Raw genomic sequence first — 107,500 nt, forward strand, 5'->3', positions numbered from 1 at the left:
GTAACAGTGCTACTTACACCAGAATGAGGAGCTCCTCTGAAAACAGTTCCCTCGTTATCTTACATCCCTTAATGGCACATAAACATTAGAAAAACAATAGTATCAAAAATATTAAGAAATAAATGAACAATACCTTAAGGGCATCCAAGAAGATAATATCAATCCCAGAGAAATAGTATAAAAAATATTCAGGAATATTTACCACACAACAAAATAATATCAGTCACTGAGAAATAGTATCCAAAATATTAAGGAATATGAACTACACACATGGATCAATCATAGCCTGTCTGGGTTGACCCAAAAATGCTACAATCCTAACTGTCCAATAACCCGAAAGGTGTAACTACTAGCCTGCCAAGGAGGCCGGCATTTACATGAAACCCGAGAAAATCACCCATGATCCATCAGGCATGTGGGTGCTCCGCTGTTTTTGTCAGTGTTTTCTCTAGATTTCAGGAGTCATGAATGTTTTCCTCCACCAATTCCCGTAAGCATGCAGTAAAAGGCCTGGGACTTTGGGGATAGAAATCCCTTACCAGGCTAATCAGGATCTTAATAAAGGAAAGTCAAGGACCATGGTTTTCTGAGGAATAACAAACCACCATTTGAGATTGGCATCTCTTTACTATAAAAATATAACACAAAACTCTGACACCACTCAACAAACCTCAAATAATTACGGGAGTCAAACAAATAAGGCAGTCAACAGTTAATGGAGTCAAACAATTAAAGGAAGCAAACAATTAAAGGAACCAAACAAATAATGGGAGTCAGCAATTAATGGATTCAAACATTTGAATGGAGTCAACAATTGATAGAATTGAACAATATAGGGGAGTCAGCAATTAATGAAATCAAACAATCATAGAATCAAACAATGAACAAATATTTCCTACGGCAGTGGCCCTGGGGGAAGGGTCTCGAACACGGTGATGCACACTCAGGGTATTGAAGCGTCCATTCAACTCCACACTCGAGCGACGTCTTGAAATGGCAGGAGAACACCTGGGCACAGACGGAATGAGATGAACTGACGGTCGTGGTATGAGGTAGTGGTAGATGACCAGCGAGTTGGCAGTTGATAGGTGAAGGTCTGGGAACACAGCTCACGAGTCCAGGACCTATGATGAGATCACAGCCAGAATTTGACGGACAGCCGGGTAGCTAGATAGTGACTGTATGGCGGCTGGGTTGAATCTGCCGGTGACCCAGATAGTCGCTGCCGTTCTCACCTCTGTCCAACCGCCCCAAGTGTCGTCTGCACCAGCAAACAAGCGAGTTAGCAGCGGGAACCAGCCGGAGGATCGTTTCCGCCCTTACATATACGTCACACATAGGTTCCTAATGCACCCATACTTTTAAGGCACTACAAGCCCTTCACAACTTTGGAGAGGAACTCTTACGTCTCACGTGTGAAAATCAACCATGAAGAGCGTTGTTTTCACACCTGGACTTGGTAAATTCTAAACACACCTTACCACCATTTCCGCTAACATGCATCACACATATGCTCAGAGCACACCCATACTGGGGAGATAAAATGTCTCTAAGTACCCACAAGACTCCTGGTCTCAGTGTGTGACCGTTCATTCACTCAGACTGCCTCAGTTTTTCACTCAGTACATCCATGAACCGGAAGAGAGCGACTGTCAGCAGGTGAACCCTGTCTAGCTGAGGGAAGGGTTCTATTTTCCCGTCCGGTAGATAATATTTCTAACTGACCGAAGACATGTGGTGTTTTGAACCAAGGTGAGGAGATCTGATGACCCAGAACGATCATCAACCAAGGGCGGACACTGGTCCTACGTAGTTTAGCTGTCAGGGGCACTCGTTCACTTCGGGAGGTCCCAGCAAAAAACTCGCTAACCAGTGATAAATCCGCTCAGATCGTTCCACCCACGCTCAAACCACTTCAATCATGTCAATTGCGTCAAACGCGTGGGCTTCTCAGAAACCCTGCAAAAAACCCTCTGTTAGCTGTTGTTAACTCCTTCTCTGCCCTATCCAACCCGGTCTGAGATAGAATAAAACTTACTTGCAAACTGAATGGCGTATAGGCAAGGAGACCAGACCAAGTAATCGCTTCTCTTGGGCGGAAGCGCAGAGAAGCGTCCGTCTATGCCGACCGCTTTCGTCTGACTGAGGCCCAAGCCTGGGCGGAATGCTCCTAGGCAAGCCTGCATAGTGACATCACCTTTTGCAAAATAAATAGCTTCTTTGGGACACCCTTAACATATTTAGACTAAGAAATAATCTATAATAACTTTAAATTTACTAATAGTCCCTTAATTTCATGCTTCGCGTCCATTAATTCCGTAAAATACATTTAATATTGTATAGGCCTAGTTCCAGATGTTTGGGTAAGTGTTGTTGGCGATTAGCCAACCTGCCAATGGCTTTGGGTGACTCAGCATATAGGCATATCGTTTATTTATGTACTAACGTCCTCTTTCTCGTTCACTCATAAATAGTGGAACTTACGGTTGATCTACACTCAGGAATTGTAAGGGCGGAAACGATCCTCCGGCTGGTTACCGCTGCTAACTCGTTTGTTTGCTGGTGCAGACGACACTTGGGGCGGTTGGACAGAGGTGAGAACGGCAGCGACTATCTGGGTCACAGGCAGATTCAACCTAGCCCCCATACAGTCACTATCTAGCTACCCGGCTGTCCGTCAAATTCTGGCTGTGATCTCATCATAGGTCCTGGACTCGTGGGCTGTGTTCCCAGACCTTCACCTATCATCTGCCAACTCTCTGGTCATCTACCACTACCGTATACCACGACCGTCAGTTCATCTCATTCCGTCTGTGCCCCGGTGGTCTCCTGCCATTTCAAGACGTCCCCCGAGTGTGGAGTTGAATGGACGCTTCCCTACCCTGACTGTGCATCACCGTGTTCCAGAACCTTCCCCCAGGGCCACTGCCGTAGGAAATATTTGTTCATTGTTTGATTCTATGATTGTTTGATTCCATTAATTGCTGATTCCCCTTTATTGTTCGATTCTATCAATTGCTGACTCCATTTAATTGTTTGAATCCATTAATTGCTGACTCCCACTATTTGTTTGATTCCTTTAATTGTTTGCTTCCTTTAATTGTTTGACTCCATTAACTGTTGACTGCCTTATTTGTTTGACTCCCGTAATTATTTGAGGTTTGTTGAGTGGTGTCAGAGTTTTGCGTTATATTTTTTATAGTAAAGAGATGCCAATCTCAAACGGTTGTTTGTTATTCCTCAGAAAACCATGGTCCTTGGCTTTCCTTTATTTAGACCCTGATTAGCCTGGTAAGGGATTTCTATCCCTAAGTCCCAGGCCTTTACAGGAATTATAGACAATCCTTTTGTAATAAAACAAGGAACATCAATTGAGTTTCGTTACTAAAACCCCAACATCTAATATATGTGAACAACCCGGTTAATTGGGGGATTAACATATGGATTCACCCTAAAGTGGGCAAGGTTTTGAAGCAGGAAAATGTGGGATTAAAAAAAAATGAAAACTTGACCTAACCTTTAAAATGGCGGAGGAGAAAATATTTTCTGTTTCGCAATGATGGTGTTCTTGTTTTCAGAGTTCAGTCGAAGGGGGAGCCATAAACTTGAAGGAATATTGATAAGACCAAATTTTTGCGTATGTAAATCTTCCTAGATACTGGAATGTTGCTCCGATTGGTCAAGTAGATCACGTGATTGTGATAACAAATTTAAAATCCGCCAATATAGTTGTATCACGTTTGGTTGTGTACGAAACCTGGTTCACCGAATCCCTTTTTTGCTCGTCCATCATTTAAACAATTACCTAATTTTCTTAAGCAATTCTGTTATAACTTATTACGACAACAGTAACAATGACAATGATAAAGCAACATTTAACCTTTGAAAATCCCACCTAACTTTCTTAACATACTGTTATGACCCTCCTCTCACCGCTTACCCAGCTTCCACCACTGGTTACCACCGGCCAGGGTCGTATATAAAGAAGCACTATATTTCACAAGTGTTGTCGAGTTACCATTGGCTGCCCCGCCAGTGTCCGGTAATTTTCCGACGTTCTGTGTCAGTATTCAGACAAACAGACAGGTTCATTTCCACCAGGTCACAGAAACACACTTGTGCACTGTAGTCTTCTTTAATGAGCACTAATTCTTCACAACACTGTTAACAGCATAATGGCTTCACAGCTGGACTTCCGCTTCTTAGCAACACTGGCAGCCATCGCAAATCTAATGAAATGACAAAAGAACAATGCCAAACAGACAGAAACAGACGAATGATAAATATTAAAATTTAATATAATAAAAAACCGAAATATAAGACATCATGAATCTCTTGGTTTTATAAAAATTGGTAATCTCCCTCACTCTCTCTCTAAATGTTGACTAGTTCTTTAAAAAAAAACAATGTCAGACAGAAACAGACGAATGTTAAAGGCAAAAAAAAAATTTATAATAAAAAACAAACATGAAACAATAATCGGAATGGCAAACACACAAACGTGCATAAAGTCCATACATACATACATACAATGCCTATGCAATCACAAGTGAGACATACACATACAGTCCACTCACAGTACACTCACATATTTTCCGAGTGATAACTTCAGCCAGACTGAGAACATTCTGTCTGATCACCACTTGTAAAGCGATGACACACGGACATGTATCGAACATGTGAGATCAGTGACTCAGTTCAGCTCCCGTCACCCTGTTGACAGGAATTAGAATCGTGCAACCTGAGCGAATCCGTTGGAAATGAAAAACTAGCTGCTGCACCATACTATGTAAGTATCAAAACTATACCGTACGGGTATTATGATTACACACAATGACAAAAAAAGACAAATAAAAAAAAAACGATTTCTTCCCTAACAAGGCAAAAGTAAAAAAAAAAAAGTTGAATCAGAGTTTCCACATTTTCTCCAAACATATACTACTTACACTAGCCCGCCATGGACCCCCTAAAATCTAAATCTTGCCGTGTCCCCCAGTTTGAGAAACATACAAATCACAGTACAGTACAGCTAAGTCTTGTGAAATTTACGAATGCTGAATATTTTCTTCGAGAATTACTGACTTACACTGTAATCAGTATAATTTTGACATCCAAATAAAATGGAAGTCCTGCTTTGAACGACTGTGGAAAGAAGCCATTCTGCATAATTTCTTGCTATATGTCACGTCACTGTATCCTTTCCCATCGGTATCAATTAAGTAAATAGGAGCAAGAGTTTTCAAAGTTAAGTAAGGTAGGGAAATGTTGGATTGGTGTATTTTTTTTAGTTTGTTTTAACGCCACATTTACCCTCATCTTCCAACCCTTATCCATCTTAGGGAACCATTCCACTGGTCAACATAAAAAAAAATTCTCATGGTTCTGGATCAAAACAGTCTGATTCTAGTGTAATTGTATGTGCTGAACTCAATTATGACATTCGTATAGCTGTATCAGGCTCAGTTTTCCAGAACCAGCATATCTATATATTTAGTGTACCATGCTATTCATACAGTAATTTATATGCTCATTGGCTCCACTTATGCAATTATTTTGTCCTGATTTGTGCTTTTTTGTTTGTTTCAGTTTGCTGATTCATGATATTGCATATCTACACCTGCATGATTTGTAATTACTCTGAAATTAACAAAACATGGAACGTCGCAAGTGTGTGAACGGTGCTGACAGTTTTTGCTACATATGTGGTGCCTTCACTCCTGGTAGCCTCAAGAAACCAATCACAAAAGCTGTTCGACTGAACTACAAAAGTTACTTCAAATGTCATTTGGGTGACCAAGACAAGAAATGGGCACCTCATGTAGCCTGTAAGTCTTGTGTTAACCACCTGAGCGAGTGGATGTGTGGTAAACGAAGTTCAGGAATGCCGTTTGCTGTACCAATGATATGGCGTGAACCTAAAGACCACAGTAGTGACTGCTACTTCTGTCTCACAAATATTAAGGGAATAAAAATCAAGACACGAGGCAAGGTACAGTACCCCAATATTGCTTCTGCAATCCGACCAGTACCGCACAGTGCTGAACTTCCAGTCCCAAATCCACCGACTGAACAAGAATTGAGTGATTCCGATTCTACCTCTATCTCAATGGAAAACGACTACCAGGATGACTCTGAAAATACCAGGCCTAAACTATTTACTCAAGAAGCGCTTCATGATCTCATCAGGGACCTAAACTTGTCAAAAGAAAAGGCTGAAGTTTTGGGATCCAGACTAAAGCAGCGTAACCTGCTAGAAGATGGAGTGCATATCACTACAGCGCGTTACCGACATAGACAGCTGTCTGCATTTTTCAAGATGGCAAACAACCTTTGTTATTGCGAGGACGCAGTATCTCTCATGCAACAACTCTGCAAGTCTGAAACATACAAGACAGAGGATTGGAGGCTGTTTATAGACTCAGGAAAAGACTCTCTGAAAGCTGTTCTTTTACACAATGGCAATCGGCTTCCATCTGTCCCAATAGCACACGCAACAAAAATGACTGAGAGCTATGAAACAATGAAAATTCTGTTGGCCGCTATAGAGTATGAGAAACACCAGTGGAAGATATGTGGCGATCTCAAAGTCATCAGTTTACTACTGGGCCTTCAGAGTGGCTACACAAAGCACATGTGCTTTTTGTGCTTGTGGAACAGCAGAGCTGATGCAGAGCACTATGTGAGAAAGGATTGGCCGACAAGACCAAGAGATGCGCCTGGAAGGTTTAACTGTGCTCACAATCCGCTTGTAGATCCAGAAAAGATATTTTTGCCTCCACTGCATCTAAAGCTCGGTTTGGCTAAAAATTTCATCAAAGCTATGGATCAATTCGGTGCTGGGACTCTATACTTATCTCAGAAACTAGGTGGTGTGGTTTCCGAAGCCAAGTTGAAAGCAGGTGTCTTGAATGGACCACAAATTCGTATACTAGTTAATGATAGCGAATTCACCAAAACATTGAACCCACTGGAGAAAAAAGCATGGGAATCATTTGTCAATGTGTCAAAGAATTTTCTTGGAAACTATCGTGCTGACAACTACAAAGAAATCGTAACAACCATGCTTCAGAATTATCATGCATTGGGAGCAAGGACGTCCTTGAAATTGCATTTTTTCCACTCTCATATTGAATTTTTCCCAGGTAGCCTTGGAGACGTTAGTGATGAACACGGCGAAAGATTTCATCAAGATATCGCCATAATGGAGAGCAGATATCAGGGACAATTCAGTCCTAACATGATGGGCGACTATTGCTGGACACTGCAACGAGAAGAGAGCAAGCTGTACAAGAGAAAGAGTAAAGTTCAGAAGCACTTTTAGAACTTCATATTTTGTCATTATAAAGGATTTGAACTTATGTTTTTTGGTACAATTTTTTATGAGCTTATCTGTGATAGGTTTAAAATTGTATCTTGCATGACGCGATAATGTTACTATATTTACTATTTTTTTTATTCTTTAAGAAAGTAGGTCTGATGGTAGAATGAAACATCCAATTAATATTCATTAATATGAAATTAGTCATGAAACCACAGTCACATGAGATAATCTCATCTTTTGCACGACACGTGATGAAATATTAAATATTTGTACCTATTGATTTTTTTATAAAACCTGGTCTGATAGAAAACAAATATCAGATTCGAATTCAGCAATATGAAATTAGTTGTGTGAGCATGATCTCATATGTGAACCATTTTGGCTGTTGACCAGTGTTCTCGTTGATAATGTAAGTGGTCATATCTCCAAAATTATCCTTCTCTCACTTACCATTCCCGTTATGAATTTTTGTGACATAACGTGACAATTTGTCACTCAAACACCTCATGCCATTTTACGACACTTTATACTACAAATACTTAATGACACTTAAAACTCCTCATGCCACAAACACTTCATATAACTTATAACACTTCATAATACAAATAGCCTACAACACTTATAAGCACTTTGCGTTACTTACAAACACGTTGTGATACATGTGATCACAGTACTTATGAAAATTTTACGGGACGTAAAAACACTTTTTGAACTTAAAAATACTTAAAAACCCTTATAACTACTTTATGACACGTATAAACACTTGGTGTTTACTACACTGACGAAACTACCAATACTTTGCTGGCCTCCTCAATTTCAGTCTCTTCACCAGCTATTTGTTTGTCTATCAACATTCATGTATTTCCTTGCCGGCACTAAGGCAGAGACAACACTTCCTTTATCTTGTCTTGTTAGAGGCCTCTGTTGACATTCTCATAAATATGAAACCGCGAAACGAGACAAATTCAAGACTTGAACGAGCAGGCTCAAACCTCGTCCCAGTGCTATAACGGTCTGAGTTTGGTCGTGTTTTACTCATTCGTTTCTCCACACATGTAGCTTTAGAGATCTTTGTCTTTATCTGTTCTAATCATAAAGCATAAAGTATAAAGTAACAAATTGCAAAAGATTATATGCTCGTTTTTTGGATGATTGAGTCTGATGTATCGAAAAAAGATCAAAACTGTTCCTGAACCCTCGAAGCTAAGACATTCGCTCTCCACTCGTCTTGGAGTCTGGTGGACATTGTTGGCAAGGTTTGACTTTTTTTTCCTAGGATAGCTGTAGGGGTGAGAGATCTAAACTTTATTATTTCTCCCATGTAGGTATGAGTGTTCAATCAAGTGTTTAGTTTGTGTGAGTTGTGTATATATTTAGATTATTCTGATGTGCCGTGTGTATTTTTTTACACTCGTCATAAATTATAAATACATAATGTAACACCTGTATGTTGTGTAATCAAAATACCCATAAGGTACATTTTTTATATTTACATAGTATGGTGCAGCAGCTAGTTTTTCATTTCCAACGGATTCGCTCAGATTGCACGATTCTAGTTCCTGTCACGGTGACGGGCGCTGGACTGAGTCACTGATCTCTCATATTCGGTACACATCCTTGTGCCATCGCTTTACAAGTGGTGATCAGACCTAAAGTTTTCAGTCTGGCTCAAGATATCATTATAAAAATATGTCAGTGTACTGTGAGTGGATTGTTTGTGTATGTTTTACTTGTGATTGCATAGGCATTTTGTGTATGTTTACATGTGTATGGACTTTATGCATGTTTACATGCAGTATGTATGGACTTCATGCCTGTTTGTGTGTTTGCTATTCCTATTGTTGTCTCATTTTTGTTTTTTATCATTAAAATTTTTAGTCTTTATCATTCGTCTGTTTCTGTCTGACACTGTCTTTTAAAGAACTAGTCAACATTTAGAGAGAGAGAGAGAGAGAGAGAGAGAGAGAGAGAGAGAAATTATTATTTTTTGGTTTTTTTAAACCAAGAGATTCATCTGTTTCTGTCTGTTTGCATTGTGTTTTTTTTATATTTCCTTAGATTTGTGATAGCTGCCAGTGTTGCTAAGAAGCGGAAGTACAATGATGAATACATTAACTACGGATTTACGTCAATCCTCGCTGATGGCATCGAGAAACTTCAGTGTGTGTTGTGTTTCAAAGTACTGGGAACGATTCCATGAGGACTAGTAAGCTGAAGCATCATCTGACGTCAATCCACCCCAGTATGCGGAAAGAGGGGGTTGTCTTCAAGCGCCATGAATGGAGTTTGGTTGGACAAAACAAAGACTGGATGATAGTGGTGCTTTCCAACAATAGAAATTAAGTGTAGTTGAGGCATCATATAAGGTTTCCATTGAAATAGCAAAGAAGAAGAAGGCCCACGCGATTGGTGAAAATTTGATTAAGCAGTGTGCTTTAAAAATGGTCAAACGGGTTCTTGGAGAGGCAAGTGAAGTAAGATTAAGCAGATTTCCTTGTCAGCCGACACGGTGAAACGGAGAATTAGTGAAATGTCAGCTGGTAAGGGAACAAATGATACAGGAGATTAAATCGTCTCCAAATGGTATGTTTGCAATACAGTTGGATGAGTCAACGGATGTGAGTTCTTCTGCACAGCTACGGTAGGTATGTATTCTTGCATGACATCAAGGATGAATATCTGTTCTGTACACATCTTGAAACTACCACAACAGCTTTCGATGTGATGGAAAAGTTGATTTCTTTCTTCACAGCTAACGGGATCATCTGGGAAAATTGTTGTGGAGTTTGTACTGATGGGGCTCCGGCGATGCTGGGATCGACATCGGGGTTACAGAAGCACGTCAAGGAAATAGCTCCGAATGCCAAAGGAGTTCATTTTATGGTCCATCGTTTTGCATTGGCGTCGAAAACCCTCCCTGATGCCCTGTGCAAGATCCTGGAGGCAGTGGTAAAATGCGTCAACTTTGTGAAAGCAGGAGATTTGAACTTTCGCCTTTTCCAGAACCTCTGTAGATGCATGGATTCAGAGTATGAAACCCTCTTCTTTTATTCCAAAGTCCGATGACTTTCCACGGGTAATGTTGTGAATCGAGTGCTCGAACTTCGGGGAGAACTTAAGTTGTTCCAGGAAATGAAAGGGAAGGATGATCTACTAAGTCACTTCAACGAGGTGTTGTGGGACCCACGTCTTGCGTACCTGGCACACATATTTGAGCAGCTAAACTGGCTGAATCTCAAGCTACAAGGCAAGGAAAGAAATGCGTTTCACCACACGGATTGTATTTGTGCATTTCTTGACAAACTCCAGAACTGGCAAAGGAAAGTCAGTACAGGAAATGTTGCCATGTTTGAGAATCTCTCAACTGTTCTTGACGATATTGAAGAGGATCGTCTACTTGACCCATCACTCAAAAATGAAATAATTCAGCACTTGAAATCCTTGGAAAGTGAGCTCAAAAGGTACTTCCCAGAATTCGAGGAGGAGGAAGGGAAATTGGTGAGGAATCCTTTCTCTAGCACTCTTGATATTGCTGCCATTTCCGACGATGTTCGGGACGAATTTCTTGATCTCAGGAACGATTCTGCTGCCAGAGACCTCTGTGAAGAAAAATCTCTGACGGTATTCTGGTGCTCAATGTACGAGTCATATCCAAAAGTTAGTGAGATCGCACTTCGAGTCCTCTTGTCATTTTCTACTACTTATTTATGTGAATCTGGTTTCTCCAACCTTCTTCAAATAAAGAATAAAAGCTGAAACCGGTTACATGTGGACCCAGACATGAGATGTGCTTTATCAGTGACTCAACCTCGAATCAGTCGACTGACTGAAAGGAAACAATGTCATCCATCCTATTGAACTGTAACAAATTATGCATTCTGTTTGATTATTGTAAACATTAAAATAAAGGAAGAGTACCAAAACAGTTTATTTTCATCATTATTTGTGAGGGGCTTGGGAGAGAACTGAAGGGGGAGCCACGAGGATGTTGAGAGTGTCTCATGGAGGAACGGAGTGAAAAAGTTTGAGAAACACTGGGCCCCTTCAGCTCATGTGAAACAAATTTCAGCATAAATATTAACGAAATTGCGTTTTTCGAACTTTAAATTCGTCATTACTGTTGTATCTTGGTCCTGCTCATATCACGTCCACTAAACAAACATATTTGGTCGTGTACGAAACTAGGTTTTACAATTCAGTTTTTGCGCGTCTATCACAGATTTACGGTCACATTTCTCTACATTCGCTGTTATTATATTGTTATGCCGAAGCATAATTCGGTATAATATTGTTTGTAAACTAGGCGTTTTGATTGTTTTCTGTCCCATGCATTAGGTATTTCGGCAAGTTTAGGGAGATTTTATTGTATATATTGATGTATTACTTATGTATGAATATTCTAGAAAGTATTTCATCATGTTTGTAAGCCTCGACCAGAGTAGAAGATTCTAGAACCACCCAGGACTCTTTGGGTGTTGCTAGGTTGTTCGAGAGGCGTCTGATGAAGTATATAAGTAGCACTGGGCTGCCTAGTGAAGTTAGTCAACGGTGTCTTCTCAGAGTACCAGCCTAGTACAAGCCTAGTAGAACAACTGAAGATAGTTGTCGTGCAAGTATTGTGAAATTGTTGTGATCAATATAAAAGTGAAATGACTAAGGAATTGTACACTGGTAGTGTGCCGACTACAGTGTATATTCGAAGTGAGAAGTCCAGCTGTGAAGCCATTATGCTGTTAACAATGTTGTGAAAAATTAGTGCTTATTAAAGAAGACTACAGTACACAAGTGTGTTTCTGTGACCTGGTGGAAATCAACCAGTCTGTTGTTTGTCTGAATACTGTCGCGATCCCACTACCCTTTATACCTGGGGAGTGAAACCTACCCCAAGTTATTAACAAATAAAGGAACAAATAGGGAACACGGCAATAATTATCCCCACAAAAACCTACTCAACTAAATGTACTTGAATAAGTATGAACAAGTTGAAATAAGTAAGTCACAAAAGGGAAGATAATTAATTAATTCAATTTATGTTCTAAAGGGAGTAATGACTAGCAAACATGAATTTAAGGGTATAAGTAATTGTATATTAAAATAAGAGTGATGCCGGAAGGGTGAAAATATACCGTAAGGAGTTAGACCAAACGAATATTACTTAACATAACTATATTACACAGACATACAAAATATATACATACAACAATCCCTACAAAATAGTTATTTCCTACCAAACAGGAGATTCCTTACCACCAGGACCCCTTCCTAGGCCTAACTAAACGTGTCACTAATACCTGATACCCCTAGGGCATTGCAGAAGACTGGACAAGGCACTAGACAAGGGTCAAGGCTAGAGAACGAATGGACACGTCTACCATATGCCACGGTTTTTCGCTACTGGGGAAGCGTGGAGCATGCAGTGGAGGAGAGCGTCTCATATCACGTGATCCAGGACATTTGCTGGATAGTTTATATAATTAATTAATACTACTCTTGATTTGACTTAACAGAGTAAGACAATGATGCATATTAATAACATACATAAATATACAATTAACCTAAGTAACTAAGAACAATAATAATATAATAAGTACAATTAACAAGTTAATAGCTTGTGTGAAATGTAGGCGTGAACATATGCCTCACGCTATGCGAGTTCCCGAGCGCTCAGGCACGTGATAATACTGATACAGAACGTCAGAAAATTACCGGAGATTGGCGGAACAGCCAATGGTAATTAGACAACACTTGTGAAATATAAACTGCTTCTCTATATACGACCCTGGCCGGTGGTAACCAGTGGTGGAAGCTGGGTAAGCGGTAGAGGAGGGTCATAACAGTATGTTAGGAAAGTTAGGTGGGATTTTCAAAGGTGAAATGTTGCTTTATCATTGTCATTGTTACTGTTATTGTTGTCATAATAAGTTATTACAGAATTGCTTAGGAAAGTTAGGTAATTGTATAATTGATGGACGAGCAAAAAGGGATTCGGTGAACCAGGTTTCGTACACAATCAAACGTGTTTACGTTTGGTGGACCTGATACAACTATATTGGCGGATTTTAAATTAGCTGAAAACACTTTTTCGCGAGTTTTTATATTCGGTCTCTGTGTTATCACAATCACGTGATCTACTTGACCAATCTGAGCAACACTCCAGTATCTAGGGAGATTTACATACGCAAAAATTTGGTCTTTATCAATATTCCTTCGAGTTTATGCACCCCCCCCCCGACTGAACTCCGAAAACAAGAACACCATCATTGCGAAACACAGAAAATATTTTCTCCTCTGCCATTTTAAACCTTGCCCACTTAAGGGTCCCCAATGAAGTTGATAGCGAAAGTGGACATATCGCCATAAATATCCATCGCCTCCGGAAATAAAGGCCATATTCGTTTATAACATTAAAAAAAACTACACATGAAAACCTATTTCAGTTACCAATTTCCCGTTGTAGCATGAAGTGTTAGAGGCGTGTCATGAAGTGTGTTATGGTGGCAAAGTGTCCCAAAGTATCATGAAGGGTCCTAAAGTTTCAAAGTTCCTTTAAGTGTCAGTGCCTAAAGTGTCCTAAAGTGTCAGTGTTCTCAAGCGCCGTAAAATCATAGTTTCATAGTGCCATAAAGTCTCAAATAGTTATAAAATGTCCAAGCAACATACAATATTGCGAAACTGTGTCGAAAAGTATCGTAAGGTGCTGTGAAGTCTCTCAGTGCCGTAATGTGCCATTGATATTGTAAAGTGTCAATAAAGTGCCATTAATGCTGCAAAGTGTCGTAAATTGTCAGTAATCTTATCAAATGTTGCAAAGTGTCTTGAACTATAGCAAGGTGTAAAGTGTGTCATGGAGTACAGTAATGTTCCATGAAGTGTCATGAGCTGTCATAAAAGTGTCAAGACGGTGCCCGGAGGTGACCCTGAATAGCGCCAGGGATACTGCTTCCACTAACACGAGGTAACTACTAATAATACTACTGTTGCGTTCTTGACATATTGAACAAGTTCACTTAGTCGACCATTTGGCATAAGCTAATGCTTAAGATTATTGGTTGTTTCTGTAAGTTAAGTGTAAATAATTATATAAAGTATGTGTCTGTGTGTGTGAGATAGACAGCAGGTACTTTCAATTGTTTTTTTTTACTTTTCTTTTTCCAGGTATGTGTGAATTAAAGCAGCTCTTCGAGGTCAATTAACACACCATATCTAAGGTACATCTAAGTTATCATATTCATTAATTAATTTTTGTTTTATCCATCAGCTAAGTTTGGAATCCTTCGTATTTCAATATAGTTTTAAAGGAACGTTAGGCTTTCCCCCTCCCTCTTTGAGGACGGCGGTGTCCCTCCCTTATCAGTGAGTAAACATGATGCCCACACTCATTCACACAGACGTCAGACATACTCCTTATCCTTACACCGTATTTGTGGTTGCCTGTGGTCCCATCTAATATACTATAGGACTCGGCGTCTGTCTGTCTGTGTGTCTGTTCTGGGCAGCTGAAACTGCACAATCGTTTTTCATCAAACTTGGTGGGAAAATCGCAAAAATTTCATAAAGTGGAACAAACCTGGTCCCATGTCGATGGTTTCTTTAGGAAGGCATTAGTAAAGGAAGGAAGATGAGTAAATAGGAGAATAAAGAAGGGGAAACAGAAAATAGTTAGAGATAACAGGTGAGGGGGAGCTGAGTTTCATCATGCGTCCGGATGCTCAGTTTCAACGTTACCAGAGCATTTTCGGACCTTACGAGGCTACAGTGTATACTTATTCCTGTGGCTGATTGTACATAGAAAAGGAGAAGAGATAAAAAGATAATAACAGGAATGCATGGAGAAGATAGAAAGGGAGAAGAGAAGGAGAAGAAACATTATTATCCTTAAGAGGCGAGCGAGGAAAGGAGATGGGAGAGAGGGATAGTGAGAGGTGGAGGTATGAATGGAGGGATGTGTTTTTTAAAGTTCCCAGAATACCATATTAAGATCACCTGTTTAATAAGGAAGAAAAAGTGCTAAATATGATGAGTAGTGTACGGATAAAAATGGAGAGAGAGAGAAGCGGACAAACAAAAGACATAATACAGACATATTCAAGGACACACAGAAAGACAAGACTGATAGACAGACTTATGAAAGACAAAGACAATAGACACATACATACAGACAGACAGACATGACTACGCAGGGTGAATATAGACAGTGAAACAGACAGGAGGTTTACAAAAATAGACAGATTTATACATGCACAATTAGACAATATGGCAACTAACATGACAGACAGACAGACAGACAGACAGATGACTGACTGGTTTACATTCGACAAACAGGCAGACACACGCCAACAACGGATAAGACTGACAGATTTGACTACACAAAGAGTACAGAAGGGCTTACAGTCAGACACCACGCAGGTGAACAGACAGTTGGGATGGCAATAGACAGGACGGATAGACTTGAGACAGATTAGAACGCATTTATAAACAAGAATAACACCAAATTGACCATAGCTGCGTCAGTGAGGGTAGGAGGTCTTACATCCACCAGCGTAAATAATAAGACGCATTGAAAACTAACACCCTTGCGCGGAAAGAGCATCCATGGTCGGTCAGTCATGTGAGATGGGCCTAAAACTGACTAACGTAGATGATGACTATGATTACTTAACACAGATGATGACTAATCTAACCAGAATCAAGGTCACTTCTCTTCATAATACAATTTATCTCGGAATAATCATCGGTGATTCATAATAGTTTTTTTTATGATTTTAACCTCTCCTTATGGCGAATATTTCTTTAACTAATGATTCTAACCTTTATTCTATTCCTTCCTAAAGTATACAAGATACTTAAAGTAACTAATAACCACGACCATGATTATAACAACCACGACCATGATTATAACAACCATGACCATGATTATAACACCTACGACTGTAAAGGGCCTGGGACTTAGGGATATAAATCCCTTACCAGACTAATCAGGATCTTAATAAAGGAATGTCAAGGACCATGGTTTTCTGAGGAATAACAAACAACCGTTTGAGATTGATATCTCTTTATTATAAAAAATATAACGCAAAACTCTGACACCACTCAACGAACATCAAGTAACAATTACGGGAGTCAAACAATTAATGCAGTAAACAGTGAATGGAGTCAAATAATTAAGGAAAGCAAACAATTAAAGGAAGCAAACAATTAAAGGGAAGCAAACAATTAATGGGAGTCAGCAATTAAGGGAATCAAACAATATAATCAAACAATGAACAGATGAACAGTGGCCCTGGGGAACGTCCCAGAACACGGATGGCTGGCGCCGCCCAACTGGCGTGGAACCCCGACTGGGCGGACTGGGACTGCAACGCTTGCGCTCAGGAGGTTGGTTGGTTGGTTGGTTGTTGTTTTTTTGTGTTTGGGCGAGTCGGCGTTGGGGATCGGCGTTGTCCTACCCAGAACACAGTGATCCACTCTCAGGGGGAAGCGTCCGTTCACCCTCACTCGAAAGACAGCGGCCGATGTCTTGATACGGCAGACGAAACACCGGGTGCACCAACGGTGGAGGGGAGCAGCGGTAGTGGTTGATGTCCAGAGAATTGACAGGTCTGGGAAAACAGCCCACGAGTCCAGGACCTATGATGAGATCACAGCCAGAATTTGGCGAACAGCGGAGTAGCTAGATAGTGACTGTATGACGGCTGAGGTGAATCCGCTAGGTGAACAAGTAGTCGCTGCCGTTCTCACCTCTGTCCAACCCCACCAAGTGTTGGTCGCACCAGCAAACGAGAGAGTTAGCAGTGGTAACGAGCAGGAAGATCGTTTCCGCCCTTACCACGACTATGATCATAACAACCACGACTATGATTATAACAACCACGACCATGATTATAACAAGCGCGACCATGATTATAACAAGCACGACTATGATTATAACAACCACGACCATGATTATAACAAGCGCGACCATGATTATAACAAGCACGACTATGATTATAACAACCACGACTATAATTATAACAACCACGACCATGATTATAACAACCACGACCATGATTATAACAACTACGAACATGATTATAACAACCACGACTATGATAATAACAAGCACGACTATGACTATAACAACCACGACCATGATTATAACAACCGAGACCATGATTATAACAACCACGAATATGATTATAACAACAACACACCATTATAACAACCACGACCATGATATACACAACCACGCGATTATAACAACAGACCATGATTATAACAACCACGAATATGATTATAACAACCACCATGATTATAACCCACGACATGATTATAACAACCATGACCATGATTATAACAAACACGACCATGAATATAACCTCCACGACCATGATTATAACAACCACGACTATGATTATAACAACCACGACTATGATTATAACAACCACGACCATGATTATAATAACAACAACGACTATGATTATAACAACCACGGCCATGATTATAACAACCACGACTATGATTATAACGACCACCACCATGAATATAACAACCACGACCATGATTATATGATTATAACAACCACAACCACGACCATGATTATAACAACCACCACCATGATTATAACAACCACGACCATGATTATAACAACCACGACCATGATTATACCAACCAACAATGATTATAACACCATGATAACAACCACGACTATGATTATAACAACCACGACCATGATTATAACAACCACGACCATGATTATAACAACCACGATTATAACAACCACGACCATGATTATAACAACCACGACCATGATTATAACAACCCCGACCATGATTATTACACTCACGACCATGATTATAACAACCACAACCATGATTATAACAACCACGACCATGATTATAACAACCACAAGCATCTGGAAAACGATGTCACTGTACTCTGTCAGCCGTACAGCAGTTCTGCGCTAGGGAAGCACTAGCGTTCGAACTGTACCACCTGACTCGCCACCGGGCACGAAAGGCCCACGATCACTTGTTACTGTCTTTATGAAATTCTCACCCTCCCCATCCTTCACGCCTTCTGTGAGGGTACCGGATTCCTTAAACCCCCCCCCCCCTCCTCACTGTCACTGTAGCATACTTCTTATTCATATATTTATATTTATATATTTCAATTTTCAATTGGCAGGGCTTCCTTACTGTTCAGACCATGTCGGTTTTGCTATGTTCTTATGCCATACAGCATGACGCTCTGTGCTTGTCCTTAAGTTGTGGGAGTTTCCAGGTAGCCATTTCGTGTTATGCCCATTTGTTGTTGATTGTGTACTCATTGTTATACCATATATTTTAGCTCCTTTTAATTACTTATTGCACTCCCGTATATACTCCTACCTTCTTCCTTTAAAACTTTGCCTTATAGTATATGTAAGCTAGGTAAATTAAATAACTTTCACCTGACATGCACTCTTGGGCAGAGCTTACTGAGCAGTCTGGGTCAAGGCCCAGGAGCTTGCTTCACCGAAACTTTATCAAGTGTCAGACTCCTGAGGTCTATGAAACACTTATTACTGTTGGGTTGACGGGGTTGTCCTGGTGCCACCCCCCCCCCATCCTCCAGTAGATGCTGAAGAATGTTGCCACATCCGAGTGAAACGTTTCCCCCTATATGCTGACATCGGAGATGCGTGTGACTTTAATTCTAGTTTACTCATTATACGTCGACATTACCGGGGGAAAACTCTACAAGCTGCTGTCATTGTTAAGTGGAAGGGAAGGGAGTGCCCAACCACTGTGGAGGCTCACCCACTCCTCCCCCCACTGTATGCAGAAGCCTATCATCCTGGCCTGCATTTTGTGTTTTCTGCTCTCATTGGGGTCACACCTTCACTGCCTGCTGCCAACGTGATCGTCCCAGATGTCGCTTCTGCTCATATAACCATAACTCCACCGCCTGTGCCCAGAAAATCAAAGACCACCTTAATAGGGGTGGTGTGGGCTATGTAGTTGATCCCAGATGTTGTAACTGTGGCGGCCGGCACAATGCTGACTCACGGCAATGCCCCAATCGCCCGTCTGTCCCAGGGGAAAAGCCTCCCCGAAGAACGCGTCTACTACAACGCCTCCCCACAGTCTTCCGGGCCACACCCCTCTGTGTCCTCTCTGTCTTCAACAACGCCTTTTTCAATAATACCTGCCCCTGCCTGGCCTCATCTGGCTGCAACACAGCAGTCCCTGCCGTCTCCTAACTCCTATTACTGAGCCTCCTCCCCTTCTCTACTCTGATGCTGTCAGGCCTTGTGCTCCCACCGGTGCCTCCCCACAACCCCCCTCCAGTGACATTACACAGATTATATCCCTCTTCCAAGAATTTACCAACCGTATTGAAAAACTCTTCGCTACACTCAGTACTACCATCTCCGACCTACTCTTGCCCTCTATTGCCACCCAGTCACTCCTCTCTTCTGGTTTGACACAAGCTGGAAGTCCCCCTGTGAGCACCTCCCTGCTCACGGCCTACTCCACCGCCGGCGGCCTTCACTACTGGTGTAGTGCCTACCGGGCCTGCCGTGGCGTGTCCTGCTGCCCCCAAGCAAAGTCCTGCCTCATCTTCATGACACGTGGTGCCTCAATCTGTCCTCCACCCTCCGCAAGCCGCGCACGCTACTGTGTCTGTGCTGTCTCCACCAGGACTACATATTGGACCTGAGGACACCACCCCCGGCTACCCATACCCCATCGGCATGTCGACGCACACGCCATCACAATCACACTAAAAGGTATTTCCCTCAATATTGTCAATGCCTATGTGCCTCCCTCCACCCCTACTGTACCTGTCCTACCACACCATATCACCTCCATCCCCACTGTACTTCGCCACGCCTAGTACATTGGCAACTCTGAGCCTGGCCCCACTGTTTGTAAACTTTGTGGTCAACCGACTCTCACACCCTCTCTCACTACATCCTCACTTGCCCTATGATCTCCTCCTACAGGTCCCCAGCCAATACCGACACCTCTTCCCTCCCTGACCAGATATCCCTCCTCCTAGTGACAGGCCTGGCACTTGACATTATTTGGGACCTGCCACACTTTGTCATAAACAGATAAAGTGTACCAGGAATTTTGCCCCCACACACTCGCTTTTTTCTGTCACTTTATGTAACTTGCTGACAAAACCCATGATCCTTCAGGCTTCCACGCCCTAAATGCATGAGTCATAAAGGCAAGCATGAACTCCGCATGCTTCCCCGATGGGCACTATAAACGCTTCTGTGCTTCACCTTGCATAGGATGTAAGGGGGTGCCTAATAAACTAGCCCCCTTGTGAGCAATCTAAAAAAAATCTAAATCTAATCTCTGTTTGCTTCCAGCTCTGGCCTGAGCAGCATGTCTGTATCCGTCCTTATCCAGCCTCTGGCCTGTTGGCATGTCTGGAGTTGACTCATGCATTTGTTCCATGTTTGATTGAAACATTTTATTTAGCCAGAAAAATACAGATACAGAGTGGATAATAATAACAATATTAACATGGCTGAGCCAATTGAGAACCTGAGCTCTCTTTGTGGCACCTGATAATTATATACTATACATTTATCTCAAGAAAGTATTATGTAACATTTAGTATCATTTGGAATAGTACAATCGCATGGTAGTAATAAGTACATCTCATAATGTTACCACTTCAATATTTATTTATCTTATTATTTATTATTTGTATTTGTTATTTATTTATTTATTTTGTTTATTTTTTATTTATCTATACATACATATACACATACATATACATATATACATATATATATATATATATATATATATATATATATATATATATATATATATATATATATATATATATATATATATATATATATATATATATACATATACATACATACACATACACATATACATATAAATTAGAGTGGAATTTAAAAACATAAGTATAATGGGGGAGCAGTACAGCCTGGGTTGAACAGTAATAAGGTTGAACAAGAGGACAGAGCTTTCAGGATTATGTCTAGTTGGCAATTATGTTTATTGTAATGATAATTACTTATTTATTTACATGATAATTTCCTATAAAACGGATTTGATGGTACAATAAAAGCAGGTACTGTAAATATAGTAAGTGTTTCAAGAAATATTAATACTTCGACAATAGATATTTTTTTAGAGATGATTTAAAGGAAGGGAGCGTAGTCTTTGCTCGGATGTGTGGTGGTAAATTGTTCCACACCTTCACACAGTGATATTTTATGAAGGTCCGGGACTGAGAGGAGTGCATGGGGGGTGGTCTTAGTAGCTCTGAGTGCCTTAAGTTGTATCTCTGATTATTCCGGAACTGGAAGTAATTATTGTCAAGCAAGTGATTGATAGATTTGTAAACAAAGAGGGCACAGCAGTAAGTATTAATATCCTCGAATTTTAAAAATTTCAATATAGCAAATTTTTCGTTTGTGTGATCTGTTTTTTCAAGTAGGTCATTGTCCGTACAGCTCTCTTTTGTGCAGTAACCAGAGATTGTGTTTTTAAAGAGCCAGAGGCCCCCCATAGTGTGTGACAGTGTATCAGGTGTTGGTAAACAAGATCATGATAGATTTTTTTCATTGCTGTGAGAGTGAGTGACTGTCGAGTGTGATACATGATACCGCATTGTTTATTGATTTTGCTCGAATCGAATCGATGGGTGAAGTAAAGTATGAAGAGATCTTGATGCTGATGCGTAAATTGGTGGTGCGGGAAGTGGACTTGAAGAATGATGGTGGAATTTGGAGGGACTTGGGGTTGGTGGATAGTGCAAGAAGAAAAGCGAGGAAATTGGAAAATAGAAGTAGAATGCTAGGTCTTGGGGCTCAACCCAAGTGCTTCTCTTTTCTCATGTTTGTGTTTCAGCTAATTTTCGTCTTAGGTGTTATATTTATGTCAGGTGTTTGTATGTTTAGCAAATATTGCTATTTTATGCCTTACATTTTCAGGTCTTGTGTCCTAGCCAATGGTGGGGAATCTAGGGCACGTACTTGTGTTTCTGCTAAGAACATCCCCTCTTTTTATGATCTAATGTTGTAAGTGGTAGGGCTGCCAAGGTTGTCACTGGGGTAACGTTGCATCTTTCAATAAAGTGGAGTTGGTGTGGGTTCTAGGGCTCTTCTTTTACTGCGAGGGAACCACGACTGTTCTCTTCTTTCTTCTTCTGTCTCTTCCATCCATGCTATGATTGGTCCTGCCTCTATTTCCTCTAACTTTGTCCATCTTCTTTTTGATTTTTGGTGTAGGTAAACGTTTAGGGGTTCTATTTGCGCTCGTTGGTGTAGTTGACTGTTGGTGACTATGTCAGGATATCTGATGTTGTATACATCCCTTAGGGCGAAGTTTTGAGTTGTCTGCAGTTTCTTTATGTTTGTTTGTTTTATTGCATGTAGGGGAATTGGTGGATATACTAGTCGGGATTGGACAAAGGCTCTATATAACTTTAACTTGTTTTTTGCTGACAAGCTTCTGAAGCGTTTTAATTTAATTACCATGTTTCTGGTTTTTGCAAGTTTTTCGGTGATGAATGTTTTGTAGCCTTTTGTTGTTATCTTCAGCCCTAGGACAGTGCCTTCCATGGCATATGGGATCACTTTGTTGTCTACTATAATGGGGTCTTTTTTCCTTTTAGCGATTGGTATTATTTTGAACTTGTTGGTGTTCGTTTGTATCTTCCACTTTTTTTCGTACTGGTTGATGTTCTCTGTTGCGTTGGAAGTATGTTGTGCCAATATTGCTGTTGATTTGCCAGGGTATGTGATGATTTGTGTGATATCGTCTGCAAAACTTATGTATTCACTGTAGGGAGCTGGTTCTGGTAGGTCTGCTGTGTAGATATTGTACAGCGTGGGTGAAAGGCCACTGCCTTGGGGTACTCCACTTTTCAGTTCTATGGGTGGTCCTATATAGCTGCCAATTTGTATTTGTGCCGTGCGGTCGTCTAGGAAGTCACAGACGATTTTTTCTATTGGTTCTGGAAGATTTAATTGAAGCAGTTTAAATTTTAATCCTAGGTGCCATACTTTATCGAACGCTTTCTTAACGTCTCTTAATACAACGTTGACTTGGTTTCTTTCTGCTTTCTTGTTGGCTAACGGTTCCGTGATTATGGCTAGTGCAGTATGTGTTCCCTTTCTTTCAGTGAATCCGTGTTGTCTGCAGTTTAGTAGTCCATTTTCGCTCCTGTGTTTTCTGATTCTCTTGTTTATTGCCTTTTCAAATAGTTTTCCTATAGCTTCGAGTAGGGAAATCGGTCTGTAGTTAATTACTTGAGTGTGGTCTTTGGCTGGTTTCGGTATGAATATGAGTTTTGCGTTTTTGAATTCATCAATGAAGTATCCACTTGCCAAAGCTGAGTTTGATATTTCAAGGATGCCTCGTGTGCAGTTGTTGGGTAGGTATAGAATCATATTTCTTGTGACTTTTGTGAGTCCTGGTGCTTTTTCTTTAGTGTGTCTGAGGTAGTGTAGCAGTTCTCTTTCTGTAATTGGTTCCATCGGGTTGAGCCTGGTTTTGTCCACCACATGGTATGGGGTTATCCTATGTATCATTTCAGCCATTTCTCTGCAGATATGATTTTCGTGTTCCTCATCAAATTGCTCATTTTCTTCTTCTGATATTTGAAATACTTTTTTCCATTCTCTCCTGTATGCGGATTCTATCTCTTTTTCTTCAAAGAGTTTTTTCCCGTTTTGGACTTTTATGTACTTTTGTTGGTGTTTGTCGTTTCCTAGAATTTTGTTTACGTTCTGCCAGAAGTTCTTGTCATTTCTTGTGGTATCCAGGTTGTTTATTAGTTCGTTCCATATCTGTTGGTGTGCTATCAGGCTTTCATCTCTTAACTTTTGTTGTATTTGCCTTAAGTTTCTAATAAGCTCTGTTGTTGGTGGATAGTTTAGTATGTACATCATTATTTTATTGTATTGTACTTGGAGCATTCGCAATTCATGAGTTGTCCTGATGTGTGGTAGCGTTCGATATGTTGTGATTGGTATGTTGTTCTCTGTTGCCTTTTTGATGTTATGTATAAGGGTATCTGTTTCGTTGTCTATATCTTCTAGTATTTAGCCTTGGAGATCTGGGATCTTAACTTGTTCTAGTTGCTTCCTGTAGCCTTCCCAGTCTGCTTTTTGCATTTGGAAACGTGGGGTTGTTGGTACTTGGATTGGGCTTGTAGATAGTTTTATTATCATTGGAATGTGGTCACTGGTAGTTAGTGGTCTTTGTTTTATATGGTAATTCAGGAATGCCTTGTTATTGGTAAAGACTTTGTCTGGGGTTCTTGTTTTGTTAATGCCATTGAATGTGGTGAAGTGTAGTCCTAGGTTAATCAGCTTCCCTGTGCTTATTATGGTATGCAGTGCAGTGCCCACCCTGTTCCTGTTTCCGTGGCCGAATATTGGATGTCTTGGGTTCAGATCTCCTATTATATATGTTGGGCAGTTGTAGTTCAATAGTTTTATCAAGTCTGGGGCCGGCAGGTAGTTCCTTCTTGGCGGTAAATATGCTGTGGCTATTGCTATTTCTCCAAGTGTGGTAGTAATTCCCAGGAATTCATCCTCGAAATCGTCGATGATTTGATGTTTGAGTCTGTGTTTTACAGCAATGGCCACGCTATCATTTAATTCTTCTGTTTTATTTCTTTGGTAGGTTGTATATCCAAATATTTTTATTTTCTTGGAATTTGAATTGCCATGACTATTTATTAAAGTTATGACCGGAACAATGCTGAGGTATGTGTTTGCAAGGTTGTTTTTATTTGTTTCCCAGTTGCGGACGTTGTGTTGTATGATGGTAAGTCTTCTCGGTTTGTCGTTATTCATTATGTTTTGATTTTTGTTTCTTGTTTGTTGCTGTGAATGGCTTGTATGTGGCTAAGGTTTGTCCTTCCTGTCCTTGAGAATGTTAGGTGGGGAGTCAGTGGTCCTTATGCTGAAATTAGAATTAGGTAGGAAGTGAAATTATATTATGTCTTGTACATTTTATTTGTAAATATATATAAATTAGGTTGATTTACCTACGTGTTTCTGTTGGTCCTTTTCGGCCAGAATTTTATTCTTCAGCCATGACTGAGTATTTGGGAACATCTAAAGAGTATTTCATGAAGTCTACCCCACTTAAAGCTAACCACAGCAGTACGTAGTAGGTAGTAGGAAGTAACCAAACCGGGAGGTTCTACCGCCTAGGAAGCTATTGGAAGCATAATGTGCTGTCTAATGGTAGACCCTGCTGCCATATAGCATCAAGAAAATTGTGACCAAGTCCCAGGTTTCTCATCTGACTTTCTGCCATATTTACACACAATTGCAGGGTCTCAATTGTCTCTCTTTCTATTGACAACACAACATATATAACCGTACTCATTCTTGATTCTTTCTATTCTTTTATTCTCCTATGATGTCAGTCAACAGTAATATTGCAGCGGGGGCCATCTCGGATGGGTCGGGAAGGTTGTGGACCACAGGGCCGACCTGATCATCATCAAACTACAGGAGCCTCAACTGACGTCACCACGGTTGCTGGAGGATCGCCTTTTTTTCACACTTAATTTTTCCAATATTGCGGCCTGAGATTCAATTTTCCTTCTGTGGAGCACCATCTATTAACTTTTTCCCCCGACCTCTTACTACTACCTGAACTTCAACTGACCAAAGGAGCTTCACCCAAACCTTTTAATGTTTCCAATTACACCCTGTAAACCTATGTCCGTTCTAAGGGAATTATATGCACCTACTGCAACACACGTACACCAATAGCTCGACTGACGGATCTTGAATCACCCTCTTGATGATGTCATTTGGCTCAAAATATCTCTACCAATTATGACTATTTTCCTTTGTTTCCAATACTGTTCTCCCAACTCTACCAACTAATTAGAACTCTTTGAGTATACCACTTCTTGCCATGAGTCATTGCTATCCACACACCCAAACGCCGAGATCCTCTACCTAGGGGATTTCAATGTACATCACAGAGAGTGGCTTGGCTCTGCAAGGGATGACCCAAGTGGAGCTGAGGCACTCTCTTTTTCCTTACTTAATGATCTGGAACAAATAATTAAACACCCGACACGCGTTACCTGATCGACACAATCAACTTGCTAACATTATTGATATTTGTTTTACCATTGTATAACCCCTCACACTATACATACTCAATATCTGCCCCCTTAGGGTCTTCTGATCACAATCTTATTTCTATTAAATCAAACTGGGCATGACCACCTCCCCCACCCCCCTCTAAACGTCGAATATTGCACTATCGGAGTGCGAACTGGCAATCTTTGCGAAAATTCTTCTCCGACTTTCCTTGGGTTGAATGTTGCTTTTCCACTACGGACATCTCGGTATGTGCTGGCAGCATTGCTGGGGTTGTACAGAGTGGTATGAGTGCATTTATCCCATCTTCTACCAAAACTCACTTTACAATCATGGTTTAATCGCCCCTGTTCTCTTGCATGTAGGGAGAGAGAGGGGGCATATCAAGCTATGAAACTATCTCCTTCTCCAATTACCAACACTTTTTCATTACTTGTATGAATCGTCGTAATGATATCCTTCGTAGGGCCACTCTGAAATTTATAAAAAGAAAGACCGCTGTCCTGACTATCTCTTCTTCTAATAAATCCTTCTGGTACTTAAAGAAAAACACCTGTAATAACTTCTGCACTCCCTTCTTTCTTCCTCTCTTCCGACCTGATAACTCTATAGCCAACTCTCCCCCTGATAAAGCCAATCTCTTTGGCACCTTATTATCCTCTAACTCCACCTTAGACTATTCCAACTCTACCCCTCCTACTCCTGCTCTTCCTACTGAACCTATGCACTTTCCTATACTCTCTACTCGTCGGGTTGCCGGTGTGTTATCCAGGTTGGATGTGAGTAGGGCACAGGGACCGGACTGAATACCCCTTTGTGTTCTGAGGGAGTGTGCTTCCTCTTCTCTTTCGCCTTTGCATCAAAACCCCAACTTTTCCTTCTTCTTGGAAGTATGCCTTGGTTCAGCCCATCTCGAAGAATTGTGACCATTCCAGTCACTCTAACTATCGCCCCATTGCCCTAACTTCATCCCTCTCTAAGATTTTCGAAACTATCTTGAACTTTCATTTTCTCCGTCACCTTCAACGCCATTCTTTTTTTTCAGATCACCAGTATGGCTGTCGCCAGGCGAGAGGTACTGTTGATCTGCTCTCCTACTGCAACCATCTCTGGTCATCCTCTCTTAGAGATTATGGGGGAAACTTTTGTCATGGCCCTCGACATCCCCAAAGCATTTGTCAGGGTATGGCACAAGTCTTTGCTTTCTAAACTTCCTTCTTATGGCTTCTCTTCCCTACTTTGTTCGCTAATTTCTAGCTTCCTTGAGAACAGGATCCATGGCAGTTGTTGTCGAGGGACCGATCTCTCGGTCTTTTTCTACCAATAATGGTGTCCCACAGGGTTCTGTTCTTTCATCTACTCTCTTCCTTCTTTTTATCTTTGATTTACTTCACATTACGATTAATTCTATCCATTCTTACGCTGATGATTCTACTCTTCACTCTTCTTCACATTTTCACCTTCCCCCTAATTCTCAAACTAGATCTGTTTCTAGAGCTGATATCATTACATCTATCAATGCGGATCTGTGCAGCATCTCCGAATCGGGAGGTATAAACTTGGTTAAATTCAATAGTAATAAAATTCAGTATTTACCAATCACACTTTCCAAAATAAAAGATCTCCCACAAGTCACATTTCAGGACGCTATTATTCTGCCAAACTCTAAAATAGATATGGTAGGCCTCACCGTTTCCTCTCATATGTCATGGAAGCCACACATCCTCAACCTTGCAAAAGCTGCCTCCCGAAGCTAGGAATGCTGTACAGATACCGTAGCTACCTCATTCCTGAGCAGTTGCTTCATGTAGTACTGGTCTGATATTTAGGGTGGCTCTACTTCTGTCCAACTGTTAGATAGGGTGGAATCAAAGGCATTTCGTCTTATTAACTCCCCCTCCTTTAGTTCATAATCTTTTTTCCCTTTCTTTTCGCCGCAATGTTACTCCACTCTCTCTTTTACAGGTACTTTAACGGGCAATGTTCCGTGGATTTGAGATCCTCTGTACAGCCGGCAGAGCGGTGGGCTCTAGCACTAGTCTTGCTCGCGGTGCCCACCGTTTCTCTGTGAAAGTCGGTCACACTAGAATAAACCGTTATAATACATCCTTCTTTCTTCACACAGCCAACCTGTGGAATGCTCTTCCTTCTTCTGTGTTTTCATACCCATACAATTTGTCTCACTTAAAAAATATGGTTTTGCGGCATGTTCGTGGTGTAGATTATTATCGTTTTTTTTCTGTTTTCTTTTTAATATCTTTTTACTCATATTTTCTTTTCGGCCCCACGCCCCGTTGTGGGTCGATGACCTGTTCCCGGGTGGGCTATTCCCCGTAAAAAAAAATATATATAAAAATATCACTGTTGTCCAACACTATGTATTTTGGGGTAAGCATGGGCAAAACACGGGGTTGTGATTGATTTTGATTTTGCCGCTTACAGCGGCTACTTTATTGTGCACCCCACACTCATCCTGTGAGCGGTAGCGCAAAATGATTACAGAGTAGAGTTTACACAGGGTCATAATAATTAACCCCCGTTGTCAGGATATTATGGCACTGAATGTTTCACATTATTTCATTTACATTATTTGTTTAGTTCTATATATAAAGGGTAACTTATTCACAAATGCGTGAGTACAGGCGTGTGAGGCAGTATGTCTGGCCTCACACTTTGTTATTAACATTTACGTGAGAGGTATTCAAGCACATTGCGTATTTGGTTCTGTACATGAGAACTGATATAGTTACTAAGTGCAAAAAAGTGGATAAAATCTTAATATTTCGGCTATCTTGCCATTAGAGATGAAGTGTTGTGCCATTTCACACACAGTGTGCTTGGACCTGTCCCTAAAAGGTTCTATCTTCACACAGTCGAGGACGTAGTGTTCAAGTGTGTGGCCATATGTATGGCCACACACTTTACATTTAGTTTTGTTTACATCTGCTTGAGGAACATACTGCCAAAGGTACTTATATCCTAACCTTAATCTAGCGGTTACAACATCTTGTAATCTAGTGATCTTGTTACTTGCTCCATATACATGTTTCACTTGATACATCTCATCATGGTAACCTATGGATCGACTAGTGCCTGTTTGCACTAGTCTACTTGCGTCAAACTCATCAATAAGTTCTTTCCTAATTACAGTTATAAGGGTTCTTTTTGACAGACCCAAATTGTATTCAACGGTGTCTTTGTGAGACGCGAGTTTGGCGAGGGCATCAACTCATGTTTAATGAGGCCTATGTGAGAGGGGATCCACAACAGTTTGACCATGACACCCCGGTCAACAAGGCACGCATATTTGTGTCTGGCTTCAGAGACAAGAGCGTGACAACCTGAGTCGAGGGTGCCAAGGGCAAGTAGTGAGGATAGAGAGTCAGTGATGATGAGACTGTCAGTAACAGTGGTTTCTATGAATTTAATAGCTGTGAGTATGGCAACTAATTCAGTTTGTAGAGTGGATGCCCAGCTGTTAATTCTAACTCCTTTCTCAATTATATTACCGTCAGGTTGAGTCACAACAATAGCACTTCCAGCCCTCCCACAGGCGGTGTTAAGAGATCCATCAGTGTAGATGGTCTGTGTGATATTATCATCAGTCTGTAGAGTGTGTATGTGTTCAAGAGCTCTCAATTTGGCAGTGTGTTGGAGATAAATGGTTTGTATAATTAATTTTTTCGGCGGATACGTCGGTATTGTGATATCGAAGGGAACTGACCGCCAGGGTGGCAGGAAGCGCTGTTGTGTCTCAACTTTGTACAGGTGGTCTAGTCCAAACATCTTCATATGTGTAGCTGTAGTTTGGATCCATTTAGACTCAGTAGTCCCATGGTTCATACATTCTAGCAATTATAAGGAAACAAGGTTATCAGGATCACCACGCAGAAGCCTCAGGGCTATCATGAGGTTGACTTCAATTATTCTATCTTTAACACTGGGTATACCTAGTTCTTTCCTCATATTAAGTACTTTAGTGCTCATGGGACATCCTAGGATAATTCTGAGGGCTTTATTTTGCATTTTCTCGAGCTTGTCAACGCCTTTCCCGTCACGAATGACCAGGGCTGGTGCGTGGTAATCTATCAGAGATCTTATATAGCCTAGGTACACTGTTTTAACAATTCGAATATTAGCACCATAGTGCGGGCTGTACCCCGGTACACTTCTAAGAGGTCTCAGTCTGTCAGTACATTGGCGGGTTAGCTGTTGTATGGCATGTAGGGTACAAGGGACAGTAACACCAAGATATTTAAAAGAAGAAACATAGTCAATAGTGTTGTTACCTATCTTGAACTTGGCGGGGCCGCGTATGCGGTTTCCAGCTTGTTTGTTGAACACCTTAGTTTTCTCAGTGGAGATAATAAGACCGAGGTTCTCACAGGCTGCGTATACATGGTTCAGGGTGGTTTGCATTTCACGATGAGTTTTAGTATGTATAAGAATATCATCAGCATAGCTGATTGAGATATTGCTGGGGTTGTCTGGTATTAAATTTAATAATGCATTCATAAGAACATTGAACAAAGTGGGGCTAAGTACTCCACCTTGAGGGGTACCAAGTTGCATATCTTAACTTCACTTTTGTAACCCTGAAACAGTGCAGCAGCCCTTCTGTTGGTTAGGTAACCACTTATCCAGTGTAACAGCCTACCTCCTATATCCATTTTGGCTAGTTCGTACAATATCAGTTGCCTATTTGCAATATCAAATGCAGCTTTTATGTCAAGAAATGTGGTGTATCTGTTCCTTTCATCACCATGCACAGTTAGGAATGTGGTGATGCAATTATGTACACTTATACCATGGGTGAAGCCATTTATGTTAGGAGACATGTGTTCTCTGATTCTATATAAGAGTCTGCCAAGAACCATCCTCTCAAAGGTTTTACATAGGCAGTCCCCTAACGACCTCAGGCCAGTTGCCATTACCCCCATACCCAGTCTACTTTGTGAGGACTTTGTTTTTGAGTGGGCATTTGCCAGAATCTATCAGTCAATTGATCCACAGCAATTTGGCAATATGAGGACCTCCTCTACATCACACTGCTTGGTGAGCTTTCTGGATTTTCTACACAAAAACTTGCAGAAACGTAAGACATCACTGGCCGTTGCCCTTGCGGACTTCAGGAAGGCCTTTGACCTTGTTGATCACTGCACTGTTATCAACAAGGCTATTGCACTAGGGCTGCCCACCAACCTGGTCTCATGGCGCACTGATTTCTTGAGTGGACGTCGCCAAGCAGTGAGGTATCAGGGCTTGGTCTCTACATTCCAACACCTCACCTGCGGTGTTCCCCAGGGGACCAAGATGGGACCACTGTGCCTCCTCATCCTGATCAACGACGCTCTATCGGACACTCCTCACAGGTGGAAATACGTGGATGACTGCACTGTGGGGGTTTCAGTGGACAACACCGCACCAGACTACTCACCGCTCCAAGGCACCCTGGACAGGCTACAGGCATGGACTACGGAGAACAAGGTCACCATCAACCACACCAAAACCGAAGTCATGCACATCAATACCGCCACCACTCCAGTGCAAGCCCCAGCAGTCACAGTGGGTGCCCATCCTCTCCAGCTGGTGCAGTCTGCTAAACTCCTGGGTGTAACTATAGACAACAAACTTGACTGGAAGGCCCATGTAAATAACACAGTCAAGGCAGCCTCGTACCGTCTCTACATGCTACGAAGACTTAGGTCACTTGGGACACCCACGCCAGAGCTGAGGACCATCTACAACGCCTTTATTCTCCCCAAACTAACGTATGCGTCACCAGCCTGGTCGTCTTCTCTCAACTCCACCCAACAACGTCAGCTAGAGAAGGTACAGAAAAGGGCCTGCAGAATCATGCTCGGCGCAGAATACTCCGGCTACACCAACGCTCTCTCCACTCTGGAAATGCCATCCCTCAGGCACCTCCACCACCAAACACTGGAAAGGTTTGGCCGTGGACTACTGCACCACCCTCGCCATCGCCACCTCCTGCCACCTGCAGCCCCCCACCCAACTCGCGCAGTCCGCCACTACAACAAAATTCAGCCCATAAGAGCCCGCACCGATACATATAAGAATAGCACCATCCCATCTATTGTTAAAATAATCAACAACTCCTGATTTATGTACTGCACAGCCGTGTAAATGTATTCAATGCATATTATATCATTATGTCTAAATCTAATGTAAGTCTGTATATTTTCAGCCACCGGCTGCAGCTCTATTAATAAACCGTTTATTATTATTATTATTATTATTATGGGACGAAAAGCATCAGGCTGTCCTGGTTTCGGTATTGGTACAACAATAATGCTGGTCCATGATGTGGGTAGTTGGCCCTCGGCATGACTCATATTGTACAATACCAACAATGGATTGCCTGGCACGCGCCTTAGTAGTCTAACGATGTTGTAGGTGACTCCGTTCTCTCCAGGGGAAGTAAACCTACCCCTGGCGAGGGCTGCGTCAAGCTCCCACTCAATATATGGAACATCACACTCATCGTGCTGTTTGCCTAGCATAAAGCTAATAAGATTACTTCTCTCTACAGACTTCGCATCAAGGAGTCCTCGAGTCCTAGCTGGTAACATGTCATAGCTAGACACATGAGCCCACTTTGTTATTAGCTCATTCGACTTTTGCAGAGGGTTTGGATGGGAGACGTGTCTTCTGTTTTTACCTCTGATTATGTTTATGTCTTTCCAGGCTTTGCTGAGGGATGTGTGATGGTTCAGGCTGTTGAGATATGTCTCCCATGCATTTTGTCTGAGTAGGTTTACACGTTCCCTGACAGCAGCAAGGGAAGCTTGATACAATTGTAACATCTGAGGTGTTCTAATTTGTTTGTAACTCTTACCCACCCTCCTGACCCTAGCCCTGAATTTTTTCAGCTCAGGGTCATTATAGCACTGCTGTTGCCTGTTCCCATTATGCTGACCACGTTTTCTCCTTTCTTTGGTGGAGGCATTGTTGGTGAAGTATGCATAAGTCCTATCTATCAGATCGTCATGGAAACTTTGGTAGTTGTCAGGCTTGTAGTCCTTGTACCAGTCATGGATGAAGTCTATGAAAGGGCTTTCATGTTCTTGCTTGACTGTGATTCTACGTCTGTTGAGTTTACCACCAGTGGGGGTGTCATTGGCTACATATATACTAGCTTGGATTGGGCTGTGGTCAGACATAAGATCAGTGACAACATTACAGCTATGAGTTGTGTATGATAGCTTAAAGCCAATACATTTGTCTAGACCCCCGCCATAGATGTGTGTTGGTTCATTATTACCTATAATTTGAACATCTTCATATGCGCTGAGAAGTGAGATAAGTCTCCTACCATTGGTGTTAGTGGTGGAGTCACCTAATTTCTTGTGTCTAGTATTCAGGTCACCCATCAGGACAGTGGGCTCAGTGTGTAAAAAGTCTGGGAGATCTGTGTACTGAAGCTGATCTGAGGGAGCATAGGCGTATAGCATGTTGAGTGTGGAGTTGCCCAGGTGGATAGTGATCCCATGGTATTGGGCAGACTGGGTGGCGGCTTACCATTAGGTGTGAGACACTCCTGTAGACACACAATATCGATGTCCTCAGTCACAACTTTGTGGTGTAGGTCAGGGTATCGTTTTCTAAGGGATGAGATGTTCCAACTCATCACCTTCACCGCTCTGTATCTTTGTCTGGTATTAACACTGGCCATTATGAAATGTATTTGGAAAGAAGCAAAAGGTACTGTATGATACGTACTGTTCTTTTCTGTGCTGTCTGTCCCTTCGGCAGGCAGTAGGCCAGTTAACCTTTTTGAAACATTTCTGGAGCATGTACGGCTCAACAATTGTTGTATTTCAGTGGCAGACAACAACACACTTTGGTTACACTCGACATCAACACCATTTTCTGTTTATGTTTGTTCATCTTCACTGACCATGTCCACAGAGGCATCAGTAGAACTGTTACCAGTATCACTATTTTCCTCTGCGTGGACACTAGTTCCTGGTGGGTCTTGAGTTTCCACATCTGGTACTGACATCTGAATGTCTTCAGTTTGACTGTAATTTTTCCGTGGCTGCTGCACTGTGTTGGTGGTGTTTTTTTTCTGTAGTGTATCACAGAGGCTCCTTAACATTTCAGTTTGAGCTGTAAATTGAGCTTTGAGTTCTTTAATTTCATTTTTCAAATCATTGATCTCTGTATGTATATTATGTATGCTGTATGTATATTATGTATGTATATTATGTATGCTGTATGTATATTATGTATGTATATTATGTATGTGCTCCATTTATATACATTATTTATTCAGCCTAGCTAGCAGCGTGTGGCAATGTATTTACCATGTCCCACATGCTTAATTAATGTGCCTGGCGACATATGGAAGCTGCTAATGTATCACTTGCCACATGTCGCCTAAAAGGCTAGTTGACCCCCAGACAGAGTAAGGAGCGCCACCTCCCTTGTGTATCTCTGTTTATCCAGTAAATATAACCTACGAAAACTCTACAGGTGTTTGTGCTCGCTCCTGTAGATAGAACTTGATACCCAGAACACATGCAATCTCTTCACATTGCGCGTGTTCACGGAATGTGTTGGCAGCTACCTGTTGTGTCGGTACGTCTGTGTTGCCCCGTACTGATCTTTCGATGACTGCTAGTGATGATCCTGGAGCTTTGGTGGGGAGGGCGGGCCAGGGGTTGGCCGTAGGGAGTACCCTAGCAGCATTAGTGTTTCTTGAGACCTGCCTGGGTGGCGGGTCTGGGCGCTGAAAGGGTGTAGGAGCTCTAGAACAGTCAGGGTGCCATACAGGAACTCCAACTGTTTTGCAGTTAATACACTTCTGTTGGATGACACCCCCTTGAGCAACTGTATCTCTGCAAACCTGTGTTGCATGTTGCCTTGAGCAGAGACCACATCACGGCTTAGTCGAGGGGCATAACCGGGCCACATGGCCCCAGTGCTGACATTTGTAACACCTCCGGGTAGAGGGCTGATAGAGAGTTACCTTCAGAGTCCGATAGGCACCACGGACTCGAATGGTCTTGGGTGGGTCTTCCGAGCCAACCCAGTCTGCAATGACTGCATTCTTGCCCCTGAGTCGCTTTGTCCTTCTGATGTCGGGATGAGCTTCTAGTAGTGTAGGGGTTTGGTACTGGTCGAGCCCTATGATTAAGATGGTTTTCTTGCTCGATGGTTGGGATGATTGTTCCATGGTTATTCCCCTTATGATATTGGTGAGGAGATCCTGTATGACTGCTGGGTCGCTTCTAATCAGAACATGATCTTGTGTACCGACTCTGAACTGAAACTCAGCCTCTGGGTGTTTGCCTTCCGCATCGTTCAGCCAGAGATACTTGTCTTCAGGTGATGTACCTTCAGGGAAGTTTAATCTTACTCTCAGGGGGGGTTGAGGTTGTAGTTGATGGTCTCTAAGTTTTTCTGCCTTTTCGGCCTTCCGCTTGTTCCTGGACTGAGACACAAACTTATTCCCGTCAGAGCTTTGCCACGTCCATGCAACTGGGTACGGTGATCATAATCACCTGTTTTAGAGACATCCATATCTCTCCTGGAACGCTCATGCTACACTGAGATAAAGTGACCCTCACCATGCTGTCATGGTTTCATTATCCTGCTTTACAGGCTATTAACTAATCGGCCTCGTGTTTTGAAGGCGTCATTTCCTCAGCTGTTGATTCGTCAAACAGGTCCCAGTCCTAATTGGTAACAATCTGACCTCACATTGGGATTAGAGCCTAGTAATAACGGAACCCATTCCAAGTAAGTACTTTTTCTAATAAATCCCAATTTTAATGGGTTCCAGCCATAAGTCCCGAGTTGGAGCTGCCAATAAATTTATTTTATACGATATATATATATACAGTAAAGGTATATTCTATATTTTCTTTAATATTGAAGAGTGAAATATAATGGTGGCATTTACATATCTAACATTAGTTTACCAAAGTCTTAGAGTTAATAACAACACTGTATCTCAGTATAATAATAATTACAATTAAATGAGTGTGATCAAATAGGTCCCAATTCTAATAGACACCGACCCTAATTGACCCAGTTTTGTTGTTTAGGTTAAGCTGGAGCCCCTAAGAACTACGGTCATTTATTGGTAGTTACAAACTATTGATGCCTGTGCGTCACTGAAAGTTTCATGAATTAGGGACTCTATATTTAGTGTTCTTTGGGAAGTTTTATTTAGTAGAATAAAATGTTTTCTCGTCCATCAATGGCCATTAACACACTCAGGAGAGATGACAGATGCATCACTCCTGCAACCACTCAGTGATAAGCTGGTTCACCACCTCCCTCGCCGCTGTCAGCTGTGGTGGGTCGCCAGGAGAGGCGGGGCTCATGTTGGCACAGTGAGATGTTCCTGGTGGTGAAATACAACTGTTTAATTAAGAGTAAAATGTCGTTTTTTTCTTAAAAGCACATGATAAACTGATTCTATCTTCTTACAGGTAAACCGTCCCACCTGTAGGAGAGATAATGTAACCGTTCCCACCTGTAGGAGAGATAGTGTAACCGTTCCCACCTGTAGGAGAGATAGTGTAGCCGTTCCCACCTGTAGGGGAGATAGTGTTGCTGTTCCCACCTGTAGGAGAGATAGTGTAACCGTTCCCACCTATAGGAGCGATAGTGTAGCCTTTCCCACCTGTAGGAGAGATAGTGTTGCCGTTCCCACCTGTTGGAGAGATAGTGTAACCGTTCCCACCTGCAGGAGGAGTCATGTAGACCTTCTCACCTGCAGGATTCATCATGTAGACCTTTTCAACGGCAGGAGGCGTCATGTAGACCTTCTCAACTGCAGGAGGTTTCATGTAGACCTTCTCACCTGCAGGGGGCGTCATGTAGACCTTCTCACCTGCAGGGGGCGTCATGTAGACTTTTTCAACGGCAGGAGGGGTCATGTAGACCTTCTCAACTGCAGGAGGCGTCATGTAGACCTTCTCAACTGCAGGAGGGGTCCATGTAGACCTTCTCACCTGCAGGAGGCGCCATTTAGACCTGCTCACCCTGCAGGAGGCGTGTAGACCTTCTCAACTGCAGGAGGCGTCATGTAGGAGCCTTCTCACCTGCAGGAGGCGTCATGTAAACCTTCTACCTACAGGAGGCGTCAAACCTTCTCACCTGCAGGAGGCGTCGTAGACCTTTCTCCTGCAGGATGTCTCTTCTGTCATGTAGACCTTTTCAACTGCAGGAGGCGTCATGTAGTTTCTCAGCTGCAGGAGGCGTCATGTAGACTTTTTTCAACGGCAGGAGGGGTCATGTAGACCTTCTCAATTGCAGGAGGCGTCATCAACTGCAGGAGGCGTCATGTAGACCTTCTCAACTGCAGGAGGCGTCATGTAGTCATGCAGGAGCGTCATCGGGCAGCGTCATGTAGACCTTCTCACCTGCAGGAGGGGTCATGTAGACCTTCTCAACTGCAGGAGGGGTCGTGCAGACCCTTCTCACCTGCAGGAGGCGTCATGTAGACCTTCTCACCTGCAGGAGGCGTCATGTAAACCTTCTTACCTACAGGAGGCGTCATGTAGACCTTTCTCACCTGCAGGAGGCGTCATGTAAACCTTCACCTACAGGAGGCGTCATGTAGACCTTTTCACCTGCAGGAGGCGTCGTGTAGACCTTCTCCTGCAGGATGGGTCATGTAGACCTTCTCACCTGCAGGAGGCGTCATGTAGACCTTTTCAACTGCAGGAGGCGTCATGTAGACCTTCTCAACTGCAGGAGGCGTCATGAAGACCTTCTCAGCTGCAGAGAGGTCATGTAGACCTTCTCACCTGCAAGAGGCGTCATGTAGACCTTCTTACCTGCAGGAGGCGTCATGTAGACCTTTTCAACTGCAGGAGGCGTCATGTAGACCTTCTCAACTGCAGGAGGGGTCGTGTAGACCTTTCCACCTGTAGGAGGCGTCATGTAGACCTTCTCACCTGCAGGAGGCGTCATATAGACCTTCTCACCTGCAGGAGCCGTTGTGTAGACCTTCCCACCTGCAGGAGGCGTCGTGTAGACCTTCTCACCTACAGGAGGTGTCATGTAGGCTTTCTTACTTTGCCTTCGTATGTCAAACTGCCTCAGCTAAACATCGCTGTTATTTTCCTACTGTGTATTATATATATATATATATATATATATATATATATATATATATATATATATATATATATATATATATATATATATATATATATATATATATATATATATATATGTTGAGTCTTTATACATGTACAGAGGGTCGTGGTACATTGTCTTAGATACTGAACATGTAAAGTGAGTCATAGTACATATACACTGAACATGTACAACACAGTTTGGGACATTCCGACGAGTACACTCAGAGTAGTCAGTTCACTTTCTCGTGAATCCAAACCCTCTGAGTTACTCGCCGAGACGTGATGTGTACACACCAGCCTGGAACCATAATATTTTAGGGCAGATTTATTAAATTTTATTCATTCCGTACTCCGGTAGCGATCATGCTTTACATGCTTCTTCGTTTACCTAACGCTCTCATAGAATAACTGATGTAGTATTGGCTTTTATCACGTTATACTATTTTGCTCGTAAGCAGTACACAGTATGTAGCCTCGGCCAGGGTCAATCACTTACGATTTGCGTCTGTCTTTATTAACTATTTCAGTGATTAACGTGTTATGCTTTTACGCTTATTTTTTGTAAATGAAATAAGCCAAATGGAATGAAATTACATTTCACAAAATTGTTACCAAGTCCCAGGTTGCTGATCTGACTTTCTGCCTCATTTACACACAATTGCAGGGTCTCAATTGTTTCTCTTACCATTAACAACACAACATACATATATTGTTTCTCACTCTTGATCTTGATTTCATTTTTTTATTTCTTTATGGTTTATTATTATTATTATTATTATTATTATTATTATTATTATTATTATTATTATTATTATTATTATTATTATTATTATTATTATTATTATTATTACTAGCAGAATCGCCGCCCTCCGGGCGGCTCATTCGCTAGGCAACGGTAGGACGCCACCCTCCGGGAGGCTCCACATTGTCTCACTGTTCAGTCCCGAAAACTTCTTCTTCTATCAATAGTTCATTAACGGTGTATGTAAGTTCCACCATGTTTTTCACTACAATGGTACAGCAAAGTATATTTTTTTAGCATTAAACTGTTATTATTTCATTGTTTATTCATCACTACATATAACACCACCCATCATCACTACATATACCACGATCCATCATCACTACATATAACACCATCCATCATCACTACATATAACATCATCCATCATCACTACATATACCACGATCCATCATCACTACATATAACACCATCCATCATCACTACATATAACAACATCCATCATCACTACATATAACACCATCCATCATCACTACATATAACATCATCCATCATCACTACATATAACACCATCCATCATCACTACATATAACACCATCCATCATCACTACATATAACATCACCCATCATCACTACATATACCACGATCCATCATCACTACATATAACACCATCCATCATCACTACAAATAACATCATCCATCATCACTACATATAACACCATTCATCATCAGTACATATAACACCATCCATCATCACTACATATAACATCATCCATCATCACTACATATAACACCATCCATCATCACTACATATAACAACATCCATCATCACTACATATAACACCATTCATCATCACTACATATAGCACCACCATCACTACCACCACTACTACCACCATCACCAATACCACCACCATCATTACCACTACTATCAACCAGTCTCTACCACCACCACTATATATATATATATATATATAGATTATTATTATTTTTATTATGTTTATTATTATTATTATTATTATTATTATTATTATTATTATTATTATTATTATTATTATTATTATTATTATTATTAATATTATTTTTATATATTATTATTATTATTATTATTATTATTATTATTATTATTATTATTATTATTATTATTATTATTATTAATGTTTATTATTACATTTTCTCTCTCTAGGCCCCGATGTGGGTCAGTGACCTGTGCCCGGGTGGGCTAATTACCGTAAAAAAAAAAAGTATAATGAATACGCATCCGTAAATAAGGAAAAATCTACTAGCAGCAGAGATTATAAGGAATATTGATAACAATCATGTTAAACCAATATGTAGTAATAAATTCATATCAGGCACAAAGAAACTTATTATTTATTGCGAGAAAAATATAATTGGAATAATAAATTAAGATTGCTTATTAGTATACATATATGAATAGTAATATATGAAACAAGGTAAAAAAATAAAACCCTTGCTGGACAACTAACCACAAATTATAACAGAAAAAACTAAATTATGGTTTACACAAAGGACACAAACCCGAGTTAATGGGCAGATATGAAATATATATATTTTTTGTTTTTTTGTTTTTTAGCATGAATAGATGAATAATCTTGCATATGTTGAAATATAATACTCCAAGACCTGTAATTTTAGCTCATAGAATGTTGAAACAAAGTTATTGTTAGTTAACTGACGCGCTAAGAAATGATGAGTCAGCTGATACGAGTTGTTGTGGTTCGGCAGTAGGCCTATAGAGTTTTAACATATATAGTGGGAGATTATGAGATAGGTAATATCTGTAGGTTAATCGTCGATCATTTTGTTCTTAATTACTAGAAGCTTTAGATCTGCTTATAAAGTTCCAAATCGTTATTAATGATGTGTAATATAAGGGAATAAGTACTCATTCAATCCTGTTAAATATATGTCTTTATACTTAATGTGCGGTACAGTAACACATTCTACTCATAATTTGTGTTTTACCCTAAATATTTGCATCCTTGCTTAATAAATATTGCGACATAACTGAACAAGGAACTCCTTAACCTTCTCCTATCCCTCTTGCCCCAGAACCGAACATCCTTACCCTCCTCAGCCCCCATAACCCGCCAACCCCCACCAACCGGCCCCCCGTCCACCCTCTACCCCTCACGGAAAGGATGAATTAACAATGATAAGCGCACTAGTCGGAAATGTCCTCAGCTGTATAACACTGTACTGTACCTCGAGTCTCCACATTTATAATAATAATAATAATAATAATAATAATAATAATAATAATAATAATAATAATAATAATAATAATAATAATAATAATAATAATAATAATAATAATAATAATAATAATAATAATAATAATAATAATAATAATAATAATAATAATAATAAATAGTTTATTGAAAAAGTTTGCAGCCCGAAGGCTGAAAATATACATTGGACACAAATGACTTATTACATACATTGTTGGTTTAACAAAAGCCTTCATTAGAGAAAGGTGAAGGAACATACAGTGAACATACAGATTAATGTTTACACACGCAGCTCATGTAAGCTCAGGTGTTGAACACCAGATACGTAGTGAAGTAACTCCCTCACAGATGGCGTTATGAGAGGCATCACGTGGAGTACTAGTTCCCATATTAAAGTGCAGGTGACTTTGATGGTCATAATTTATAACTTACCATTAATATAAATGGCTGGGGCATCAGGGTTGAGGTCGGAAGTAATGCCCAGGGCGTGCCAGGGGTCGATAGAGCCGTTGAGGAAGACAACTCTTGTCACCTTCAGGTCACGTCCACCGAAGATTGTGTTTGTTCTCTTGACACCTGCCTCTAGGAGACTTAAGTCGAACCTGTACATAAGATAATGTTTCTGTCTTAAAGTGTAAACAAAATCCTGTAAAATGTCTTTGGTCGCGTTTGTTTTTGTATCACACAGAAATGTTTTAAATACTTTCTGAAGCGTCTATATACACAGTATTTAGTTTGGGAGAAAATCTATTGTGAATTCTCTCCAGGGGAAGTGTTTTTGGCACACTTGTATGGAAACACTTAAGTTCGGAGCTCTCCCCTTAACTAGTAGTAAGAATCTGCCCACTCCTCTGAGCAGGAGAGGAGCGTCAGGAGGGGTGTTGTGATTAGTCAGGTGACCTCGCCTGACCCCTGAGAGTGTTATTAGCTCAGCCTGTTCTTGCCTCGCAAGCGATATGTCACGGGTTCGATTCCCGGGCCGGTGGAAGTTGTTTGGACTTACTTCCTGTAGTAAAGTAGGTACCTGTTGTAAGTCGAAAGTTGCGAATTCGTATTCAGGGAGTTGTTGGAGCTTCCAATAACTTGATGACATAAACCACTGACTCTTCAGGCTTCTACGCCCTTGACTCTTCAGGCTTCCACGCCCTTAACTCGTGAGACATAAAGGCAAGCATGAACTTAGCATGCTTCCCTGTTGGGTGCTGTAAACGCTTCTGCGCTTCACCTTACACAAGGATGTAGGGGGGTGCCCAATAAAAAAAAAACCTGTATAATGTGAATAACTACTGAGTCATTGTTGAATAACTTAGTGAATAATTTGGTGTTATCCATTTGGGAGACTATTTATATAATGCAAAGGTGCTGTTACATGTCATAAAGTCTAATCATTGTCCTGTAAAATGGCTTAACGTGTAAACATTGTCCTGTAAGATGTCTTAAAGTGTAAACAATATATTGTAAAATTCTACCGTAATGGTAATCAGAAACTCATGGTCAGGCATCCCTTGTAAATCTTCTTATTTAGGCCATGCAAGTAACTCATCTATGGTGTATAGACAATTGACGATGAACAACACAACTAATAAATAACATCAACTAGTAATGACGTAAATGTTGTATATACTGTATAAGACATCGAAAATACTCCTCATCTTATGTTGTATTATACTTTATGTACTAAGCTCGTGGAAACATTCTTTTGGTGAAGTGTTGTGAAGTATTCGTTGAAAATGTTAAACTTACCTGTGTTAGTGTAGTGACCTGCAGACCAAACATGTAACGTGTTGGATATAGCAATTGTTATAGAATATAACATATAGGACGTATAACAAATTGTAACCTGTGGTTATGTTTCCTGTGGTCTTGTTTACACATAGACGCCTGTGGGTATGTTTACACCTGGACAGCTGTGGGTATGTTTACACCTGAGTACCTGTGGGTATGTTTACACCGGGTACCTGTGGATATGTTTACACCTGAACGCCTGTGGGTATGTTAACACCGGGTTTCTGTGGTTATGTTTACACATGGACGCCTGTGGGTATGTTTACACCTGGACGCTTGTGGCTATGTTTACACCTGTAAGCCTGTGGGTAATATTTAATAATAACAACAAATATATTGTATTTACTTACTTAGGGCCATAAATATCCGCACATTGTTTGATGAAGAACTCGACGGGAAACTTGTCTCCAAATGGCTGGTTTGGTGAGTCTGAACTCTGATAGTACCCGTACTCCGTGCATGTCTGATACACCCAGAGACGACCTGCACCATGAAACAGTTCATCCTTCTATAAACATTATCAAGATAACATAGCTATTTTATTCGTTTATGACAATTACTACAACTCTTATAAATCCACATAATGGAGACGCATGCATAAGTTTTCTATGCATACATGTTTACAAATTTTACTCTTCCAACTAAGTATTCATAGAACATGAAATTATGTATAGCAGCCATCAGTCCCCCTCAGCTTCTGGTTCAGTATGTGACGCTGGCAGTGTTGGCAGGTGTTGACACATGTGGAATGACAGTGTTGGCAGGTGTTGAGATATGTAGAGCGACAGTGTTGGTAGGTGTTTACACATGTGGAGTGACTGTGTTGGCAGGTGTTTACATATGTGGAGTGACAGTGTTGGAATGTGTTGACACACTTAGGGCATGACAGTGTTGACATGTGTTGACACATATGTGGAGTGACAGTTTTGGCAGGTGTTGACACATATGTGGAGCGACAGTGTTGACAGGTGTTGACACACTTGTGAATTGACAGTGCTGGCAGGTGTTGAAACACATGTGGAGTATCAGTGTTGGCATATGATGACACACTTGTGGAGTGACAGTATTGACAGGTGTTGACACATATGTGTTGGCAAGTGTTGACGCACATATGAAGTGACAGTGTTGGCAGGTGTTGACACAGTTGTGGATTTACAGTGCTGGCAGGTGTTGAAATACATGTGGAGTGTCAGTGTTGACAGGTGTTGACACATATGTGTTGGCAAGTGTTGACGCACATGTGAAGTGACAGTGTTGGCAGGTGTTGACACACTTGTGGAGTGATATTATTGGCATGTGTTGACACACTTAAGCATGACAGTGTTGGCAGATGTTGACACACTTGTGGAGTGACAGTGTTGACAGGAATAGATACATATGTGTTGGCAAGTGTTGACGCACATGTGAAGTGACAGCGTTGGCAGGTGTTGACACACTTGTGGAGTGACAATGTTGACAGGTGTAGACACATATATGTTGGCAAGTGTTGACCCACATGTGAAGTGACAGTGTTGGCAGATGTTAACACACTTGTAGAGTGATATTATTGGCAGGTGTTGACACACTTAAGGCATGGCAGTGTTGGCAGGTGTTGACACACTTGTAGTGTGAAAGTGTTGGCAGGTGTTGACACACTTAAGGCATGACAGTGTTGGCAGGTGTTGACGCACTTGTAGTGTGAAAGCGTTGGCAGGTTTTGGTACATTTGTGATGTGACAGTGTTGACAAGTGTTCACTCACTTATTGCGTGACAGTGTTGACAGCTGTTTACTCACTTGTGTGCGTGAGTGTTGACAGGTGTTTACTCACTTGTGGCGTGAGTCTTGACAGGTGTTTACTCACTCGTGGCGTGACAGTGTTGACAGATGTTTACTCACTTGTGTCGTGACAGTGTTGACAGGTGTTTACTCACTCGTGGCGTGACAGTGTTGACAGATGTTTACTCACTTGGCGTGACAGTGTTGACAGGTGTTTACTCACTTGTGGCGTGAGTGTTGACAGGTGTTTACTCACTCGTGGCGTGACAGTGTTGACAGATGTTTACTCACTTGTGGCGTGACAGTGTTGACAGGTGTTTACTCACTTGTGGCGTGAGTGTTGACAGGTGTTTACTCACTCGTGGCGTGACAGTGTTGACAGATGTTTACTCACTCGTGGCCAGCAATCATGTGTAGGATGATGTTATTATATATCTATTGTTAAGTTTACACATTTATTTAGCTGTTGGTCGACTCACCTCCAACATCCTCGTTACCCTCCCAGCTGGTAACTTGAAGTTCTTTAATCATGGCGTCGTAAGTGTGATCTAAACATAACTCTCCATATTCTTCTAAGATCATAGAGTTGATGTCTGCATATCTGGCAGCAAAAGAACGTACATGAGGTTATATTTCTTTGGGGCAGAGGATTTGGGGGTAAAAAAATATAAAAAAATGTTGCACAGAAAAATATTTTCCTTTATTTCAACGTAAAATCACTTTCATTAATGAACTAATTATACATTTAGTTGAAGAATCACACACAAAAATAACTGCCATTAATTAGCTATAATTAGGAGGTGTAAAATTCACCCCACCATGCAACTTATATATGATTGTATATTTATGGATTATAAGAGAAGGGAAGAATAAATATCCTAAAATGAAGTCGCATTGTCTACAACAATTAAGAAATACAATCTTCAATTTGACTTTTGCCAAAAAGACGAAAATATCCTTTATGCAGTGTGCTGCTGAACATTGCAAACAAAAATCAAGGTATTCTAAAGAAAATATTTTTTTTCTTCATCCTCACACTTACATATTTAGCATACAAAATATGTTAGATTCATTATTTATGCCTGGTATTTCGGAAAACATTGTTTATTTTACCCAAGACATAGAGGCATTTTGGATACAGAACAGGCCCAGTCAGTGCGTACTTCCTTGACTTTTGTGCTGCACAGAGCACAACATCTTCGAGTTGCGCACTCTGGCTGATGACTTGATTCCTTTCTACGTATTTCTACTGAAACTGTAGGTTTTGACTTCTTGATTTGCAAATGAGACTCTCTTGCGGATGTCCTCGTTCTTTGTATCAATGTAGCCGCAAGAAAACCATCAATACGCTGATGTTTGAATTGTTTCAGTAAAATTTTGTTATTGTTTGTCTTGCATTGTATGTATGAGTTTACCACTGCAGCATCCAGGAAGTAAAATAATATGCGATGCTACCATTTCCTACTGCGGGGATCAAGTTTGTAATCTGCCATCAGCTGATCAAACTTGTCTACATAGTTCATATTTGCATTGTAGTCAACAACAGAAAGGGGACATTGATAGGTCTTTCTTGATCCATCTTTTTCTGTTCTCTGGACTTCAGAAATTTCCTGTGGACCATGGAAGTTTGTCAGAATGAAAACATCATTCCTATCTTGCTATTTGTTACAGCAAGCCCTGTGTTACTTGTGAATGACTCAGAGTCTCCACGTTTCATTTTTTACCTGAAATGAATGATGGCAAGTCTTTCTGTGAGGGTTTCACCGTGCCACAAGCATTTATTTTATTTTCTTCCAGGTTTTCCAGCAACTCAACACTAGTAAAATAGTTATCAAAGTAAGCTTTGTGCACTTTTCCTTGCAGTTCACTAACTAGTGAAGTTACTACATTTGCAGCCATATTTTCTTTTCTTTGTTACCTACAGTACTTTGGCAGTATATACATCAAACGTCAAACAATATCCTGATTTATCTACTAACATCCATACCTTATAACTTCTTTTTACAGGTTTTTTGGGGAGATACAGTTTCAGTGAAGAGAGTCCCTTGAACTTAATCATAGATTCATCCACAGCAACACTGTTGATAGGATGAAAGACCTCTGGAAGTTCTCTTGTAACAAGTTCAAAATGGACGTACTGGAGCTTATCATAATCTGAACTCTTTCTGTCTGGCATCAGTATATTATCATTCAGATGGACATGATTCAAAAGCCAACAAAAGCGATTTACTGACATTACTTTGCTTATGAATGGGTTATGTAAACATGGGTTAGTGCTCCAGTAGTCAAGGTAACTTGGCAATTTGTGTATTCCCATCAGCATATTTATTCCAATGAAAGCATCTCTTTCTCTTTTGCTGAGCATACAAATTTGTTTGGAAAACCATATGTTCAATGATACTTTTAGATATTAGTTTAGAACAAACATCAAGTGGAGTAGGGTCTTCGAGGTCCAAAATTTCTTTACTAGGACTTGTTGGTGCAGAAAATGCTCCAGGAGGAACTGGCTTCCCTGTTTGTCTAAACACTACCCTTCTCCCTGGTTTACTGTCTTTCTTAGTGGCTGCAACACCTTTGTTCATCATCTTCACTTTTATTATCATCTGAAATTCAATCTTCAACTGCCTCGTTCCACAAAACTTCTGGCACATGTTCTGTGTCATCTACCTGGTCACTAAAGTCAACTTCTGACTCTGGATCAGATGAAACCTCTTGTTCTATGATTGCAGATGTTTCATTTTATAATAAATATATCTTTATTGCCATTTTACCTGAAAAAACAGCAATATAAAGACCCTTACAAAAAATAAGTATTTTCACTCAAAGACAGCATTTGGGAATGACAGTAGGCTAATCAAAAATAATAATTCAGCAGCATTATTATAGTCTGCAATTAGTTATTATATAATTTGAATATTCATCACAGAAAATTATTTATATAAACAACTTTCATGGTGGGATATTTTACGGGCCATCATGTTTTACACTTTTATTAAAAATTTTAAGCATTGGGGACATTTCGGTACATCAAACAGTTACATCTACTCCCAAGTGTGAAGATAGCAGCATATGAAACTTACCTTAGAAAAGGAAATATATGGCATCAGAAATTGCAACAGCTTACAATTATGCACGACCCTCTCTCATGCCACGTGGTGCACTGAACCCGGCAGGGACGCTCTAAGTCACGCTCACCACTGCGCATGCTCTCTATAGACGTACGCTTACATCTCAGTGGTGGGTCAGGAACTAAACCTCTGAGCTTGAAGGCTATTAATATTTGTATATGTAGGACAGTTTATAACCTACGGTGCTACCTTTTATGAAAAGGTGGACAAAATTGAAACCTATGTGTCCCAGAGAGACAGCAGAATTTTTTATATACAAGAACAGTCACCCTGACACCAGTTACTCTCATGCACTGTACACAAGAGCAGTGACACTGACACCTGTCACTGTCATATACTGTATATAAGAACACTCACCCAGACACCTCTCATTGTCATACACTATATACAAGAACAGCCACCCTCATACACTGTATACAGGAACGCGTGTGTGTGTGTGGGGAGGGGGCACACACACACACACACACACACACACACGCACACACACAGGGTGGTGTAATGCATCTAGAGTGGCAGCATTATGTTAGTGTTAAGGTGCAAGCACTGTTTGCGTCCTCTCAGTTTCAGCTGCCGCCGCTGGCTAGCCCTCGTAACGAACAGGAAAGTAACTTGCATAATTCCTTCCCTGCCATTACACAGCCTCCTCGTGGCCAGCGTGGGATCTCGGAGCAGCAGTGGGCCCCTAAGGAACGGCGCATAGGCCCATTGACATGTGGATACGTCCTGGCGCCTACCAATCACTGCCCCACTGCTTTGAGGATTAACCTCGATAGGTGTAAGGTTACGGGGGTAAGCCCTGAACGAAAAATCTGCGGTGGCGCCCCACATCAGGCAGACATGCTTACAGAGCACCAACAAGACCCCCACGCCGGTATAGGCGACTACACTGGCGGTCGAAAGAAATGCATGATGGACTGGCTACTAGGGCTAAACCCAACAAACTGGGCTATCGGCAGTTCATTGCAACTCTCCCTCTCCCCAGTCGTTGCAACACTTGCACCACTGGATCAGGAAAAGGGAGAGCCAAGATGTGTGGATGCAGCTTGAGCTCCTGCCTCACCACATAAATCAACTAACGCTCAGTCATCATCCATCTCATATTACTTCTTATCACCATCAAAACCCCGATACTCTCAAAAGTCCAATGGCGACGGCAAGTTGCGATGGGGACAGGCAGAGATGACTGCCGGGAGTCTCTAGTCACAACTCTGTACATGGGTGGCATAGACAAGATGGTCGTTTAAGCACTGGGATCTAGGTAGCAGTTCAATCCGGTCCTGTCTGTGCGACTGAGTAGCCCTTTCGAGGAGCCACTCTGCTCACCCCACATGGGGAGAGGGCTTGAAAAGGTGCCCTAAACATAGCCTGCCTAAAGAGCCAACGTGACTGGGCAACCGCACCCAGTAAGGTCATCCTTATGCAGTCAAAAACACAACCATAATGACAGATCAAAACAAAAATAAACTATCCAACCTCTTATGGTCGCTGCATGGAATATCGGGACCCTTCTGGATACTGGGACAAATGAGCTTCCTGAAAGAAGAACCGCCCTTGTGGCAAAAGAGCTGGCTAGATATAACATCAACATAGCAGCCATTATTGAGTCCCGGCTCCCGGACGAGGGTCGACTCACAGAACGGGGGTCTGGCTATACCATTCCCCAAGAGGTAAGTCATTTAATTGAATGAATTTAGAGGGAAGGGGGTTTGGGGTGTACCGGTGTGGGGTGACTGACACAACTGAACTCATATGCTACCAGGGACTTAGGTTAGGTTAAGTTAGGTTAGGTTAGGTTACGTTACGTTAGAGTAGATTTGATTAGGTTAAGATAAATTAGGTTACGTTACGTTCGGTTAGCGATCGGGTGGCTAACCATCAGGTGAAAGAAATGTGGACGTCTAAGGTTTAGGTGTCCACGTATTCATATATAGAGGTGAGGGGCAGGAACTAAACACTCCTATGTGTCTCTCAGCTCTTGCAACATTTCACATTTCATCATGAGATCAATGCTGACAATTGTTAATATTTTCTTCTGAAAGAACACACACAAGGTGTTGTATCTTTCATAATATCTAGTTATTGATGGACTAGTGTAATTACTAACCTTATTAGGCGGACACAGTTGTTGTTTCTCACACATCACTTTATCATTATTAATCTAATATTTTGAAATATCTGTTACAAATCTAATTACAGTAACAAAAGCAGACTTGCACTCACACACACCAGCTGTCATCATCACTATTCTAACCCAACATTTAATTCCAGATTTTACTTTATTTTGTATTCACACTGTTCCTAGAGGTCATTGATTAACTAATAATTCAAAGTTCTAAGTGAGAAAATATGAAAACAAACACAGTTATAGTTCTGTCATACCTGTCTATAGCGTCTCCTTCCCCGTTCAACATTATGTCGCATATTGTATTAATGTTGATCTTGTCCTCGTATCTGTTGTACTGAACAACTTCTTCCACATTGTCCGTTAGATAGGTAAACAAATTGGACACATCGTCGGTGTTTTTCCCATTCAGAGGTGAACACAACCTGTAAATAAAAACACATAAGTGAAAAATAAGAATAGTTTCAACTCCAAGGGACAGATACTCAAAACTCCTGGTAAGTTACACGCTTGGCAATCTTGTAACCGACTTACAGTATTTAAACTTACAAACTGCTTACAATAATGTAAATCTCCCATTGCTCAAAACTATTTTATAATGTTGTAAAGGAATTGTAACTCAAACGTAAACATTGCAGAGAAAGTCTTCCGGCGGGCCAGTTGGCCAATCATAGTTACGCTCTCAAAACATGCCAACCAATCACAAGCTAAGGATATCACCTGGATTGAGGACGTGAAATTTATACACAAAAAGATTTTAAGAAGCGGAAAAAAATATGTACAATATAAAAAAAAGTTATTACAAGCTACATAATGATTCAAGAGGCTAGTGGCATAGTTGTAATAACAAATATTATGAAAAATAACAAAAACAGTTGGGTGTGAGTCGGTACAGCCTAGCTGTGACTTCTTCATTCTCCATCCTAAGAATGTGTCTATTTCTTCGTATAGCTTCAAAATTTCACATCGAGGAAATATGTACAAATATAACCACAACAATTATTCATCACTTAGTGAGGGTCCCAAGGGTTTCGGTACTTCTTTCACGTCGCAAGGCTCCAGCGTTTATATATACTGTACATCGACCAACTCCCCCTTGCCTGCTAAACATAAACAAACACAGCTGTTATTTTTAAGATAAAGTTTAATTGGTTCGATTAATCTTTCTATATTATTTTCCATTGATATGATATATGAAACCTATTTTTTGCAGTATTCTCTGAAAAAAACTCACCTCTAATGACGTTTATCATAATTCATGCCAGCATCAGCCATAACTCATGTCAACAACTGCCATAACTAATGTCATCAGCTGCCATAACTTAGGTCAACAGCTGCCACATCTTAGGTCAAACACTGTCATAACTTATATCAACAGCTGCCATAACTCAGGTCAACAACTGTCTTAACTTAGGTCAACAACTGTCTTAACTTAGGTCAACAGCTGCCACATCTTAGGTCAACAGCTGCCATAGCTTAGGTCAACAACTGTCATAACTTATATCAACAGCTGCCCTAACTTACAGTAGGTCAACAACTGTCATAACGTAGTCAACACCTGTCATAACTTATATCAACAGCGGCCATCACTCAGGCCAGTAGCTGCCATAGCTTAGGTCATAACTTTGGCCAACAGCTGCCATAATTTATGTCAACTAAGTTAGGTAACCTGATAGTTATCTCAAGCAAGATGTTATGATCTGAAACCGTTCAACAACATTCCTTTTGACCTAAAAATATTTTGTAAAGTTTTTGATGGGAACACCTATGCAATGCTTCACACTTCGGCCTTGAAGTGAATACACGTAAGACTAAAATTCTCTTTCAGCCTGTCCCTGGTTCAGCCACCTCTACCATCCATCCAGGTTAATAGTAGTAGTAGCTTTGCTCTGCACCAATGTGGATATCGATGAAGAGATTCAACATCGGATCAGATGAGCATCTCAAACCTTTTGCACACTCAGTATCCGTATCTTCAACTGTAAGGAGCTGAAATTATCTACAAAGTTGCACGTATATCGATCAGTGGTTCTTTCCACCCTACTGTACGTCAGCAAGACATGGGTCACACACAGTATAACATCGACATAGCAGCCATTAATGAGTCGTGGCTCCCAGCCGAGGGTCGACTCACAGAATGGAGGCCCGACTATACCCTCTTTTGAAAGGGAAAGCCTACTCAGAGAAAAAACACATTTATAGAGTCGGCTTTGCCCTTTACCAATCCATCCTACATTGGCTAAATGAAATGGCTGTTGGGATCAACGAGCGCCTCATGAAGGCTCCCGAGTCCCACTGAATCACTCACTGAATCACGACCTATTGCAATCACCCCAATACCCAGCCTAATCTGTGAAAGTTTTGTGTTCGACTGGGCTTATGCTGATATTGCAGGAGTCGTAGACCCTCAGCAATTTGGCAACATGAAAACTTCCTCCACCACTCACTGTCTTGTCAGCTTTCGATTACATATACCGCCATCTCGAGAAACGAAAACGTCTGTAGCTGTCGCCTTCATTGATTTCACTAAAGCGTTCGACCTAGTCGACCACAATATAATCATCAACAAAGCTATTGACCTCGGGCTTCGGAGAAGTCTTATACCATGGCTTACAGACTTCCTCAGTGACCGACGCCAAGCTGTACGCTTCCGAGGGGCTGTCTCCACCTTTCAGTCACTCACCTGTGGCGTCCCCAAGGCACCAAGATGGGACCACTCTGCTTCCTTATGCTCATCAATGATGCCCTAAGAGAAACCCCTGCTCGCTGGAAATATGTCGACGACTCCACCATTGGGATCAGCGTCAACAATTCTGCTCCCAACTATACCGCCCTTCAGGATTTATTGAACAGTCTCCAAAACTGGGCCACCAACAACCATGTCACCATCAACCATACCAAGACCATGGTTATGCACATCAACCTCTCCTCCGACATTGTCCCACCTCCTTCCATTACTCTAGGTCCGAACACACTCCAGGTTGTAGATTCCACGAAGCTCCTCGGCGTCACCATAGACAACAAACTAAATTGGAAACCACACGTCAGTGAAGTTATCAAATCCTCCAGTTTCCGTCTCCACCTCCTCCGCCGACTCAAGTCCCTCGGAGTTCCTGCACACGAGCTCCTCAGTGTTTACACAACATTCATACTTCCCAAGCTCACCTATGCCTCCCCCACCTGGTCTTCCTCCCTAAATGCCACACAACGTAAACACCTAGAAAAAGTGCAAAAGAGGGCATGCAAGATTATTCTCTCCCTTCCTACTCCACATATCAAGAAGCGCTCAACACACTGACCCTTTCGACTCTCACTGACCATCACCACGACCTCATCTGCAAATTTGGTAAGAAGCTTCTACACCATCCTCGACACCGGCTCCTACTACCACCTGAGATCCCTTGTCCGAGAATTGCTGTTCGACACCACAACCGCATCCAGCCCATACGTACACGAACTGATCGCTATAAGAACAGCCCAGTCCCAACCATTGTAAAAATTATCAATAACTTGTAATAAATCAGTGTATTCACTCCCAGTAAACACTGCTCCTTACACTGTCACTATGTTGAAATGAACTGTAGTTTAAGCTTTTCCACATCTAGTTATTATATGTCTTACTTGTGTCACTTATGTTACTTGTATATTATTTGTAATTCGTAACCCATTCCCCAAATATGTAACTGGATATTTTCAGCCTTCTGGCTGCCAAGCTCTTTCAATAAACCGTTAATTATTATTATTATTATTATTATTACGTCATGCCTTCTTCATCAGACCATATGCCCCAGCACTGGATGTAGAGGATGACATCAAGGAGATCTTTTATGCCAACTGTGACGGAGTACTAACATCTATCCCCAGATAAAATAAGTTTGAGCTCCTAGATGACTTCAATGCCAGAGTTGGCAGAGATGCTTACTTATGGCAGGTGAACCATAGGGAGAAACTGAGTGGGCAAGTGTAATGCCATCAGTGTACTCTTCCCCAGCAAGTGTGCTGAACACAACCTCACTATCACCAACACCTTGTCAGGTAAAGAGATTGTCGAAATGTCCTCACCACCCAAGCCATGTACAGTATAGCTTAGACCACTGTGACACAGATCATCCATCGGCTCATCAGTGCCAAACTCTCCCTTTACGTCACCCCAAAACAGCGAAGGCAACAAGCTTTTCAGAAGAGGTTTTAAAACCAAGCAACTGCTTTCAGAGAGCAGTTCGAGGATGGGCTGATAAACAACCCAACAACAACCAACCCAAAACCGAGTGCCGAATAGGGTATCCTCGACACTGAGGTGAAGAAAACCTGCAGAGTGACCCTCGGCGAGATCGAAAGAACACACCAGGACTGATTTGATGAAAATTACCTAAAAATCAACGTATTCGTCAATGGTAAACGTGCTGCTTTAATTGACTGCTAGAACATCCCACAGTCTCGGACCAAAGCCGATACCTTCCACTAGAAGAAAGTGACGAACCAGCGTGAACTTCGCAATCTAATGAACGAGTGGTGGAAAAATATAGCGTGTGAAATGCAAGTATTTGCAGATTAACACAACATGCACTAGTATTTCAATTCCACTAAAACACTGTACGGCCCAATGACTCATGGCGTGGTCCCCCTCCGATCATCCGACTGTAACTCCCTAATTAAAGACAAAAAATATCAAAGCCACAGAACCTAATGCAATCCCAGCAGAGGTGTATAAAGCAGGAGGACCTCTGTTTACCAGCCGTCTCCATTCTCCCCTGAAGAATATATGGGAGAAAAAGGAAATCAGCCAAGCTCTAAAAGACACCTTCATTGTCAATATCTATAAGAACTAGGGAAAAAAACTCCCTCACAGAATTTCAATGTAGCTTTAGAGTTTAGATCACCATGTGGCACCTCTGACATGATCTTTGCTGCACGCCAGATACAGGAAAAATGCAGAGAACAGCGTCGTGACTTGTACATGGCCTTAATAGACCTTACTAAGGCTTTCGACTTGGTCAACAGGGAAGCCCTTTGGCAATACCTCAGTCGTTTTGGCTGCACACCAAGAGTCATCGCCATTGCGAGGCAACTTCACGATGGCATGAACAGCAGTGTCCTGCAAAATGACCCCAATCTGACTTCTTCCCAATCCAAATGGATAAAACAAGGATGTGTACTGGCACCAACTTTCATTTCCATATTTTTGGCTGCCTTCCTTACTCCTGCCTGTGCCAGTTTAGCCGGCGGGGTGGACATCAAGTACCGGATGAAGGGACTTGTCAACATAAGACGACTCCGAGCTGGAACAAAGGTGTCGGCCGTCTCCATTACTGAACTTTAGTATGCATGCGATCTCACATTCGTCGATCTCAATGAAGGCGACCTACAGGAGATCCTGAAAACCTACTCAGATGCATTTGCACACTTCGCTCTTGAGGTGATGCATGTAAGACTCAGATTCTGTTTCAGCCTTCCCCTGGTTCAATCACACTTCCATCATTCATCCAGGCTAATGGTACTGCCATATATAAAAGTGTAAGTAATAAGAGTGCGGAGGTAATATTGCATTTATATCTTGCGTTTGTCAGTCCGCACATCGATTATGCTGTTCAGTTCTGGTGCCCTTATTATAGAATGGATATCAATTCACTGGAGTCGGTGCAGCGAAGAATGACGAAAATGATTCCGGGACTTACAAACCTTCCATATCAAGATAGATTAAAGAAACTAAACTTGCATTCCCTAGAAAGACGAAGAGTGCGGGGAGATATGATAGAAGTATTTAAGTGGGTGAAAGGAATCAATAAAGGAGATATAGATGAAGTTCTTTTAATATCCGAGCAGGATAGGACTCGTAGCAACGGATTTAAGTTGGATAAGTTTCGGTTCAGAAGGGAAATAGGAAGAAACTGGTTCACAAATAGGGTGGTAGACGAGTGGAACAAGCTTAACAACTTTGTAATAAGAGCTGGGACACTGGAACGTTTTAAAAGGAGGCTGGTTGTAACTCTCGACAGGCGCTGCCATGCACAGGCCAACCGGCCTATTGCAGACTCCTTATTTTCTTATGTTCTTATGTTCTTATGTTACCCATAATCAGTACCTTAGCACCTCCATGTCCACCACCCCGGACATTGATGAAAAGATTCAACATCGGAACAGATGTGCATGTCAAACCTTTGGCAGATTCCTTCCCACGTCTTAAGCGAGACATGGGACACATACAGGAGGCACCTCAAGGCACTGAAAACTTTCACCAACGTATTCTACGTTCCATCCTCCGAGTTCCTTTGGAAGACAAGATTAACAAATGTCGATATTCTCGCTGACACCACCTGTAGGAGAATCGAGGCTACCATTATCCATGGAAAACTACGTTGGACTGGCCATGTTACCTGCATGAATGACAATAAACTGCTAAATCAGCTACTTAACAGTCATCTAATGAATATTAAATGTAACGCTAATGGGCAATGGTAAACTTATAATGATAGTCTTAAGACAAACCTGAAAAGTGCCAAATCGATCCGTTCATTGGAAGACGATCATTCGACACAGTAATGCTTGGAGGAGCACAAAATAAGTTGCCAAAATTTTCTAGTTAGACTCCATACCGAGGCAGACAAGCGCCAACGCCAGAAAAAAGCTGCCGTCCCCCCTCCTGCACTAGATGTAGCCCTCCACGCGTGCAACATCTGTGGACGGCTCTCCCTATTCCGTATCAACCACTTGAGTCACCTCACATCTCACGAACGAAGTTAACATCTTTATTAACTCCTATCATTGTATCATAGCTGGATGGTCGTCATACTCGTTTCCGAGTGACAGCAAAGTAGTAGTAGTAGTAGTAGTAGTAGTGTGTGTGTGTGTGTGTGTGTGTGTGTGTAAATGTGGAGCTCTGTGTTTAAGTGTGGATATGTGTGTGCAAGTGTGAATGAGCTAGTGTAGATATTGATGGGTGTGTGTGTAAGTGTGTAGGGGTGAGTGTAAGTGTCAAGGGGAGTGTGTAAATGTGAAAAGGTATGTGTAAGTGTGGACATGTCTGTGTGTTTGTGTAAGTGTAAAGATGTATATGTAAGTGTGAATGGGTGTGTGTAAGTGCAAAGAGGTATGTGTAAGTGTGGAAGTGTGTGTGTGTGTGTGTGTGTGTGTGTGTGTGTGTGTGTGTGTGTGTGTGTGATGATGTCCCCCTCTGATTGTGGTGATGATGCCTAAGCCTGTGAGGCTGTGTCTGTTTGTGTGTGTAGTGATGGTGTCCCAGGCTGTGTGATGCTGTTGTCCTAGCCCGTGTGTGTGTGTGTGTGTGTGTGTGTGTGTGTGTGTGTGTGTGTGTGTGTGTGTGTGTGTGTGTGTGTGTATGGTGTTGGTGTCCCAGCCAGGGTGTTTGTGTGTTGATGGTGCCCCGGCCTGAGTGTGTGGTGATGGTGTCCCAGCCTGTGTTTCTGTGTGTGTGCTGATGGTGTTTAAGCCTGTAGGACACAGAAGGACATTGATAAAGGAGTTATTTACTTGAACATAGTGGTGATGGTGTCCCAGCCAGTTTGGTCCACCAGCAACAGGTCCAGCTGCTGGTGAGCCTCTTTGATCTGTGTGTTACAGTCTTCACTCACAGTGGCCAGAGAGTCGCGGACCACCTCCAGGTATTCTGTCGTGTGAGGTGAAACTTATTAATAAAAAGTACAAAGTTAAAGTGTTTACTAAACTTAATTTTGCTTTATATTATATGCTACTTTTTATATGCACAGAAAATAAGTAACATCTTAAACGATCACAGTAACAGTACAGATCCAGGTGCTTCTTATACCTGGGGCAGTTATTGGGTCAGGCGTCACAACAATCTGTGAAGGAATAAACACTTATATAGACAGGTGTTGTGTGTGGTGCACTAGGCAACAAATAAAAAAATAATCCGTAAATGGTTGAGAGCAGCTCCATTTTGGTAATTTTGAGGTGCTGAATACAAATCTGTAAATAAACATTCTCTGGCACGTACAGTTTATTTGTTATACAAAAAAATAAATCTTACAAATACAAACACTGAAAAATATTATTTTTCCTGTTATTCCAGTTAATTTTTGTCCACGTCATCACTAAAATTCAATACAGAAAGAAAACAATCATAAGAAGGCACAAAAAGTATTACATAAGCCACTGTATGGGCATTTGTTATTTTATTTCATCCTGTGTTTTATTGTCCTGCGATTGTAAAAAAACAGCAATAGTCCCCCATCATGGCTGGATCCCATCTTCCCTGGTACCTTTCCTCCATACGTCTAATGTCCTGATGGAATCGCTCTCCCTGTTCATCACTAACCGCCCCCAGATTCTTAGGAAAAAGTCCAAGTGTGAGTTTAGGAGGTGGACTTTCAGGGACATACTGCATCCTAAGTTTTTGTAGTCTTTTAAGAGTTCCTCTACAAATTGACAATATTTTTCTTCCTTCTTCATTCCAAGAAACACTTTGACTACAGATGTGAAGGAAATCCATGCAACTAGCTCATTTTCATTCAATTTGTTTTCAAAGTCGCTATCACAAAGTAACTTTCTGTGGGAATTTTCCCCTCAAGTACACGAACCCATCACCTTGTTTGTCCACAGCCTTCACAAAATTCTTCATTAGTCCCAGCTTGATGTGTAAAGGAGGTAGAAGTACATCGTTTGGGTCTACCAAGGGAGTATATTTGACATTGATTTTTCCTGGAATAAACACTTATCTCTTTGGCCAGTCCTTTGTGTTGTAGTGTTTTTCTGTTACTTTGCTGTTCCATAAACACAGAAAACAGCAATATTTCGTGAACCCTCCTAGAAGGCCGAGTAGAAGGGCTATAACCTTCAAATCGCCGCAGATGTGCCATCTGTTCTCTTAGTATTTAATATATGTCAGTATTTTCTCCATACTATCATACATTTCCTTCAAACCTACAGGATGCGCTACTGGAACTAAGGGCTTCTGGTTCCCATTATGCAACAATATTGCTTTCAAAGTAAACTTGGAGGAATTTATGAAAAGCCGCCATTCCTTTGGGTCATGTTTTTCTCCCAACTCTGACATCAGTCCATCTACATCAGTACACACACTGAGGGAGATAATGTAATATTTACTTTCCTAACAACAGAAATTCTTGTCTGTTTCGCTAGCAAGTTCCATTCCTGCAGTTTTGATGCTAAAAATTCCGCCTGCTGTTTTGACAGACGGAGATCACGTACAAGATCATTAAGTTCACTTTGTTTTATAAGATGTGGTTCATTGGAAGTCATGGCCGGGATACACAAAACTTTTAAGTGCTAGCAAACAGTTGTTACAGCTGACATTTTCCTGTGTGCACTAATAGTACATACACAAAACTTTTAAGGGCCTTAATAGTACTGTTAAGTTAAAAGACCTCGGGAGCACTTTTAAGTCCCATAATAGTCGTCTGTTAGTTGATACCATGGCGAACCAACAACATCAGCGGCGGCAATGCATTTATCGGGAAGGAGAGATATATTCAATGAATATATTGTGTATATATTATATATAGTGCGAATATATTATTTGTATTCCCTCTTTACAGCAGAGATCTTCTTTCTTGACTTGGACAATACTGAGAACCAGTGTGGCTCACACTGTGCCACTGACCTCACCACACCAGGAAACGCAGCATTGACTCTCATGGTGATTTCCAGCCACCCCCTCTTTAGTTATTTTTTGTTAACCACCCATCATTTTTTCGCAAGTTTTCTTGTTGTTTTAGAGGATTCTGACATTTGTCTTTGGGTCAAATCACTTTTTTTTTTGTTAGGTTAGGTCAGGTTAGGTTAGAACGTGGCCTGTTAGGTCAGGTAACCTAAAATACGTCCTGTTAGTGTGAGGAGTTGAGTAAGAGTGCCGGCTACTGCAGGTACTCTTGCTCAACCCCTCACACCAACAGGACGTATTTTAGAAGAGCTTTTAACATAGCCTCCGTCCTCATTCAACATTCATAGCTACAGTGAATAAGTTACGGTAATATACACTTGGAACTGTGTATAATATATTTTCTTAATTAATACAGAAAGGACAGTTGGGTTTTCGCTACTAAAATCCCTAAATACTTTTACATGTCCTAGCCCATTAACCCCTCAAGAATCAACGGTTAAGGGCCAGTTCATTGAAATTAATCTTCATAATTTTATTGAGGTTATTCAGCCATAAGACCATTTTATAGGTGAACTCCTGCTGTCTTTAGCGCTGTTTAGCGGTACTTAACAAGCAACTACTTTTGCGGTAAGAGTTTGCTAGTTAAGCTTGGTGTATAACTTTTGAATTTTACTGTTAGCTAACAGTACTATTATGTCATTAGCATAAAAGTTTTGTGTATATGGGCCTTGGTCAATGAAAGAAGGATCATGGGATGATTCTGGGATTTCTTCCTCAATTTCCTCATCCGAAGTTGAGAGCTCTTCCAAATTTGCTGGTGGTTTGGGTATAGGGAGGCCTTTTCCGTGAGGAACTGGCCTTATTGCTGAAGGTACATTTGGATACTCAATATGATAAATATGGTGAATTAACACAGCCTCGGCGTTGTATTCTCTTCATTCTCCTGGTGAGGGTTACTGTCTGGTGAGGATGGTGAGGATTACTGTCTGGTGAGAATGCTGAAGATGGTAGATGGTAAGGGTTATTGCTTGGTGAGGATAGTGAGGATTACTGTCTGGTGAGGATGGTGAAGAGGGTAGGTGGTGGGGGCGCCGATGGTAGAACGGTACCGCTCTTACCTCGCCTGCAAAATGTCACGAGTTCGCTTCCCGGATTGGGGAAAAGTTGTTTGGACATACTTCCTAGCCCTCATTAGTCCCTGTTCACCTAGCAGTAATGTAGGTACCTGTTATAAATCGAAAGTTGTGAATTCGTATTCAGGGAAAGTTACTGGAGCTTCCAATAACTTGATGACATATAACCATTGACTCTTCAGGCTTCTACGCCCTTAACTCATGAGACATAAAGGCAAGCATGAACTTAGCATGCTTCCCTGTTGGGCGCTGTAAACGCTTCTGCGCTTCACCTTACGCTGGATGTAGGGGTGAGAATAGTGAGGGTTACTGTCTGGTGAGGATGGTGAGGAATATTCTCTGGTGAGGATGGTGAAGATGGTAGACTCAGGGGTGTCAAACATGCGGCCCGCGGCCCATTTGCTGCTCCAGCCTTACTTGAGGAGCTAAAACTAAATAGTGAGTGTATCCCTCACCTGAATAAAATAGTCTGCTGTTTCCTAGAACAAAATACTCTATCAACAACAGCTTTTTGAACGGCAATTATCAGAGAGTAATCCTTCTCACTTCCGACCTTGAAGTCCCTGCAAGGCACACCTGAGTTTCATGCTGATATCAACACAAAGAAGTACTGCATCAAGATTTCCAAATTAATGAATGAGTTCCATTAAAAATTTGCTGACTTTAAAAGACTTGAGAAGGATTTGTTTTAAATTTTCGAGACCCATTCTCTGTTGGTGTTAATGAGGTACCAGAACATCTTCAGTTAGAATTAATTGAGCTCCAGTGTGATTCTGTGTTGAGGAACAAGTTTCGAGTGTTGATGTTGGCAAATTTTATCAATATTTTGGACCAAATTATCCCAGGATTAAATGTTTTGCCTCAAAGATTATGCCAATGTTCGGAAGTACACATGTCTCTGAACAACTCTTTTCTGTGATGAACTTGAACAAGTCTCGGCTTCGGTATAAACTTACTGATGCGCACCTTAATTCAATACCGAAGGTTGCTACAGTTCAGTGGTTAGTGCCAAACTTTGATGCACTGGTCCATACCAAGAGGTGCCAATTATCAGGAAGCAACAGTAGCAAACAATAAGATTGATCAAGGTAAGTAAACACTTGATTTGTTTGTTTTTAAGGGTTTCGCACGAGCGCAGACTAAATCCACCTTTCTTATTTTGTCGTACTACTCACCTAAGAGGTGATTGCGAAGTGCTCATAATTATGTTACTCGGCCCGCATACTGTGTACTCATATTAAATCTGGCCAGCCTTGGCAAATGAGTTTGACACCCCTGTCCAGGTAGATGGTAAGGGTTATTGTCTGGTGATGATGGTGAAGATGGTAGATGGTAATTGTTATTGTCTGTTGAGGATGGTGAGGATTACTGTCTGGTGAGGATGGTGGAAGTTACTATCTGGTGAGGATGATGAGGGTTAATGTCTGGTGAGGATGGTGAGGATTACTGCCTGGTGAGGATGGTAAAGATGGTAGGTGGTAAGGGTTATTGTCTGATGGGGATGGTGAGGATTACTGTATGGTGAGGATGGTGAAGATGGTAGGTGGTAAGGGTTATTGTCTGATGGGGATGGTGAGGATTACTGCCTGGTGAGGATGGTAAAGATGGTAGGTGGTAAGGGTTATTGTCTGGTGAGGATGGTGAGGATTACCGTCTGGTGATGATAGTGAGGGTTACTGTCTGGTGAGGATGGTAAGAGTTTCTGACTGGTGAGGATGATGAGGGATAATGTCTAGTGAGGATGATGAGGGTTACTGTCTGGTGAGGATGGTGAGGATGGCAGTCTGGTGAGGATGGTGAAGGAAACTCTCTGGTGAGGATGGTGGAAGTTACTATCTGGTGAGGATGATGAGGATTAATGTCTGGTGAGGATGGTGAAGGTTACTATCTGGTGAGGATGGTGAGGGTTAATGTCTGGTGAGGATGGTGAGGATTACTGCCTGGTGAGGATGGTAAAAATGGTAGGTGGTAAGGGTTAATGTCTGGTGAGGATGGTGAGGATTACTGCCTGGTGAGGATGGTGAAGATGGTAAGATGGTAAGAGTTTCTGACTGGTGAGGATGATGAGGGTTATTGTCTGGTGAGGATGGTGAATGTTACTATCTGGTGAGGATGGTGAAGGTTACTGTCTGGTTAGGATGGTGAAGGTTACTGTCTGGTGAGGATGGTGAGGGTTACTGTTTGTTGAGGATGGTGAGGGTTACTATCTGGTAAGGATGGCCAGAGTGCCTGTGACAACAACTTACACAGTGTTAAGAAAACTCACGTGTAAAATCAACCTCGGCTTCAACAGGAGCACTTGATGCAACACTTCCATGTATCAGGTGCGGGTACTTGAGGCGGACCCAGGCAGCTAGCGCCCCGGCATAAGATCCACCAAAAGCTATCCACTTGTTATCCTCAAAACCAAGACTCTCTTTCATACCCCCGATAAAGTTTGCCACATCTGCCAGAGCTTGTTCAGTGGTCAGGTAAGCCAAGTTTTTTACAGACGCATCCCTGGAAAAATTTAAAGAAAACAATAAGTTAAATTAATTCTTTTGCTTCGTGGCAGACTTGTGCGAATTTTATTTTAACAAGAACAATAACATTCATATAGCAATTCTATATCCCAAAACAAATTTTGTTCTGATAGATAATTTAAGATAAATTAGAAGGAATCAGATGATTGTCTGTAAGTTTGATGAAGTTAATCCTCAGGTAAGAGTTGAATAATTAATCTGCTAATTCTCTTCAATGTCACTCACAGATTCCAGTTCACCTTTTATCCTTCTCTCACACTAGTTCATGGTGTGACTTAAATTTACACTAATAGTTTTCAGCTGATATTGATTCATTTATTTCATTATTTGATTCTTATTTGTGTCTCTAGTCTGTCTTAATGAGGAGCTGAGTTAGGTACATTAAATAGATTACGCTAACATTAGGTGGTACCTTAGTTTATTTCACCTGATGATTATGCACCCAAACGCTATGTGGAGGTTAGGTTAGGTTAAGTTAGGTTAGGTTAGGTTAGGTTAGCTTAGGTTAGGTTAGGTTAGGTTACGTTACGTTACGTTAGGATAGCATTAGGTTAGAAGGGCATTATATTAGGTTAAATAAGGTTTGGTTAGTTTATCGTTAGGTTAGGTTATATTAGGTTAAGTCACGTTAGCATTAGGTTAGATGAAGTAACTGTTAGGGTGATTAATCTTAAGGTGAAATAAGCTGGGGGAGGACGAAGGCTATTTTTTACGTGATCCAACCAATGTTACTTCAGATATTTCCATCCTTAGTAATGCCATGTAATTAACCTAAGAAAATTGGGAGTGTATAAGCTAGTTAACATAACCGTATTACCTCCCTATAATAAAGTGACCTTATCCAAACAAATGGTCCAGGCAAACTGTACTTTTTCATCATACGAAATCAGATATAATGCTTTGTTTAGTATAATAAATGATTGTGCACGCAAGATGATGATGCATGTGTGAATAATATTTGATGGTATTAAAAGGGAACAGTGACCAGCGAAAAACTTTGTTTAAGTGTGAGGAAACAATGAGTATCTTTGTCTCAGTGTGAGGAAACACTGAGTATCTCTGTCTCAGGGTAAGGAAACAATGAATATCTCTGTCTCAGTGTGAGGAAACAATGAGTACCTCTTTTTCACTGTGAGGAAACAATGAGCACCGCTTTTTCACAATGAGGAAACAATGAGTAACTCTGTCTCAGTGTGAGGAAACAATGAGTAACTCTGTCTCAGTGTGAGGAAACAATGAATATCTCTGTCTCAGTGTGAGGAAACAATGAGTACCTCTTTTTCACTGTGAGGAAACAATGAGCACCGCTTTTTCACAATGAGGAAACAATGAGTAACTCTGTCTCAGTGTGAGGAAACAATGAGTAACTCTGTCTGAGTGTGAGGAAACAATGAGTAACTCTGTCTCAGTGTGAGGAAACAATGAGTATTTCTGTCTCAGTGTGAGGAAACAATGAGTAACTCTGTCTCAGTGTGAGGAAACAATGAGTATCTCTGTCTGAGTGTGAGGAAACAATGAGTAACTCTGTCTGAGTGTGAGGAAACAATGAGTAACTCTGTCTCAGTGTGAGGAAACAATGAGTATCTCTGTCTCAGTGTGAGGAAACAATGAGTAACTCTGTCTCAGTGTGAGGAAAAAATGAGTATCTCTGTCTCAGTGTGGGGAACCAATGAGTATCTCTGTCTCAGTGTGAGGAACCATTGAGTATCTCTGTCTCAGTGTGAGGAACCAATTATCTCTGTCTCAGTATGAGGAAACAATGAGTATCTCTGTCTCAGTGTGAGGAAAAAATGAGTATCTCTGTCTAAGTGTGAGGAACCAATTAGTATCTCTGTCTCAGTATGAGGAAACAATGAGTATCTCTGTCTCAGTGTGAGGAAAAAATGAGTATCTCTGTCTCAGTGAGAGGAAAAAATGAGTAACTCTGTCTCAGTATGAGGAAACAATGAATATCTCTCTCACTGTGAGGAAACAATGAGTAACTCTGTCTCAGTATGAGGAAACAATGAGTATCTCTGTCTCAGTGTGAGGAAAAAATGAGTATCTTTGTCTCAGTGAGAGGAAAAAATGAGTAACTCTGTCTCAGTGTGAGGAAACAATGAGTATCTCTGTCTCAGTGTGAGGAAACAATAAGTAACTCTGTCTCAGTATGAGGAAACAATGAGTATCTCTGTCTCAGTGTGAGGAAAAAATGAGTATCTCTGTCTCAGTGTGAGGAAACAATGAGTAACTCTGTCTCAGTGTGAGGAAAAATTGAGTATCTCTCTCAGTGTGAGGAAAAAATGAGTAAGTCTGTTTCAGTGTGAGGAAACAATGAGCAACTCTGTCTCAGTGTGAGGAAAAAATGAGTATCTCTCTCAGTGTGAGGAAACAAGGAGTATCTCTGTCTCAGTGTGAGGAAAAAATGAGTAACTCTCTCGGTGTGAGGAAACAATGAGTATCTCTGTCTCAGTGTGAGGAAACAATAAGTAACTCTGTCTCAGTATGAGGAAACAATGAGTATCTCTGTCTCAGTGTGAGGAAAAAATGAGTATCTCTGTCTCAGTGTGAGGAAACAATGAGTAACTCTGTCTCAGTGTGAAGAAACAATGAGTATCTCTGTCTAAGTGTGAGGAACCAATGAGTATCTATGTCTCGGTGTGAGGAAACAATGAGTAACTCTGTCTCAGTGTGAGGAAACAATGAGTAACTCTGTCTGAGTGTGAGGAAACAATGAGTAACTCTGTCTCAGTGTGAGGAAACAATGAGTATCTCTGTCTCAGTGTGAGGAAACAATGAGTAACTCTGTCTCAGTGTGAGGAAAAAATGAGTATCTCTGTCTCAGTGTGGGGAACCAATGAGTATCTCTGTCTCAGTGTGAGGAACCATTGAGTATCTCTGTCTCAGTGTGAGGAACCAATTATCTCTGTCTCAGTATGAGGAAACAATGAGTATCTCTGTCTCAGTGTGAGGAAACAATGAATATCTCTGTCTCAGTGTGGGGAACCAATGAGTATCTCTGTCTCAATGTGAGGAAACAATGAGTAACTCTGTCTCAGTGTGAGGAAACAATCAATATCTCTGTCTCAGTGTGAGGAAACAATGAGTATCTCTGTCTCAGAGTGAAGAAACAATGAATATCTCTGTCTCAGTGTGGGGAACCAATGAGTATCTCTGTCTCAGTGTGAGGAAACAATGAGTAACTCTGTCTCAGTGTGAGGAAACAATGAATATCTATGTCTCAGTGTGAGGAAATAATGAGTTACTCTGTCTCAGTGTGAGGAATCAATGAGTATCTCTGTTTCAGTGTGAGGAAACAATGAGTATCTCTGTCTCAGTATGAGGAAACAATGAGTATCTCTGTCTCAGTGTGAGGAAAAAATGAGTATCTCTGTCTCAGTGTGAGGAACCATTGAGTATCTCTGTCTCAGTGTGGGGAAACAATGAGTAACTCTGTCTCAGTGTGAGGAAACAATGAATATCATCTGTCTAAGTGTGCGGAACCAATGAGTATCTATGTCTCGGTGTGAGGAAACAATGAATATCTCTGTCTCAGTGTGAGGAAATAATGAGTAACTCTGTCTCAGTGTGAGGAAACAATGAGTAACTCTGTCTCACTGTGAGGAAACAATGAGTAACTCTGTCTCAGTATGAGGAAACAATGAGTATCTCTGTCTCAGTGTGAGGAAAAAATGAGTATCTCTGTCTCAGTGTGAGGAAACAATGAGTAACTCTGTCTCAGTGTGAGGAAACAATGAATATCATCTGTCTAAGTGTGAGGAACCAATGAGTATCTATGTCTCGGTGTGAGGAAACAATGAATATCTCTGTCTCAGTGTGAGGAAACAATGAGTAACTCTGTCTCAGTATGAGGAAACAATGAGTAACTCTGTCTCAGTGTGGGGAAACAATGAGTATCTCTGTTTCAGTGTGAGGAAACAATGAGTAACTCTGTCTCAGTGTGAGGAAACAATGAATATCATCTGTCTAAGTGTGAGGAACCAATTAGTATCTATGTCTCGGTGTGAGGAAACAATGAATATCTCTGTCTCACTGTGAGGAAACAATGAGTAACTGTGTCTCAGTATGAGGAAACAATGAGTATCTCTGTCTCAGTGTGAGGAAAAAATGAGTATCTCTGTCTCAGTGTGAGGAAACAATGAGTAATTCTGTCTCAGTGTGAGGAAACAATGAGTATCTCTGTCTCAGTGTGAGGAAACAATGAGTAACTCTGTCTCAGTGTGAGGAAACAATGAGTATCTCTGTCTCAGTGTGAGGAAAAAATGAGTATCTCTCTCAGTGTGAGAAAACAATGAGTATCTCTGTCTCAGTGTGAGGAAGCAATGAGTATCTCTCTCAGTGTGAGGAAAAAATGAGTATCTCTCTCAGTGTGAGAAAACAATGAGTATCTCTGTCTCAGTGTGAGGAAACAATGAGTAACTCTGTCTCAGTGTGAGGAAACAATGAGTATCTCTGTCTCAGTGTGAGGAACTACTCACTAGATGACGATGTGCAAAAGTAAATGGTTTACACCCAAATAAATATTTTCAGTAGAATAAAAGACTCACTCAGTAGGGTAGCTCTGGCCATAGAATCGATGCTCAAGGAATAACATATAGGCATTATGGTCCCTGGCATAGTTGACCCAATATGCCCCCACCACCCACCAAGGGTCAGCTGGTCCTTCTCCACAGATCATAAGAAAAACAGGTCCTCCGGGCTTATAGAAAGAGTCATTCGTATAATATTTCTGAAAAGTAAAAGAAATTCAGTTCCATCTCAAATGTGAAATATTGTGCGACATAACATGAAATAGTTCTAAACGCTCCTAATATGTATTCGGAACACAAATTCAATATTTTTTAAGATTACATCCATGTAAAGAGTACACAGAGAAAAAACTCGAAGACATTTTTATACAGTTTCTGTAGTATGTCATAACTTTGTATAAAATATACATAGTAAATTCTTGTAAAGTTAATAAGAGCATTACCACTTCACTATACATATAACCAGTACTATCATAAATGTGAGGGAGACAGCCAGTGTAAGGGAGACAGCCAGTGTGAGGGAGACAGCCAGTGTAAGGGAGACAGCCAGTGTGAGGGAGACAGCCAGTGTAAGGGAGACAGCCAGTGTGAGGGAGATAACCAGCGAGAGGGTAAAACAGCCAGTTTGGTAGAGAAAGCCAGTGTTTAGGAGACAGCCAGTGTAAGGGATACAGCCAGAGTGTGAGACAGCCAATGTGAGGGAGGTGCATGAGAAGAAGCAGGTGTGGGAGAGATAAGGAGACACTTGGCTCACCTGATGAGACTCTCACCTAGACACTGTTTATCTCCGCCAACCCTGAGTATCCCATCCCACAGGTAGTGTCTTACCTCAGACACAGAGAGACAGATAGTTACTTTATTTATCTGTTACCTATCAGCCACAGAGAGACAGATAGTTACTTTATCTATCTGTTACCTGTCAGCTACAGAGAGACAGATAGTTACTTTATCTATCTGTTACCTGTCAGCCACAGAGAGAGAGATAGTGACTTTATTTATCTGTTACCTGTCAGCCACAGAGAGACAGATAGTTACTTTATCTATCTGTTACCTGTTAGCCACAGAGAGACAGATAGTTACTTTATCTATCTGTTACCTGTTAGCCACAGAGAGAGAGATAGTTACTTTATCTATCTGTTACCTGTCAGTCACAGAGACAGATAGTTACTTTATCTATCTGTTACCTGTCAGCCACAGAGAGAAAGATAGTTACTTTATCTATCTGTTACCTGTCAGCCACAGAGAGACAGATAGTTACTTTATCTATCTGTTACCTGTCAGTCACAGAGAGACAGATAGTTACTTTATCTATCTGTTACCTGTCAGCCACAGAGAGAAAGATAGTTACTTTATCTATCTGTTACCTGTCAGCCACAGAGAGACAGATAGTTACTTTATCTATCTGGTACCTGTCAGCATCAGAGCAAAGACTATGCTTCTTTCCTTTAAATTATCTCTTAAAAAATATATATTGTCTAAGCATTAATATTTTTGTAATACCTACTTTATATTTCTACTTTTATTGTACCACCAAAACCATTATATCATATATTCTCAAATAGATAGATATAAATTACCTTTGCAATATTTATATATTTGCCGTCAAGACATGATACTGACAGTTTCTGTGCTCCTTGTTTCACCTTAACACAACCCCAAGTTGTATTACTTCCTCCCTTATCATTTTAATGTATAATTATCAACAACACTGTAAAATATGTACATACTTATTATATAAATGTAAAAATAAAATAAATAAATAAAACCGAAGTGATAATCGTAATAATATTCTGATATGTTCTTACTACCACCATGTTACGTGTACTATTCCAGATGATACTAAATGTTACATAATGCTTCCTTGAGATAAATGTACAGTATATAAAAGGTGTTATTAAGGGAGCTCAGGCTCTCAATTGGCTCAGCCATGTCATCATTGTTATTATTATCGACTCAGTATCTGTATTTTTCTGGCAAAATAAACTATTTCAGTATTAATATCAATTTACCTGCCAGCAGAGATAGTTACTTTGTGTATCTGTTACCTGTCAGCCATAGAGGGATAGGTAGTTACTTTATTTATCGTTTTACCTGTCATCTACAGATCGCCAGTGTCAGTTACTGGACACTTCCTCCTGTTGTGTTGACACATCCTAAGTACAATAAACCTATCAGATATAAGCGTAAACCTTGTTAAACCATGTATGATAAACATATCTTTGCTAATAATGACACAAAACTTTTAATATACTGTCTATGTATGTGAGACTTCAATACTGACCACACCTTTAAGTTGCCAACCTTTAAGTTGCCAACCTTGAAGTTGCCAACCTTTAAGTTGCCAACCTTGAAGTTGCCAACCTTCAAGTTGCTACACCTTCAGGTTGTCCACACATTAGTTGTGAACAGATAATATGGGATTAGAAGGTTTGTACAGAGACGATTGGGTTGATTCAAGTATGATTGGTTAAGTTTGGCAGAAGGTCGAGTTTGGTATTGTCAAATCACAGAAACCCAAACTTTAATATCTCTAATGTTTAAACTAGAAAAAATCCACCTTTAACCATAGAAAAAAGAAAATTAAATTATCATATATCTCTCAAACCTAACGTTAACTTTAATATTTCCTTCAACCTTTTTTTTATAAATCTTTACCTTCTACTGTATAGTTAACTTCACCTTGCACTCGTAAGAGAAACCGGTAACCACTATAGTTAACTTCACCTTGCACTCGTAAGAGAAACAGGTAACCACTATAGTTAACTTCACCTTGCACTCGTAAGAGAAACAGGTAACCACTATAGTTAACTTCACCTTACACTCGTAAGAGAAACAGGTAACCACTATAGTTAACTTCACCTTACACACACACCTTCATCATAACCCTAGATAATGTTTACAGCAGAAAGTGTCGGTTAATATTCGTCTTTCACTCATTCCTATTCGAGTGCTTCTGACTACCCTAAATATGTTATATTTTTTTTTAATTTCAAATCGATATTTAAGAGCAACGTTTCTTGTGCAAATGCTTAGTTTTTAATATATTTACCCTCAAACATTAGGTATCTGCCGTTGTCAGTGCATGTTGTCGTCTGCACTGTTTGCTTACAACCGACCTACTCGGCCCGAGCGTACTCTCACGTCCAAAAAAAAAAAAAAACGTAAAATTATACCGTGACGCTTCAACAAAGTTGCTTTCATTGGTACAAAATATCAAAATAAGTACTTTCTGTTTAATATGGCATAGTCCGGGGAGAGGAGCCCCCCGGGGAGCTATGTCAATACACCAGAAAAACATTTTGTTCATCAAATGAGGGGAAAAGGCAAAACACGAATAATTACCGAAGTGGCTGTGACAGAGGTAGTATTAAACTCTCCCCACCAGAGTATTAAGAAGCACTAGCTGTTGTTGTTGAAAGGTTTTGTTATGTAGTATTGGATATTTGGTTTATATTATAAGGTAATTTAGAACCTTGTACAAACGTGCCACTAATTTATGTTATCAGTGATGTTTTTGTTTCTGACTTGAGATTGTGGATGGAACTTGAAATAAATGATGTCTTGCGTAACTTGATACCATACAATGCATTACAGTACAGAACATTACAAAACCTCCAATGGGGAAGATAGTTTTATGTGTACGGTACAAAAAAATGAATTGTGTGACCCTCACTACACCACACTTTTAATTGATTTTGCATTAATAGAAGAAAAAAATATATATTACCTGTTGCCATGTTCGTGTGTCGGCAGGCTCGGAGTGGTCGAGGACCTGAGTGAACCATTGGGCAGGGGGAAGGTGTGAGGCATCAAGTAGGTGCTTGGGAGGGTACATGAAGCCACTGCCTCTACGTCTCCGGCCTAGCACGGTGCTCACCCCCACCAGGCACAACAATAGAGGTAAGGTGAGATGCATGGTGGTTAACCTTCCTTGTCTATATACACTAAAACAAGGGACAGCTGGTTAATACTTGACTTATACTTCACGCAGCTGGTGCCTAAGTGCTATCTACTGCTCGTCTCGTCTTATATGCTGTCAGCTGGTCGCCTCCATCAGTGCCATCAGCTGTTTTCTTTCTGATAAGTTATCAGTTGCTTGTTATCATTCTTCAACTTACTCAAACTAATTAGCTATTTTCTTTTTCATATCTTTGAAACTTTACGAATGGCAAATGATAACTGGCATTCAACAGTGAAATATTTGTACGGTACATTCCCTGACTATAGGTTGTGGTGGTGAAGTAGTGGTGCCAGTGTTGCTGACCTGATACCCTACCCTTTGTACCCTTCCCAGCTGATGTCTTCTTTACTGAAACTATTTTAGGCACGCGCGCGCGCGTGTGTGTGTGTGTGTGTGTGTGTGTGTGTGTGTGTATGTGAGATCATAGCATATCCCTCCACAACTCAACGTCATCTCGTATTCTCTATTGGTTCACACTTATATTTTTTTTCTGAATTTAACGTAAACTTGATAATAAATTTTCTTTTTTAATTCATGCTCTTCACTTTCTGCTCAAAAGATGTATTTCACTCAACTAGGAATATAGTTACAGGACTGTGTTTCCCATCCTTTAATACCGAGGAACGTATCCTGCCTGACGCTCCGAGCTGTTTAAACACGAAGGCTGCCAGACAAGGCTGATCTTTATCCTCTGTGGCCGAGGAGAGGCTCTCTCGGCTGTGTACAGGATCTTATTGTGATCTTTACACCTGTGCTATGCGTGCGTGCGTGCCTCTCTCTGTTATACGGTGTGTCAGTCCTTGTGCAGAGAATTTATTAAGATATTTAGGTCACATCTTCTTGTGACCTCGTGCCTGGTGAGAGCATTTCGGTGAGGTATGATAGGAGACTCAATTTCAAATATCATAGATTATAATTGACCTGGATGACATCAGTCTATTTATTTCCTTTCTGTAGAGAAAATACTCTGTGTTCCAGTAGCTGAGTTATAAGATTTAGAATTTTTTTATTATCGACAATGAGCAGTGTCCGAGATAGGGTTTCTGGTTTCCCAGGATTTTTTTTTTCTGGATTCAGGAAATATGAACGAAAAAGAACAATGCAGCATAGCGTTGCAATTTAATAGCACTTCTTAGGATAATAGGAACAAGAATTGATACATCCTGCAAAATACTACTTATTTTACTGGGTAATATCTTCATATAAAATAGTATAGCACATAATATATCATAGTTAGACCTTTGACAAAATTATAGTAGACATTCCCTTCTTCTCAGGCCCCCAGACCTGCACTGAGATGCTCGTGTAACATACAGGAGACACAATGTGCTCGTCAGGCCATATTCGTGTGACAGGAATGCTCTCGTCTCGACTCTTGCAAGTCGTAACTTGTTAGTAATTTAGCAACATACTTTTTATTTATTTATATATTTATTTATTTATTTATTTATTTATTTATTTATATATTTATTTATTTATTTATTTATTTATTTATTTATTTATTTATTTATTTATTTATTTATTTATTTATTTAAGTAACATACATGCTAATTTAGGTTGCTTAGAGAAGGATTATTAAAATTAGGAAAATCCCGGAATTTTCAAAATTTGTCCTGGGAATTGAGTTAGCTATTTATTAGGCGGAATCCCGAGATCCCGGGACAGAATCCTTAGTCCGAGAGTCATTAACTTCGTATGAAACAGTGTGACAATATGTAATAAAACTGGGAAGTTCTCTCTCTCTCTCTCTCTCTCTCTCTCTCTCTCTCTCTCTCTCTCTCTCTCTCTCTCTCTCTCTTGGCCTTGCCGGACACCACCTCTCTTCTTCTAATTGCATCACCACATTCCTAACTGTGCATGGTGATGAAAGGCACAGATACACCACATTTCTTGACCTAAAAGCTGCATTTGATATTGCCAATAGGCAACTGATACTGTACGAACTAGCCAAAATGGATATAGGAGGTAGGCTGTTACACTGGATAAGTGGTTACCTAACCAACAGAAGGGCTGCTGCACTGTTTCAGCGTTACAAAAGTGAAGTTAAAGATATGCAACTTGGTACCCCTCAAGGTGGAGTACTTAGCCCCACTTTGTTCAATGTTCTTATGGATGCATTATTAAATTTAATACCAGACAACCCCAGCAATATCTCAATCAGCTATGCTGATGATATTCTTATACATACTAAAACTCATCGTGAAATGCAAACCACCCTGAACCATGTATACGCAGCCTGTGAACACCTCGGTCTTATTATCTCCACTGAGAAAACTAAGGTGTTCAACAAACAAGCTGGGAACCGCAAACGCGGCCCCGCCAAGTTCAAGATAGGTAACAACACTATTGACTATGTTTCTTCTTTTAAATATCTTGGTGTTTCCGTCCCTTGTACCCTACCTGCCATACAACAGCTAACCCGCCAATGTACTGACAGACTGAGACCTCTTAGAAGTGTAGCGGGGTACAGCCCGCACTATGGTGCTAATATTAGACTTGTTAAAACAATGTACCTAGGCTATATAAGATCTCTGATAGATTACCACGCACCAGCCCTGGTCATTCGTGACGGGAAAGGCGTTGACAAGCTCGAGAAAATGCAAAATAAAGCCCTCAGAATTATCCTAGGATGTCCCATGAGCACTAAAGTACTTAATATGAGGAAAGAAATTGGTATACCCAGTGTTAAAGACAGAATAATTGAAGTCAACCTCATGATAGCCCTGGGGCTTCTGCGTGGTGATCCTGATAACATTGTTTCCTTAAAATTGCTAGAATGTATGAACCATGGGACTACTGAGTCTAAATGGATCCAAACTACAGCTACACATATGAAGATATTTGGACTAGACCACCTGTACAAAGTTGAGACACAACAGCGCTTCCTGCCACCCTGGCGGACAGTTCCCTTCGATATCACAATACCGACGTATCCGCCTAAAAAATTAATTATACCAAGCATTTATCTCCAACACACTGCCAAATTGAGAGCCCTTGAACACATACACACTCTACAGACTGATGATAATATCACACAGACCATCTACACTGTTGGATCTCTAAAGCACCGCCTGTGGGAGGCTGGAAGTGCCTTTGTTGGCTGACTCAACCTGACAGTAATATAATTGAGAAAGGAGTTAGAATTAACAACTGGGCATCCACTCTAGAAGCTAGATTGGTTTACTTTATACTCACAGCCTAATAAATTCAGTAGAGCCACTGTTTACTGACAGTCTCATCATCACTGATCTCTCTATCCTCACTACTTGCCCTTGCCACCCTCGACCAGGTTGTCACGATCTTGTCTCTGAAGCAGACACAATATGCGTGCCTTGTTGACCGGGGGGTATCAGGGTCAAACTGCTGTGGATCCTCTCCACATAGGCCTCATAAAACATGACAGAGTTGATGCCTCGCCAAACTCGCGTCTAACAAAGACACCGTTGAATACAATTTGGGGTCTGTCAAAAGAACCCTTAAAACTGTAATTAGGAAAAAGAACTTTATTGATGAGTTTGACGCAAATGAGCAAGTGCAAACAGGCACTAGTCGATCCTGGACGTTACCATGATGAGATGTATCAAGTGAAACATGTATATGGAGCAAAGCAAGATCCGCGCTAGATTACAAGATATTTATACAACCGCTAGATTAAGGATTAGGATATAAGTACCTCTGGCAGTATGTTCCTCAAGCAGATGTAAACAAAAACTAAAATGTAAAGTGTGTGGCCATACATATGGCCACACACTTCTCCCGTCCTCGACTGTGTGAAGATAAGACAGCACAGGAACAGGTCCAAGCACACTGTGTGAAATGGCACAACACTTCATCTCCTAATGGCAAGATAGCCGACATATTAGATTGTATCCACTTTTTTGCACTCAGTAACTATATCCGGTTCATGTACAGAACCAAATACGCAATGTGCTTGGTACTCCCGTAAATGTGAATAACAAAGTGTGAGCCAGACATACTGCCTCACACGCCTGTTCTCACACATTTGTGAATAAGTTACCCTTTATGTATAGAACTAAACAAATAATGTAAATGAGGAAATACTGTGTAACTTTCGGTGCCATAATATCCTGACAACCGGGTTAATTATTATGACCCTTTGTAAACCCTACTCTGTAATCCTTTTGCGCTACACTCACAGGATGAAGTGTACAGGGTGCACAATAAAAATATACTTTACAAGCAACAACAAAATCAAATCTTCTTCCACATACTGTATATACCAACAATATAGACAATATTTGTCCTTTGTGACAATTTTTCTACTTTAACCGTTCACGTACAGACCGACAGATGGTTTCTCCATTAACCAACTACAACTGTACGGAAAATAAAAGTTTACATTTTCAGAGGCATAAGTTACGAATACACTGAATATTTCAGCTCCAGTTTATCACAGCGAGTTAAATCACGATGGGCGGAGCTGTGTGCTGTCATTGATCTCAAGGGATCTGTCTTCCTGGTGAGTCAGTGGTGGGCGGTGATTCAGTGGGCGGTGACTCAGTGTACGGTGATTCAGTGGGTGGTGATTCAGTGGACGGTGACTCAGTGGGTGGTGACTCAGTGGGTAGTGATTCAGTGGCTGTGACTCAGTAGGCGATGATTCAGTGGTCGGTGACTCAGTGGGTGGTAACTCAGTGGGTGGTGATTCAGTGTGGTAGTGACTCATTGGGAGGCTCAGCAAGATGGGACCTCGGGACCTGCTGGGCCTAGCTCACGGCTGGGGTGAAAGGTCCTCCCTTGGAAAATATACAGTAAATGGACTACTCCACACGTACACACACCCATCCACACTTACACACACCATCCACACTTACTTACACCCATCCACACTTCTTACACACACACACACACACACACACACACACACACACACACACACACACACTTCTACACTTACACATACCTCTTTGCACTTACACACACCCATTCACACTTACATATACATCTTTACACTTGCACAAACACATACACTTGCACACTTACACACACCATCCACACTTTCACAAACATCCCTCCACACTTACACACACCCATCCACACTTACACACACACACACACATGTCCACACTTACACATACCTCTTCGCACTTACACACTCCCCTTGACACATACATACATCCCTTCACACTTACAAACACCCATCCATACGTACACGCACCGATCCACACTTACACACACCCTTCCACACTTGCATACATCCTTACACACCTACACGTACTCCTCTTAACTTACACACACACCCTTCCACACTCACGCCCACCCTTCCACACTTATACCTTCCCATCCGTATTTACACTCACCCCTACACACTTACACACACACCCATCAATATCTACACTAGCTCATTCACACTTGCACACACATATCCACACTTAAACACAGAGCTCCACATTTACACACACACACACACACACACACTGCTACTACTACTACTACTACTTTTTTAGCGTGGCCTCCAGCCTCCCCAATAGCCACACCTTCGCCACCATTTAATACCTTAATATTAAATATCCAAATACATAAGTAGCTACCTATCTGTGTTAAATTAGTTGAGCCGCAGATCTATGCCGCATTCAGTGACAGTAGCATCATAGTCAATATCTGCAGCAGTTGTCGGGGTTGGGGCAGAAGCTCTCGTTCCCTGAGGCAGGCAAAGCCGACCGAAGGTGAGAGAAAGGCAGTCGACATCTCATCCAGGCTGTAACATAACTTCTGGCTGCTGCTTCTGTTCGGAGATCAACTCCGCAGGTCTGGCGTAGAAACATCTTGCACTTGGTCCCATCCCACAGGAGGTTGTGAACACTAGAGGAGTGAAGCTGCCTTGATCAACGTTTTCAATTCTCTCCCCATATGCCCTTCTCTTGTCTTTTTCGTTCCTCTTATGTGCAGCATCTAGAGCTAGGTTACGGTGACATGCGGCCATGGGATAAAAAATCCTGATGTCGAAGAAAGCTCGCTGTCCCCGCATCCAGAATCCTCGAGCACTGACGTCCACACTGGCTTCGTTAGATGTGTTTGAAGTCCTGTGTTGGAAGATCTCACCGTCCAATGGAAGGAGGGTCGGTTCTACCATGATATCCCGGCAGATTTCCTTCAACATATTTGCTGTGAGATCCTTACCTCGTCATGCCTCATGCATATGAAGCCCCCCCTTCCTGCACCATGGCGTGATCGCCATCATAGGAAGAGCCACACACGCATTGGGAGGGCAAACCTTCTACTGGCCGACCGTACCTTAGAGCAATGGCATCTGTAAATTCTACTACTACTACTACTACTACTACTACTACTACTTCTTTGCTGTCACTCGGAATCGAGTATGATGATCATCTAGCTATGGCACTTTTTCAGGTTTGTCTTAAGACTATCCTTATACCTTTTCAATTGCCCGCCGGTGTTCCGTTTACTATTCGTTAGGTGGCTATAAAGTAGCTGCCTTGGCAGTCTATTGTCATCCATGCGGGTAACATGCCATTCCAGCATAGCTGTTCATGGATAATGGTATCATTGATGCTCCAAAGTTGGTGTCAGCAAGAATACTGACAATTGTTCTCTTGTCTTCCCAGCACACTCGGGGGATGGAATGTAGACTACGTTGGTGAAAGTTTTCAAGTGCCTTGAGGTGCTTCCTGTATGTGACCCATGTCTCACTGCCATATAGCAGTGTGGGGTGGACCACTGCTCGTTATACATGCAGCTTTGTAGATAATTTTAAATCCCTACAGCTGAAGACACGGTTTCAGAGTCCGTCAAAGGCTTGAGATGCACATCTGATCCGTGCTGGAGGTGTGCCTAAACCTGGGGCAAGTTGAAAGAGAATCTGAGTCTTACGTACATTCACCTCAAGGCGGAAGTGCGCTTACGCATCTGCGTAGGTGTTTAGAATCTCCTGTAGGTCTTGTTCAGTGTGTACAACAAGTGTGAGGTCTTCTGCATGCTAAAGTTCAGTAATGGAAGCTGCCGACACCTTTTTTCTTGCCTGGAGTCGCCTTATGTTGAAAAGACCCGGTAGTCGATTTCCATCCCGCCGGCTAAATTGGCAATGGCACAAGTAAGGAAGGCAGCCAAGAATTTAGAAAAAAGAGTTGGTGCTAGTACACACCCTTGCTTAACCCCTGTTTGGATGGGGAAGAACAGACTGGGTGCCGCTGTGCAGGACACTGCCGTTCATACCATCGTGGAGTTGCCTCACAATGGAGATTAATTTTGGTGGGCAGCCAAAACGGCTGAGGGTCCACCAGAGGGCTTCCCTGTTGACCGTGTAGAAGGCCGTGGTTAGGTCGATGAAAGCCATGTACAGGTTCTCTGCACTTTTTTTGTATCTGGCGGGCAGCAAAGATCCTGTTAGTGGTCCCACGTGATGGTATAAAGCCACATTGAGATTTTGGAAGGAAGTTTTCCGCCTCAGGAAGAAGTCTATTTAGGAGAACTTGAGCGATAATCTAGCCATTTACGGACAGCAGCAAGATCCCGCGGTAGTTGCCACAGTCTGACAGGTCTCCCTTGCTCTTAAAAATATTGACGATGGATTCATCTTTAAGAACTTGGGGGATTTCCTTCTTCTCCCATCTTTTCTCCAGGAGTGAGAGGAAACCAGCGGCTGGTAAGCAGATGTCGTCCTGCTTTATACACCTCGGCTGGGACTACATCAGGCCATGAGGTCTTGTTATTTTTCATTTGTTTGATGGCAGTAGCTACCTCAGACAGGGATGGAGGATAGATGAGGTGGGTCAGCTCTGGATGATGAGGGACCTCCTGGATTGTCAGGACATCCACATCGGTGTTTCGGTTGACCAATGAATGGTAGTGCTCCAGTGCTGAAAGAGGCCTTCATCATTTTTAATTAAGAAATTACCGTCAGATGAGCAGAGGAGGGCTGCGCCACGAGTGGTTGGCCCATAAAATGCTTTAATGGAATTGAAAAACTCTTACATCTTGTGCTGATCTGCAAGTTTTTGTGCTTCACATGCTTAATTTTGAGCCAGTCATTCTTTAGAATGCGAATTTCCCGCTGAGCTGCCGCTTTCTTCTTGCGGAAAGTATGAGCCTTGGTGGGACTGAGGGTTGCTCTACCAGTCTGTACAAGCAGCATGTTTATCATCGATTGCCGGTCATTTTCATCAAACCAGTCCTGGTGTATTCTTTTGATCTGGACAAGGGTCACTCTGCAAGTTTTTGTCATAACAGTGTTGACAGTAACCCATTCGGCACTGGAATTCGCGTTGTTTGCTATAGGGTTGTTTATAAGTCCATGTTCGAGCTGCTCTCTGAAAGCATGTGCTACTGCTGGGTCCTCCAGACGTTTCGTATTAAAACCTCTCCTGGAGGCTTGCTGCCTTCGCCATTTTGGGGCGACGTGAAGTGAGAGCTTGGCTCTGACAAGTCGATGATCAGTGTCATAATGGTATGAGCCACGCATGGCACTGGTGATGAGGACATCCCAGCGATCTCTTTCTCTAACAATGATGTAGTCAATGAGATGTCAGTGTTTTGATCGTGGGTGCTGCCACGAACCCTTGAACTTGTCGGCCTGCCGAAACAAGGCGTTGGTGACAGTGAGGCTGTGCACAGCACACTTGCTGAGGAAGAGTAGGCCGTTGGCATTACACTTGCCAACTCTGGCATTGAAGTAGCCAAGGAGCACAACCTTGTCTTCTCTGTGGATAGCGGTTAGCACTCTGTTAAGGTCAGCGTAAAAGGCCTCCTTGATGTCTTCCTCTAAATCCAGTGTTGGGGCGTATGCACTGATGAAAAAGGCATGCCGTGAGTGATTCAGTGGGACTCGAAGCGTCATGAGGCGCTCGTTGATCCGAGTAGGCATTTCAGTTAGCCTTTGTAAGATGGGTTGGCGGATGGCAAAGCCAACTCCATAAATGCCGTTTCTCTTCACAGCAGCTTGCCCTTCCAGAAGAAGGTATAGCCAGACCCCCGTGCTGTGAGCTGGCCCTCATCTGGGAGCTGGGGGTCACTGATGGCTGCTATATCGATGTTATCAGCTCTTTTGCCACATGGGCAGTTATTCTTCCTGGATGCTCATTTGTGCCAGTATCCAGAAGGGTCCTGACATTCCATGTAGCGACCATAAGAGGTTGTATGTTTTTTGTTTTGTTTTTGGATCTGTGAGTTTGACTGTGTTTTTGACGGGATAAGGATGACCTTACTGGGTGCGGTTGCACAGTCAAGTTGGGTTTTTAGGCAGGTAATGTCTAGGGCACCTTTTCTTGCCCCCTTCCCATGTGGGGTGAGCAGAGTGGCTCCTCGAAAGGGCTGCTCAGTTTCACAGACAGGACTGGATTGCAATGCTGCCTAGATCCCAGTGCATAAACGACCATCATGTACAGAGTTGTGACCAGAGACTCCCGGTAGGTATCTTTCCCTGACAAGCTCATTGCTGATTTAATTAACACATGCTTAAGGCGTGTGGATGCCCATCTCTTGCCTGTACACACTCTTGATTTAACCCCAAATTTTCAAAACACATTTTTTTTTTGTTTCTCTTGTCCCAGAATCAAAGCTACCGCATGCCACAATTGTGTATTTGTTTTTTGTTTTTGTCTTCATTTTAATATAAGCGATGCAACAGAAAACTATTTTAATTCACATTCCAATGCGTTTTCACGGCATGACATATGGCACCATTCCCAATGCATGTAATGACACACCCATGACCCTGGATAAACAAACTGAACTTTAGTAGTGTTGATCACTGCTCACTATTTTTTTTTAGCAGTGAATGATCCTAAGGCGATGTCACAGTGTAAATCGACATATCTACATTTGTATGTATGTCCGGCCTATGCATTCACATTTATTCCTGCTGCAGAAGGAATATGAGAACTGACACTCATACAAACGACCACTCGTGCTGCACTGAGACAACGTACTTATACACCTAGTTCCACGAATATTGTGTTTCACGTACATCTTCATAACGTGCGATATTTTTTTTCCTGACCAACCCAGTGTCATTAACTATGCCAGGATGGTGGCGAGCAATTCGTAGTTCAAGGTTATTACATTATTATATGGCTCCAGACTATTGTGAACTCACCAATAGTGCCTCCATAACCTTGCCATCCCATCATATATTTTTTTTTTAATTTAATTTCAGATCTTATGCATTTATTTTTAATGCTAATTTTACTTTTATGCACAGTTTCTCATTTTTATATTTGTTTTACTATTACAGACATATCTCTTTAAAAGTTGCAACTGTGCATTTTAAAGCCATGACGCGTAAGGCACTCAAGGTTAGGAATTCGGACACTCAATCCTCGGCTGTAGATTCCTCAGTTTACCTCCAGCACATATGTCTTTTATAAAACTGGTAGGCAACCATACTATGTGGTTAAACTAAACCTTGTAGAACTCAGAGGGTGGTGGCCGAGTGATGTACTAGCCCTTGTCAAACAGACAGTAATACTTATATAAGTGTGGGCTACACACATTATATTTATATAATTTCATCTCCCACGGCAACTAGCCTACGAGCAGTGAATAGTCATAACTGTACATGTGACAGTGTTTTTCAACTGTTCGCCCAGCACCTTCAATGCTTTGGTCAGCAGTCTCTACCAGTTTCTCACCCACATCAAAAATGTGTTCACGAAGCTTCATCCTTTAGTAATGCTCACAGCTCATAGAGTTAATTTCGGTGATATTCTAGTTATTGTGCTGTAGTTTATTTTCTTAATGAATGGAGAAAAGACCATTTAGATTAAAAAATTTAAACCATAAACATTTATATGTGTACTTCTAGTGTACCTCTAATACTGACTCTACAGAATCTTTATCAGTGATTACAACAGGTAAATGGAAGGTATCAACCCCGTTCAGCATTCAGGTTTAGGTTGTTTGATGTTGGGTTGCATATGAGCCCATTGTTGAGCTGCTCTCCAAAAGTATGTTCTCCTGCTTGATCCTCCAGTTGCTTGGTTTTAAAACCTCTTCTGGAGGCTTGCTACCTTTGCCGTTTTTGGGTGAAGTGAATGGAGAGTTTAGCCCTGACAAGCAGATGATCTGTGTCACAATGGTTTGATCCACGGATGGCTCGGGTGATGGGGACATCTCGGTGATCAATTTCTCAAACAATGTTGTAGTTAATGAGATGCCAATGTTTGTATCGGTGGTGTTGCCAAAAACCCTTGAACGTCTCGGCCTGCCTAAACAAGGTGTTGGTATTAATGAGATTGTGTTCAGCACACTTGCTAAGGAGGAGTAGGCCATTGTGATTACACTTTCCCACTCTGTTTCTCCCTTTTTGTTCCCTACCATAAGCCAGCACCTTTTCCAGTTCTAGCACTGAAGTCACTTAGGAGCGATAACATAAGGTGGTGTTTTAATGACTTTTTTGCTCGTTTGCAGACACCTTAATTTAATTAATGGTGGTTCACTTGGTTCTTTACTTACTTGTACTCATCCATCTGTTGCTGGGGACCCATTCTTGTTATTATGTTAGTCAGGGGAAATGTAAAGAGATATCTACCGGACTAATTAAATTTATTCAACAAAAGACGTGATATGAAGTTATATGCCTTATCCCTATTACTAACTAGAGATACCGTGGGTAGGGAACTCATTATACACTCATATGACTACAGAGAAACATTCATCACACTTACCGCCCAGTACAGTTATCGCCAGGAGGGGTCCGATAAATTTCGAACTGAACAATTAGGTTGTCTCGCTAGGGTTGGTAGGCGTTATTATGAGACATTTCCTTCCTATTATGGTAGACCTAATTTAGACACTTCAGTTGAAATATAAAATTAGTTTGCTGCAACATGATTGGTGAATAACAGTATGCCTTCGTTCATGGTGTCATTTTTTTTTGGCAAAAAAAATTTTAATTATTTTTTTTACTGAGTGTACAGTACCTAAGTGTAAGCGTGAATACTTTATGATATTTAACACCATCTTCCCTCAAACCCGCGATTTCGTGTAGCCTAACCTATTGTTGCCTGTCAGTCAGGAATTATATTAGTTTATTTCAAATATATCTGTTTGCTACGTCATCTCGAGTTTTATTATATATATTTAGGTATAAAGTAGATAATTTCCTAGAGTATTTCTTCAGATGGTAGTTGCTGTATCCTTGTTATAATAATTCATCCACTAGTAATTTGCTTTCTTCTATGAAAACCTCATATTTAGCCCAAACTCTACTATTACGAATAAACTGCGGTATGAATGTTTCCGCATAAATACGGGAAATTAACTAACTGAAATTTTAAATCCTTGCACTTGTCATATAATTTGTATTGGCAAAATTTTTTGTATTGCTATTTGAATATTAAAAAATGAAGCCTCTTTTATGAGTAATAACATCTGATTAATAAAAGTTAACCGTGGTAGATATTACTTTTGACTCTATCAAACCTTTTGCCACTGTTTAAAAAACAATGACATCGATATATCTTGAACCTTTGCTAAACCTTTTGTTGCCCCATATTCTGTTCGAGTGTTGTTCTACATGTAGTTGAACTTAATAATGAAGGAACAAGTTGGCAAAACTCGGGACGGGGTCTGTTCTCATGGATCCCCACACTTAGAATTGTGTTGTTTATCAAGAACATGAGGCAAATTGTGAGCGAAGTTTTGTTAAATGAAAATTCTCTCCTAGAGGTAGAATTACTCCACAAAGCCTCAGCCTTGTTTACCGTAAAGTATTTCATTTTCGAGTTAGAAAAACATTTCTTAATTAAAGATTCTAGCGCTACAGTCCTTTCAGACTATCATGAGGAATATTCGTGTTTAGGGAAATGAAATTGTAGGTGATAAATGAGTTCTCTTTTCGTTTCTCGCACATACACCCACACTCACAAGCTCTCCCTACGTCGTCCTTAACACTCCTACTCCTCTCTATCTGTTGGAGAGATGGTAGAAATTTAGTTCCTCATCTCTCAGACACCTTTATCGCCTCTCTATATCCCTCGAATCCTGTCTCTGTTTCTCTTTTGTTTATCTATTTGACTTGTCTCTCCCTATCTATTTCTCTCAGTATATCTTCTACTTGACGGTCACGTCTCATCTTTACCCCCCCCCCCACACTCTCAGTTCTCTCTCCCACTACATTATTTTCACATAATTGTCTCGCTTCCTCTTCTTACCATTTTGTTGTATTCAAACTATTCTAACAACAAAATACTCTAATTGATAATACAGCGAGACCTCCCGCCTGACTTAATCTAACCAAACCTAACTTAACCTAACTTAATGTAACAAAATTAAACCTAACCTAATTGAAAAAAATAACCTAGCCTAACCTAACCCCAGCCAACCCAACCCACCTACCTTACCCAAGGCAAGTATCTGTTATAGCACCAAAGGACATAATAATTCCCCCACAGTGCCAATCAACAACCAACCAAACGGCAGTGAAACCTTAAAATATGACCCTAGATGTGGCACCATATCATCCACTGTTGGGAGGCACTCAACCCCTACCCTCATGGATGCTCCTCCCCAATGTCCTCATAACTCCCGCATTTGTCAGTGTTTTTTACAGCTGTTAGTAGTGTTAATCCGTGAGATGTTGCTGGCTGTGCCCTTAACTACGTGATAACTTCAGAGTGTGTGTGTGTGTGTATGTTTTTATTAGGGGATTGTGTTGAGTTAATCGTCTCGTAAAACTTAGAATATTGATCATCTATTAACGTCATGATGGAAATTTTGGTGATTTGTTTTGAACGGCGTTTGTGTGTTGGTGAGGTAAACTAATGACGTCACTATTGTTTACCGATGGTTCTATGGCCGTTTGTGTGTTGGTGAGGTAGACTAATGACGTTACTATTGTTTACAGATGGTTCCATGGGTGTTTGTGTGTTGGTGAGGTAGACTAATGACGTTACTATTGTTTACAGATGGTTCCATGGGTGTTTGTGTGTTGGTGAGGTAGCCTAATGGCGTCACTAATGGTTGCTAATAGTTCTTTGGGCGTTTGTGTGTTGGTGAGGTGCACTCATGAGTAATGACGTCATTCAACTTTACAGATGGTTCTGTGGGAATAATGTGATAAGAAAATGTCGATTTACTCACTCACTCACTCACTCACTCCCTATTTCCGGTCGCCCCATAACACAAACTATGTTAAGGCAATAGTTAAACACTGGAAAGTAGTTCTCCTTAATTAACCAACTTAGTTACGGACCTGTTAGCGGGTGAGAGGCCCCCGCGCTCTCCCTCGCCCTTAAGGTTCAAGCTGTGTTTTTGTGCACCCCAACAACCTAAAACTTGAAGCTGTGTATCTGTCTAACCCCACAACCTAGAGCTTCAAGCTGTGTTTCTGTGCACCCCCACAACCTAGAGCTTCAAGCTGTGTTTTGTGTACCCCACAACTTAGTGCTTCAAGCTGTGTTTCTGTGTTCCCCACAACCTAGTGCTTCAAGCTGTGTTTCTGTGCACCCCAACAACTTAGAACTTGAAGCTGTGTATCTGCCTAACCCCACAACCTAGAGCTTCAAGCTGTGTTTTGTGTACCCCACAACTTAGTGCTTCAAGCTGTGTTACTGTGTACCCCACAACCTAGTGCTTCAAGCTGTGTTTTGTGTTCCCCACAACTTAGTGCTTCAAGCTGTGTTTCTGTGTACCCCCACAACCTAGAGCTTCAAGCTGTGTTTTGTGTACCCCACAACTTAGTGCTTCAAGCTGTGTTTCTGTGTACCCCACAACCTAGTGCTTCAAGCTGTGTTTTGTGCCCACACCCTAGTGCTTCAAGCTGTGTTTCTGTGTATCCCCATAACCTAGAGCTTCAAGCTGTGTTTGTGTACCCCACAACCTAGTGTTTCAAGCTGTGTTTCTGTACCCCACAACCTAGAGCTTCAAGCTGTGTTTTGAGTACCCCACAACCTAGTGCTTCAAACTGTGTTTCTGTGCACCCCACAACCTAGAGCTGCAAGCTGTGTTTTGTGTATCCCCACAACCTAGTGTTTCAAGCTCTGTTTCTGTGTACCCCACAACCTAGTGCTTCAAGCTGTGTTTCTGTGTACCCACAAGTGCTTCAAGCTGTGTTTTGTGTACCCCACAACCTAGTGCTTCAAGCTGTGTTTCTGTAGTGCTTCAAGCTGTGTTTCTGTACCCCACAACCTAGTGCTTCAAGCTGTGTTTCTGTGTACCCCACAACCTAGTGCTTCAAGCTCTGTTTCTGTGTATCTCACAACCTAGTGCTTCAAGCTGTGTTTCTGTAGTGCCCCACAACCTAGCTTCAAGCTGTGTTTGTAGTTTGAGTACCCCAACCTAGTGCTTCAAACTGTGTTTCTGTGCACCCCACAACCTAGAGCTGCAAGCTGTGTTTTGTGTATCCCCACAACCTAGTGCTTCAAGCTGTGTTTCTGTGTACCCCCACAACCTAGTGCTTCAAGCTCTGTTTCTGTGTATGTGCTTCAAGCTGTGTTTGTGTACCCCCACAACCTAGTGCTTCAAGCTCTGTTTCTGTGTATCTCACAACCTAGTGCTTCAAGCTGTGTTTCTGTGTACCCCCACAACCTAGTGCTTCAAGCTCTGTGTGTAACAACCTAGTGCTTCAAGCTGTGTTTCTGTACCCCACAACCTAGTGCTTCTGTTTCTGTATCCCCACAACCTAGTGCTTCATGCTGTGTTTCTGTGTACCCCCACAACCTAGTGCTTCAAGCTCTGTTTCTGTGTATCTAGTGCTTCAAGCTGTGTTTCTAACCTAGTGCTTCAAGCTCTGTTTCTGTGTATCTCACAACCTAGTGCTTCATGCTGTGTTTCTGTGTACCCCACAATCTAGTGCTTCAAGCTGTGTTTCTGTGTACCCCACAACCTAGCGCTTCAAGCTGTGTTTCTGTGTACCCTACAATCTTGTGCTTCAAGCTCTGTTTCTGTGTATCTCACAACCTAGTGCTTCAAGCTGTGTTTCTGTGTACCCCACAACCTAGTGTGTGTTTCTGTGTACCCCCACAACCTAGTGCTTCAAGCTCTGTTTCTGTGTATCTCACAACCTAGTGCTTCAAGCTGTGTTTCTGTGTACCCCCACAATCTAGTGCTTCAAGCTGTGTTTCTGTGTACCCCACAACCTAGCGCTTCAAGCTGTGTTTCTGTGTACCCTACAATCTTGTGCTTCAAGCTGTGTTTCTGTGTACCCCACAACCTAGTGCTTCAAGCTGTGTTTCTGTGTACCCCCATAACCTAGTGCTTCAAGCTGTGTTTCTGTGTACCCCCACAACCTAGTGCTTCAAGCTGTGTTTCCGTGTACACCACAACCTAGTGCTTCAAGCTGTGTTTCCGTGTACACCACAACCTAGTGCTTCAAGCTGTGCTCTGATGTTCTGTGTTCATTTCTTAGTGAAAGTGACAAAGTCCAAAAAAAGGAAGTTTAATGCTAAATTAAATGCTCTGTTTGACGAGAGTTACTGGTCTAAGCTGAGTGATTCAAATTTGTTCATGAACTTATCATCTTATGATCTACAGACAAATGAGAAACTTGTGCTTGGATTTGGTAGGATTTGGATTTGGATTTGCTAAGGGATCAACCTGGAAAAGAATAAATCGATAGATGTTACAAATGAAGATATTTCCACAGTTAAAGGTTGTATACATAGTGTTTTATGTAAGAAAATTTTTTCAAACATTCCAAAAAGATTTGGAACTGCCTTGATAAGCTTGAAAAGAAATGAGAATATCCATATTACTAAGGTTGATAAGTCCAATGCTTTTGTAATTTTGGATAAAAGTGACTACAAAGATAAGATGAATTCATTACTTAGTGATGAAAGCACGTATTGTGAGCTTACGAAAGATCCCCTGGAAAATATTAATAAGTTATCTAATTCCAAAATGAAGATGTTATTGAAAAAGAACCCCGATCTCATCAAACAGCTCTTTCAAATCAATCCCACTTTACCATACATGTATGGATTGATCAAAACACACAAGCTTAACAATCCATTACGTCCTATCGTAAGTTCTGTGAGTTCTGTTACTTACAAATTATCCAAGTGGTTGGTAAGGATGCTATCCACTCTTATAGGCCAAATATCTATTCACATATACACAACAGCGGTGATTTAATTGATAAGGACAAGAAATACAATGAATCATGTGAATTAATAAGTTTTGATGTAAATTCACTTTTCACTAGAGTACCAGTGAAAGGCCTACTTTCATTTCTTAAAGATAAATTGCAACTGTTAGATTTGACTATTGAACATGATACTTTTCTCAAATTGATAGAGTTAAGCGTCACTGAAATTGTGTTTAGAGCAAATGGGAAGTTTTACAAGAAAATATTTGGCATGGGCATGGGTAATTGTCTTTCTGCTCCTTTAGCCTGTATTTATATGGAGTTTTTTGAGGCTAGATTACTACCCAATATAGGGGACTTTATTCCTGCATGGTATAGATATGAAGATGATGTTCTTAGTCTTTGGCCTAGAAACAGTGACCCTCTGGAATTTTTAGACAAGCTAAGTTGTTAAGTTGTGGTAGAAAACTTAACAACTTAGCCGCTTTTTTAAGTTTTGTGGAAGGTAAATTTTCGTATAATGTTACGCTTTTATTGTATATTACCTGTATTTAAAAAAAAAATCAGAACTTTTTTTTTGTTTTCTAGGCTTTGATGATGGAAAATGATTTTTCTGAAACGTTAATGATTAAAGAAACCCAACTTAGCCACGATGTTTGTGTTTTCCCTGGTTCTCCTCTTCGTTATGAAACTACGCTTTTCACGTAACATAAGAACATAAGAACATACGAACATAAGAAAACAAGGAGTCTGCAATAGGCTGGTTGGCCTGTGCATGGCAGCTCCTGTCGAGAGTTACTACCACTCTCTATCATCCATGCATCTATCCAGCTTCCTTTTGAAGCTTTCCAGCGTTCCAGCACTTACTACAAAGTTGCTAAGCTTGTTCCACTCGTCCATCACACTATTTGTGAAGCAGTTCCTCGTAAACCTAAACTTATCCAACTTAAATCCGTTGCTCCGAGTCCTATCCTGCTCGAATATTATAAGAACTTTATCTATATCCCCTTTATTGATTCCTTTCACCCACTTAAATACTTCTATCATATCTCCCCGCACTCTTCGTCTTTCTAGGGAATGCAAGTTTAGTTTCTTTAACCTATCCATTACTGAAGTTATTTAAGGGAAAGGAAGAAGAGAAATTAAAGAATATCACTATCAGAAAAGAGGATGTTCTTAAGAAGATAAATAAACTAAAGAAGACAAAACCCCCAGGGCAGGATGAAATTTTCCCTCGAGTCTTGAAAGAGTGTAGGGAACAGATTAGCGGACATTTCGTAAACTTATTAACAAAATCATTAGACACCGGAGTTGTGCCAGCCTTGTGGAAACAGGCAAATGTAGTACCCATATTCGAAAATGGAGACAGAGCATCAGCGTCAAATAACCGGCCGATCAGTTTGACGTCAGTAGTGGGGAAATTTCTTGAATCAATATAGCAGATAGCATCCGATCGCATCTAGAGAACAGCAAATTAATCTACGACTCTCAACATGGGTTTACGAAGGGAAAATCTTGTCTAACAAATCTGCTGACGTTTTTTAGGAAAGTCTTCGAGGTAGTAGATAATGACGAAAATTACGATGTTATTTACTTAGACTTTAGCAAAGCATTTGACAGAGTACCGCATCAGAGGCTTCTGAGAAAAATTAAGGCTCATGGTATCGAGGGGAAAGTTTTAAATTAGATAAAATCATGGCTCACCGATAGAACGCACAGGGTCAGCGTAGATGGTGTTAAATCTGAGTGGGGCCGTGTAACTAGTGGGGTTCCCCAGGGGTCAGTACTAGGCCCACTCTTGTTCATAATCTACATAAACGATCTAGATACTGGGATCAGCAGTGACATCAGCAAGTTTGCGGATGACACCAAAATAGGGCGGCAGATTAATTCAGGGCAGGATGCAAATGCATTACAGGAAGATCTAAATAAATTGCAGGGGTGGTCTGAAAAATGGCAAATGAAATTCAACACCAGCAAGTGCAGCATACTTAATATTGGAAGAACAAATACTGATAATGTATACAGCCTTAACAACATCAACCTAGAGAAGTCGACTTGTGAAAGAGACCTAGGGGTACTTGTAAGCCCGGACCTACGGCCTAGAAAACAGTGCGTTAATGTTCGAAATAAGGCAAACAGAGTATTGGGTTTTATATCTAGAAGTGTAAGTAACAAGAGTGCAGAGGTCTTATTACAACTATATCTTGCGCTAGTCAGGCCGCACCTCGATTATGCGGTTCAGTTCTGGTGCCCCTATTATAGAATGGATATAAATTCACTAGAGTCGGTGCAGCGAAGAATGACAAAATGATTCCGGGACTTAGAAACCTTCCATATCAGGATAGGTTAAAGAAACTTAACTTGCATTCCCTAGAAAGACGAAGAGTGCGGGGAGATATGATAGAAGTATTTAAGTGGGTGAAAGGAATCAATAAGGGGATATAGATAAAGTTCTCATAATATCCGAGCAGGATAGGACTCGGAGCAACAGATTCAAGTTGGATAAGTTTAGGTTTAGAAGGGAGATAGGAAGAAACTGGTTCGCAAATAGGGTGGTGGACGAGTGAAATGCTTAGCAGCTTTGTGGTAAGTGCTGGAACGCTGGAAAGATTCAAAAGGAGGCTAGATAGATTCTTGGATGATAGAGAGTATACATATATATATATATATATATATATATATATATATATATATATATATATATATATATATATATATATATATATATATATATATATATATATATATATATATATATATATATATATATATATATGCAAGTAAATCACTGTAGGTGCGTGATCTAGGTATATGTTGATAATAAAGGAAAGAAGAAACACAAAGTTCCCAAGCGCTTTCGAGTAATTACACAAGGCGCTTGGAACTCGTGTTTCTCTTTCCTTGTTTATCCTATATATTTTATATATATATATATATATATATATATATATATATATATATATATATATATATATATATATATATATATATATATATATATATATATATATATATATATATATATATATGCAAGTAAATCACTGAAGGTGCGCGTGATCCAGGTATATGCTGATACTCAAATTCATACCGATCCGTCAACATGAATTTGAGTAATGGTATGTACGAACTGGATAATTTCGTAATTAAGAAGATTTGTAACCAGGTGAGAAGGTTGGGTCATCTTACCCTCTGACCTGACTACCGACTGCTGCTGTGCTTTTTGAAGATTAGTAGGGTCACTACCGAATAACCTGATTAAGAACATAAGAACATAAGAATAGAGGAAACTGCAGCTGGCCTATTGGCCCATACTGGGCAATCCCGTTTACACCCAACCCCTTTTGCTCATATAAGCATCCAACCTATGTTTGAAGCTATTCAGCGTATTCGAGTTAATGATGATATTTGGTAACTTGTTCCATTCATCCACTACTCTGTTTCCAAACCAGAGTTTACCTATTTCGCGCCTAAATCTAAATTTGTCTAATTTAAAACCATTGTTACGAGTTCGCTCCTGGTTGGATAGTTTGAGTACCTCTGTAATGTCCTTTGTTTAGCCCTGACTTCCATTTATACACCTCTATCAGGTTGCCCTCGCTGTACGTCTCGAGGAGTGCAAATTAAGATGCTTTAACCTGTCTCTAAGCTCAAGGTTCGTAATGCCCATTAGTCTTGTTATTCTCTGAATTCTTTCCAAGGATTCTATATCCATTCTGTAATACGGTGACTAGAACTGAACTGCGTAATCCAGGTGTGGTCTCACAAGCGCAAGATACAGTTTTAGGATGACCTCGCTAGTTGTAACTAACACTTTTGTATGAACCCAAGTACTTTATTAGCCTTTGTTACGAGCAAAAACACATTGTTTATTTGGCTTAAGGTTCCTACTTATCATTACTCCTAAATCTCTCGCTGCGGATTTCTATGGCATCGTTGTTCATCTGGTATCTGGTTTCCTGTTTACATCTCCTATACTGAGTACTTTACATTTGTCCACATTGAATTTCATCTGCCATTTTTTATGACCATTCGAAAAATTTGTTTAGATCTTCCTGTAGTTTTGGGAGTCCTCAGATTTAATAACACGCTCCTATTTTAGTGTCATCAGCAAATTTAATTTATGTTGCTGTCTGCCGATATCTATGTCGTTTATGTATATAATAAATAATAATGGTCTAAGTACTGAGCCTTTGGGAACTCCACTTGTGACGTTGCTCCAATGGGACTTAGTGCCGTTAATGCTCACTCGCTGTTTCCTGTCCTGGAACCACGCCTTCCAATCCATTTAAGGATATTACCTTTGATGCCTTGTGCTTCTACCTTTCTAATTAGTCTTTCGTGGGGGGGCTCTGTCGAAGGCTTTGCTAAATGAGATGTACCACATCATAATTGTGCCCCTCGTCATCTTCAATTCTTGGCGGATTTTCACAGTAAACACCACGACATTGACCACACATAAATGACAGGATAGTCCAGCTCGTAGACATTCACAGTGATGGCGGCATCCTTTACGGCAGTTACACGCTCCCTAAATGTAGGAGGTCTGTCAGGAGCTGAGTCCCTACTCCATATTTCTTCTTCCATCTCAAGTAGATGGAATACTGAAGTTGCTAAGCCAATTTTGGACATGAAGGAAAAGCTCTAAAAAGGGTGTAAGCAGAGCTGCATCAGATGTCAGTGGCAATGTGACTGTGCAAACAACTTTCATTTTATAGACATCCGAATACAGATTCTTTCGTATGCTTAAAATATATATTTGTCCTGTGATTCAGTGGCGTGAACTCCTTACATACGAATTATTATTTCCCCAGCCTTGGTTAAATCATCTGCTGGTGCTATTAGATAATAAAACAGTTACTTTGTTCACGCTTCACTGTCTTAGTTAGGTTTCAGGACTTGAAGGTTTTTTCTTGCTTTTCTTCGAAAAGAGTTGATGTGTCACAACAGGTGATTCTATGAAGAAGAAAGGAGATGCTGGCCCAGGTTTTTCCTAGATTAACTTGTAGTTTGTTAATATCACTAGCTTCTTTGGGAGTGTGAGCTCAACCTGTCTTCACGAAAAGTACATTAGTATTTTGCTTTGAAAGGGTGGCTGGAAAGTACAAATCGTCTAGCATCATCAGCCACTACTGCAATTTTCTGTCCATCGTCTTCTAGTTAGCAGGCTTTTAAACAATTTTGTATATTAGCATCTTCATTGGCTTGGTGAATCATTATGGCTGCGCTAGATTGGGGCGCCTTCAGATGTTGATCAACTGTGTCTTGTTTGTTCGATTACCCAAAAATTTGCATGTGGCATTCTTGTGATTACTTTTTCTTCAACTGCAACTTCATAAAGCTCAATGTTTGGAAGCTTTCGACGATTGTGTCCCTGACTTTTAATCGTTGGCGTTTAGAAAGCCAGCTACAGGTCATGTAACTGCTTGAGTTTGTCATCCTCTTGCATTACGCATATTATGTTGAAAAGCTGTTGGGGAACTTACTGGAATAACTTTCCTTCGAGGAAATTTTAATTCCTCAGCCTTCATTGCAATGGATCGTTCTTTGTTTTTCGCTTCAGATGAACAGTAGATCTGAAAAATTCTTCTGTCCATAGCACCATTTTGCTAAGCCAATATCTTCTGCTGTCTTAAAATTGATCAGATCATCTGCAACCCTATTCCTGTTGCTAGAGGCCAATCCATCAAACTGATTCTTGGAATGGAGATTGAGATCATAACCAGTCCACCAGTACCTGTACATCTTTATCATCGCGAATTTGGCGTGATTACTTACACGCAGTTTAATAGGCTGCTCTATTTGTTGTTTATACATGAGACTTCAGAAAGTTCCTCTATGGCTTCCTTAACTACGTACAGTCCATGCCACTTGTAAGTCCACAGACTGGCGGCCTCGACAATTTGTCACCGGCAAATTCGCTGGGTGCATCCCTCCCCTACTCCACTCCCAGAAACACAAAGTGCATAGTCAGCATGGCTAAATAAATTTATAAAAATTTATTTTTCTTTCATTTCTAAAATGTATCCATGTATTTGTTTTAGTTATGAGCAAGGTTGACAGACGCCCACTAAGCCTCGAGGCTCGCCTTTGTTCGACAGTACTGTGTGTTGATAAGGAAAAGGAATTTTGAGCAAGAGTAGCGTCTACCGTCGAAAAAATTCTTTTCATCAGAGAATGATGGCAATGTCCAGCGTGGCATAGGAACAACACGAGGTAACAGACCCAGTCAGTTATGTTTGCCACCTGCCAACGCGGTTAATTTTAGTATGCTTTCTCAAATTACTGCCATGAAAACCTGCATAATATCTTTGCAACCAAATGAATTATAATTAGACATGAAAGTGAATAACTGCGGCCGAAAGCAAATGGAAAAGGTCTACATTATTTTGCGGAAATATGATCATCCTAAAATCTATAAAGAACAAAGGAGCGGGGTGCATGGAATTTGGAGGTGGATGACTCTCTACTGCGTCAAGGATGTCTGAGATTCAGGCACAGTTTTCGTCTTAAAAGATAAGTTGACATCCTTTATGATTTTCCTCCCATGAGAAAGAATTTTCCGCTTTATCAGCCCATAATATTTGTTACTACTGGCAATCTCACGATGGCTTCTGCTACAAACTGCAATACAGTAGTTATCGTTTTAATTGATACACAGGTAAACTAAGAAAAGACTAACATCTTGTCTTTGAACAATTTTCATGAATTCCTTTTTAAGGTGATTGACTTTCTTTGTTTTTTCTGTAGTCTGTCGAAAATATTAAACAAAACAATATACCGGAGCAATTGACATGGCGAGAACTGTTGGCAGCATCATCGTGGTCGGAGTTGATGCGTCTTGAGACAACACACGACGAAAAGCATTGTTTCAGAATAAAAACAACATTTAAAATGTATTTAAATCGTTATTTGTTATTTAGCAATACCAGATTCACTTTATTACCGTTTTGTTTCCGTGTGTTTGGTTGTTATTAATATAAAATAAAAATTGGGATTAACAATGAAACGTTACAGATACTTATTTGTCACCATTTGAGACATCGATGACGTAAGTGTTTTGAAGATTCAGGAACAGCTTTTCGATACATCAGAATCAATCATCCAAAAACGAACCATTATTCATACTAAATCTATTTAAGCATCCTAACGCAATCTTGACCAAGCATTTGTCTTATACGTATTAATTAAAATAGATAAAGAACAAAAATCTCTAAGGTTCCATACCGGTATGTAGAGAAACGAATGAATAAAACACGGCAAAAACTCAGTCTATCATATCACTGGAACTGGGGTTGTGGGTTCGCTCAGAAGTCTGTGCTCGTTTCGCGGTTTTCAGTTTATGAGAACGTCCAGCAAGAGTTATGTCTGCCTTGATTGCCTGCGAGGAAGTATAGTACAAACAAACGCCGGTGAAGGAAGAAGGGCTGAATTGACAGAGATCTGCAAAGTATCGTCAATGCCGTCAGTGTAATAAAATGTTTATACGTCATGAAATGTGTGTCACAAAGTGGTCTTAAAGTTTCAAAAAGTTGTTTTAAGTGCCGTAATCTTTTTTATAAGTGTTCTAGAGTGATCACATGTATCATCGCAACTATTCGTAGAAACGTAAAGGATTTTATAGGTGTTCCTCAAGTTTTTGTTATGAAGTTTCATAAATGATCGGAAGTGTTTGTGTTTGTAGACTTGTAAGTGTGACAAAGTAATTGTGGGCGCCATAAACACTTATACGTGTTATAAGAGTGGTATTAAGTGTTGTAAAGTGGCACCAGTGTCACGTTATGTCCCAAAGATTCATGTAATATTCAAAAGTTTTATAAAGTGTTTTAAGTGCCAGTGGGTCTGATAAAGTACCATTAGGTTTAATAAGTGTCGTATAATGTCGTATGGGTAAATTTGTAGTTTCAGCCTCAACTATTTTTCGTCCATAAGTTTTTATTTTTCCCATTGTATTTTGTCTGATTTATTTGAATATGACTTTCTGTTGTAAATGAGTGGTTACTGGGGCTGAAGCTGCTAATAATACCGTCTTAAGATGTGGTGCAGAGTGGAAAAAGAAGTGCTACGAAGTGTCAGAGGTTCATGAAGCATCCTAAAGTGTCAGAGTGACCTAAAGTGTCATGAAGCGTCCTAAAGTGTCAAGTGTCCTGAAGTGTCAAAGTGTCCTAAAATGTTAGTGGCCTAAAGTGCATGCAAAAGTCATATAGTTTCATAATTATACCAAGTGGCATAAAGTATCATAGAGTCTCGAATAGTTATAAGTATCCAAGCAACATACAATAGTGTCATACGGTGTCGAAAAGTGTCGTAAGGTGAAGTGTCTTGGAGTATAGAAAAGTATCATTAATTTTGTAAAGTGTTGCAAAGTGTCTTGAACTATCGCACAGTGTAAAATGTGTCATGCAGTACAGTAATGTGCCGTCAAGTGCCAAGAGGTGTCATAAAAGTGTCAAGACGGTGCCAGGAGGTGACCTGTGGCTGGGCTTCCTCTACCACCAGCACAAGGTAACTACTAATAATACTACTGTTGTGTTGTTGACATATTAGACAAATTATCTTAGTCCTCCATAAATACTTCCAGATCATTGGCTCTGCCTTAGTTGTTCCTGTAAGATAAGTGTGAATAATCATATAGGTGTGTGCGTGTATGTGAGATAGACGGCAGGTATTCTCAACTGTTTTTTTAATTTTCTTTTTTCAGATAAGTTAGTTAAAAAACAAGCTCCACGAGGGACATTAACACACCACATCTCAGGTACGTTCAAGTTATCATATTCACTGATTATCGTTTGATTCACCAGCTAAGTCTGGAGTCCTTCGTATTCCACAACAATTTTAAAGGAACGTTACGCTTTCATCTTTGAGGACGTCGGTGTCCCTCCCTTATCAATGAGTCAACGTAATGCCCCACTCGTTTAAGCGGACGTCGGACCCCTCCGTATCCTTACGCCGTCCTTGTCGTTGCCTGTGGTCCCGTCGCTGTCTGTATGAAAGTCTCCTTCTCCCTTCTCCGCGCCTTCTGTTCAAGTGGGTACAGTGATCACACTCAACTGTTTTAGAGGCATCTACAGTATATCTCGCCTGGAAAGTTCTTGCCACGCTGAGACAAAATGACGCTCACCATGCTCTCATGGTTTCATTATCCTGCTTTAGAGGCTATTAATAATCGGCTTCGTGTTTTGGAGGCGTCTTGTTTACTCTATCAGCTGTTGATTCGTGAAACAGGTCCAAGCCCTAATCAATGAGACTGAAGCCCAAGTAATAACGGGTCTCAATCCCTGTAAGTACTAATTCCAATGGACCTTAATTTTAATGGGTTCGAACCGTAATGCCTCAAGGGCGATTAGGATTAAAAGATCTTTTTGGGTAGAGAACCATTTGATCTTGAAATTTTCAGTGTTGACCCTGTGACAGCTCAGCGTCAGAGAAACACGTTTTCGGTGAGTTGGGTCTCTCCTTCCATTTTTGATGTGTGGGAGCATCCACACACTCATGCCTCAGGAACGTCCTCTCCACCTCGTGAGCATTAAGCCACCTCCTCGTGTTTCCACTTGAGAACACCAAGTTTTAATGTAATTCTAAAGAATGCTATGTTTTCTCAAGCTTGCATCGAACACCAATTTTTCTAAGTTTTATGAAGATAGAAAGTCATTCGTTTACCGCCATTGGGAGCACCGTTCCTCGTTGACCAGCACTAAATTTATTTTTCTCCAGTTTTCCTATCCTCTCGGTAACTCGCCACAGACGCGATGGATTATTTTCAGTAATAGTGTTAGAGAGTAAATTATAGCAGGTACATATAGGCAGTACTGGACGTGTTAATAGTTCAGTATTTCAGAATCATCTGATAGGTTGTCTTAATATGTTTTTTTTTGGGGGGGTGGGGGAGGATTTAGAAAAGACTTTGTGTTGGGGGTTAAACTACGTGAAATGTTCTATTATTTCACGGTATTATGAGTTTAATTAATTAAAAAATAACTTAGCATTTAAGGGAATTGAATGAAACCAATTTCAGTACACAAGTAGAATTAAATATTAATGCGGAGTAAGTTCAAGGGTAGAAATGACAACAATACATTTTAAAATGGTTAAAATAGAACATTATTAAGTTACTCATATTCAACCAGCAAGCCATTATGGTGTGAAGGTCTAGCCCAGAAGAATGAGATCCCATCCTAACTAAGCTAAGCACAGGCGACTTTGGTTGCTAAATGTCATAACTGTAAGGTTATGTATTGGTATGTTTTACCACCATCACAGCCTAACCTTGGGTTATAATATAGAATGGAGAGGTTTATCCTTTATCTTCTACAGTTTATTAAGGCTATTTAGGATATCTAATTGACTAACCTTAACATCGGTATAGTTTTCGTAAATAACCGCAACATTGAGTCATTTCCCCATAAAGACACTTTTATCAGACATCCTCACCACTCCACTGGTTGTTTCACAGCAATACCGGAACGCGTGCGCAAGCAAGTGCTCGTAACTCGATTCAGTAGAGGAGTTTGGTGATATTGAAATATTGGGGAATCATGAACTCCCCACATACTTGGAGGAAGGATAGATTATGCAGTATGTTTATTACACGTGGAATAGGCGAATCTCTTTGACATAGTTAGGGATTTTCTTAGTTATCATTTTGCATTACGAACTACTGTAGTACAGTCACCAACAGAAGTCCTGTCGTCTCTCCTACTGACCCCCGAACCCTAGGTTTCAGACTCGTGAATCCGAAGCATTTATGGACAAAATAATGCATCAATGTCTAATGTTTCGGGTTCTGAGTCTGAATCCGGATTCGTGGTTCAGCAAGTGAGTCGACAGGACTTTTGAGGGTGACTGTTATCATGTTAACAAAATACAGAAGCTAATTATGCGGAAAAGATATTGGTTGCCGGAAGACAAGAAACAGGAGCTGATCACTACTATACAGGATTGGTATACAGATTATGAGCCAAAGGATGTTGATAGCTTTTATGATGATTTATTACATATTATTGATTCTGTTTTGACGACAAGTGAGAGTAGTCATAAGGGGAATAAATCATGGGAAACGTAATATGTATGTGAATGACAAATTGGTTCAGGGCTGGAGTAAACTCCTTAGAAAGGTGCAAAGAGAATGGAGTGTAAATCCAAATGATAATGAAATTAAGCAAGAGCGCGGAATAAATACTGGACAGACTTTTTAGGGAGAATCACTAAAGGCAAGAGCTTAGGTGACATAGGGAAGGAAGTGAATAAAGTGCTAGGGCAAGGCCAGTCAGCTCAGTAGGAAATGTGCTGGGACTGCTAGTTTTGCCGAATTACCTTTCAGTGTGCAGGCCTCATTACAAAGTATGAGCAGACTTAGGAGTGAGTTAGTACAAAGTCAGTGTACACTGTAGGATTAGGGTGTGTCATAGGAGGGAAGATCAGCTAAAACTAATGGCCCATCACTTTTTTGGTAGATTTTAGTGTATATATGAGAAAATACCTAGTTTCAATATTTTGCAACCTTTTGCTAGGTAAATTTAGCGTGAAATTTATCGAAAATCTAACGCAGCTGCATTAGTGCATTACAATTAAATAGTGAACATTGCTTTCTGACTTCATTCTTAACAACCAACTAACAATATTTTTTTCTGTTTGCACTTGATGACGAGTAGTTGATAATATTTATGAGATGGTCGCTTGTGTCAGACGAGAACCAAAAATCCAGCCATCTCAGTCACTATCTTGGGTCTGGGAGAAAAGCCGAAGTCGGAGTTGGGCTTACATTGAGAGATGATGCCTTAGATATGGTGTTTGAATCTCAGGCAAATCAGTGAAAAGAACCAAAGAATCCTACACAAACAAAGACATTGCCAGCAGGCACCAAAGCTGTCTTGGCACAGTACACCTGGCTAACGCTCAGTTCTTTACCTCCAGTCATAACAAGTCAGAAGAAGATTAGTGGAGACTGCTAGCCAGTTGGGAAAGGCAAGAGATATTCTTTGGGAGAGGAAACTTGGTAGTTAAGGACAGTTTTTGCCAAGCAACTGACCAGTTATTTGACATAATTGGCTTCGTAAGTGCCCAATTGTTCTCTGTCCTGGAGTTTGGATGCGCGATCGTGACTGTAAATCCGAGGCCCACATTCTGTAATTGCAAGCGTGAACTGAAGATTCCTGTGATCGAACTGGCATTTGTCAAAGCACAGAGAGAGAGAAGACGGCAGAGCAGGGGCTCTATGATTTCTAGCCAAGATATTCCGGAGTCCAAGAGACAGGAGGCTGCTACACAGTGGGAGACAGAAGAGGAGAAGAGCGTTGGGAGAAAAGAGACTTGAGAAGGCCCAGGGTGAGGTAAAAAAGGCCGATGATTGGTTTGTTGATCACCAGAGTTTAATGACTTCCCCATGGCTGATCCGAGTGCTGACCAGGAGAATGGCAGACTTTGTCTCAACCCAGAAAAATAATGATCCCAAACCTTCCAGGCATAAGATTCGAAATAGGAAAGATATCCTGAAAGCATAGCTCTGGCCAGCATGCGACACCACACTGGTCTCAGAGAAACTGCAGAGATAGCAACAGCTGCCTGGATTGACGGTGGTTTGATAACACCTGATGATGATCACCTGGTATAGATCATAACAGTAAGGAGAGCTCAGGAGAAAAACTTGTCAGTAACCTAGAAGAGGAGCTTGGATAAGGGTAGGGGATAAGAGAAAATGAATCAATTGTTTGTTCTTTGATGGGAGAAGGATGACACTAAAGTGTCATGAAAGTTGGAGATTCTGGACAAGTTGTTCCCTGCCACAGAAGGAGGCATAATTACCCCTGCTGCAGTGAACCAGGAGGGAAGTATTTGTACATTTCACTCCAGAGAAAGATGACATCAGAAACCAGCTGGAGATAGTGGCAGACACACAGGAACCCAACAGAGAGAGGAACGAGACCAGACCCCTGCAGCCAGAGGACAGCACCAACACGAACACAGGGGTGGCAAGGGGGTCATATGGATAGAGTGAAGATTAAGGAAGCTGGTCTGGATTGTTAGGTGACCTCCACACCAACGAGAGTTGCTACTCAGACATCTGATCCAGGAGCTGGATGGCAAGACTCTTCAAAACAACAGATGGTCTGGTCCTCTTGGCAAGATGCTGACTCTGCCACTGAGTTAGAAATAAATCCGAGCTTTGAAAAAAATCACAGTTGGCCCTCCACCTGAGCTGCACATACTGTTACTATCATTGACTTACCTGAGTACTGACCAGTACTATATTACATGATTTGCAGTGCCATCAAAACTGGGGGTCATGCCTGGATAGACTTGGTTACCTGCAGGATAGGTCCAGTCTCACATTCTAGGTGGGCTCACAACGGCTCTCAGGTTCTGCAGAATTTGGGTCGCTCATCGCAAACTGAAAGGGAACCAGCTCACAACCCATTCTATTGTCCAATTCATCGTGAGTGTCTACTTGCCAAATTGGTTCAACACCAAGGTCAAGCCATCGTTCTCCGAAGGTCCGAGGCATGTTCTCTTCCAGCTTGAGCTCCTGAGGAGTCAGCCAAGGAAGGTTGTTCAGATTGTGGAGCAGATCAGAGGAGATTCTCCTGGCATGCTCATCCTTCTGGAGGCAGTTCGCAGACAATGCTCTGCAGTAAGGATGAGGAGGAGAGAAGAGTGGCAGTCAAAGATCTTGGATATGAGACTTATGAGAGGATCTAAGCATGACGAATCAGTTGGTGAATGACCTTCAGGTCAGGAAGACTCTAGTCAACGAAAGCAGACTTCACTGATCTCATAGATCTGGATACAACATCCAGGCTGGCAGAGCCCTTACCTGCAGCCTCACCAATGTTCAAGCCAGAGCTTGACAACCCCATGCATGTCCCTGCCTGGCCCTCGCACACACCCAGAGTATAGAGCGTTAAAGCAGCAAGTGAAAGGAGGCCAGCGGTCACGTGTACAGCCAGGAGGAGGGAAGGCATCCGAGCTCAGGTGGTCAGCAGGGAGGTGATGAGTAGAAACAAAAGCAAAGAAAGATATGTTCTCTTGGTGGTGCAGCAACACCGGTCGTGAGTAGTAAAAACTGATTTTTGTATTTGATGATTTTGTTTTCAAAGGAATATTAAAATTTAATAAATGTGTCAAGATCATTCGCTTCAATTATTCTGGATCATTTTCATCTCAATAAATTAACCTGATACATTTACTTTTAATTTTAAATAAGCCATTTAGTGGTGTTGGTAAAAGGTGGGAATACTGAATTTCTATGCGATTTCGTTGCAAATTTACCTAGCAAAAAATGAAACTTTCAAATCTGAAGATATCACATGATTCTGCACATAGAATCATACATCATTAATACCATGGGCCGATTTTTCAAACTCTCCAAAAAAATTCGCCTCCGTATGACACACCCTACTGCTGAATATCGTCCTCTTTCAGCAGTGTTCCAACTCCTAGGCCCATTAATCAGACTCACGTTCTGAAATAGCAGCTTTGGTTAACAGACAAGAATTATGTAGAGAATCCGTTGTTACCTCCAGCTGACAGTTGAAAATGACATTTAATATAATTACACTGTGAAAATACACCCAAAGAAACTTTTCATTATATCACATAATCAGGATTCAAAGTAATACCAACTTATAACAATTAATACTTATTGCATTTATAGTTAACAAGACTAGAGACATTAACACTGCATAGCCTTGTGGCCAAACTGATTAGGTAATTTATCGATCATATTCCCATAATATCGCTCTTCCTCCAATCACAAATTATCACTTAGTATTCACCCCAAATGCTGGTGAGTAAGTAAATACCAAAAAGTACGATACACAAAGGATGAAACAAGATTACAATATTTTTTTGGGTCTCATATCTACACCCTGTATTCATTCCTGGAAGAGGGCATTCTAAGAATAAACAAACAATACATCTTAAAAATATAGAATATTAACTCAAAACTTATTTATATAAGTACATAATATTATATGATTGCAAAATATTAGTAATTTTATTGAACCAATATAATTCAATTCAGATGCAAAAAATAAAGTAATTATTACAAAGGCCATACATCTTGTATATATCTCCTTTCTTTCCTTTCATAGAAAATCGCTCTTGCAACGGTGACTGATACAAACAGAATAAACAGTAAATACCTTAATATTATGTAAAAATATTGCCATATGTAACAGGGTGGACCCTTGTCTGGGACCTGGGATTCACTCATGTCTGCTATGGTGGTTCTTCTTTCAGGATGTTCATTTGTGCCAGTATCACGAAGTGCCCTGACATTCCATGCAGTGACTGTCAGAGGCTGTGTAGTTAATGATTATGTTTTCAACAGCATTAGAATGACCTCACTGGGTGTGGTTGCCCAGTCAGGTTGTTTCTTTTGGCAGGATATATTTAGGGTACCTTTTCTAGTCCTCTACCCATTTGGGGTAAGCAGAGTGGCTCCTGGAAAGGGTTGCTCAGTAGCACAAACAGGACCGGATTGTACCCCTGCCTTGATCCCAGTGCATAAACGACCATCTTATCTTTGCCGCTCAAGTGCAGAGTTATGACTAGAGACTCCCTGTTGCCACCTGTGTGACGCCATAGGACTGTCGGGGAATTAGGTGTTCTAATGATGATGGAAAGTATGATGAGATAGATGATGGCTGCGTGTGAGTTGATTTATGTGTGCAGGTAGCTGCAACAACTGGGGAGGAGGAGAGTTGCAATGGACTGCCGATAGCCTAGTTTGTTGGGTTTTGCCTTCGTAGCTATCCATCTTGCATTGCCTTCATCTACCGGTTTAGTCCACATGCCTGTAGCCTGATGGGCCATCCTTCTGGGGGACTTTGCTGCTCCAAGATCCCCTGCTGGTCTAAACTGGTGAAGAGGCTGTGTACTGGCAGAGGAAGAATTATGCAAGACTGCTTCCTTTTTCACCAAGAGAGCTAGCCAGCGGCGGCAGCTGAAAGCCAGAGGAAGCAAGCAGTGTCTGCATCTTAACACAACATAATGCAACCAAACTAGATTCCTTAGACCACCCTGTGTGCACACACACACACGCACACACACGCATTATACTTACACACACACACACACACACACATACTGCACTTACACACACACACACACTACACTTAAAAATGTAACCCTACACCCTTACACACACACACACACCAAATTACAGTTGTACACACACACCAAATCACAGTTATACATACACCCCACACTTACACACACTCTTCGACACTAACATGAACTCATCCACACCTACACATACATGTATGCTTAAAAACACACACACACCCCACGACACTAACACACACCCATCCACACCTTCACACACTCCTCAACTACTACTACTACTACTACTACTTTGCCGTCACTCGGAATCGAGTATGACGATCATCCAGCTATGATACAATGATGTGAGTTATTAAGGATGTCACCTACGTTGGTGAGTTATGACGTGACTAAAGAGGCCAATACGAGACCGACAGATCGATAAAATGTGTCACATGTGGGGGCTATCTAGTGCGGGAGGGGCGGCGGCAGCGTCTTTCCGGCGTTGGCACTTGTTTGCCACGGCGTAGTCGGGCTAACTCAAAAGTATTGACACCTTGTGTTGATCCTCCAAGCGTTACGGTGTGGAGTAATCGTCTACCAGGTGAGGGGGTACGTTTTGGCACTTCTTCAGGTTTGTCTTAAGACTATCCCCTTTTCAGTTGCCCGCCACCATTACGTTTACTATTCATTTGGGGACTGTAAAGTAGCTGCTTTGGCAGTCTACTGTCGTTCATGCGGGTAACATGGCCAGTCCAACATAGTTGTTCATGGATAATGGTAGCCTCGATGCTTCTACAGTTGGCCTCAGCAAGAATACTGGCAGTTGTTCTCTTGTCTTCCCAGCTAACTCGGAGAATGGAATGTAGGCTACGTTGGTGAAATTTTAATTGCCCCAAGGTGCCTCCTGTATGTAACCCATGTTTCGCTGCCATATAACAGGGTGGCGAGGACCACTGCTCGATAACATAATTTTCGCTCCCTACAGTTGAAGACACGGTTTCGGAGTCTGCACATCTGATCCGATGCTGAATTTCTTCAACGATGTCTATAGTGATGGGCTTTTTGGAGCCGAGATACCGAAAGTGGGTAACATTAGAGAGGGTAGTATCGTTAAGCAGGATGTATGGTGGAGTTGTGGTTGAACCAGGTGAAGGCTGAAAGAGATTCTGAGTCTTACATACATTCACCTCAAGGCTAAAGTGTTCAGTATCTTCTGTAGGTCGCGTTCAGTGTGAGCAACAAGAGCGAAGTCGTTTGCATACTGAAATTCACAAATGGAAGCTGCAGACACCTCTGTTCTTGCCGGATCGTCTTATGTTGAGAAGACCCTTCATCCGGTACTCGATGTCCACCCCGGCGGCTAAATTGGTACTGGCACGAGTAAGGAAGGCAAAAGAAAATGGATGAGGAAGAACTCAGACTGGGTGCCATTGTGCAGGACACTGCCGTTCATGCCATCTTGGATTCCTCTGTGCGATCAATTTTGGTGGGCAGCCAAAACGGCTGAGGGTCCACCAGAGGGCTTCCTTGTTCACCGAGTCGAAGGCCTTGCTTAGGTTGATGAAAGCTATATACAGATCACAATGCTATTCTCTTGCCAGCTACGGACGGCAGCGAGAGTCTAGCGGTAGTTGCCATTGTCTGACCGGTCTCCCTTGATCTTATAAATATTGATGATTGAAGCTTCTTGAAGACATTGGGGAATTTCCTCCTTTTCTCATATTCTCCAGTAGCGAGTGGAGACGAGGGGTACCCCTGCTTTATACACCTCGGCTGGGATTGCATCAAGTCCTGAGGCTTTGTTATTTTTCATCTGTTTCATGGCAGTAGCTACCTCATCACGGGATGGAGGATAGTCGAAATGGGTCAGCTCTGGGTGCTGAGGGACATGTTGGGTAATCAGGACATCCACATAGGTGTTTCGGTTGAACAGTGAATGGTAGTGCTCTTTCCAGCGCTGAAGGAGGCCTACATCGTCTTTAATTAGGGAGTTACTGTCGGATGAGCGGAGGGGGATCTGCGCCATGAGTGATTGGCCTATACCTACCCTTCCACACTTACAAACACCCCTCAACACTTACATACACCCTTCAACACTTATACACACCCTCTCCACAACTACACACACACACACACGGACACCCTCTATGCTTACACACACAAACACACACACATACCCTTCCACACTAGCACACACCTATCTTCACTTACAGACACCCCTCCACACCCTCCCTTCTCTTAAAGGTCCCTAATCTTAATGGTCCCTCATGTTAATGGTCTCTGGTCCAAGTCTTAATGGTCCCTAGTCTTAATGGTCCCTAGTCTTAATGGTCCCAGGTCTTAATGGTTACTGGCCTTAATGGTCCCTGGTCT

General features: G+C 41.2%; 2 protein-coding genes across 2 annotated transcripts; one reads left to right on the plus strand and one right to left on the minus strand.

Moving 5' to 3' along the window:
- Window positions 1–10,453: 10,453 nt before the first annotated feature.
- Window positions 10,454–13,871, plus strand: LOC121878120 (zinc finger BED domain-containing protein 5-like). The gene is made up of 2 exons (XM_042384111.1): window positions 10,454–10,942; window positions 13,779–13,871. The coding sequence occupies exons 1-2, from the start codon at window positions 10,454–10,456 to the stop codon at window positions 13,869–13,871; spliced, it is 582 nt and encodes a 193-aa protein (XP_042240045.1).
- Window positions 13,872–36,598: 22,727 nt separating this feature from the next.
- Window positions 36,599–72,134, minus strand: LOC121878145 (putative serine protease K12H4.7). Its single transcript, XM_042384160.1, has 9 exons — window positions 71,848–72,134; window positions 68,139–68,320; window positions 63,336–63,568; window positions 57,827–57,962; window positions 50,596–50,763; window positions 45,568–45,689; window positions 43,682–43,814; window positions 41,979–42,148; window positions 36,599–36,801 (listed from the first exon to the last, which is right to left on the minus strand). The coding sequence occupies exons 1-9, from the start codon at window positions 72,034–72,036 to the stop codon at window positions 36,692–36,694; spliced, it is 1,443 nt and encodes a 480-aa protein (XP_042240094.1). The 5' UTR covers window positions 72,037–72,134; the 3' UTR covers window positions 36,599–36,691.
- Window positions 72,135–107,500: the final 35,366 nt, after the last annotated feature.

Source organism: Homarus americanus, unplaced genomic scaffold, assembly GCF_018991925.1.
Source record: "Homarus americanus isolate GMGI-L3 unplaced genomic scaffold, GMGI_Hamer_2.0 scaffold45562, whole genome shotgun sequence".
NCBI lineage: Eukaryota > Metazoa > Arthropoda > Malacostraca > Decapoda > Nephropidae > Homarus > Homarus americanus.

Coding starts and splice junctions, on each gene's coding strand:
- LOC121878120 (XM_042384111.1), top strand. CDS start 10,454: ATGAAAGGGAAGGATGATCTACTAAGTCACTTCAACGAGGTGTTGTGG. Junction 10,943..13,778: donor GTGAAGAAAAATCTCTGACG/GTATTCTGGTGC, acceptor TTCCCGTTGTAG/CATGAAGTGTTAGAGGCGTG.
- LOC121878145 (XM_042384160.1), bottom strand. CDS start 72,036: ATGCATCTCACCTTACCTCTATTGTTGTGCCTGGTGGGGGTGAGCACC. Junction 63,569..68,138: donor GGCCAGAGCTACCCTACTGA/GTGAGTCTTTTA, acceptor AAATTTTTCCAG/GGATGCGTCTGTAAAAAACT. Junction 57,963..63,335: donor AGCCGAGGTTGATTTTACAC/GTGAGTTTTCTT, acceptor CTCACACGACAG/AATACCTGGAGGTGGTCCGC.